This window comes from Alligator mississippiensis, chromosome 3 (genome assembly GCF_030867095.1).
Source record: "Alligator mississippiensis isolate rAllMis1 chromosome 3, rAllMis1, whole genome shotgun sequence".
Lineage (NCBI taxonomy): Eukaryota > Metazoa > Chordata > Crocodylia > Alligatoridae > Alligator > Alligator mississippiensis.
This window is the reverse complement of record NC_081826.1, coordinates 40,624,486-40,739,740: the sequence shown is the minus strand read 5'-3', so window position 1 is coordinate 40,739,740 and position 115,255 is coordinate 40,624,486. Positions and strand designations below refer to the sequence as shown.

Sequence of the window (115,255 nt, the reverse complement as noted above, 5' to 3'; positions counted from 1 at the left end):
TGTGTCTCGCGTGGCGGGGCCGAGCAGAAGCCTTCCGCCGGGTTTGTCTGTCTCACCGGTGACAGCTCGCGTCGCAGCGGCGTGTTGTGAGGGGCTGCAGACGAGAGAGGCTGAGACCCACGGCCCCGAGTCCGCTGCGGCCTCTGTGCAGCCGGGGGCTCCGTGGCCCCTCGGAGTCTGTCCCCGGAGGTTTCTGGAAGACCGGGGTGCCGCGACCACTCACGTGTCGGCATGTATCAGTTATGGATTGTTCTGCGTAGACTTTATGCTAGGAAAGCAAACGCGTGACTCTGACATTTTAAAAACCCACTGGACTACTGTATAAATCGGATTCAACGTTTAATATTTATTTTAATGAAGGCCCTATCATTTATTGCTCGGGTGACTGCCGGCAGACTCCCGAGACGAAATTCCTGAAGGGGGGTGGCAACCCTGGCCCTGCAGCAGCAACTTCACCAGCCTCCTGTCCCTACAATGATCGCCCTCTCCCAACTATGCAGTTGGTCCTATGAGAGACATGGTCTGTGCTGTCAGAGGGTGCCTGTGAGGGCACGCTCACCCAACCCCCTCCACTTCAAGCCTCCAGTAGGTTTTGGGCATGGGCAACTGGTGCTACCTGATTTGGCAGGGCACATATACCCCCAAGCGGCCAGTCAGCGACCGGCCGATCGTGCCAGCCAGTCAGGGTGAGCGGTGCTCCCGGAAGTGGCCGCAGCGCTCCTAGAAGTGCCAGCAGTGCTTCATCCAGCACCCCCATGCCCCGGCCAGCACTCCCGGGGGGGGCACCGGCGCTGCTGTCTGCCCGTCCTGCCTGTCACCTAAGCAGGGAACACTGCTGGTTAGGGGGTGCACCAGTGCTCTCGGGGTGCACACGCACCCCCGTGCATCCCATACGCATTGCCACTGGTTTTGCTCACTTTTGAAAGCCTATTTTTGCTACCAGAGAATACAGGCAAGGTTTATATGACTAAGAAAAGTTGTCCTGCCTGGGGTAGAAGTCCTGGACCTTCATGGCCTATGAAAAGGAGCTGTGCACACTCAGGTGCAAAACTGCCGCAAGAATATAGGCATCTGTTCAAATATTGCAAAGGACGTACCAAAGATGGGTTACAAGCAGCAGTGCAGGGTGATGAGACAGGAATGCAGCCTTCCTATCAAAAGGCTGCCCTCCCCATTTGTGTTATTACATGAGTAGGGATATCACAATGGATGGTGATCTCAGCCTGCAATATCTATGGACACCTCACAACGTGGGGAGGAAGAATCCGCAACCTCTGAAGTGCAGGCCACAGTCAATTTAATGCAGGGAGGAAATCACAGGATACAGTCCCATTAGACTTAAGAGCTCTTTGCAAGCCAACTAAATGTGAACCAGATGAACCAAGTGACAGTCTACTGAGGAAGGAAATGGGAGCACAAATAAGGGTATCATTGCACACATTTTTTAACTTTATCAGGCATGGCCATTTTTCTAACTGGAGTATTTCTAACAGAGCTATGCTTATTTGCTAAAAAATTTCCCCTGGAAGATTTTAACCCCTGGGGGCTGGAACCTGACTGGATGTCTCCCTAGTTCACAAAAGTGGGAGGATAGCCTTCTTTGCTGCTCTGCCTCACTATGCCATGCTCTGCCTTTTGTGCCTATGGAGAAGCCTATCCTTACGGTCTGGGATCCACAAAAGGGAGGAAGCAAAGACTGGGTTGGGCTGTCTTTAGTGTGGGTCAGATCAGCTAAAAGTAGCAGAGGTTAGAGAAGGCCCTGCAGAGCTTCTCTAAATAAGATCAATGCAGCACCATGTTTCTTAGGACTCAGTAGGCATGACTATACATGCGAATTACTGCGCAGTAACTGAAATTACGGCACAGTGTGGGCACGTGTCTACACATCAAGGCCCATACTGTGCAGTAAATATGACGACTTACACCGACTTGTGGAAATTTGATAGCTGTATCATGCAGGTATCAAATTTATACTCGATTAGTTACTGTGCAGTAACACACGTTACTTACTGCACAGTAACACTGTGTGTGAACTGACTTGGGAATGACTTTAGTCCCAAGTCAGTCCACACATAGCATTAATATGCTTTAATGCTTACACATGTAGATGCCAGCCTATTCCCGCTTATTGTGCAGTAATTTACTGTGCAGTAAATTTAAGCCAGCATAAATGCACTTGTAGATGCACCCAGTGATGATCAAAGGCAAACAGGAATTGACAGGTACTAGCATTGCAGCTACCTCAGAACAGTATCCAGTAATTTGGTTCCTGCAGAGGGAGCTGTTTTCAAGAGTACTGAGGGCACTGAGTACTAACAGAAGCAGAGGAAATGTTCCAACAGAAAAAAATGGAATTTGATTTGCATCCAAATTGAGATAGCAGTGATCCGAGAGATCTTCCTACTTCCTCAGTTAAAATGCTGATGCATTCACATTAAATAGATTGTGAGGGGAAAGCACCAGACTAAGGTGTTCCAGTACCAAACCTGCAGTGTCAGAGCATGATGTCAAAAGCCTCTAAGGCTGCATCCAGATGAGTGTGGATCTGCAATTTGTGGCACTGCAGACCCATCTGCACCATTCCCCACGCTGCAGGCATTCCTCACGCTGCTGGCTTGCAGTGCGGGGGGTGAGGAGGGTTTGACCCTGGGAGATCCTGGGGTTAAAAAAACACACACCAAGCAAAAGTGGGGTGGCACACGGCAGCAACAGGCACTAGCCCCAGTCTCCTCTACGCCACCCAGGGTAACCTGCCACACAACAGAGGGCGTGTGGCATGGGTGTTCCCCAGGGACAAGTAGCAGTGGCTCAAGTGTGCCACTTCTACTTGTCCCTGGGGAAACAAACATCTGCGCTCATGTGGACTCAGCATAATGAAGCAATGGCTTGACCTTGAAATCATGCTAGAGAACTTCTTCATCCCTGTGTGTGTGCAGGAGTGTGAAGTGAGCACTGTATACAATCTGTGAAACACAATGGGACACATTCAGATGGACCTTAATGCAGTATCATTAGTATGTACAGACTGCCATTTTCTCATCCATTTGGACATTCAGGTGTCTGACATTTTATCCTCACCAAGTATCATTTCTTAGTCTTACAGAATGGGTAGATTTAGCCTGTGTTTTTACTGTTGGTAGCCACACAAAAACATAGGTCTGACCACTTAATAGTGGGCATTTTACAGTTTTATTGTCCACATCTAAAATAAGCACTTGTAGCATCTATTCTATATGCTTACATGATTCCCACTGAAACTTAGTATCAAGTCAATCCAAGGTTTTCTTTGGAAATGCAGCTATGAATGGGTAAGATAGCTATTTTTAATTTAAACAACCACTAGGGATCTGTGGAATCTGTCTGTGGAGACAATATGGGGTAATATCATCCATCACAGGCTTTTACTGAACGGAATTGTCATTTTATTGAGAAATGGCCTGAGAGCCTTACTACATAGCAATTGGCTAAGCAGCTAGATGCAGTATAGTAATTTCTCTATGCCCAGGTTCTCATTTGCAAAATAAGACGATGCTTCTTTTCTCCCATCTCTGTATGTGTTCTCTATTTAGACCATTCTCTATTATGGCTGTGTTTCTTAATATATGTGTACGGAGGTGGATCCAGAGGTGGCGAAATGGTACAGCTGCATCCCCCACTTTTGGATTTTTAAAGTCCCTAAAGCAGATGATATCCTCCCTCCCTTCCCCAAAGAGACACCCTCTCCCCCACCTTCCCCTCCCTCACTTCTACCTGATTTGTCTCACTGTCCCAGAGGAGGGAAACACCAGAGCTATTCCTGCCCATAACCTTGAACCCTGGACACTCCAAACTACACTGGAGATTAAAGGAATGATGATGATGATGAAGATAATGATGGTGATGTTTCATAGTTTCATAGTTGGTAGGGTCAGAAGGGACCTTGACAGATCAAGTCTGACCCCCTGCCATGGCAGGAAAGAGCACTGGGGTAAAATGACCTCAGCAAGGTGTTCATCTAGCCTCCTCTTAAAGACCCTCAGGGTAGGAGCCAGCACCACTTCCCTTGGAAGTTGGTTCCAGATCCTAGTTGCCCTGACAGTGAAGTAGCGCCTCCTGATGTCTAGTCTGAATCTGCCCTCTGCCAGCTTGTGACTGTTATTTCTAGTGACTCCTGGTAGTGCTCAGGGGAACAGGGACTCCCCTAATGCCTGCTGGTCCCCCCTGACTAGTTTGTAACAGGCCACTAGATCCCCCCTCAGCCTTCTCTTGTGGAGGCTGAACAGGTTCAGGTCCCTTAGCCTCTCCTCGTCGGGCCTGCCCTGCTGCCCCCGATCATGTGAGTGGCCCTCCTCTGAACCCTCTCAATGCTGTCCACATCCCTCTTGAAGTGCAGCGCCCAGAACTGGACACAGTACTCCAACTGCGGCCTGACCAGTGCCGCATAGAGGGGGAGGATCACCTCCTTGGACCTGCTTGAGATGTATCTGTGGATGCATGACAAGGTGCGGTTGGCCTTCCTGACTGCATCCCCACACTGTTGGCCCATGTTCATTTTGGCATCAATGATGACTCCAAGATCCTTTTCTGTCTCTGCACTGACAAGAAGGGAGTTCCCCAGCCTGTAGGTATGCTGCTGGTTCTTCCTCCCCAGGTGCAGCATCTTGCATTTGTCAGTGTTTTCATAGATTCATAGATGCTAGGGTCGGAAGGGACCTCAATAGATCATTGAGTCCGACCCCCTGCATAGGCAGGAAAGAGTGCTGGGTCTAGATGACCCCAGCTAGATGCCTATCTAACCTCCTCTTGAAGACCCCCAGGGTAGGGGAGAGCACCACCTCCCTTGGGAGCCCGTTCCAGAGCTTGGCCACTCTAACTGTGAAGAAGTTCTTCCTAATGTCTAGTCGAAATCTGCTGTCTGCTAGCTTGTGGCCATTATTTCCTGTAACCCCCAGGGGCGCCTTGGTGAATAAAATTTCACCAATTCCCTTCTGTGCCTCTGTGATGAACTTATAAGCAGACACAAGGTCACCTCTCAACCTTCTCTTGCGGAGGCTGAAGAGGTCCAGGTGCCCCAGTCTCTCCTCATAAGGCTTGGCCTGCAAGCCCTTAACCATACGAGTGGCCCTTCTCTGGACCCTCTCCAGGTTATCCGCATCCCTCTTGAAGTGTGGTGCCCAGAATTGCATGCAGTACTCCAATTGCGGTCTGACTGGCACCCGATAGAGGGGAAGTATCACCTCCTTGGATCTGTTCGTCATGCATCTGCTGATGCACGATAAAGTGCCATTAGCTTTTCTGATGGCTTCGTCACACTGCCGACCTAGGCAGTAGGTGTGCTGGACATTTTTCCTCCCTAGGTGCAGCACTTTGCATTTCTCCTTGTTGAATTGCATTCTGTTGTTTTCTGCCCACTTGTCCAACCTGTCCAGGTCTGCTTGTAGTTGTTCCCTGCCCTCCGGCATGTCTACTTCTCCCCACATTTTTGTGTCATCCGCAAACTTGGACAGAGTACACTTCACTCCCTTGTCTAAGTCGCTGATGAAGACATTGAAAAGTATTGGTCCAAGGACCGAGCCCTGCGGGACCCCACTGCCCACACCCTTCCAGGTCGATAGCGACCCATCCACTACGACTCTCTGGGTGCGACCCTCTAGCCAATTCGCCACCCACCAGACTGTGTAGTCATCCAAGTCACAGCCTCTTAATTCGTTCACCAGTATGGTGTGGGATACCATATCGAAGGCCTTCCTGAAGTCTAAGTATATGACGTCAACCCCTCCTGCTGTGTCCAGGCGTTTTGTAACCTGGTCATAAAAAGAGACTAAATTAGTCAGGCACGATCTGCCTGCTACAAACCCATGCTGGTTCCCCCTCAGCATAATTTTTCCTGCCGGGCTCTCGCAAATGTGAGCCTTGATAATTTTTTCAAAGACTTTGCCAAGGATGGAGGTGAGACTGACTGGCCTATAGTTGCCTGGGTCCTCTTTCTTCCTCTTCTTGAAAATGGGGACCACATTGGCCCTTTTTCAGTCCTCCAGGACCTGGCCCGTGCACCACGAGTGTTCAAATATTCCCACCAGTGGCTGTGCAGTGACATCAGCCAGTGCCTTCAGCACCCTCAGATGGAGCTCATCCGGGCCTGCCGACTTAAACGCATCCAGTTCCTCCAAGTGACTCTGCACCATCTCAGGGTCTACGCATGGAAGTCTGGTGCCCTGCTGCTGCCTCTCTACCATCCCAGTGAGAGACTTGTCTTGCCCCTCGATAAGGAACACTGAGGCAAAGAACTCGTTGAGGAGTTCAGCCTTGTCACCCCTGTCCATCACCAATTGCTTCTGCCCATTTAGTAGGGGTCCTATTCCACCCTGGGCCTTCCTTTTACTCCCTATATAGCTGAAAAACAATTTCTTGTTATCCTTAACTTGGGATGCCATCCTCAGACTCCATGGTAGCTTTGGCCCGTCTAACTGCCTCCCTACAAGTGCGAGCAGAGGAGGTATACTCCTCTTTGGTAATCTCTCCCTGTTTCCACTGCTTATATGCTCCCCTTTTAGCCCGTAGGCTGCTCTAGATTTCTCTGGTCAGCCAGGGAATCTTTCTGGCCCCTTTCCCTCTTTTTCCTCTCATCGGGGTCGTCTCCCTCTGTGCCCGAAGGATCATTTCCTTAAGGCACAGCCACCCTTCCTGGGCTCCCATCTCTTCAAAACTCCTACTCTGCAGTGCGTCCTTGACTAATCGCCTGAGTTCACTGAAATCAGCTTTCCTAAAGTCTAGCACTTTCACCATACTAGTTACCTTACCCACTCGAAGTCTTATGATGAATTCTATTATTCATCATAAGAAATGATGAATGTTGAAACCCATCCTGTTCTCATCTGCCCACCCCTGTAACCTGTCTAGGTCCAATTGCAGCCTATTCCTCCCTTCTAGTGTGCCCACATCCCCCCGCATCTTAGTGTCATCATTAAATTTGAATAGGGTGCTTTTTACCCCCTCGTCCAAGTCACTGATGAAGATGTTGAACAGCACGGGTCTGAGGACCGAGCCCTGGGGGACCCCACTGCCCGCATCCCTCCAGGTCGAAAATGAACCGTCCACAACCACTCTCTGGGTGCGGCCCTCCAGCCAATTAGTGACCCATTTGACTGTGTAAGTGTTGACGCCACAGTCCCCTAGTTTTTTAATGAGAATGGGGTGAGAGACAGTGTCGAAGGCCTTCCTAAAGTCCAGAAATACTACGTCCACTGCTACCCCTGTGTCTAAGGATTTTGTGACCTGGTCGTAGAAGGCCACCAGGTTGGTCTGACAGGACCTGTCTCTAATGAACCCGTGTTGGTTGCCCCTAAGCATAACCTCCCCTGCTGGCCCCTCGTGGACATGCGCCAGGATAATTCTCTCAAAAAGCTTATCTAGGATCAAGGTAAGACTAACTGGCCTATAGTTCCCTGGGTCCTCCTTCCTCCCTTTTTTGAAAATGGGAACCACATTGGCCCTTTTCCAGTTCTCTGGCATCACACCAGAGCACCACGAGTGCTCATAAAGCCGTGCCAGGGGGCCTGCAATGACCTCTGCTAATTCCCTCATCACGCTGGGGTGGAGATCGTCAGGACCAGCTGATTTAAATATGTCTAGTCCCTACAGAAGTTCCCTGACTAGATCCTCACTGACCCTAGGCCTGGGTGCGCCTCCCGGGGACCTGAGGGGGTCCCGGCGGACGGGCTGATCTGGTCCCTGTTGAGGAAAATGGAAGCAAAGAAATCGTTAAATAGGTTAGCTTTGTCGTCTGGTGTGACAACCAGATTTTCTAGTGTGTCTTGCAGAGGCCCCACGTTACCGGGTACCTTCTTTTTGCCCCCTATGTAGTTAAAGAAGGACTTCTTGTTGTCCTTAATCCAGGTAGCTAGTCCCAGTTCCATCTCTGCCTTTGCCTTCCTGATCGCCCCCCAACAGCCCCGAGCAACTGAAGTATAGTCTTCCCTGGTGATGGCCCCTCCCTTCCATTTGGTGTAAGCCTCCCTTTTAGCTAGATGTTCCCGTATGCTTTTGGTGAGCCATGGGGGCTTTTGCGCCCTCTTGCCCCCTTTGACCCTTGTTAGGATTACCTCCCTTTGGGTTTGTAGGATCATCTCCTTAAGGAACGACCACTCCTCTTGGACACCTAACTTCCCTCCCCTCTGGGACCTCAGTACTTCCCCAACTATTCTTCTTACCTCATTGAAATCCACCCTCCTGAAGTCCAGGGCTGCTGCCTTGCTGCTGGCTTTTGCCACCTTGCGCTGGATGGTGAATTCCAGCAGGCGATGATCGCTGTCGCCCAGGTGGTCGAGTACCCGCAGCCCCCACACGAGGTCGTCGTGGTAGTATAGGTTACTCACTCTAACAAGGATCCACTTTATATCATTCCGAAACAGTAATCAAGATATATATTCCTACAACACTTAAATGAAACCTACACAAAAAAAGATATAGTGATTGCATGCATACATGTAGTTGAGCAATTTTGAGCTGCAATCAGCTATCACTGCATTTGCAACTATTCTTGCAACCTTCTACCACAAAGGCAGTGCCTGGGGCTGCTGCTCTGGATGCCTTCCCCTACCTTCCCCCTTCAGTTACATTTCTGTTTTATGTGCTGTTACAGTATAGATCGGGGTAGGCAATATTTTTGGCTAGAGTGCCAAAAAACCCACAATGACTATCTTGTAAGGTGCTGGAGTGTCAGCTTGCCAGGAAAACAAAACTGGGGTGGGGGGTACATGGCAGGATGCAGTGCATCTTAATATAGTTAATAATAATAAATGTTGCTTTGTTTTTTAGAGTAAATACTATGTTTTCTAAAAATTCTAAACCTGGTAAGAATAAATAAAAGTTCATATACTACTTTTGTTGTTGTGCTGTGTGGTGGGGTTTTTTTTGTTAAGCATGTTGTGAGCCCACCCTGCTCCGGCCTGGAATGCAGTCCTCCTTAGCCTTCCCCCTCACCACCGGAAAGAGGCTGGCACCACTCCTTTAGCTGGCCCAGGCTCTGGCCAGCTGCTGCCAGCCATGGAGTTTGTGCTGCTTGTAGCTGGGCTTGTAGCCTTCCAGCTGCCTGGTGGGAGCAGCCCAGGTTCCATGGCTGGCAGCAGCTGCCCAGAGCCTGGACAGGTACTAGCATGCTAAGCACAATGGGCTCGAGTGCCATGATCTGGCATGAGTGCCAGGGCTTGCCAGTCCCTGATATAGATAGTCTATGGCCAACTAAAATAGAAAATAAGAAAAATGAAAAAACTCCTTCTAGTGAAAAAAGGAAAACATATCTTTGAACACTCTAAAATTGTTATTGAAAATGTTTCATTTTGTAAAGTTGTGTGTAATTTGGATTCTCATAAAACTTCTATTAATGATATTGACTGTGCATCAGACAGAAATGAATGATCACATAGGCAGACTGTGTGACCTGTGTGGCCTACATATACCTTGGCTTCAGGCACACAGGAGTAAATGGGGTTTTGTGCTTGCTTACTTTCTCCCCAGATCAGCTAGTCCAGTGGTGCTCAACCTTCTGGACTTGTGGACTGGAATGACTGGAATGGAGCCAGTCTGTGGTCTGGTTCCCATGGGCAGGCTCAGTCTGTAGGCCACATACAGCATGCGGTTGGTGCACAGGCTCAATCTATAGGTGCAATTCAGCCTGCAAGCTGGAGGTTGAGCACTACTGAATTAGTCTGACCTCCTCTTTCTGCTCCCTTGGCAGAGTAGCTGAGCCCCTGAGAACAAGAGGATAGCCTGGCAGTCTTTTGTGATGTGGTTCAGAGGTATGTTTTGGTCTCCTAGAGCTACCCTTAAGTCAGGGTGTCAGATCCAGCGCATCAAATCCAGGGCAGATCCAGTCCAGAGAACTGTATCATCTTCAGTGCTGCTCGTGGATTGTAAAGTGACCCACAGGCAGCATGTGGGGCGTACCCAATGACCCCATGCACTGCATGCTGTGCCCACTGTACCTCATGTCCCAGAGTGTCAGACCAGCTAGCAATGGAAGCCCTGCAGTGACAGCAACTCCAGACTGTGCTGCAGGTGGTGGCTGTTCCACCATTCTGGGACATAAGCGCACTTGGCACTCGCTTTGGATCTGGAATGTGGGGCTGGTCTGTAGTTCTGGCCTGGCCTGTGGACTGTACGTCTCCCTTCCGCTCCTCAGCCCACTTCATCCAGCCTCCTGTCTTAAGGAATATGGCTTAGGTACCACCACCTCCAACTCAGTGCAGTCTGGCACCACAATCTAGCCCTTAACTAGATAGATGGTAGGCATGAGGGTTCAGAAATGCAGGCAGTTTGTTTTATTTGTGCTAAAATCTAGCCCCAGATCTTCATTTTATCTACATAACCAGGCTCATTTTTAGATTCCTGTAAACATTGTCAGGATTATTTTCATAAAGAAAAATATGGAAAAACATTATCTTTATTCTTCTTGTATATTTTTCCACCAAAATCATTAGGCAGTTATATAAGAACTCCATATGGGCACCTGCATTCATTATTTTCTCTTTTGCACTTGTTACAGCTATTAAAAGTGACAGGCTGTGCTCTCTGATAATGATCACATTTAGCACAAATGCAAACATGTTCATCCAATTTTCATCGGGTTGTGCACCAAAATATCCCTTCATTGTCAGGCAAACAAATATATCTCATTGTTTCAGACCACTGGGAATTTGGAATCCTAATAATAAGTATTTGTTGAATCAGCATTGACATTTCCCATCAGCCATCCATCCAGTGATTATACCATTAAATAAAAAGAAAAAGAAGTCGCAAGGGGAGGAATGAGAGCCAGGATACAAAGATGATCTTGAAGCTGAATATCTATTTGTGGATATTTGCACACCTAGTAGCTCTTGTACTACTTTATGCTTATAAGTTTGTTGTTTCTCTGCCCATTATTTTCAGCTTGGCAAAGGAGGCCTTTTTTAGTGAGAGCTATATACATACTAAGTTCAAATGATTAAAGAAATGTTTCCAGGTCCAAAGAAAGTCTTCACTTCCTAAGGACACATTCTGTCAAGAAATATATAGGTGTAGGTTCCTAAAAATTGTCAGCAGTCTGGCAGAAAGTTCCTTCAGGTTCTTTCCTTCCCTGGAAATAGTGCACTGTGTTCTAGTTACGCACTGCTGGTTCAAGGGTTTTGCTAGGCTAACTAAAACATGTTGCATCTGCCAATCTTTAGCTAGCGTGGGTCAGCATCATTCAATTGTTTCTGGGGGAGCTACAGTGATTCACACCAGGTGAGGCTATGGCCTGAATTTCCTCTCAAAATAAACATAGTTAAAACATTTTGCAGTCTTATTGCCCTATGCAGTCCTGTTCATTCTTGTATAAAAAAGCCTAAAGATCTGGTAAAAGGGTTTGTAGCGGGATTAAAAGATCTTTTTATTTTTGTAAACTTATTTAAAAGACTTATTTGATGAGTCCTGGGAGTTCACGGCAACACTTGAGTAGGGGATCAAAATGTAGTAAATTTAAACTTGCAGCAGGTTCATTGCCTAGAAAAGTTCAAAATTACAATCAGCTGCTAGCCTCCCGAAAGAGTGAATCAAGTTGGGTTCTGCAGCACTGGCCTAATTAGCTTAGAAGTTGTTGATGCTTTATGAAAACTGTAAAATTGCTTGTGGAGTAGCAGTTCTGCTTATATATTTTGATTGTTTAGTGACCAGCTTTCTGGGAATGAAACAAGGGACACAGTCCTAGAATCTCCACAGACAACTATTTACAGCTGATAGTGGTTAAACAGTTTGAGGGACTGAGGCAACTGCACAATTTGTGAATGCCCAGGAGCAATCTAGGACTATTTTTTTTTTCAAATTCACAATGAAAATCCCATTCCAGGTAGTCCTCAGGAATGCAGGGACACAGCCCCAAAATTCTGGACAGTGAGAATCTGGGATGGGTCGTTGCCTTAAAACTGTTTATGCACAATTGCAAACGGACACAGACTCTTCACTTCTTACAAGTTTATTGGTGCTTAATGGTTATTGCCCACTCAAAGTTATAATCCTCTATTTGGTCACTACTGTAGTCACACACACAGGATTAGAACTTAAAGTAAGGAAGCATCAGCAGGACTCAGTAAGCCCTTTGTCCTCTATTCTGCCAGCTGATCCACAAGGAGCTGCTGCCTCATGGGCTACCATGGTTCAAGAGTTAGGAAATAAAGCTCCGTTTCCATGTAAGTGTCTCTTGAAATAATTAAAATAATAAACCCAGGATGGCAGATGCATAACTGTTAAGATTTGGGCTCTGGGTGCAAATCCCAATAGCCCCACGGGAGATGCTGCTGCAGAGGGAAGTGTCGGCACTGCCAGCATCCAGGGGGGTTAACACCCTTTGCCATCCAACGCTGCCAAATTCTGTTGCCACTGGAAGTTGACAACACAGGGTTCAGCACCTACCTGCCCCTCCTTGAGTGCTGCCCCAACACCTACATCCTGCTCCCTCCGAGTGCTATTTCAACTTCCACCCCCTTCCTGTATACTGCTGTGACCCCCCGGACTCTCCCCGCGTGCCACTATAAGCACCAATCTGCCCCTTATCCCTCCATGAGTGATGCTCTGACTCTCATTCCCCCCCCAAGTGCTATTTCAATCCCCATCCACTCCCAAAGTGATGCTCCGACCTCCCACCCCGTTCCCAAGTACCACTGACTCCTGCACCTTCCTGAGCATTACCGGTGCTCCCTTTAACTCAGAGCCTGCGGCTTGTGCACTGGTCACACACTGCTAAGTTACACTACTGTAGGATGGCACGTTGCTAACTGCCTGGATTTCTGAGGTGGTTTCCACAAAGCAGTAAATACTGTTTATCAGTTACTCCTGCAAAAATACATGTTCACACAAAACCTGAAAACAGACACATACCAACCCTCCCCCTCCACCTTCACCTCTGTCCTAGCATTTTACCCACTATTCTTTTCTGTCCTGTCCTCCACGTTCCTTGTTTTTTTTAATTGTCAGGTGCATTTATTTATTTCTCTTTTTGAGTTGGATGGGATGAATCAGGCCACCTAAGTTGGAATACACAGCCTAAGGCTGTGGAAATGGCACTCTCTCTTTATTTGTGACAATATGTCTGTCTGTTCTCAACCTCCTTACTTCTCTGGTTTCATTTCTTTACTTAGCTTTAAATAAAAAATTTAGATGTGTCCCCCCTGTCACCCCTGGAAAATAATAATTTAAATGCTCCTCTGTTTTCAGTACCCTGGATAAATCGGGCTAGACTTTGGCATCTAAAACAGGACTTACGTAGAAGCTAGGCATATATATCTTGAATTATGATCCTGGAAACTCCTCTTCACCTGCTGGCACTCTCTAGGACTGCCTAAATTCCATAGGTCCTCCTTGTTTGATTTTAGTATTCACTAAAAAGTGTCTATTTCTGCTTCTGAACAGAACTGCCCTGGTCTGAGCAGTTTGGCACCCTGCTCATGTGTAAGCCCAGTCGGAATCCCAAAAATAGGTGTTCCTCTTTGTTCCCTGAATGGCCCACTTCAGTTGGCACTCAGAGCAGAGCTATCACATACCAACAGGATCAGGCTGCTCACAAAACACGATGGTGGCCATCAGTTTCTTTTAAAACACAACCACCAAAGAAGAAGGTAATGCCCATACTTCATAATACTAGCCTTGGGGTTAAAGTACATACCCAGAAAGTGAAAACTTGGGTTCTGTTCCCTCCTCAGCCTGAAGAAGGGTCTACCTCACATTTTCCACTTCCAGGATCTGGCCCACCCATCCTGTTGAAGTTCTTGTGGCACTTAATGGGAGGAGAGTGTTTTGGTTTCTGGCCTGTGTTGCCAAGACCATTTCTATGTTTTATCCAATGACTCATTGAACATAAAACAGAAATGCTCCCAGGATCCTCCTTCCAAGTGAGTATCCTTAGCACTACAAGACACCTATTTGTGCTTGTTCCCTTTCTCTGAAGTGTCAGTAGGACTCTTGGACTTGACCCCACCTAGACTAACCTATAGCCTGATGGTTACGGCGTTTTCCTGAATCATATGGGGACTGCAGAGGAAACTGAATCAGCCTCTCCCATTCCCTAGTTTGCATGTTATTTTGCCTCCTGTGTACATAAAAATGATCCCATTCTCATTTGGCTAGCACATTACACCTGATTATTGATACACCTGATATTGTATGGCAAAATGTTTCATGTTTGAAGGCAAATGATTCCAATAGATGCAAATGTTGGATGGACTTAATTTGACTTCAGTGACTTCATATGAAAAAAGGAGTAGACTTTGATTATCTTAATTAACAAATATGGGGCCAAAATTGGTTAGAGATTAAAAGGTTCCAGCAACTTTCTCTGCTTTGCATGAGGAGTAGTCACAATATTGATTTTTGTGAACGTGGAGCAGAAGGGCCACTATTCTCCTCTAAGGGTACAAGTGAACAAGGAAATGCGGTAGCATGCCTTCCACGTTCATTTATAAAAGATGTTTCAGGAGGGCACTTAGGAACCCCAGTAAACGGCACTGTAGAAAAATCTAGATTAGACAAAATTAGGCAGGTGCAAAGGGAGTTCTTAGGGCATTCTTTAAAAAATCATAGCAGTAGTTACTCTGGCTAATGCTCTGCAAGTACTCCAGGAAGAGTTAGGTCTGTCTTGCCATAAAAGATACTTATTTTCTTTACTTTTTGCAAAGCAGCTGTGAAGAAGACAGAATGACCTTAGTTACTCTCTTGGTGCAAGCAATTTCTTTGTCTCTCTAGATTCTTTTATGGCACACATTATGGCAGGAACCTCTAAAGCTCTGACCAACTGGAACAGTGTCTTTTTCTTTGGATAGTCTACACTCATATTTCTGTAAAAGACTATACAAAATGAGGGTCCAAACCTCCAAATGGGATTTAAATAGGAGTATGTGTGACTGAGAACAGCTGCCAGTGACTTTTTCGCAGGATAAACTTTCCAAGGTCATATTGCAAACATGAAAAAGGTTTAACACAAAGTGTACAATGCAAGTGAAGAGACTTGAAAAAAATTATCAGAACATGGGCATGTGGAGCATTTTGAATTTTCATCACACTTTGGATACGTTCATGGCAAGAAAGACTGTCATGACAACTTTACAAGAATTATAGCTCAAGTTAGACAGTTTTTCTCCATAATTAGATATATATCATTTTTAAAATGCAAGATCATTAAACTGGAAAGCAAATTAACTTCTCTTGTTCTTTCTTTTTACTATTCTTTTCTACATTTAATTCTACTGAGACAGTGAAACTAGACCAGGGGTTGACAACCCACGGCCTGAAGGCCAGATCCATCCTGTGGAACCTTTGGATATGACCCACAGATGTGGGCCTTTGGAAGCATTTTGCAGTGGGTGACTTGGGAGCTCTCTCATGCCTCCACAAGAATAAGCACTGGCTGTAGCTGGGTCTTAGCGCTTGCATTTCTGCTACTGATGCCAGGGTGGTTTGTTCTAGCCCACAGCTAGAAAATGTGTTGCCTACCCCTGAATTAGACCATTATTTTTCCTATAGTGGCACAATGTTACTTTGTCCGGGCTCCCACCCTGCAGAGAATAGTTATATCTGCAGTATCTGTTGCTGGCTGCTGATGTACTCCAGTGGCACCGCTATCTCAACCAAGCAGCATTCCATTATGAGGTAAACCGTCTTGCCCTGGAAGCAGAGAAGAGGGAACGGAGGAAGGAAAAAGAGAGACATCCTGTCCTATTCTCCCCTGTAGAAAGACCTACAACTTCTGCAGACAGGTCTGTGGCTCAAGGGTTTGTGAGCTAAGGTCAAGTGTAGTTGCTGCGCTGGTCTGTTGCCCAGACCAAGATGGATTTGAATGGTATTGTGTAATGAAGAGTGCACCTCTGTCCAATGCACTGCAGACAGGACACCCTATGAGGCTATGGACAGACATTACACATTGTGAGACTATCCCTACACGACATGAATCTCTACTCATGTGATGGGTGGGTAGGAGCTCTCTGGGGCTTGTGTCGTTATGGTGTTACAGCCAAGGTTTATGGGAGGGTTCTTTTTTTTCTAGCTTATCCACCCGATCTCACCTGCCAGGACTTGATGTAAAAAGGAAAACAGGAGGGAGGCTAGCCACACTACTCAGCTGTTATCCTTATTATGCTCAGAAAGCTGTTACTGGCTGGGTGCAGACAAGCCACTCTTTGCTGGGTACAGATGTGTGTCTCAGAGGGCTGCAGGGCTCAGAGCATCTGTTTGCACAAGCGCTTTTGCCTGCACTACCCTCACTCACGGTTTTGATATCTTCCTCTGCTGCAGGCTCAGCATTGTGATGGTTGCTTGCTGCTGAGTCCCATCGGTCATCTCTCTCAATTCCTTACTTCAGGTAAGTGTGGAGATTTTCCTCCATGGAGTTCCCTCCGCATCTGCTGGTCTGTCTCCACCTTACTTTCACTTTCGTCTCCTCTTCTTCTGGTTGCTCTGGGGCACGGTTTTTGATTGTTCACTGTCTCGTGCCCAGTCAACTGGAACCTGCAGGAACTGATAAACTGGGGCATCCCTGCTCTCCGTGTGTCCTGCTCCCCCGCTCCTGTCAGGTTCTTTGGTGAGAAGAACCTGCCCCAGCACTTCTTATTCTCTTCTGCTCTGGCAGTGCAATCTTCACTGCCACACACACAAACCGGTTTAAGTGATCAGAAACTGGTTTAAACCTATAACGGACAGATGTTCAGTGCACATAAACCAGTTTGAAAATGGCTGAAACTGATTTGAGATAAACCTGGTTGAATGTAGTATCAGACTTAACTGATTTGGCTCAGACGGGTTTATGCAATACCCCTTGCTGGTTTAAGATAAATCAGGACCCCCCCCCCCCACCCCACCCCAGTGTGCTCTCAGGGCTGAGTGGGGCTCTCTGCTCCACAGTAGGGCTGGCCCCTCCTCTCTGCTCCCTGGCTGCAGCTCCAGCAAGACTGCAGGCTGTTCCCCCTTCCCCCTCACCACTCCCTGCTAAGCAGGAATTCCCCCCTCCCTTCTGCCTTTCTGAGGAGGTGTCTGTGTATTAGCTAGCAGACCACATGCTGGCTATGGTCCCTGCTGAATCAACAGGCAGAATCAACAGGAAGCTGGTAATGTCCCTCTGTTGTTTTCTTAATGGGGTGATAAACACTGTTATCAATTCCTTACTGGGCTAATCAGAGCAACCTGCCAGGGCCTCACCAGGCCCCCCTCAGCTCAGCATTGTAAAAAGGAAGGGAAGGCTGCTCTAGTGCCCTGTAGCTTCTAGCCTGAGCCACTGCAGGTATGTGCCTGCATTTCTGGGATGTTTGTCCCATTACAAAACTGATTTAGCCTAACCAGGTTACACTAACCTGCAAAGCTTGAATCAATTCAGGCTCAGGCTTTTTGAATGTCTGTCCCTAGCCTGAGAGTCTTGCAGTTAGCTTCCCAGCGGCCAGCTTCCAGTGGGAGGATCTTGACTACAAGCCTACTTTATGGAAATGGCAGACTCCTCCCTATCTTGCTCCTGTGGCGGCTGGCCAAGGGCAAGTGAGACTTGGGGGCATCTGAACCCCAAGCCGGAGGGCTTGGGCCTTCACATGAGGCCTGCCAGTAGATTAGGGAGTATGTGAAGCCCCAAGCTGAGAAGTCTGGGGTGGAGCACACTTGCCAGTTGTAGCACTACAGTGTTTCAAGGACTGAGTTTTGCTCAAATCGCGAGGTTTCCAAAGGGATGTGGCTAATTTGACCTGGAATAGGAAAACAACTCAAAAAAAAAAATGAAGAAGAGGTTTTGACTTTTAAACCACCTCAAGACCCATCCGGGAGCGGTGCTGGAGATCATCCTGGGCTGGAGGGGAGGGGGTTGTATTGCCATGAAACCTGGAAGCCAGCCGCTTCCCCGGGGGCTGAGCGGGGCTCTCCCCAGCCGCGGGCTCTGTTGTCCGGCTCTTCCTCCCCTCGTGCCTCCGCGCCGGGTCCCGCTCCCCCCGCGGCCCCGCGCCCTGGGACGGGCTCTGCCCTTGCCCAGCCCCGGCGGGCGGGGAGGCGCCTTCCCCGGGCAGCTTGGCAGGGGCCGGGCCGGGCCGGGCCGGGCACTCCCCCCGGTCATAAGGCCGCGGCCGGAGCCGTAGACCCCGCGGAGCGGGCTGGCGGGGGCCGGGGCTGCAGCCTCTCGCGGGCACCATGGGCTGCTCCAGCAGCGCCCAGACGCCGAGCCAGGACAGCAGCCTCCCCGCGCCCACGTCGCCCGGCGCCAACGGGCTGCAGCCGTGTGGTGAGTGGCCCGGGGGGCTCTTGCCCCGGGCGGGCTGGGGGCGGGAACGGAGGCTGCCCCGCGGCCGGGGCCGGGGCCGGGGCCGGCCCTGCGGGAAGAGCCCAGCGCTGCTGTCAGCCGAGCCTAGAGCGGCTCCCGGGGCAAGTCCCGCACGGGGCAGGCGGATGTCTCCCCGCTTCGCCCGGTGCGGGGCTGAGCAGGCAGGGCTGCTGGGAGAAGGAACCCAGAGAGGAGCAGCCGCCCCCCGGTTACACAGACCCGGCAACAGCTGCAGGGCTCCTTCGCCTTCTCTCTCGCACACGCAAAAGAAGAAGGGGGGAAAACCCCCTATTTGTACCTAGAAAGCTGTGAAGAGCAACGATAGGATATTTTGGAGCAACACTAGTAATGACGTCCCAAGATCTTTAGCCTAGAAAGGAATTGCTGGAGGAACTGGCTCTAAGTTCTTCAAAGCCAGGGGCAATTCTTTGTTGTTGGGTGTTTGTGGCACCGAGAAGCATCTGCAAATTAAACTTCAGCTACGTACATCTTCCACATAGCTAAAACCAGCATGAGTTGATACAGCTAAACGAGTTAGTTCAATTTTCTTACGTAGTTCAATTTTAGTCTTTTTTTGCAATGATGACAAATAGTTACTGTTTTCAGATAAAACACAGTGAATTATCCTTTTAGAGGGTGAAATGATTAATGTCCCATTTGCAAGGACTGCTTTTATAATAGTGTATTATCACTTTTCATTGTGCTTGTCAATATATTTGTCATAGAAATATTTAATATTACTGGTATCTTATGTTTCATTGTTTCATAAATGCTACCTGATCACTGTAAACTAAATCTCTTCCCCCTGAAGTCATTGATGGAGCTGTTACTGATCAGGAGCATGGTCAAGTGACCTCAAAGGGAGCAGATTTTAAGTCCAATCCTGCAATCTGTTCGTATTGCTAGAATTTAAAGTTTGAGTGAGGGTCTCCAGATCAAGAAGAAGTATTCATGGCAAGTGAGATTTTTCAAAAGTGCCTGAGTTGCTTAGGCAGTCAGTGTGGTGTAGAGCTTATATCTTTTTTGTTAGACCAACTAGACAGTTGCAAACAAAACTTTTCTTTTTGCTTTGAGTTGCTTAGGAGCACAGATTCCATTGACTTTGTTATAAAAGGGAGCCTTGGCATCAACCTTCTCCCACTGGAGAATCAGAGAGGGGATTTAATAGCAGCCTTTAACTACCTGAAGGGAATTCGAAAGAGGATGGAGCTGGACTATTCTCAGCGGTGACATGTCAGAACAAGGAGCAATGGTCTCAAGTTGCAGCAAGGGCAGTTTAGGTTAAATATTAGGAAGACTTTTCTCACTAGGAGGGTAGTAAAACTCTGGGACAGGTTACCCAGAGAGGTGGTGGAATCTCCATCCTTGGAGGTTTTTAAGACCTGGATAGACAAAGTTTGTCTGGGATGATCTAGTTGGGGATGGTCCTGCTTTGAGCAGGGGGTTGGATTTGGTGACCTCCTGAGATCCCTTCCAACTCTAATTTTCTGTATTTCTATGAAATGCTAGGCTAATCATCACTGAGCTGGTTTCCAGCAGCAGACCAGTGCAAAGTGGTTTTGCTGGTCTGCATTATTTGGTCCCAGACACCACCATGGTAAGCATACAGGTATGTTGGACCAAATAATCCAACAATCCAGTGAAAAAGTACAAGTAAGGAACAGCAGGACGAATTGGGTACCATAAAGTCTTATTCACATACATAGTTTACATTTATACAGTTACTTCTCTGGACCTGATCCTGATTGGATGAATCGGTGAATGTTTTACCATTGACTTAAATGAGACAGAAATAGGTCTATTGATTTAATAGGAAGTATTTTTGTGACTTTCACTGACACTTTTGTTCTGAAATTTCCCTGGTACATTTGAAGATCCCACCTTAATATGAAAAATGTTTTTCTTTTGTTGTTGACTAGATAGTACATGTATATGTTTGCATACAAATGTTCATACATTTAATTTTTTCTTAGCTTAAAACAGAGTCCTAGTGGACTCCAAGATGAACATGAGTCGGCAGTGTGACGAAGCCATCAAAAAAGCCAATGGCACTTTATCGTGCATCAGCAGATGCATGACGAATAGGTCCAAGGAGGTGATACTTCCCCTCTATCGGGCACTGGTCAGACCGCAGTTGGAGTACTGCGTGCAATTCTGGGTGCCACACCTCAAGAAGGATGCAGATAACCTGGAGAGGGTCCAGAGAAGGGCCACTCGTATGGTTAAGGGCCTACAGACCAAGCCCTACGAGGAGAGACTAGAGAAACTGGACCTTTTCAGCCTTTGCAAGAGAAGGTTGAGAGGCGACCTTGTGGCTGCCTATAAGTTCATCACGGGGGCACAGAAGGGAATTGGTGAATATTTATTCACCAAGGCGCCCCCGGGGGTTACAAGAAATAATGGCCACAAGCTAGCAGAGAGCAGATTTAGACTGGACATTAGGAAGAACTTCTTCACAGTTCGAGTGGCCAAGGTCTGGAACGGGCTCCCAAGGGAGGTGGTGCTCTCCCCTACCCTGGGGGTCTTCAAGAGGAGGTTAGATGAGTTATCTAGCTGGGGTCATCTAGACCCAGCACTCTTTCCTGCTTATGCAGGGGGTCGGACTCGATGATCTATTGAGGTCCCTTCCGACCCTAACATCTATGAATCTATAAGAGGATCTATAAAATCATGAATGACAACATAGCAGTATTTGGAGTTTTTAGTTAATGCAAAGACTGAATATTTTACAGATTGAAATATTCTACTTTGTATTTCTGAACTATATATTTACTCTTGTTAGTAACATTTTATAAGTGTTTGAGCCAAATTCTACATTTTAGGTATATGTGAGTGGCTGCCACCTCTTTCAATTGATGTGTTTTTAAATGCAGTTGGTCTGTGTTAATAAGCAATTGGTTTTCATTCTTAAATAATTTGTTTCTAATTTAGAGTTGATTCCTGCTGTTGTCCTTTTGTGCAATGTCCTGTAAAAAAAATAGTTGTTTTGCATAAAAATAAATTGTAGGATGTAACTGACCCTGCTATCCATGTGGGATCTGTTTCAATTCAGTATGTACATTCCTGCCCCATTTAAGACAATGGACCTTAAAACCCTGCTGGCATAATTTGACCAGGATCAGGCTATTTTGGGTCTAATCAGTAGCTTACCAGAGACGGGGGGGAATGGCCCTGGGTGCTTAATGGAGGATGGGGGTGGGGGGGACAAAAAAATAGCAGCAGCTGAGCCAGTGTCCCAGCCACTGCCATTGTAACAGAGCCCCTGAAGTTATCCTGTCCACTCTGCCACCCAGGGTGCTCACGCATCCCGTTACACCCCTAGGTCTAATTACATGAGCATGAGGTATCTACATGACTGATGTTTTGTAGGATCCTTAACTTGTTTAGCCATATCCTCCCTACTTTTGTGTGACTGAATCATCAAAACCTTACCCTCACTTTTCATGGTATTGAATTATTTGTTCCATGCACTGTCAGTTTTAAAGGGTCTTTATATGAAGCCTGGGACTTTAGAGAACAGGTTTCTCAAAGTGCTCTATCTGCTTGTCATTGTTCTGTTGGTAGCATCTGGCTTGGTGAGGATTAGCCCAGGGCATAAAAGATCCTTCGGTGGTGCAGAGCTGAGACGGGCCTCTTGTGTCACAGTCTTGGCTTGTTTTCCAACTTAAGTGGAAACAACCTTCAGGTTTTAATCACCTTGGTGCATACAGCCCTGGTCTCCATTTTGTGTAGTTCAGCTGCACCCTGGCACATGATTCTTCATTTTCCATCTCTGCCAAAGATTGCATATTTATAAGCCTTGTGATTTGATTGATTGATTTATTTATTTTAAGTTTTGCGATTATTCTGATTTTATATTTGAAATCATTAGCTTTCTGCATCTGGTCCTGCATATTTAATCTCATTAGCTGAGCCCCTCTGCTCATGTCACTGGGATGAAGTACAATTTTCTTGTGCAGGAGTTGGCAACATATGGCCCGCAGGCCAGATCCACCCTGAGGAGCTGGGGGTGTTCAGTGGCAGTGTGGGGATTCATTCGTGTTGGGGTTGGGCCATGAGGAATCATGCTTGCATCAGGGGGTGTAGAAAAGCAGTGGCAGGGAAAAGCTATGATGGCAGTGGCTGCTGGGCCAAAACACTGGCCTACCTTGGTCCTGAGCTGGGTTGTTCCAGCTTATGACTACAAAACATTGCCAACCACTGCCCTGGTAAAACTTTTGGGTGAAAGTTACCAGAACTGCACCCTTTCTTTGTATCTGATGCTGGATGTTCTATGCGTTGATACTTTGGCTCTTTGTACACTTTGGTCATAGTTTTTCATTTTTCTAAAATTAAAAGATATTAAAGATATTTTAAAACTATAAAGTGTTAGCAAATAAAAACCTAGGATTTTAGACTAGCCCAGGGATTGACACGACACCTCATTCGATAAGTGACAGAGACTTTATTTACTACAAGTATTCAAAATCAAGTCAAGTGAGCCCAAACCAAATCAAAGTCCAGTAATTAGCTATAAGGTGATGTCTCACTAAAGAAGCGGTCTGTTTCTTTTCAACTTCTCGAGTAAGTCAGGCACATCAGCAACTGGTGTCGGAGAGATTTCTCACTCTTGAAGCATGTACGCTGTTTGCTGTTTTACTGCCTTTTTATTCCCTTAGCTTAGCATCTTCAAAGTATTCTTTTACTTGTATAAATCAAGAGAGAGTCCCAAGCAGTTATTGATGGGAAAATCATGTTAATTAACCTGCTCATTACTAGTTATCAGAAATTTCTAATTTGAATTTCTTCAGTAACAAAGGTTATCCAGTTTGGAACATATCAAGAAACTGATTAACAGCCAGGAAAAACATGCGTCCTTGGACTAAATCAGGAGGAGACATCCATCACATATGGAGAATGTCTCTTCCTGCACATAAACACGAGTTATTCGCAAAAGAAATATTTACTATACTAATTAATCGAGGATAGACAATTCATATGGTTACACACCAGAAAACTAGGAGCCTGCCTGAAATCATCCTGAATACAGCAAGATAAGCTGGAAGAGATACTTCATTATTTCTTCTCAGATGGCCTAGTCATAAACTCACATCCTCTTGCATTGTGCAGTTAGCATCAGTATTCTGTATTTTAACTTTTGTGAGTAGGCCTGAGCTTAGCATGAGTTTCAGAGTCATCAAAAGCCAAATCCTGGTTTTAGCTCATGTTCAATATAAAATCTAAATGCAGCCCAGTTGCTTCCACAGAGCTGCTGCACATATCTTAAAGATGAATGTTGTGTTAGCCAAACATGCCCTAATCTAAAAGATGGCAGAAAGTGAGTTTGACAGTCAGGGGAGACAATGAGGTCAAGGTAGAAGAGTTCTTTCCTCACCACTCCCAAATAATTGATGGAAATGGATAATGGACCGTCCATCATGCACAGAGAAGCTTTGGAAGATATTTTGCCTGCCTGAAGTATAATTTTCGCACCGTTCTTTGTGGGGCTCCCCGACTCTAGGCTGAACCTACAGAGCTGTCTGACATAAGCATTATAATGCACATCAGCAGCTTGGGATAAATTATAAACAAATTTAATATAAAAGCCTGTTTGTCGTCCTTTTGTTTTATTGATTTTTTTTACCTATTTCCTTTAATTACGTACATAATACTTTAGTCATTATACGCTTATAAAGATTTTCAGTATAGTTATTTTCCAGACTGTAGAAAAAAGAATTCCTGCATGTACTAATCTTTTAGCTTCTGTGTCTTAAAATATTTAATTCCTTACAGCTGAGGAGTTAACAGCAGGTTCGTTAGGGGCTATTATAATTCAGAGTGCTAGATGGAACAGTCTAAACCAGTACACCTCTGTATAGAAGAGCACACTTAATATTTCATCGGAAGTTTTGTTCCTGATAGCGTACCTGTTGTTTTGGTTCATTTTGTCAATATGCCAAGGCCAAATTCCTCTTCAGTTTCGCTGCAGATATTAGTGCTTTTGTACATGAGCAAGAAAGGGCGGGTAAAGGAGACTGAGATTATTGAATATGAGGTATTTTAATCATTTCATTTCAAGGAGTTTTGTTGGCAGAGGTTGTGAGGCATAATGAATACTTAATGGTATGGTGATAATACATTGCAACATGTAAAAACAAGGAAATAGTTGCACAAACTGGGGATCTTACATTTTATTTGCCATATGATTTCATTTAGTAGGAAAAAAGGTATTTTGAAAGACTCCTCTAAATTTATGGGAAAAAAAATATTTAATTTGGCTAAAATAGAGTGTGCAGAATTTTGGGGCTCTTTCAATAGATCTATAATAAAGATCTTGAACAGAAAACATGCAACTGCCGGCTAATGAGCATATTGTTGTGGGGACTACCTACCTAAATTTTCTGCCATCATTGAAGATTAGCATTTATAATGCCTGTAATTTTAATTATTTTAAAAGTGCTGACAGGCATATGATGTTCATTCTTTGGGGAATGGAGATATTAAACTGACAAATTGGAGGTCTCCTTCTATAGTAGAGAATCCACCCTATTTTGGAAGAAAGCAATGGAACACATATTTTTTAGCAGTATTGGTGCACGTGGCATGACATCACTCTAAAATCTATACTTATTTTGTACATGTATAAAACCTATTGAGGATTGGTTGTAATGTATGTTCAGTTGGTCTCTGGACACTAGAGAGGACTTCTAGTAAGAATCCTTGAAATGTATTTCTTTTGTTGAAAATGCTCATTGTTTCCAATAAAATGCTGATTGCAGATCCATATAATAAGCTCACTCTTTATCCATTTCTTAGGCCCCTGCCAGACATGTAGGTAAAGGCATGATAGGATCTGATGCACAATCCACACAGTTGTGCTTTTTGACATGCTACATGCGGCAGGAGGCATAATTGTGGGATTACGTGTCAGAACACATTACACCTTATTGCCAGTGTAGGGGGAACCTGGGATTGTGGTGATAATCCTGGGCTCCCCCTGCACTCGCATGTAGCAAGCTTCCTGAGGCTGGGAACCCATCAGCTGACCTGCAGGCTCCCAGGATTGAAGGTGCACTGTGTGCCCCTGTAGCTGGGAGCTCCGATCAGTTGCAGGGCTCCCAGCCACATCAGGCCACGCATTCATTTAATGGCATCATAGGAACCAGCCACAAATTTGTTATACATATTTTGTGGAAAAAGTTTGTGGCTTATTTTTCATGTTATCATTCCATTAACTGATGGAATGTGTAGCCAGGTCACAACTCAAGATGTGATTAACTGGTTAATCATGTCTTGAGTGTAATATGTCATGGGGGCCCTTAGGGCCAAATGATTTCTGAGGAGGATAAAATTGCAAAAGATGTATAGAAAAAGCTAAAACAATAAAAAATAAAGGAGAAAGGAATTGCCCTCCAATGAGCACATGAAGGGCTTGAGGATGGTGGCAAAGGCAGAATGTTCTGTTTCCAGAAGACTGAATATGTGGGAACAGAGCCTTTGGAAGTGGAAGGCATCCCCCCTTCCACTGCAAAGGAAAGAGGGGAGTTTTGCATCATTGTTATTCAAATCTTGGCTGGGGGAGATTTGTGATTTTTCTCATCAGCTGTTGGGAGGGAGCAGTCTTATTTAAAAAAAAAAACTCTGCTCGTTTTGGGTGCCTCCACTTTTGGTGGCCAAACTGAGATACTGTAAACAGGCCTGATTTTAACAAGCAGTGAATATCTGTCTTGTAAATCCAATAACTATTTAATGCAGAATACATAAGCAGTCCCAAGGGCTGGAACTGACATCTCACTCTCTCCCATGGGAACACCTTTGCCCACTGGAGCTACAGAATTAGACTCTGTTGCTTGTTTTCTGGCCCCAGGAGTCTTGTATTCTTGGCTTCAGTAGAAGGCTGGAGGATGTCTAGCCCAGCCCATAGACTAGTGATTATGATGCTTTTCCAGTAGTAGAAAATGTGGGTCCTAACTTTCTTCAAGCTGTGAAGGACCTTGAGCCCAGGTCTTCCACTTCCTAGGCAAGTCCTCTAGCTATTAGACAGTTGAGCAAAAACTGGGCACATCTGCTGTCTCTTCCTGCCCCTGCCTTGCATGCTGCCTGTGGAAATCCCATCCAAAAGGATACATGTCCTACTTTGAATGGAGACACTTAACTCGCTACTTCTTAATTTAATTTATGGGCACATACACCGTTACCATGATTAGGTGCCTTTTTGACTGTGAACTAAGGTGACTCTGGACCAAGCCCCAGTGGCTGAGTGTATTCCACCCTCATCCCATGAGCCACTGCGGACCTCAGCTGGTGGCTCCTCCATGGAGCCATCACCATGGCCGTGTATGTGGTGAGCTTTACGGATACCCCGGTCTCCTGCCCCTTTTGTGGGCAGAGGGAGACCCTGGCACACATGACCCTCAAGTGCACCAGGCTGCAGCCCCTCCACCTCCAGAACCTCCTCCTGAGGTTCTGGTTGAACTTTACCCCCCACCTTTATTTTTGGACACCCCATCCATGGCCCTACCAAGTCCTGGGGCCTCCTGGTCAACCTCCTCCTGGTCCTGTCCAAGTGGGCCCTGTTCTTGACCAGGAAGGAGGCTCTGGCTGGGAAGGTGCCCATGGACTGAGGGCCCGCTTTCCTCTCACTGATCCGCACATGCCTCCAAATGGAGCACCACTGGGCAGCGTCCACCAGTTCCTTGGATGCCTTTGAGGACCGGTGGGCACGGCCCAGGGGGCTCTGCTCAGTGTCCCCCTCAGGAGCACTCATTCTCATGTTTTGACCCTCGTGTCACTCCTGTCCTGCTTTTTTGCCTTTGTTGTCCCAAGAATTCTGTTGTATCTTTTACCCATTGGCCCCACACAGTAGGGACTGTTAGCCGGGTGCTCCTTAGGGCCCATGGTACTTGAAGAATACAAATAAATAGGTGCTGTCAGGTCAACCATGGCCTAAGTCTCTTTGCACATTTTAACTCCTAGCCTTCGGTGTCCTTGGCCCACTTCCAATTTTTCTGGCAAATTCTTATAGACTGAGCGCAGCACTCTTTGTATGTATTCTGCTTGGAAAGTTATTTTCAGTATATGTAGCTGCTTTTGGTTCTCTACTGTTGCCACTCCTTTGGGTCAGCTGTCTTAACCCAATATGCATTTCAGCCAATGACTTGGTGACCCATCTTAAAGGTCTGCTTTATCTGAGCACCTCTAGAAATATAGTCACTCCTTCTGGACCTCACAGAAGTTTGTTTTCCCTTAAATTCACTTTGGTAAATCCTTGATCTCAAAGGCAAGCAGACCTAGACTTGTTAAAAACAAGACGTATTACATTCTTCAGCCATTTACTTCCATGTATAAAAACTATTGCATAATTCTTCTGACAGCTTTCATCACTGCAATAATCATTTCAGCAGAAAATACAATTTGTCAGCATCTTGTAATTATTATATTAACAAATTTCCCTCATAAGCCCTAAGGCTTTTTTTCATCATCATGTTTTTTGTGAGACGCTTAAATCCAATTTCTTGTCAAATTTAATTTGCCAAGCTATTAAATCAGCCTGATCGAGTGGTCTTAATTTGGTATCTTATTGTGTGACTTTTTCAAGTTCTATGGTAGGGTGTCCATCATATCAGATGTTTAGAAGTAATTTTGCTCTGTTTCCATGTGACTTTCAGACCCATTGCTTTATTTATTTAGTAATCTGTTCGCAGTGGAAAGTTATTCGCAGAATTTTTAAGTTCTTAAAAAAATGGCAGTCCATTTGTAAACCTAAGGATCTACCCATGCACATTCAAGATAGAAAAGTCTCAGAGCACTGGCTCCATATTTTTGTACTAGAAATTATCAGGTAGGTCTGATTTGGTCATAGCTCCCCCTTTAGTTTAGGGCCTTGCCATCAATAACAATAGTAGAATGACTTGTAAAAAGTGTGTATCTCTTACTAAAATATATTTTCCATGTAAACCCCCCCCCCCAGAAATTATTGTTGATATAATAGCAGAACCACCTTTATGATAGTTCCGTTATTCTTTTGAGCTAGCCAAAGAGTAATCCTTCTACCAAAATAACAACTGGTTCATGGATTGTGATATGATCTGCACAGGTGCTATCATGTTCTAGAACTGATCTATTTAAACACCTTATTTAATAATTCATGTCTTCTTTTTCTCATTTTTATTGTACAATAAATAGAACTGACACCAGATGAAAATACTCCAGTTGCTGATGAAAATGAAACTATACCTGACCAGACAAAGCTAGACCAAATCCAGGATGTGGATGTCATCTCTGAGGAATCAAAAACAAATGAGAGTTTCCCAGCAGAGGCAACAGAAGCTTTGGTTCCAACACCACCAGAAAATGATTTAGGCAGTAAAATAGTAGATCCCGGATCTGGGGAGAGCACTGGGCCAACACCTGAAGGACTGGTGGAGGATGCTGGTCGACTGTCTACAGGTCTGGAAAAAGGCATGGACCTGCTTCCTGCAGGAGCAATGGAGGTCATAGACCTGTCACCAGCAGGATCACCAGCACCACCAGCAGAGGGCACTGGGTACCCTGCACTTCTCAGGGTACCAGCAGAGGACATAGGGCTGCTACATGTGGGACTGGTGGAGGGAAATCTCAGCCCTGTAATAGAAATCACCAAGGAAGTACAAATTAATGAAGAGGACCAATTAATTGAGGGTAATATTGGTGTTTTGGCAAATTTAGGAGTGAAAAGTTTATCATCAGAAATATGTGTGCAGTTCCCATTGACTTCGATCCAGGGTTGTATGAGGGCAGAATTTAATCCACAAATTTCATATAAAGGAGTATATGGAATGGTGTGGTTGGCAAAGCCTCAGACCCAGAAGTCAAAACTGTAAGAAACCTCAGCATAACCAATGGTTGATCATACTCCCTGCTTTTACACCCCTTGTTTTCCAGGGAGGCTAAACATTCCTTTACATGCACCATTTAAATAAGGGTGTGTTTTTCAGACTAAATGTATTTGCATATCACATGCATTTATATCACAAAAATTGGCCCTCTGAAATTGGTGTGTGTATCTTAAACCAGAAAGCTAATTTTCTATCAAGGATAAAAATATGGAGATGCTATAATGGCTGTTATGTCTCTTTCTTCTCTCCCCACTGGCCAGCTGCAAGAAGGAAGGAAAAGAGTCCAGTCTTCAACAGCCTTTAAGTTTTAATCCTTTCACAGACATTGCTCATTGGTAGTCAGTTTTGGCTGAGCAGTCTTGTATTGTCTAAGGCAGCAGTCAGCAAGGTTTTGCAGCAATAGGCTGGATCCAGAGGCACAGCAAGTTCATTCAACTCCCAGGGCAGGGCAGGGGGGTGATATGCTGCAACTGTAGAACAGAGTGGGGATGGGTGGGAAAGTGGAGAGTCTTACCTGCCCCATGGGATGAGTGGCTCATGGGATGAGGGTGGACTTCTCTGCCTGGGGAACATGGCTGTTTCTGCTACTGCTGCCTGCTTCTGTAGCTGATGCTGTCTTCCCTGTGCAGACAGCTGGGGCAACAGCAGAGAAAGGGAGTCTGGCACAACATCCCATGGAGCCCCATTCATTCTCCTCCCCAGATATGCTGCTGGGTGCAGGGCTGGCCTTGCTGTGAGAAACTCCCTGCAGGGGTGGGGAAGCACAATTCCACTTGCCCCCTGCCACTTAGATGCACCGCTGGGGGCAGGGGTGCTCCCATGGCTGGGCAGGGCAGTACAGGGCTGCCCCTCCTGGCATAGTCAAGACTCTGGTATGGTGGGATTCTGGTGATCCTTCATATACGGCACTGGGGCTGATGTCCTGCTCACCCTGACCTAGTTACTGGCTGGATCAACCCAGATTGGGTCTGAGGTGGGCTGGTGCTTCCAGTCCGGCCACAAGGAAAACCCCGCACTGGCTGGCTGCAGCTCAAGATGGAGCTCACCACTTCCATGGGCCACATGCTGCTGACTCCTGATCTAAGGAGTTCCATTTGCATTAGGAATCAGATTTCATAGAATAGGTGTCAGTTGCTGGGTGAAGGACATGAGTGAGAGGAACTGCCACCAGCAGTTTTGTGCACTGTACATGCCTACTGATAAAGGGAGAGGTTAAAAGATCTCTGTTTCAAGTACAGCTTAGTGGCTAGGTTGACCATAATAATTTGAGGGAAATCCAGGATGAGGAAAGGAAATATGGAACGGGGTCCCTCCCACACCACCCCATGGCTTCTGGGAGCAGGGCGGGCAGAACAGCATGGCATGCATGTGCGCACACACACAGGAGTGGGGCTGGGCAGGAGCACACAGTGCACACACAAACACACCCAAACCCACGGCTCCCCAAGCACACATCTCCCCTCTACTGCACAACAGCGTTGCCAGGTGTACAATAATTATCATATTATACAATAGTGTCAGCCCTTGTACAACATATAAGAGATAATATTAAAAGTGTTCAAAATGAATGATAACTTTTGAGGCAGTTAATTGATGCAGCATATGCAAAACCCCAAGTCACTCTTCTGGGTTTACTGTTAGCATTTACTTATGACTTGTTGCCCCAAAATAAAGAAGTGCTTCAACTTTGACCCATTTCTCTCTCGCTGGTGAGTCACAGTGAGCAGTATAAAGTAAGCAAGAAGAAGACTTATTTACATACTTATTTGCATATTTTTTCATTGTATGATAGTTCTTCAGAAAATACAATCATTTGAGCTTCCAATACAATAATTTCATATTTAAGAACTGGTAACGCTAGTGCACAAGCAACTCCATGCACAGCCCAGTGGGGTGTGTACCAGGGAGCAGCCCATTGGGTGGGTTCCCTGGCGAAAATTGAAGAAAAAGTCCCGGATTGGTGTGGACCTGCTTGTACGTGCTGGGCTCCTGACTCAGGAGCTGTACATGAGGGTGGGTTCCTGCCAATCTAGGACTTTTGCTTCAATTTTTCTCCAATGGCCAGGATGCTGAGACCCTCTAAAATCCGGGACTGTCCTGGCCAATCCAGGACGTATGGCCAACCTATTAATGGCACAGGTAGTCCCTAGAATATGTTAACTCTTGAATGATGGGAATCTCTCTCACAGACAGTCCAAGCTTACGGGTACTCTCTCTTTTATGTACAATTTTTCTTACATGAAATGGTGATTTCTCTTTTAGAATATAGGTTTGTTTACATAAAATGCTATGTGACTGGAAGTTCTTTCACCTTCAAAATGTGTACAGTCTTGCCCATCTGGCTTGGTTTGCTCAATTTAATTAGAATTTATAAGCATAATGACATGTTACTGGAAATGGAGCTTTGTTTCCTAGAACATGACCATATAGAAGAACATGGTTGCAATTGAAAAACTGGTTAGTTGCCTGAAGGACATACATGGGAGTTATTTTGACTATTTATAGCTTGCTTCCATCTCCATTCCGGATTTTTCTTTTTTCTGTTCAAACTCTTTAACATTTTGGTCCTGACAATAATACTCAGTATCCTATTAATTTTTATGCATTTCTTTCTGGGCATTATATGATGGATCGACTCTTCCATTTATTTACAGAGTTTTTACATTTATTTTATTCAAGCTTACAGATAGAAGAGATGACTTCTTGCAAATTTAGACTTCAGTGTTTTTCTTTGTATGTGTTCTGTCACCTTATGTTCAGATATATGTGACCTTGATAGCAATGTATTTACAGGTGTTTGTAATAAAATGTTTAAACATAAAATACACATCTATAATTATTAAATATAAAATCAGGCTTCAGTTCAGAGTGTGGACAAGTACAACATTTTATGGGTATAGACCATGCATGTACCTATAGAACTGGAAGCTGCATTGGAATCTCTTACCTATTGATTGATTCAGTTTTCAGTGTTTTTCCATGTTTATAAGCGATACAGAAGACCTGACAAAACCAGATCAATCATGCAGAAAAGAGCTAGGGCACTTAATACTGTTTAAATGAATCCTAATTTGATTTCCATGGTTACTGTTCCCAGGTGAGACGGGAGAAAAAGTGGAAACTGAGATGCACAGTAAGATAGTAAGTGAGGGGAATGAAACAAAAGAAGAAGAAACAGGAGAAGCTTTGGATGTTACAGCAGCAACAGAGATAGGTATGTTGACAGAGGAGTGAAGGACCATGTGTTCTATCCTTTCGGAGATGAAAAGCTGTACCATTGTTGATGAACACACTTTTCATTATCAGTTTCCAGCCACTACCTTCTTAACATTCATTATAATTGGAAGCATATTTACCCTAAGTGGTGTGTTTCATGGGGAGTTTTTGTTAGTGATAAAGGGTAAGTTGTGCTTTCTATCTGGATGTTATTTCTGTCACATTCCTATAAAAGCTAGATCTTTCCCTATTTGTAAGAAATGCTAAGCTCTAAATGCACAGTCCTGGTAGATTAGCTGCTTTGTTAAGATCTTGATCCCCTAATTACTATTTGTCAGACGAGTTCTCATGAATTAATACTCAGTCTCACTGCTCTGGGATTTCCTTTCTGGGCTGATTTATTCATCACACTTTTTTCATTAGCAACTGAACTCAGCAACTATGCTGAGACTATTGCTGATCCCACAGCCAATGCAATCATGTTGTAGGCAGAAGAAAGCATGGGCTGAATAGTGTTTAAAAACAAATAGGTATGGGATGGAGGGTAGCACCCACGCTCCAGAATTTAAAATTACATTACAGATTTTTATTTTCCTTCATTGTACACTGTATGGAGGTATAACTCTAAAAGCCAATCACTTAGTGCCACATTGTTAAGGATACTGGGAAGCCTAAAGGTGCAGATAGATGGCCAGTGGAACCCTGAAATCCACTTAGACACCTAACTCCCATTGATTTCAAAACATGTAGGGGAGGGCAGGGGGCTGGGGGGGAGAAATGGGAAAGTGGAAGGGAGAGAGACCCTGTTACCATCACTTCTCCTTTGCCCAGTGAATACTGGAGCAAGCACTGAAACCCAGGATTCCCCTTTCTAGATGAGTGCTCCAAAGACTGGCCTATGGAGTTTGGCTCATTTGCCCTCCAGTCCATGCAAAATGAAACAACTTTGCTGGAACGGAAGCTCTGCCCCATGATGTCCTAAAGTCTGCTGGTAGAGCACTCATTTGGGAGATAGGCAATGTAGGTTCTTTTCTCCTGTATCCGACTGCATGTGTTGCTGACCTTTGAACTCCGCAACTTCCTCTGGCATTACTTTGTGCAGGGGGGAAATGTGGTACATGTGCTGTGAGAACATAAAATCATAGAAAATTAGGACCTCAGGAGGTCATCTACTACAACCCCTGGGTCAAAGTAGGACCGTCCTCAACTATATCATCCCAACATCCAGCAGATCAGGGTGTGTGGGCAATGTAAGTGCAAAATACCTAGTTTGATCCTTACTGCCACACACTTGCATTTTCACAGACCTCCATTTTGCATATTGGCTTCTTTTCTGCCCAGGAGAGCACATAAGACACCAGCAGGCTCTCCCTATGCCTGAAGAAGGGCGTTTGTGCCTGAAAACTTGCAAAGAACATTTTTTTCCAACTATTTGTTGGTCTAATAAAAAATATCTCATCTACCCAAAGAACCTTGTCTGCCTATGTCCTTAGACCAACACGGCTACAGCCAACAACCCTAAATACCTAGTATGTGAATCTTGATCAAGTCAGGTCCCTACCTGCTCAGCAGTGTCAAGCCTTTAATAGGGTTGGCCAAGCCCACCAGCTAACTCTTAATTGATTACAGAATTTTAGTAGTAGAAACATAGGCTCTTAAAGACCCTAGGTTATCCAGCATTAGACAAGAGTTGAGCAGAGCTTTGAGGATTTCAATTTTGGACATACGCCCCAGTCACAGCGCTTTCTTTGACACCTAAAGTTTTGTCAACACAGTGCAATGTAATGTCCTGTAGAAAACCTGAGGTAAATATGTTGTCATAGTAGGCTGCTCAGGCTAATCATTAGTGTGGCTATATTACTTTGTCCAGTAGAAACAAAGTCTTGTCTCGGTTTCTGAGCTAGCTTCATTTTTAGTCTATTAATTAGAATAAAAATGGGGCTGCCATGATTTTACAGACTAGTATCTTTCATTCTGTTTGTTGCTGTTTGAACTATTGTGGCAGGGTTTCTCCCTCCATTCTTGAGGCAGAGAGACCTACACTGAACCAAGTGAATAAAACAAGAACTGAGATTGTGTAATGATTTTATTGTAAGTGGAAATTCTAGCACCCAAAACAACATTCTAGGTAATGTTAATCGTCTTTGAAATCTACATCTGATCATGCAGAAAAGGACAAGTCTATTTCTCCTGTTTTCAGCGTGCTGCCATTATTGAGTACTTACTGGATAGTGTCCAGGATTTTTTTCCCCCCAATCTCCTTTCAGTTTAATAGAGAATAGCCTCAGGAGCCCAGGTAAGTGCTGTGAGCTAGTCACTCATATATGCTTCAAGCTCTGGAGTAGGGGTTTGCAACATAGGGCACATCCAAACGAGTGCAGACATTTGTTTCCCTGGGGACAAGTGGCAGCAGCACACCTTATGTCACTGCTACTTGTCCCTGGGAAAAGCCTGTGCCACTCGTGCTCTAGCACGCATCAGGTTACCCCAGGTGGGATAGGGGACACTAGGGCCAGTAACTGCTTGCCTTATCAGCCTTACATGGGGGCCTCTCAGGGCTGCAGCTAAAGAGGGAAGCCTGGCTGGGAGCCAGAGTGTGGCTCTGGCTGGCCAGGCTCCAGCTTTGGGTGGTGCACACTGCCACCATGTGCACCACCCTGCTTTTTTCTGGCGTGGGTATTTAAAAAAAATCAAACCAACCCTGCACTGCAAGGTACCAGCGTGGAGAATGCCTGTATGTGCGGTGTGTGGCAGATGTCTGCACTTGTCTGGATGCGGCCATAGGTGTGCAAACTTGTTCTAAAATTTGCTCCTTTGCCAGAATCAGGAAATCGGAGGCAGAGAGGCTGGAGGGATTTCTGCTCTCCAGCTTTGGTGACAGCTGAGCACCCAGACAGCATTCATCAACTGTCCACCCAACTCTTTTCTTCCTCCCTCCTTTGGGCAGAGGAAGTAGGGAAAGGAGTGGAGAGCAGGGCACTGTGGGATGCTGGGGGATAGAAAGACATCCCCATCCCCCCAGTCACATTATGGTGCACCATACAGACATTGCATGTGACACTATAATAGGTAGCTCTAAGAGAAGTTCCCATTTCATCAGGAATGTTTTTGTGGTGCTTTCACCATTTTTTTTAAGTTGTCACAGTAAGCACTGTCTGCTCAACTTTTTTAGTTCTACAAATATAGCATCTGTCCATGGTCTTTGAGGGACCTGGATATTAGCATGGGAATAGAAAACCTCTTCAGGACATACCGTATTAAAGGGTCTGTTTCATTGAGTGCACTTTTAAAATAACTCTTAACATGGCATAGATCATGAATTAACCTTTTTTTATACATGTATATTTCAGAGGCAACTAATAATGAGGAATAGGAGTCATGTCTTTATGGACTTCTTCTTGGGCCTATTCAACTGATGAAATCAACATTCTTTAATGTTATGGCTTTTGGAGAATATCAGGATTGTAAAAACGCTTTTATGGACTTTGACACAAATATTAACAAGAGGCACTGGAAAACATAAGGATTCTTTCTCCAAAGTCAAATTGCCAAGGCTTCCACAAGGATGTAAACTTTCATCTATCTGCCATAGAGTGCCTTCTGCACACTAACAATTGATTTTTTTTTTCTTTTTAGAAAACAAAATAATTTACTGCATAGTTTTCATTTAAGTTATTTTTTTAACCTGGAAAAAAAAATCAAACTTAAAATGTGAGGGGTTCAGCCATCGTGACTGAATTAGTAGTATATAGGATGCAAATAATATAGCACAGGATTTTTTTTTTTTAATGTTGGTGCTAGATTGAGATATGAAGCTTAAGCACATTTCTGATTCTTCACACTATTCTTGTGTATTAAGTTGCCCAAACCTGCAAGCATACGTGGGATTCAGACCTCCGAGTTCCTGTGTGCAAGGATTTGGGTATATGTGGCAGACACTTTACAGAATACATAGAGTGTTCACTTCCAAGATAAAATGTCCACAACTGCCTCTCATTTGTTAGTGTTGTTAAGGAAAAATCAGCATGTATACATGATATAAGGAGTATATATACATGATTATTGAAATGGAGTGAGGAGAAAAAGTATTTTTAAATCTCTTTGATATTTTATGCGCTTACGCTTTGGCCCACCTAAAAGAGTACAAAAGTGATTACTGATTACTAAAGCAAATATTACAGCAGATTAACTAACAGTTATAGTCACTGTGCAGTTTTTATAATAAAATTATAACTAGTGATGTATATAAACTAGTAAATTCCTTGTTCCAACAGTGTGTAATTTCTCAGCTCCATTTTTCTGATAGTGTTACGCTTCTAGAAGTGATTATATATTTATCTTAACTTTCTTTACTACACATTAAAGAATTCTCCCTGGGTTGAAGTTAATGGTGAAGATTTCAAACAATTTCCTTGGAAACAGGCTTGAGTGTGCCTTGCCTAATGAATTTGATAGGTTATTTGTACTAGTAATGGCCATGGAGAAGGTTCTCATTATATCTGGGGGGGGGTTTCTTATGATTAGAGAGGTAGTTAGCTATCTGAGTCTGAAATCAGGCAGAAGGTAGGGAAGGGCATACTTTACAAAAGCATATGCCCTTCTGAATGAGTCAGTCTTTAGACTCTCAGTGGGCACACTCACTTTGTGAAGGTCCAAGGTGCCCTGAGCCTGACACTGAGGGGATTTCTCCCCACCCAGTCTGTCTCCAGGGCTCAGGCAGAGGTGGCTGGGTCCTGGATCCTGGGACGGCTCCATGCCAGACCCTGAACCTCAGCTGAGCATCAGAAGTCAGCATGGAACAGCCCCAGCATGCCACACATTCAATTTAAGGAGTTATACACCAGCCAAAAAAATGTGGCACACAATATGTTGAACATGTGTGTGGAGCATTGACTATATTACCACACCATAAATTGGCTTTAAGATGTGGCACTGTTACTATTTATGATGTGATTAACAGGTTAACATCTGTCAGGGCCCTAAGGTGCCACCCTGCCTTGCTTTCTACTTGGGTTTTTGTTTACAAGATTCCAGCATAAGAAATCAGAAGGCTGCAGTCCGGAAGGAAACGTAAAGTTTTTTCCACAATGGCTGAGCACTGGTTTTAGGGTTATTGGCTCCCTTTTTTTGAAGGAATTCACACAACTTAGAAAAATATACCCATGACTTACACAAACAGCAAGAGCCAAACTCTGTATTACTGCACAAGCACACGACTTTGATCTGTGTTGAACATTTAAACTTATATCCTTTGCCTTTTTAGCCTTTTACTCTAGTTATCTCTGGCCATATGAGTTTGTTGTTTTCTTACAGTCTTCTGAGTAAATCGTTAAGAAATAGATGATGGAATTTCTTAAATGTTGATTAAGGTCACCCGTCAGTTTCTGATTTGTATACCTCATTCTATTTGCAATCTATATTCTTTTTCAAATCACAGCTATTTGAGAGGTTCTGTGTTTAACTGCAGTCTGGTAGATGAAACAGCTGTCATGGTTGATATTTTAGGATAACATTTTGCAACTTTTATAACATATTTTAAACCAAGCAATGCACATGGTGAATTTCCCCCTTTGACTTAACTTGTGTAGTTGGAGGTTCTTGGGCCTATTAATACTTTAGATTGCTGATCAGAAATGAAATACAAAAACTGCCCTTACTAACTTTTCTGATGTACAGATCCAGTAGTGGCACAAAATTAATAATTATATATTGAAGGATTCCAAAGCCTGTGCTAATAGTATATCAAAGCAGCAGGTTAGTCAAGAAGACAGCAGCAGCTAAGTTACGAGCCCCTTGTGCACGAGAGTAAGCACACAGTGAACATGTCTACGCAAGATGCTCCTGCGCAGTCGTTACTACGTATTTATTTAGTACTTGTATTAACAAGTACTAAATAAATGTGCAGTAACCCAAATTACCACACAATAGTGCTGGTGAATGTTTTTAAGTGATGCTACTGTACAATAGCCTAATAATACCGTGTAGTAGTGTATTACTACTGTGTGCTGTGATGCACTACTGTGCAGTATTATTAAGCTACTGCACAGTCAGCATCTTGTGTAGATGCACCCAGTAAAAGTGTTACATGCTTAGAGAAGTAATGAGCAAGCAGTTTAACTAGATGCAGAGATTTCATATTTTAAGAAGGGTGAGGTGCTCTCAGTCTCAATGCTTATGGCTGAAGCAGCAGGGAAAGTAAATAGTGTGTTTTTCCAGGGGGACTGTAATTTTTCTGAAGCTAAATTGTATGTGTTGCATTTAATGTCTAAATAGTAAAATTCCCTAAATATTAAAACAAATTAGGGGAGAAACATTACTAAATAAGAATGAATTGTAGGAGAGAGATGTGAAAGTAAAGCATCTTTAAAATAATAAATAATAAAAGTTAATGTTTGTTTTGTTCTTTTTTATTTTAAGTAGCTAAAATGTGATTGAACCAAAGTTGAAATGGTGACTTACTGTTATAGCTGCCTGTGAAACTGAATTGCAAGTTAATATTGTGCGCAAAAAGGGTCCTAATCCCGTATGGTACTTACACATGTACTTATCGTTAAGTACAGGAACAATTCAAATCAAACAAGACTGAGGCCTAAGAAGCATCTATCAGTACTTGTTTTCATGTTGAAGAGCTGTAGATTAAAACATAAGTAAAGTGTTCTTACTTTTATGGTTTTTGTTTGAGAAAGAAGTCCATGTGAAAGTATGTTGCAATCAAATTTTACACAATAAAGAGGTTTAAACATGCATTTAAGGCTATCAGTTTTGGGGGGATTGGATTTTTTTTTTTAAGAATTCCTGTTAGTTGTAATTTGATGTATTTGTTTCATTACCTAACTGAATTTCAAGGATACAAATTGCAGTTAGGAACCTGCAAGAAGCTTTACACAGAGACCCCATTTTGAGAGGTAGAAATGTTACCTCTAATATTTGGATTATTTCTTCAACACCCACAGGTAATTGGATATTTTTCATATTAATCCATCAAAGACAAAATGTTCTTTGTCTTTGGATGGGTACCCACTTCTTGCAAGACAATCACTCCCTCTCTGATCTCTCGGTTCTAATCCTTAAAGGGAACTTACAAAACATCTTTTGTAGACAAGCCTACGAACTTCACTTTGTAAATCTACTGGATACAAAAAATCATGGACTCAATTAGACATTGGATTTATGATACATTACAACCTGCATGACATCTGATTCACCAGGTACCTGCCTGATCTTAGCATATACACCCCCTATCCATTCCTCCCCTCCTTCTCTACCCTTTGTCTTCCTAATTTTCATGTATTTACTTTTTCACAGACTGCCTCACAGGCCTTGGAAAACAGCTACAGCAGTCTCCCTTGCTTACCTTTGGCATTATTTCCCCCTCTTTCCCCCCCTTCCCCACCTTCTCTACCCATTGTTTTCCTAATTTCCACCTATTTACATTCTCATTGAACTCCTGTCACACTTCTAACTTCTTTTATTCCTTGGAGATCTCAGAACAGCAGAGGCTCCCTATGCCTGAAGAAGGGTGCTTGTGCCCGAAAGCTTGCAAATAACTTATTTCCAACTTCTCAGTTGGTCTAATTTAAAAGATATCACATCTACGCAAAGAAGCCTGCCTACCTATGTCCTTAGACCAACACAGCTACAAACAAAAATCCTGCTACATTTACCAAGTACATAAAAATACCCAATACATTTTTTATACCCCTGAAGATGCAAGTTCTTAGCAGTTACATCTCTAGTGATTTTCTTTCCCTCTTTAAAGCCACACGACCTCAACCTTGTGAACAGTGTGCATACAGGTACACTCTGGGCCTGATGCGCGAGTTAGCACAGGAGGGCACGAGGCTGTAGACAGTGAGCCTAAAGCAGTGAGTCATTGTAACAGGGAACCCTAGCCCTGTTACCAGAAGACAGGTCAGCCCCTTTAAAGCTAGAACTTTCTGGGCACAACATGCTGGTAAGGTGGGGTTAAAAGCTAAGCCTGGCCAGCTAGTCAGGTGACCAAAAGGGGGCAGGCCAGGACTATAAAAACCCTGGGCTGGGCAACAGTAGGGGCCCACAGCCAAAGGGGAAGGAGTGTGTCCCAGAGCTCCATGGGGAAGCTTGGTGAGCAGTCCAAAAGCTTGAGGAAGGGAACTACGGAGGACCCTGAGAGACTAGCAACCCCAGAAGGACTGTAGCTGATGGTGGGGAGCTGAAGCACGAAACCCTGTGTAAATGTACGCCGGCTGCCTTCTGTAATCACATTTTCTCTTGGTGGTGGTTATTGCCCATGGACAGGACTGTTCATATTTTTTTTTTTTGTTATTGAATAAGACCAGTGGTTTGGGCGAGGCTATTGGGGAAGGAGGAGGCCTCATTGGGACCCCACTGTTGCACAAATCGCTAGTTTCGTGCCCCTGGAGGCTTTCTCCAAATACCTCAAGGAGGGAGTCACACGCTCAGGCTGGGTCCATTATAAGTTTATTGATTGCGCAGTCGATTGACAGAGGGGTTAAGTAACCCAAAGCAAAGTCGACCCCCAGACACTGTTTGGGGGTCCTTTTATAGCTTACCTAAACAAAGAACCGTGTTGTGTTATGCAGCTATTGGTTGTCTTACAACTTCTACAAGCTTCTATTATTTCGTCTAAGTTTCTGCAAGACGTCACAGTTTCCATGGTTATATCTAAGTTTCCATAGGATGTCGAAGTTCAAAGGTGGCTATGCTCAACTTATTATGGGATATGTGGTCGCACCTGTGTGTGTTGCACAGGGGGTACTGCGGTAAACTTGGCCTTTAGTAACCCCCTGTCTTCGTGTAACTCTAGGTCACTTGAGATAGATTAAGGCCTGCTTAACACATAGAACTATGTGCAAAAGTTAGTGCAGAAGCTATTTGCAAGCCATATTGGATACAGAAGCATGTTGCAAAAATAAAGCATTGTGTCTAAATTTAGGCCTTATGTCTAAAATCTAATGTATTTGTACTACAACTCCCCCCTCAAGATGCTTTCTATCTCTACAGATTTTGATAATTCTCAGTGAGGGCCAGTGCCTGATAACGCACAAGCATTTCACACTTGACAACTGACTTAGCAATTCGTCTCATAAGGGTTACGGTGCAGGGTATAATACAGGGAAGCATACAAAGCACTGATAGTATTAGAGCAAGACCTACTATGCCCCCCTTTAGCCATCCAAGCCGTCCCTGAATCCAGTCTGTAGGAAACCAATCAAATTTCCACCCATTCCAAGTTTGGACCGGAACGTGTGCTACCTTTTCTATGTCATCTGCCAAGGCTTTTATTAATTCCCCATTATCATCAATTTCGTCAAAAAACAGCAGTCAGACAAATTTAACTTTTTGCACACTCCTCCTTCACTGGCCAGTAGATAGTCAAGAGCTAACCTGTTTTGCAGTACCATAGTACGTAGCTGGGTGAGCTGATCGCCGATCAGGCGCAGGGCTGCAGCTGTCCTGTTGGTAACTACTATGGCTTGGAGTCTTACGATGCGGTTTGTTAAGTACATGGGCTCTCTACCAACTACGTTCGGTTCCCAAGTTGCGGGACCATAATACTTAGTGATCCTTTCTGCTGGCCATTCATCGTCACCCCAATTTTGGCTCCCGCCTTTGGCTACACTCTCAAAGGAGTTATCAGTGCTGCGTTTAGCGCGGTGAGTGTTGGGAGGTATTGTCTTAATACCAGCGACTGTAGGCTGTGTCATCCAAACACCGGGAACCAAAGCTCCTAAATAACAAGTCCCAGTCCAATTGGAGGGAAGTTGTCTATATGCCCACTGTCCGCATATCCACCATAGCCCACAGGCTTTATTGGTGATACTAGAGCAGGAGGACATTAAATCTAAAGTTAATGAGCCTTTTTGGGAATCTTTTCGTAGGGGCACGGAGCAGTTCTGCCAAACAAATGTATGCTTACCCCGAATGGAACCTCAGGAATTGTAGTTGAAGAGTGCCCATAGGCAGGCACAATTTTTATATGTATTGAATGAGGTACTAATACATCTCCAGGGGCCCTCTCGAGGGGCCGCTTTTGTAGAGGTCCAAGTATCTTGGCATTTTGATTCCCCGACTTCGAATCCCCCTCCCTTTTGAGAAATACATACAGAACCCCTACTTTTTACCACTCTAAGTCTTTCTGAACCGTCGTACAGACCGGAGAAATTGAACTGACGGTTAAAGCCCCAATCCGATAGTATACCTGTCTTGTTGAGGGGGATGGGTACAAAGGGGACTCCTTCCTCACTAGGAGTAAGCGCACACAAAATGCAACTGTGATTGGTTAAAGCCCGGGCCGAGTCCCTGAGGAGGGTTACCCAGGAATTTCCCGCCCATGGGTTTATAGGTGGTCCCCCACATTTTGAAATGGCAATAACTGAGGGGCCACTTATGTTGGTGGGAATAGGCTGGAGACTTGAAGGTCGATATTTGAGGATATCCTTCCAGAGTGGATATCCTTCCAGAGTGCCTGGTTCATCTTGACACACCTAACCTTGTGGCCTATGGTGACTACGAATTCTATCATAATCTCTTGCTGAGGGCAGCAGTAAGAAATGGGAAATAAGTAGGCTTTAGAAATTAAGGACTTAGCCTGTTCGTAGGCGGTCGTAGAGAAGGGAATAGTGTCGCGTTTCTCACATTTGCAGCAGTTAGACACAACCGTTGGGTTTGATGTACCTAAAAGAGACAAGAGTGTTAACCAATAGGTTAAGGTCCACATCTTTGCAAGCGTAATTTTAAGTCCCCTACTGATTCGCTTTTCCATTGGCTGGCTTCTTGTTCCCGGGTGTTCTCAGCTTCCGGAGTGATTACACCCTGGGAGTTGGTGTCCTCTTGACGAAAAGCCTTTATCCTTGAGCAATGAGTCCACTTGTCGTTGTTTGCTAGACGAACAGCTGTGTTTGTAGTCAACAACACCTGGAATGGTCCTTCCCACCGTACCGCGAGGGGATCCTTTTTCCACCTTTGTACCAGGACTTGGTCACCTGGTTTAAAGTTGTGGATGGGTGTATCCAGCGGGAGGCTCTGGCAGGGTGCCGCAAACCTGTGCAGGGAAGACAAAACAGACTGCAAGGCAATAACATGTTCCCAAATCTCGGACTTGCCTAATTCTATTGTAACTGGTTCTCTCCATCCTGCTGGCAAGACCCTGGGAGGCATACCAAACATCAGTTCAAAAGGTGATAATTTAATCCCCCTACGTGGTGTGCTACGAATACGAGTTAAAGCCAGTGGGAGTGCCTGCGGCCATTTCAAATGAGTTTCAATACAGATTTTTGTTAGCATAACTTTCAGTGTTCTATTCATGCGCTCCACTTGGCCTGAACTCTGGGGTCTCCATGGGGTATGGAGCTTCCACTTGATATCTAAAGCTTTGGACACTTCCTGTACTATCTTCCCCACAAAATGACTACCTTGATCTGACTCAATAGATTCAGGCAACAGAAATCTGGGTATTATTTCGTGAAGTAGCACTCGTGTCACTGTGGATGCAGTAGCCGTTCTTGTGGGGTAAGCTTCCACCCACCCAGTCAATTGATCCACAAGTACCAGTAGGTATTGGTACCGACCGGATCTAGGCAGTTCAGCGAAGTCAATCTGCCCAGCCTGTCCAGGATACTGGGCCCAAGGTCTCCCTCCCTTGGGGGCCGGCGGTTTTGTGGACTTTGGATTCATCTTTTGGCAGGTCTGGCATTGAGAGGCCACTCTCTGGGCTTCCAGGTAAAGACCTGGGGCTACCATCTGACGAGTCAACAAGTCTCCCATCACGGTTCCTCCCATGTGATTGGAAGAATGCAGCTGGTGGAGTATTTCTCCCAATAGGCCTTGAGGTATTAACACTTTCCCTCCAGGTACGACCCACCATCCCTGCAAATTCTTACTGGCTTTAAGCTCGGCGGCTAGCTTATCTGACCCTGGACCGTACTCCACTTTACGATCTTCTAAGAGAAAGGGCATGTCATGGACCGACCCCTGAAACGCTGCCTCTCCTCCCATCTGTGCCGCTTCTTTGGCCGCTATGTCAGCCTTTGCATTTCCTTTCCTCTGACACTCGTCTGCAGCCTTGCCATGGGCCTTCACATGTACTATGGCCACCTCTTTTGGTAATTGAAGGGTGTCCAACAGCTTCACAATTTGTGGCCCATTGGCAATTCTTTGTCCAGAGGCCGTGATGAACCCACGTTCTTTCCACAGCAATCCATGGGCATGAACGGTGGCAAATGCATACCGTGAGTCTGTAAAAATGTTCACCCTTTTGTCCTTTCCTAATTCCAATGCACGGGTTAGGGCAGTAAGTTCCGCTGCTTGCGCTGACCAGTTTGCAGGGAGTTTCTCCTTCCACACAGTCTCAGTCAACGTTACCACAGCACATCCCGTGTGTTGCTTACCATGTATCACACTACTTGAGCCATCTACAAAAAACTCCTCCTCTGGGTTCTCGAGAGGGTCATCTGTCAAATCAGGACAAATCAATGCTGTTTGTGTCAATGTCTCTAAGCAGTCATGGCACGGAGGTCCCGGTTCTGGTATCAGGGTGGCTGGGTTTAGAGCAGTGGTGTGCTTGAAGGTAAGGCCTGGGTTAGATAGGAAAAAGATTTCATATCTGGATTGTCTGGAGGGGTTTAAAAATTTTCCTCCCTCTCCCCCGAGAATCTGGGGAACCCAATGTGGGGTATGTATTTTCATATCAGCTCCCATAACAATCTTTTGGGCCTCTTCCACAAGGGTAGCTGTGGCGGCGACAGCCCTCAAATATGCAGGCCACCCCTTTGCCACTGGGTCTACGACCTTGGAATAGTATCCCACAGGCTTCCAAGTTGGGCCTACTGGTTGAGTTAAGACCCCCGAGGCCACCCCCTTATTCTCATGCACATACAGTCTATAGGGCTTACGCCCATTTGGGATCATCAGAGCGGGTGTTTGTAAAAAGGCAGCCTTCAGTAACTCAAACGCATGCTGATTTTCCTTAGACCATTTCCAATTGGCAATGCCTTCCTTAGTGAGAGACTCATATAGGGGTCTGGCTTTCCCCCCATAGTCAGGAATCCATAGTCTACAGAACCCGGTTAGGCCCAAAAAGGCTCGCAGTTCTTTGGGATTTTGGGGGGCAGGCATATCCTGTATTGCTTGGATTCGATCTTTACTCAAAGCCCGAACCCCCTTCTCAACCTCGTATCCCAAAAACGTAACCTTCGGTTGGCAAATTTGAGTTTTTTCCCTTGACACCTTATATCCTTTCTTTCCCAGGGTATTCAGCAAGGATTCTGTCGCCCTTTTTCCGGTTTGTACATCGGGACTTGCTATCAATAAATCGTCAACATATTGTAGCAGCGCCACCTCGGGGTGCTTTTCTTTCCATCGTCCTAAATCTTTTTGCAACGCTGTTCCAAAGATATGAGGAGACGAGACAAATCCTTGGGGCAACACTGTCCATAGCAACTGAGTCTTATGATATGTGTCCGGGTCTTCCCATTCAAAGGCAAATAATTTCTGACTTTCCTCATGTAGCGGAATAGAGAAGAAAGCATCTTTTAAATCTAGTACCGAAAATATGCTGGTTTCAGCTGGGACTTGGGTTAGAATGGTGTGAGGATTTGGCACCATTGGATGATCCACTAAGACCTTTTTGTTTATTGCTTTCAGGTCTTGTACTAATCTGAAGGAGATGCCATCGGCTTTTGGCACACCCAGATTCGGGGTGTTAAAGGGGGATGATCCCTCTATCAACCACCCATACCGCTTGAATTTTTCAATCAGTGGTTTCAAGCCTGTCCGGGTAGATTTCTTCAGAGGGTATTGTTTTACACATACAGGACCCTCTCCTTCTTTCAGAATAATCTTGACTGGATCTACACATTTTGCCCGGGCAGGGGTCCCATCTGCCCACACACATGAATCAACATTCTCTAAAATCTCAATTTTTTTTGTTTCGGGTTCTATCTTGACTGTTCGAAGGGCCATTTGGTAATTTGAGCCCTGCTTTACTGGCAACTGTACCACAATTTGATCCTCACGGAAGAAAATTTCAGCTTGCAATTTTGTTAACAAATCTCGCCCCAGGCAGGCAGGTGATACTACAAAAGCGTGCTCCAACATATTATTCCCAATCTTAGTGAGGAGGGGCTTACATACTGGTAATCTGGTTTGTCTTCCCTCTATCCCTTCCACAGTCACCTGCTTTCCGCTTTCTTCAGCTAGAGGGGGTTTCACAGGGATCATGGAAAAGGTTGCTCCAGTATCCACTAGAGCCTGGTATTTTCTGCCACCAACCCTTATTTCTACCATGGGATCCTTTCGGGCATTTGCCCGCAGGGTGGTGGTCTTGGACCCCGGTTCCCTTCAACTAGAGTCTTCCCCTGAGGATTCTGCCCGCATCTGGCGAACCCCTGATTGGGTTTCCTTCTTTTTGTCCTTCTTAGGACAATCATTTTTCCAATGTCCCTTCTCTCGACAATATGCACATTCATCAGGCTAAAGTCGGCCTTTTCCTCTCTTTTGTCCCCCCTCAGGTGCCTCCTTCCGTCCCCCGCCTGAACTTGGGTTCTTGCTCAAGGCGGCTGCTAGCATTGCCATCTGCTTCTGCCTGCGTTTTTCCTCCTTCCTCTCCGCTACCTGATCTCGATTTCCATAAACTTTGTACGCAATTTCTACAAGTTCTGAAAGAGGTTTCCCTGGTCCTCCTTCAGCCTTTTGCAGCTTTTTCCTTATATCTGGGGCTGCTTGCCCAATAAACAGCATGTTTACCATGTGCTGATTCTCTTGGGCCTCAGGGTCCAAACTACTGAATTTCTTAAAGGCATCATACAACCGTTCCAAAAAACTCGAGGGAGATTCATCCTTTCCTTGACGGACCTCATATAATTTAGAGAGGTTTGTTACTCGCGGTACCGCTTTGCTTAAGGCTTCCACTATAATTCCTAAATACCTGCTGTTTCGCTCTCTTCCCTCGGGCGAATTGTTGTCCCAATCGGGACTCTCAATAGGACAGATATTTCGCACATCTTCTCCATGCCTTATTTGTCCCTCAGCTATCCGATTTGCCACTCCCAGTACCAATCGCCTCTCCTCGGAGGTCAGAAGGGTATGTAACATCATCTGAACATCAGCCCAGGTGGGACAATGAGTCTGCCCTACTGACCTGAACAAGTTCTGCATTTTCTCGGGGTCCTCTCTAAAAGACGGATTTTGATTCTTCCAATTGAATAAGTCTGATGTATGGAAGGGCACATAGACAAAGGTGGGTTCTTCTCCCTGAACTACCACTTGTCTCATCGGACACTGGTATCGGGGTGCCTGATTATGGGTTGAACGAATGGGTCTGCGTCGGGGTGGTACTGGTGGTGGTGGTGCCAGTGTCCATCCATCCCAGTAGTCGCGACACCAATCCGGGGGCCAGCAACCCGATGGCCAAGGATAATCCGGATCGGGATCCGGGTTAGGATCCTGGGGTTTGTCTCTCTCTTTTTGCTCATAAGGAGGGGGGGCTGATGCTAAGAAATTTCTTGGGCTTCCTCCCTCCTCCCCTCTCAAAGTATCAAGGTCTGCTTGAGACGTCCCGGGGGAATTCCCTGAGCTTCCTGGTCCTGGACTACTGGAGGTTGTTTGGGGCGACGCCTGGGAACTCTCCGAGCTTCCTCCTCTCGAAGAGTCAGTGCTGGCTGGAGACGGTGCTCTATTCCTACGCCTTAGTCCCTGAGTCTGATCTACCTCACTACCAGCATCAACAAGGACTCGGGGCTTTTTCCCAGTGTCTTTTGCCAGCAACATTTTACACATTTCTCCCTTACATTTTTGGACCCACGGGGCGAGGGGAGCCATTATAGTTGTAATCCAGGAATCTATATATGGGTATTGTTCCCAATGACCATCCCCCGTCACCACCTTTAACACTGCATTAGCCACTTTTACATCAAAAGAACCGGTCTCCGGCCATCCTACTCCGAACGTCAGCCACTCTAACTGACAAAACTTAATCAAGTCATCCTTCGTCATCTTTATCCCATATTCCCCTTTATATTTACTAAAGTTCCTTAGCATGCATCCTAATGGGGTTGCAGTTTTCTTCTCGGGAGCTACCCAAACCCATTGTGTCAACCAATATACACACTCACTCAGAGTCCTGTCCGCTGAGTCACGAGGTTCCAGCTGAGCCCCCTTGCGTTTGACAATACCTTGTCAGGCAGAGTCGGGGCGGCTAGGCTCAGCCTTAGTCTTAGACCTGGTCAGCGGCTCATGTTTCCCATTAACAGAGTCCCCGGGGCTGATGTTCAGACTGACATGCTGAACGCTAATTCCGATGTCCGGACTTCCAAAGTTCAGACCCACATGCTGAACGTTAAAGCCGATGTCCGGACTCCCGAGCTCCCCGGCAGACTACCCAAGTGACACAAGAAAGCGAATACTTACTCTGCCAACACCCCGGCGCCTTCTCTTCGGACCCACTCAGCCTGGTTGACTCCTCTAAAGGAGAGCCTTTAACCTTCCGGGTGTCCCGACTCACGTACCCGGGGACTGTGGCAGACTCCAAAGCGGTCCGGTGGCCACGTCCATGACCCCCTTCGCCGGTCTCGTCGTCCGACCCTCGGAGTGGACCAAAGGCGTCTCCTGGCTGGCTCGCCAAATTGTTGCACAAACTGCTAGTTTCGTGCCCCTGGAGGCTTTCTCCAAATACCTCAAGGAGGGAGTCACACGCTCAGGCTGGGTCTATTATAAGTTTATTGATTGCGCAGTCGATTGACAGAGGGGTTAAGTAACCCAAAGCAAAGTCGACCCCCAGACACTGTTTGGGGGTCCTTTTATAGCTTACCTAAACAAAGAACCGTGTTGTGTTATGCAGCTATTGGTTGTCTTACAACTTCTACAAGCTTCTATTATTTCGTCTAAGTTTCTGCAAGACGTCACAGTTTCCATGGTTATATCTAAGTTTCCATAGGATGTCGAAGTTCAAAGGTGGCTATGCTCAACTTATTATGGGATATGTGGTCACACCTGTGTGTGTTGCACAGGGGGTACTGCGGTAAACTTGGCCTTTAGTAACCCCCTGTCTTCGTGTAACTCTAGGTCACTTGAGATAGTTCTATGTGTTAAGCAGGCCTTAATCTATGTGCAAAAGTTAGTGCAGAAGCTATTTGCAAGCCATATTGGATACAGAAGCATGTTGCAAAAATAAAGCATTGTGTCTAAATTTAGGCCTTATGTCTAAAATCTAACGTATTTGTACTACACCACTACAGCGTGGGGACTCGGCACCAGTGTGGGCACAGGATTTGGGGTGCACTGGCCCTGGTGCCAGTGTGGGCACAGGATTTTAGGGTGTACAGACCCCAGCGCTAGAGGGTGCGATCCTAAAAGGCCAAGGTGGTCTGGTACACCTGAGGTCTGATTTTGGGGGTTTTTTTGGACTGGGACAGTGTGAGATCAGGGCCGTTCCCCGGCCTTGAACTTGTGGGGCCAGTGGCCGGGCCTCTAGGCCAGGCTTCAGACTGGAGCAGAAAGGAGGGCCACAAGCCTCAAGACAAGGGTAGTGCCTCAGAGTTGAACCCTGTTTAGTGGGTTTAGACAGGGAAGCCTAGCTAGAGAAAGGTGGGGGTGAAGGTCAGTGGAGGCGGAAGACCCCAGCATATGAAATACAATAGGCAGTCTCCCACTTACAAGAACATCAGTATAATAATTTCCATCAAGACGTGGCAGAAGAGTAGAGAGTGGGACACAAGAACCTTAATGGGGACTTCAAGGGCACCCCACGTAAGGCATGGATAACAGGGAAGATGGCGCTGGGGAGGGCGACCTGTTACAGTCATAAATACCTAGAGCTGCATTTGGCTTTAATTTTTTTTTTGTTCCATGACTTGGTCTCCCACAATGTCCTCATGCCTAAGCTGGAGAACTTCCAGCCTTGACCATCTCACAGTCTGAGAACTGGGTAACTAGCTCTGGGGTCAGACCCAAAGAGTATTAGTTGATGGGAGCAAATTTCATAGACATTTCATAGACATTAGGGCTGGAAGGGACCTCGGAAGATCATCGAGTCCAGCCCCCCGCCCAAAGGGCAGGACGTCAGCTGGGGTCATAGGATCCCAGCAAGATAAGCATCCAGTTTCATCTTGAAGGTGTTCAATGAAGGCGCTTGAACAACCTCCGGTGGCAGGCTGTTCCAGACCTTGGGGGCTCGGACAGTAAAGAAATTCTTCCTTATGTCCAGCCTGAAATGATCTTGTAGTAGTTTGTGACCATAAAATCAACTTGACGCAGGGTGACCAGTGGTATCCCTCAGGGCTCAGTACTCAGGCCAGTACTCTTCAGCATCTTCATAAATGATCTGGATTTGGGCATCGTATGTGGACTGGAAAAGTTTGTGGATGACACTAAACTACGGGGGAAGGCTGGGGATACAGGCTGACCTGGACAGGCTCACAAGGTGGGTGGACCAAAACCTGATGGCATTTAACGTAGAGAAGTGTAGAGTGTTCCACCTTGGGAGGAAAAAACAACATCATACTTATAGGCTCGGCAGTGTTCCACTCGCTAGCACCACGATCGAAAGAGACTTGGGGGAGAATTTGAAAGAGATCATGAACATGAGCCACCAATGCGACCCATAGCCAGAAAAAGCAAATCAAACTCTGGTATGCATCCACCTATGCATCTGAAGCAAAAACAGGGTCCAGTTTTGGGTCCCCCACTTCAGGAGGGACATGGATAAGATTGAGAGATCCAAAGGAGAGCTACCTGCATGATCAAAGGCCAAGAGAGCAAGCTGTATGAGGAGAGGCTGAGGGACATGGGACTCTTCAGCCTGGAGAAGAAAAGGCTCAGGGGGCACTTGGTGGCAGCCTGTAAGTATATAAGGGGGGTGCACCAGGATCTGGGAGAACAGTTGTTCACCAGGGCTCCCCAAGGGATAACTAGGACTAACACCACAAACTTCTGGAAGGCTGATTTAGACTGGACATAAAAAAAAACTTCTTTACAGTCCGAATGTCCAGGATCTGAAACAGACTCCCCACAGAGGTGGTGCAAGCACCTACTTTGGACTCATTGAAAAGACATTTGGATGCATATCTCACTGGGATCATTTGACCCCAGCAGACTTCCTGCCTATGGTGGGGGCGCTGGATTTGATAATCTTGTGAGGTCCCTTCCAGCCCCTAATCAATGTCTATGAAATCTATGAAAGCTGAAGATGAATTTGTACCTCACTTCCTTAAACACCAACAGTCTAATTGTTGGATTACAATTTCTACAGTAGCTACATATAGGCAAAAACAATAGGGACTGGAAGTAAACTAATCCTGACATTACCGTCTATGTGTGCGTTTAACTGCCAGATACTATTTGTATCTGATCAGACTATCTAGCAGTGCAGTAAATTAGTCTACTGCACTCTGATTGCCACATATTTGTAGACAATGACACTTTACTGCGCAGCAAATTGGTTTGCTGTGCAGTAAAGTGTCTCATGTAAATGAGCCCTCTATCGGGTAAACAAGTTTGTTTGTTTTTTTTAAATTCTCAGCTGCGATTCCCACTGGTCCCAGGGAGATACCATTGACTTTTAGGTGGTGGCGTTTGGTAACAATAGAAGCACAAAACAGAGACTTGAAGATAGACATGCTTGTATCGAAAATGTACTGCTTGGCTTTCTAGACTATTTGGGCTGTAATAGTTAATGCTCTGCCTTTAATCAGGGCCAGCACCTAATGTTTTAATGAAAAGGAGAGGGGAAACCTGAGATTGTAGAGACATTCATCATTTCATACATATCTGATGTGTGATGTTTGTTATTAGCAAACTTTATTCTGTAAGGACCTATACTCCCTGAAAATAGCAGAAAGGCTAGTGCCAACTTGAATGGACCAGGCCTTGTTTGAAAGAATGAGCAACTCTCTATTCAAATACCATCTTATTGGCTTTACCCCCAAGCAACACTGATGCACATTGTAACGGATGGACTGGGGAGTTCTTTATGCTACATGTATCTCTTGCTGACAAGTAAAAGAAAAGCATGAAGTACATCTCCTGTACTCTATAATATAGAGCAGGAGTGGGCAATTATGTGGGCCCGTGGGCCACACAGGGAGTTTTGCTGAGCTGTCGTGGGCTGGGTCAGCACCCCCTACCCACAACAGCTCACCAAAACTCCCAATGTGGGATGGAGCCATGGGCGGGTGGGGAGCAGTGTTCAAGAGCAGGACAAGCGGGCAAGGCTGGGATCATGGAGCAATGACCGAGCAGGGGCAGGGCCCGGTGCAGAGCTGCGATTCACTGCTTGTATGACTCTGCAGCAGGTGTGGGTTTGACAGACAGGGGTGTGCAGGGAGTGGATCGCAGCCCAGCTCCAAGCCCTGCCCCCAAGCTGTCACTGCCCCAAGATCCTGGACCCTACCATCCACCTAGCTGCATGCCCCACCTGTGCAGATCATGGCTGGTTTCCATGGAGACCCCAGTATTATGGGGCAGTGACAGCGTGGGGCCAGGGTCCGGGGAACAGCTGCAATCTGCTCCCTCCACGTCACAGGCATGTTCAGGCAGCAGATCACAGCTCTGCCCCAACCCCAGCTGACACTGCTTTGCAATCCCAGGGTCTCCATGGAGCAGGGCAGGGAATTATTTTGGGCAGAGGGCCACTTACCAAGTTTTGGCAAGCTGTCAAGGGCCACATGGATAGCCCCACCCCTTGAAAGGTGTCCTGCCCCTAGTCACCATCTTGTGACTGGAAGTCCCACCCCCAACCTCTGACCTTTGCCACCAGAAGTCCCTCCCCTTGCCCCCCGCAAGTACTCCTTTCAGCAAAGGGTTTTGCCATTATGGAACCAGAAAAATACCAAACAATATTCTAAAAAGCAAACATCTACAACAGTCATTAATTTGATTTCAAAAATCATTTTTGTCCTGCTCTATATGCATTTGTGTAGTGTACACAGAGGTGATTTCACAATAGCTTAAAATGAAGTTTTACGCTTGTATATTGTGGGGGTATAGGTTTGTGGGGAGCTGTGGGTGTGCGGGGAGGGATGTGTGTGGGAGGACTTCTGGAGGGGATACGTGCAGCAAGTGTGGGTGTGAGAGCATATGGGTGTGGATATGTGGGGTGTGGGAGGGTATGGGGTTTGTGGGGGAGCTGTGTATGGGAGGGGAGGATGGCTGGTGTATGTGAGGGGGTGTGGGGGTCTGTGTATATGGCAGTGTGAGGGGGGGTGTGGGTGCATGTGTATGGTGGGGTGTGCATGTGGGACTCGCCCTATGAACACACACACACCCCTCCCACTTCTGGCCCCAGGATACCAGCGTGGGCCCCATGCTCCCGAGGACATGCAGCTAGGAGCCACGTGGTGTTGGAGCAGCCGGCAGCAAGCAAGAAAGTAAGCTAATGGCAGCTATAGGCAGGCAGGCAGGAGTGGATGCAGGGGAGTGCAGCAATAGCTGGACAGGAGCACAAGGCCAGTGCCGGCAGGGCCCAGAGCAGGGTGGCAGGAGCACGGGACCCCTGCCTCCCCTCCAGCACAGCTGGTGCTGGACCCTGTGCTCCTGCTGCCTTGCTCTGGGCCCTGCCCAGCCACTACTGCATTCCTGCACACCGGCTCACTCCTACTCCCCATGCCTGTAGCTGCCATTTCCCTGCTTTGCTGCCAGCTGCTCCAGCACCATGAGAATCCTGACTGCATGGCTGGATTATAGGATTCAGCAGGAGCTGGCTCAGCCCAACCTGGCCCTGAGGACTAGGGAGATCACCCATGGCCCTCCGCTGTCTCCCCTCCCCCCCCCCCCCCCCCCCATTCATATCTGGATTTCCCTCTCCGGCACAGGGAGGCAAGGACAGCCCCAGGGACCTAGGCAGGCCTTGCTTCTGGATTGCTGAGTCCTGCCAGCTTCCCCTGCCTCATCTTTGATAGGAAGCCAGGAGCAGATAAATATTAATTTTCTGAATTCTTTAGGGGCCCCGCAGGCATGTAGAATGGGCTGATGGGCCAAATCTGGCCTGCAGGCCTTATTTTGCCCACCCCGCCATAGAGATTGGTTGGGAGCCACACAGGCAGGATACACAGCCAGATGGATGGGATGAGGCTGTAGGCAGGCAGGGAGCTGCATCCAGGATCTTGGGGCGGTAACAGTGCAGGGCCAGGGCTGAGCTGCGATCCACTCCCTGTACAACCCTGCTTGCAGAACCTGAGCTCGTGACAGGGCTGTGTGGTAGAGATCATGCTTCTGCCCTGGGCCCCAGCACGAGCTGTCACTGCCCAAAGATTGCGGGGTCTTTCTGGCCCCATCTGTTTGTCTCGCTTCCTGACACCACTCCACACCCACCCAGCCAAGCACACTGCCTACGTAGGTCCCACCCCAGCAGTGGGTACAGGCCCAGGTCCAGTGGCTGCAGCAGCTGGAAGAAACTACCACCAAGGCTGCTGGGAAACGAACCCAGCCACCATGCTGCCCCAGCCCTGCTGTGCACCCAGGGATGGCTGCACCATCCACATGCTACAGCCCAGGTTGCCCCCCTGCATCCAGGCCAGGTGGGACTGAGGGGCCTGCTGCAGGCCAGACAAAAATCCCTCAGCAGGCTGTATTTTGCCCACCCAATTCTATATATATATTCTGCCACATGCATCTTTTGCTGAAGGCAGTATAAACATTTAAAATAAGATCAAAAATAGGCAAAGCTGCTTTTTTAGCTCGCTGCTCATCTATACCAAAGCTGGGTTTTGACATATGTGACAGGCTGGGGAAAAGTTAGGGCATCTTACAAGAGTTCTGCCCTCTAAAACAGTATTCATTATTCTCTTTAGTAAGGTGGTGAGTGCAGACATACGGCCTAACTGCAGTAGTAAATATATAAAATCTATTCAGATTATTTGAATAGGTTATGTAAAGGTGGCCAATGAGCTGGCTAACCAAAAGGACTCACTTGGAGCGACCTAGAAGACAGTCACCTCGCGCTCCAGGAAATGCAGGGCCAGGGCTGCTCCTCCCCTGGCACTGAACAACAGGTACACCCCCCTCTCCATGTATGAGGACGCTCCGAGGGTGACACCAGAGGAGGAGAAGGACAGTAAGCAGTGTGCTGCCACCCCGAAGAGGAGGTGCAAAGTGCTGGTGGTGGGGGACTCCCCCCTGTGGGGCACTGAGGGACTCATCTGCCATCCAGACCCCCTAGCCCATGAGGGCTGCTGCCCTGCAAATAATACTCTGCCATAGATCAATCGATACCTCTCCAGCAAAACCAAGGAAGTGATTCTTCCTATCTACTTGGCATTGGTGAGACCGCAGATGGAGTACTGCATCTAGTCCTGTGTCACGCTTCAACAAGGAGGTGGAAAAGCTCAAGAGATTCCAAGGAAGGGCCACCTGTATGAGCAGAGACATGCACGGCAAGCCATATGAGGTAAGGCTGAGGGACCTGGGACTCATCAGCCTGAAGAGAAGGCTGACAAGGGACTTGGTAGCAGCTTACTGCTACATCAGGGGTGTACTTCAAGGGCTTGGTGAGCAACTGTGCACCAGGGCACCCTTGGGGAAAATCAGGAGCAATGGTCACAAATTCCTAGAGGACCATTTCAAGCTCAACATTAGGAAAAAATTCTTCATGGCTGGGGTGTCCAGACTGTGGAATAAGTTCTCTCCAGAGGTGGTGCAATCGCCTACCCTGGAAATCTTCAAGAGGCTAGATGGTCACCTTGCTTTCCTGCTTGGTGCAGGGGGGCTGGACCCAATGATCTTCCGAGGTCCCTACCAGCCTACATTCTATGAATCTATTTAAACTCTCCTTCCCCATTCAGTGCCCCTACCCACCAAAACAACTGAGCAATTTGAGTTCTTCAAACTAAACTATAGCAAAAGCACAGCAGGAGACATGGAACCTAAGAAAATTCTGTGTCACATTGAATTATTTTCATCCACTCCCAAAAAGACAATGAAAATTCTGACTGTACACGAGAAACATTTAGTTATACGAGATCTCTGCCATTGTCTTAGGGTTACCCTATTTTATTTCTCCTCTAAAAGTAACTGCTGTATTGTCACTTTAACGAGACTGATCTAAGCACCTGTTTACAATACATAAAAAACCCTCAAACACAAGTTTGTTCCCCAAAATACTAGCATATTTTATTTAGTTCCATTTATTTTACTAAAGTTAGAATGTCCAGATATTTTAAATTAAAAAGATTCAATAATTCAAAATTGTGTTTCTAGGCTTTAGATACTTGACACTAGGGAAAAAAAGCTTGAAAAGAGAACATTAATTCTCAATTGCTTTACAAGAGTTACATATTCACAGAAAATTGGTTAACAAGATATTCTTCCCACCAAAATTAGTAGTTTAAATAATCACTTTCAGGTTAAATCAGATGCAATACAATATATCAGAATCTAAATCAATATATTTAAAGTAGTCTAAAAATGTTTAAAAGCCAATACAGTGAATCCTCAAATACAAACATTTTCACTCTAAGGCTATACCATATTTTTCCCCTCTAGAAAGGGATTTTTTTTTTTTAATTTGTTCCCTCCATAAGAATGACTTAAAGTCAGTCAAGTCTATTACAAATCATGCTAACACGCTAAGCTTTAGTATCCTGGAGAACGAATAGTATGGTGGTAACCTGAAAATTGTCAGCTGGCATATCAAGTTTGGTAAATATAAGATTCTCACCCAAATCAACATTTGGGAACTGTAATGATACCCAGTCACCACTACAAACTAAGAGCCCAGTCCTGCAATTAATTCAGGCATACCCTGAAGCCACCATAGCCTGCTAATTTCAGCAGCCCCATGGGCTGGCAGCCTACATGCCAAGACATTATAAATTTGAGGTTTCAGAGAATACAAGATTTCAATCCTGCAGCTGGCTATGTGGTTACATCCCCACACTGCCATGTAGCTCAGTGGGATGTACATGCCTGCAGCCAATTGCAGGATCAGGGCCTAAAAGAAAGTGTTAAACCATACACCATTACTGGAGTGTTAGAATATTGTATTTATAGTCATGCTGATGCATCTTGGAGGGGCCCCTGGACAGCAACAGCTTCGATCTCCACTCGTGCATCCTGTGGGAAGTGTTGAGAGAAATTGTAATGAAGTTAAGATCCAGAAGCCCAAATGTTTGTGTTTCACTTATGCTAGCCCAAAAAACACCCCCATGACACTATGGAAAAAGCACCTAGGAAAAATACAATATCCATTCTATTAATAGTTTTTTTTTCCAGTGATGTTGAGTATTAAGTTTACTTTTATACTCTTACATATAATGATCCCTTATTCCCCGAGGAACATGTTCCTGCTAGTCCTGCTTCATCAACTTTCAGTGTGCTCAGAAATAAGAATTGAAGAAATACAAAAAAAACTAATGCCACTAAAGAGGAAGCCCCCCTGAAGACTGGCCTGGCACAAGGACTATGGTAATTACAGGGGCAGAGGTTTGTTAGACCTCTACTGTGCCAGGGGTCTATGATTCGCTTGCACCTGAAAGGGTTAATCCCTCAGAGTATTGGCCTGTGGCCCAGCCCCACTACTATTAATGAATACAAACATCAAAGTAAGGGTTAATGAGCAATCTGTATTACAAGCCAAAAATGACAATAATCATAGCAACTTTAACTAGTTAACAACCACTTAACAGAATGCTATATACAAATATGTACAGAGCGCCATGCCGGCCTGTCACCAGCAGTGGCAGCCAAGAACACTGACACCCAGGCTGCGGGGCCGCCTACTGTCAGATCCCTGCCAGGCAGAGGATTTCTACCCATTCGTCCACAAGTGGAGTACTTGGAGACCTCTAAAGGGCAGGGTGATACTTTACGCGTCTGATGGGGAAATGAAGGTGAGCATCTCAGGTGAGAATTGTGGTGTCCACGCGGCACCCGCCCGCGCTCCCAGCCTTCCCAGCCTCTCCAACAGGTTCAACACCACGCAAAACTCTCAGGCTCTCAGAATCAGCTCATACAGCCAGTCATATCATGGGGTCCAATCACTGCTTGCACATCTCAATCAATGTCACTCAACAGTATCATTTTCTTGGACCACTCATATTCATTATATCTTCATAACTTATTAACATAAAGTTCCCTCTCTTTGGTTATATAACAAAGCTTCAACTGCACATGCCTGAGTTCCCATCAAGGTCAGAAGTTTAGATGTTCCAGAGACTTCTAACCTCCAGCCATCCTACGCATGCGTAATCACTATTATGACTAGGCCAGGACTCGCACTGTTCACACCACATGGACAGAAATTAGCCAGAAACAAAAATCCTTTATCTCCAAAAAACAAAGAATATTTATAAAAGAAAACTGACACTTACTTTTGGCAAAGCAACAACCTGATAGGCTGCTCTGGCTGGGAGGTTGCACCTGAAAACTACAATTTAAAGAGAAACATGCGTGAAGGTTTTAAACTTTGCCTGGAAAGAACTGTTCAAGACAGTCTATTAAACATGCCCTGTAGAAGGTTTTCAGGTTCAAGGCTATGAGACCAAAGATTCCCAGGTTCCCCCTCCCTTCTCTTCTTTTTCAGGTACTAGCTATTTTCCAATCTTAGCAAATTACCTTTTCACAATCAAGGCAAAGTATACAGAATATATCCTTTAGCACAGTGCAAGTCTTTTTTTTTTTTTGGTGAATTCACACTACAAGCAGAAGATGACTCAGACATCAGGTGGGTCCCCTAAACAAATAGTTACAGTAGACAATGATCTTTTGTTGGAGAGGAGTTGATATTTTATACCCAGAATAATAAGAGAAAGAGGCCATGGTAAGAATGCCTAACTATACAGAGAAAGCCATACCCAACATGGGGACCAGCCCGGGGCAGGGGGAGCTTTAAGTCATGTCTGCACAGCAGCATATCCTGACCTGCAGCCTATTCCATTTAGCTGCAATCTGAAGCTAGACCTGTAGGAGGAGAATCTTTAGCCAAAAGGTATAAATAATGCAAATTCAGCTGTGGAGCTTTTACTGATAAGTTTTTAAAGTTCAACATCTGGTTACATCAGGATCTTTTGTCATTGTCAAAGAAAAAGAATCAGATTATTACAGCAGAATGAAAGAATAGTACCTACAGTGTTACTGAATTGCTGGTACCTAAACATTTAGTAATGAGCAACTAGGCACTTAGCCCTTCTGTTCAGATACTGTACCTATGAACATGTAATTGCATTCTAATATACAGAAAAGTAGGCTTGCTTCTGATTCACAGATAGCCCTTGCTAGGTAACAGAAAACAGCACCAAGCCAGATGCTAATGTGAAATTAAAAACTCATTTATATTTTTGAATTCTATAAACAGTTTACGTACTCAAGCTTTCACATTCCGTTTAAAAAACATGCAGGATTCAATCCCTAAGAATGACTTATTTTAGTAAATTTTGGATTTTGTCAAAGATGGGGAGAACATTTTCTGTAATGCTTGTTCTTAATAATCAACATACCAAATAAAATAAAAACAAATTCCAAGCTAGCAAGATCAAAGAAAGAATATACAACCCAACAAATATAACCTACAATTAATTAGCTGAAGGCTCCCTACTGAAGCATATTAGGGGCAGACATTATTGTATATCTAGACTAAAAGTTTTGCATGCAAAGTTGCCTCTCCCCATTCCTGCAGTCTAATTAGGATTCTAGATGCTAAATTAGTTAGAGCCTGAACACACACAACACTGGTGCAATTTACATAGTTTCTGCACACTGACACAAACTATACCAGGTGCTTAACTGGGCACCAGCTGATTCAGGATTACTGCTTGTGCTAGGTTATACATCACCTAGCCACTAGGTGGGGGGGAGGTGGGGGAAGAGAACCAGGTAATAGCCTGTTTGCCTGCAATAAACTGCTACTTTGGGATGGAAGCAAGCAAACAGTGTTTACATCAGCTTATAAGCCTGTTCTTTTCTAGTCATTGCTATCTACGAGGCACACAATTCAGAGAGTTTGGGAAGCCACTTAGGCTGTGCTTAGACGCTGCTAATTCTCATATGGTATGGGACAGGGGTCGACAACCCCTTGCACACATGCCGAGCATGGCATGCAAGGCCATTTTGCTTGGCACGCCACAGCCAGCCCCGGCTCCCGGTAACTGCTGTCAGCAAAAGGAGGCCGGGCTGCTCCCAGCAGGACTTGCAGCGTTCCAACTGCCTGCTGGGAGCAGCCCGGGATCCCGGCTGGCAGCAGCTCCCTGGAGCCAAGGCTGGCTGCAGCCAGGAGGCTCCAAGCAGCTGTGCCGGGCTCTGGCATCAGCTCTGCACCAGCGTGTGCACGTGCACCTCAGAGCGGGCGGTACAGGAGGGGCCTGAGGCAGCACAGTCCCGGTTTCTCCCCCACTCCCGGCACAGAGGTGATGAGCAAGGTGCAGCTGTTTGTAGCCAGCCCAGGCTCTGGGCAGCTGCAGCAGGCAGGGTGCAAACAGCTGCATTGGGCTGCACAGCTCTGGCATCAGCTCCATGCTGATGGTGACTGCACAGGCACCTTGGGGTGAGCTGCACTGCCCCGCTGTCCGCCCCGAGGTGCACACGCAGTTGCCGCCAGCACGGAGCTGATGCCGGAGCTGTGCAGCTGTTTGCACCCTGCCTGCTGCAGCTGCCCAGAGCCTAGGCTGTCTACAAACAGCTGCGCCCGGCTCATCACCTCCGTGCTGGGAGCGGGGGAGAAACGGGGGCTGTGCTGCCTCAGGCCCTTCCCCCACCACTGCTCTGAGGTGTGCCTGCACACGCCAGTGTGGAGCTGATGCCAGAGCCCGGCACAGCTGTTTGGAGCCTCCTGGCTGCAGCCCATCCCGGCTCTGGGGAGCTGCTGCCAGCTGGGATCCCGGGCTGCTCCCAGCAGGCAGATGGGATGCTGCAAGGGTTGCTGAGAGCAGCCCAGGCTCCAGCAGCTACCCAGAGCTGGGATAGCTGCTGGCAGCCACAGAGCCCAGGCTGTGAGCCAGGGGCTTTGGGTGTGGGGCAAGGGGCACAAGCAGGGCATTCTGCCATGTAACTTTTGCCCTCATTTTGTTTTTCTGCCACGTCGGCACTCCGGCACCTTCCAAGGTAGGCATTGTGGTGTTTTTCAGCACTCCGGCCAAAAAACGTTGCCTAGCCCTGGTATAGGATATGCAGCCATCACCTCCAGCTTAAATAACCATTCTATTGTGCTTCCTCTCACATGGATTCCAAGTTGCTAAGACAGAAGTAGCCAGGAACACAAAAATTAATTTGGCTTATGTATTATTCAGCAACACTAAAAGGAGAGCTTGCATTCTGAATGTCTTCCTTTACAAGAGATCACTATTATGGCCACTATAGCATTTGTCTCTCTCAAATAGCTTACTTGAGGCATTCACAGTACAATTCAAGTCCTCTGTTTTATAATCTTATGGATTTAATCTGTAAAGAGCAAACAACAATGAATGGATTGTAAAGTCCTCTAGGAAATGCTAGTATTCTGGGCCAGTGATGCTCAGCCTCTTTGAGTGGAGCACTGGGTGCTTAGGCCCCAGCTACACTGCAGGCCTGCACTCCCATCTGGTAGGGAAGGGAGGAAGTGCAGAGGAAGGTGGCTGCTGATGTCAAGTGGGGAGGAACAGAGGAAGAGAGCTTATTTCCAGTAAGCAGTACCTGCCTAGGAAAGAAGGGAAGGGAGGAAGCCAGGGAGAGTAAGCAGCACCTGTTGTATGTAGTGAAAGGGAGGGCAGAGGGCTGCAGGGCAGCAAGCAGCTTGGCCCAACATGCTCCTTTCCCTCCTGTATGCCATGCCACTGATTGGACACAGACAGATGGGAGGCATGGATCTGGACTGCAAGGCCACAGATTGAGCACTATTGCCCTATGCTGTCACTGCTCAGTTTTGTTTCTGGATCACCAGATTATCCGAGAGCTGACAGTAATATCTGGACTGACGGTAACATCTAGCCCCACGGTTTGTATAATGTAGGTACTGAATCAAAATCTGATCTTAGAAAAATATCCTCCAGCCCTGCTTCAATGTGGTCTCATCTATTCCTCCGCACTGGTCTAAGATAAGCATGTCCAGGCCTTTCCTGACAGGCATTTCTCTAATTTGGTTTTAATAAAACTGCTAAAGACAGAAATAACCAACCTCTGCAGGTAGCCAGTTCCAGTGCTGAATAGGGGTGCCGATAGCAATAGCCAATTTTTAAGGAGGCATATCAGACAATACCAATCGGATTTCGGATACAGCTGCATGCAGCTGGTAAGGCTGTTCTGGTGAAAGGGGAGGGGGAAGGGAAGAGGCATGGGGCAGATAAAATGCCCTCCACACTGAGGGAGGAAGTGGGGCTGGGGTAGGCACTGCCCAGTTGGGGCACGGCAGGTGTGGGATGGAGCCGTGGCTCGTATGGGGGGTGTGGGGAGCGAGGGCAGCGCCTGTCACTGCTTAGGGAGGGCACAGTGGGGGGTACCCCTGGATCAGCCCTGGGCAGGCTGCACTTGGGGCAGGTGGTGGCAGCGCTGGGAGGGGGGCTGCAGTGACCCCAAATTTCACTGTAGCCCCCCATAGTAGTCTCCCAGTGCCACTGCCACCCACACCAGCCTGCAGCTGCAGCCTGCCCCGTGCAGATCCAGGGGCACACGCCCCCAACCCCCAGAAAAGTAGTGGGAGCTGCTGGATGAGCCGCCGAATGAGCGGCACGCACCAGTGGGAGCTGTCCCCTCTCCGTGCCCCCTGGATGAGCCACAGCTCTGTCCCAATCCCACCCTGGCCAGGCACTGCCTACCCCAGCTCCACTCCCTCCCTCACCAATGGGACACTGATCTTCCACCCCACGCCCCCTCCCTCCCCCTCACCTTTCACCACAAGTCTTACCACCTGCACACACCTGTCCATGCTGCTGGGTTGTGCTCCTCACTGCCTGCGTGCTGCGCTGCAGCTGCACACACAGGAATTTATCGACCAAATTATCGTCCACATCAGGCCAATTTCTGATATAATCAATTATCTTTATATCTGTGCCGATCCTCTAGTGCACCTCTAGTGCTAAACCATCCTTATAGCTAGAAAGGTTTTCCCCAATATTTTACCTGTAGTAAGCTTTTAATTAAAAGTCAAGCTGTCCTATTCTCAGGGGATACGGAGAATTACTGACTGGATCCTCTTTATTGGAAGGTTTATATTCCCTTTCAAGTTTCTACTCCTCTTTTCAAACCAAAATCATCCAGTTTTTCTTCTTAAGTCAGGTTTAACTTCTTGACTTGCTCCAATGTCTACATCTTTCTAACTCAGAACCAGACATTACTCCAGATGGGTTTTCCCCAACATCATGTAGAATGGATTTACCTTACATACACTACAATAATTCACATATCCCTAAATAACATCTCCAGCAACAGCATCGCTATTGACTCATTCAGTTCATAAGCCACTATACTTCCTCCCCTCCCCCGATCCTTTCCTACAGAACTGGTTGCTTAGTGACTATTCACCTATTTCCCACTTTATATTTGTGCATTAGAGTTTTCCTTACCAAGTGCAATACTCTGCACTTGCCTTTACTACGTTTCATCTTGTTCAGACTACTGGTTCAACCTGACCAAAATCATTCTAAATTTTCATACTGTCATGTCACCTTAGTGTCATCTACAAGTGTTAAGTGCACAGTTAGTTCCATCATCCAAACCAATAGTAAAAGTCTTGACTAAAAACAAGGGCCATGCCAGAGCCCTGCAGGATTCCTCAGTACTTCCTTCCAGTTTGGTAGTGCATCACTGATAACTACTGATACTTTATCAAACAGCTGTGTATTTGCACTTCATAATTTCATCCAAACTATGCTTCCTTAGCTTGCTTATATAATTATACAGTAGACAAGACTACAAGCTGAATATAAGCTGTGAAGACCAAAGGAGAAAATTGCTAACAGTCTTCAAATACCTGATGAGCAAATAGAGAGGATGGAGCTTGACTTTTCTTTGTGGCTGTAGGGAACAGGACTTGAAGCAACAGCCTCAAACTTCAGCAGGGGAAACTCAGTTGGAGATTAGGAGGAACTTTCTGGCTATGAGGGTGGTCAAGCATTGGAACAGGCTACCTAAATAAATTGTGGGATTTCCATCCTTGGAAATGTTCAAGAGCAAGATGAACAGACAATTGGCTAAGATGGTCTAGTTAGGGATGATCCTCCCTTGAGCAGAAGTTTGGGATTAGATGACCCAGTGAGGTCCCTTTCAACCCTGTTTTCCTATAGTCCTATGACTACCTTGACTCTTGATACAGTCCCACATGGTTATACAAAACATCTGTTGCTTCCTCTTTATCAATCACGCCAGGTACCTGTCAAAGACTACTATTAAGCCTGACAAATCCATATGGACTATTTTCTCTTACTTCATTACTCTCCAAGTACTTTGAAATTGTTTAATACTTAGCCTAACCCTGCTATCAAGGCAGATACTAGAGCAGACTGGCCAATAATTCCCCAGCATAATTTTTCTTCCCACCTTCTAGGATAGGTACTATTTTTGTTCTTCTCCAGGCCTCTGGAATGTCCTTCAAAAGACCTTAAAGATATTCACTAAAAGTTCAAAAATGGCTTTGGCTAGTTCCACAAATATTCAAGGGTTAATTTCATCAGGCTCTACCAATCTGAAAACATCTATTTTATTTTAACTTGTTCTTTCCTTCTCTGGCCAGGGTTCTTATTTAGCTCTGGTTAAAAATTAATTGTGTTAAACATCTGGTTAAGCATTTTTTGTGAGGACTGCAGGTGGGAGTTAAAAAAAAAAAAAAAAAAAAAAAAGCAGCCATTGAGCCCTCCTTGTATCATTTTATTTGCTCTTTTCCTGTTAAGTAGCAGGCCTATAATCTTTGAAAATTCTTATTACATATTAACACACCAAAAACAACAATAAATACAAAGATTTAGCAGGAATATTCTAAACATCTGCATCAGTACAAAATCCCAAAATATTTTTTGGGGGGGATCATTAACATTCCCACTAAGCTTCACCTAAACTGTGCTTACTCTTAAGTCTCTTTCCTTTTTGTTCGGGTTTCCCATTTGTGACCTATGCCTTAAAGAATCTGCAATTATTCCATGCAAGTAAATCATTAATAAGTATTGGTTTTAGTAAGATAATATGCAACTAGGCAACTGCTGAAATTCAAAGAAAAAATAATGGACTTACATTGCTTGTAGATTTCATTAATATCACTGAAGTCCTTCATGTCAGCCATCAGGATAGTAGTCTTTACAACTAAAATTGACATAGGAGTTATTATGCAGCTCTGAAGTATGCAGTGCTGCCTAAAGAATTGTTTTATATTTTGAAGTTGAATTTTTTTTCCAAGAACACCCAAAGGATTTGGATACTAGTACACAACAAAAGAATGGGAAAGTGTGTACGCATGCAGCTTTGACAAATCAAATCCTTAAGTTCCTTTCTGGAGTAAGTTTCTTCTGTATAGTCCAGAATTTTTTTAATTGACCTGGTTTATCAGGTACTGTAACCCAGCCATTCTTCTTAAAAGATACAAAAGCTTTAAAACTTTATTTACACTAGAAGACTTCTTTTAAAACCCCAGACTTCCTCATCTCCATTTATTAATACTATTCTAACTTCACTGTTTTAGTGGTCATTTAGTAAAGGCATTAGTATCACAGGTATTTTGAGCATCTGATCTACAGACCTGCACTAAACTGGATTAGAGAATAGGATGCTTCAAATGCCAACAGCCAGGTCTATACTAGAGCTATCACACAATGGGGATTTAAACACTAGCAGAACTGATAGGAAATTCTGGGGCAAGACAGCCCTTATCCCTAGATAAGGTTCTCTATGCTCCACAGGTATTCTGGGGTGTCTGTTTCCAATTAATTTGACAGAAATTTATTTTACCTGACACAGCTATGGGCACCAGTTGTGACTGCAACAAGAGACTCCCTTTTCATAATGTGGCATGTTTTCTTTTAATTAAAATACTCAGACTGACTCTAGAGCAGCACTTACCATTGCCATAGTCACAGCCTGCAGCTTTCAGAATTTCCCCAATGTTTTTTAGAGCCTATTAAGGGACACAAAACTGAGTCATGGAAATGTTAAAAGTAATGGGCTTTTTGACGAGCTGCAGTTTGAGCTTCTGCTACACAGAGTTCACTCAAGACAGCCTTCAATGACAACCAACCTTTTATTAGGCAAGTGAACCAATAGATAGGTTCATCATTATCTGTACTATTGCACTTTCAGCAAGTCTTGTACTCTCATCAAATGATGTACTCAGAGGAAAATGCACAGGGAAGTTCTCCACCCTCCCCACAGGACAGCAAGGTTCAGAGATAAATGCCCTGCCCGGCTGACCAGCCTGCCCGGCTGGGCCCAGCCAACCTCCTCAGGTTGAATCTTGGTTGGGAGTGCTCAGGCAATACGCACCCAATATAAAGTTCTGTTTCTCCCCCTGCTGGAAATACAGAGCTCTGGTTTCTTTCCCATGCTTGCAGTTTGGGTGAGAGAGGAATAGGATGGATAGGAGGTAATTTCTGATACTCCTACCTTCTAGGATTGCTATGAGAATGATCTCAGATACTCTGCCCATCCACCAGCCTCCACATTTGGGGTCTCCTTGCCCCTGGACAGCTCCACTGACTGAACATGTGGCAAGTGTGAAGATAATTCAAATATCATTTAATCCTATGAGGTTTCTTACCTGCTTAGCTTCCGCTTTCGCCCCTCCAGGTACAAGCTGCCCATTACTAGGATCCATGCCTAGCTGACCTGCGACATACATGGTCCGGTCTACCAGCACTGCTTGACTGCAATTGTAAACAGCATATATTATGTTTAGAGGCCAGCCACGGTTGATCTATACACTTACAGAAGCTGGTTCCTGCTAAGAACGTGCCCAATCCTGGAAGTCAGGCAAAATAGTTGCTTCAAACTGGGCCTCAGCAGATGCCTCAGTATTATTCTTGGGCAGTGCCTGGGATAGTCTAATGTGGCTATATTGCCTCATTTCCAGAATTTGGTACAAGGAAGTGTAAACAATTTGGCAGAGCCAGCTTCCTAGCCACATTCCCAGAGGCAGCACAGAACATGAGTAGACAAGCTCTAAAGACACTTTTCCCCTTCCATGTTCTTGTAACAATACCCCACTCCCAGTAACTTATAGCATCCTTGGAAAACTCAGACTGGGAAGGGGGCCAAAACCTATAGCACCTTTTCTCTGGAAGTAGGAAGTGAGATTCATAAGGTCCCATTACCTTCCATACCATTAGGAGAGAAAGGTCAGCTTGGTAGTAAGGAGAATGTGCATTTCAGGCCTCAAAAAGAAATCTGATCTATTTTTACTGTCATAGTTCCCTTATGCTTTTAAAAATCTTGTGAAGAGGAATTAGCAGGAGACTTTGTGGGGGCAAGGAACAGCGCTTGTACAACCCTTGATGACTGTTACACAGAATACTTCAAGAGATATCACATTTTAAGCAGCATGGGCCAGCAGATGGACTATTAAACTGTAAGTAAGAGGAATCTAGATTCCTTCTCTCTCTCTGATGCTGCCCAGCATTCAAACGTAGGGTAGTTACTTTATTACCTTCAGGTCTCCATTTTACTAAACTGTGCTGAGAACTGTTTAACAATGCACAGCCAGACTAGGACAGAGTTCAGGGCAGGAAGAGAGTACTCCTTCCATTTGCAACTACAAAGGGAATTTAGGTGTGCAGCTAGTTATTACTTGAATACAAGTTTGCTTTTCTAAATACTATTCCAAATGAGGTAAGAAATTGAATGTACAAATTTTATTTTGATCATTTATGTAGAGATAGTGAAATAAAGTGCTCAGGTACCCACATTTCCAAACAGTCCAGTTGATATTAATTTAAATTTTTACTGGACACCCTGCTATGAAGCATTTTATTTAGAAGTGCACAACTTCAAAAATTGAATTGTTATGAGTATGCAAGTTTAGAAAGAGAACACAGGAATAAAAACAATAATAATACAGGAAGACTTAAAGGAAGCTTCTTGTTTGTTTTTTTATACAAGAGTGGCTGGGCTAATGTTAGTGATTTAGCAGCATTCACAAAATTGCATTCAACTCAGCAGTTTAAGTAATGGGAAAATATCATATTTTAGTCAGTAGCTGGACTACAATCTGTCTGATAAATAAGTTATGATTACCAGGTTAAAAAAAATGCAAATCTGACATCTAGCAGAATTTCTGATGCAAGTTAATCAGCTAAATGAGGAATGAAATCCTCTGCACTTGGTTGCCAGCATAGTTAGCACAGGTTGGTTTTTCCCCAGCAATAAGTTGTGGTTTTCTATTAACATACAATTAAACATTTCAAAGCCACTTCTAAGACATTTCACATAACTATCAAAACATTTTTAAGGAAGTAAACTATTAATAACACTTTTAAATTACCACCCAAAGAGATGAAAGATTAAAAACAGTATTTAACAGCAGAAGCGAACAAACTTATTGCATATTATGCAAGACATGATTCATTTCATCTCGGTTTGTAATTAAGAATTATGATGATAATCAATCTTTCCAGTAGAAAGAGAGGACTCTCATTTCAAGGTATTTCCTCATCTTTGCATCTTTTCCAGCCACAGACTATGGGAGGAATTCTAATCCTCACTTATTAATCCATCACTATCATTTAATTCAGGTCCTTCCTGAAGTCTCGCTGCTTTTACAATATCTATGAAAACCCCTACAGGTTCACTGTGTATTTATTTTGTTATTCCTTTTAGCGTATAGCCAAAAATTGGGCACTCACAGGTTGCTCCAGTTAGGAGAAATTAGCTACTGAGTCCCATATGCGTCTTTTTTTGTCACCTTGTTTGCCTACCAAAAAATTAAGAGTCTTGTACACCTACAAGTCCCTTCAAGCATCTTCTCTTTTGGCCTGGCATATCGTGCCTTGTCAGTTGTATCCCACAGCATGTCTTCACAGATGGACTTCTGTATTTGTTCGAAACTTTTTCATCATGTGGTTCTCTTGCAAGATCAGGACGTTAGTTCTTTGAAGGGGAAAGACTGTGTTTTGCTATATATTGTACAGTACCTAATAAAAAGAGAGTCTGATTGCGACTTTTGGCTTAAAAAGGCCAACAGTCCTTCTGAGCCTTGCAATCCATCAGGCTAATTTAGTTAAGCGAAGCTGGTTTCTCTAGCCAATGGTACACAGAGGAGTGATATGGTACGCGACAGCATCGCTCGACTCCCCAGCCCGAATAACCAGATATCTATTTATAGCCAAAGTCAGCTGGCCATTAGCAGGAGTCCAGAGCAAGACTCAAATCTTGGCCTCTGAAGCTGTAGCAAAACACCTTAACTACTCTGCCACCATATCCCTCAGGGCCTTTGAATCCTGTCATATTAACTAATAATCAGGAAAAAGCCTACCAACACAAATATTATTCTAACGACCTCATGGTGCCACCTTCTCTCCCACCCTATGACTGCTTCCCCATATCAGTTCATAATCTAAAGATATATCTATGCTGCAGTAAAAAGTGCAACAGCAGCTTATCTATACCTGCAAGCTAGATTCAAACAAGCAGGCCCATGTACTGATCTCAGTGCTCCTGTGCCTACACTGCTCTCTCATCACAACCCAATTGCCCAGGCATTTACTCTGTTACTTGGGCAGGTTCTGCAGCTAGCATAGAGGTCTCTGCTGCTGCAACTAATACTGTTACTGGTGCCCAAACTAGCCATTTCAGAACTGGCTCAGCTATACCCATGCAAGTGGAAATCTCACTTTGACTGCAGCGTACATGTACCGTCTCTTCAAAGCCCATTGTGCGTTTCAACCTCTGATTCAGCCAGGATTTAAGCATGTGCCTCAAGATTCAGTTGACGTGGGCATCTGTGTAACTTGGCAGAATAAATGCTATAGCTGTAGGAAAGATTAGCCTTAGAAGACACGTTGTTTCCTTGCTCAGATTTAGTGAATTAAGGCATGCATTCACTCAAAATGATGACCTTACGTATAATTAAGTTCTCCTTACGCAACAGGCTGTTGATTAACACAAACACAAATTATTCTTCAGTCTTAAAACATTGCCGGGAAACAGATACGGAAGTTACTCTTAATTTAAAGACGAGGAAAATGAAACACAGAGAAGTGAAACAAATAGGTCACCCGAAATAGGGCTGGAGAGCTGCAGCAAGGCCAGAAATAAAAACCTTCATCTTCAGCTCCCAATCTTGTGCTTAAGTTATTTTTCCTCTATTAGTGCACTCGTATTCTATGATAAAAGTACATAGGCAGGTGAACTTTGTTGGTAGATGTGATAGTTTTTATTAGACCAACTGAGTAATTTGAACAAAGTTCTTTGCAAGCTTTTGGGCACAAGCACCCTTCTCCAGGCATAGCTTGTGCCAGAAAGCTTGCAAAGAACTTTATTCCAACTACTTAGTTGGTCTGATAAAAGAGATCACATCTATGCAAAGAACCTTGCCTGCCTATGTTCTTAGACCAACACAGCTGCAACCAAAAACCCTGCATGATAGAAACGCAGTACAATAGTTATTCTTTATGCGAGTACTTGCCCATGGGACTTTGAAAAGTTTTTTTGGCCCCACGCACTAAGCACCTTAGTATTCATATCATGCCTGTGACAAGCACCAGCACTAAAAAAAAAAGGTTTTTCACAGCAATCAGCAGTTCTTGTTTTGCCTTTTTAATATTAACATCAAGTATCTCATCTAATCCACAGCTGAAAATGGATGGCTGTGTTTACAGAGAAGGCAGTTAGTTGCATGCATGCAACCAAGAAACTGTTTGTTTTCCAACAGAAGTCTCGCTACATATAATCAGATGACATGTTTCACTCCACTAGCTTATTTGTGCTGGAATTGGCTTCATATACAGTAGAGCAGTCACTCTTTCTGCGTCTAGAATTTTAAACGCTTCATATCTGGAGGTTCCAACGCAGGACTGCTGCAGAGGAAAAGGCTTTAAAAATTGACTGGGATGAGTGACACTGTAAAGGGAGAGAGGGGAGTCAGAGAAAGAGCAGGGCCAGGTGCTAGTTACATCAATAAATGTACATCTGGAGGAGAGGAAAACTGTACAAGACCCAAGAGAGACTGGATTCCAGAAGCTAGAAACAAGCGGTCAGTAGATCTTTCTTTACTCAACCTAAACGTGCACAGAGCCAGACCAACAAGCAGACTGTCTACGACCCCTACTGTTACGGCACTATGCACATTCAAATGGCGGGGAGACACCTTTGAGCTATGAACCTGCAGATCCCCGACTCTCCTCAGAGACCCCACAAGTTCTTTGAAGCCGATATAAAAAACACTATTGCCTTTACGGATCATGGATCCTGTAGGAAGGAAGGCAGAAATCCCTGAGACCAGAGGGCTACGGCAGGTAACCAGAGGCAAACACAAGGTGAGCGGCTCGAGCCGTGTATCTTCCATGCATCAGGTATCCAAGGTGTAGCCGTATTGCTCTAGAGGAAAAAGCAATCAGGATTCGCAGTGGAGGTGATCTCTTTCAGTACAGCAACAAGATTTTTGCAAACTTTTTTTTTTTTTTTTGGCAAAAGCCTTGTTGGTCTACTAAAAGAGATCATCTCTACTACGAGTCTTGATTGCTCAAGCCGCACAAGCACCCGGGTGCCCGCAACGAGAACGGGCTTCAAATGCACCCGAGACAGCAGGGAGCCGCGCTCGGGCTCGGATCCGAATCGAGGGCTCCGCCAGCCCCGTTACCTGTAGGGACCCATGGCAGCGGGTGCCGTAGTGGTGCTGATGATTTTCCTTACGAGCGTCGCCATGGTCCTAACTACTCCGCTCTGCTCCGCGCCCGCACTGAGCTGCCCTTGACCCGCCCCCCACGTGGGAGCCCTGGGTGTCTTGCGCATGCCCCCGCGGGGGCTTCTGGGAGTTGTAGTTTCCCTGGCAGAGAGCGGGCGGCGCGTGGGCTCTGCGCATGCGCATGCTCTGCGGCGTGGCTGTGGGAGAAGGTCTGTCTCGGCGGGAGCTGCTCGCGGTCCGGGCCGGCGAGCACGCGCCGCCGCCAGCGTCCTACAGGTGAGACCGACACACGTGCGGCCCGTGGGTCTCCCCCGGGGGAGCTTGGGGGGGATGCCCACGGGGTGTGGGCAAGGCTGGACAGGCATGGGTAGACACGGATAGAAAGGGGGCTTGAAAATGTTGAACATAATGGTTGTTATCGTTCTCTCTGGCGAAGTCGGGGGGAGAGGGGGGCGATACTAAAAGTTCGCCTTGGGCTGCCCGGAGTCTAGTTAGGGCACTGAGGGCAGGGCAGGGCAGGGCAGGGGCTGCCTAGCAGGAAGGCTTGACGGCTGCTTCTCCCCCTGCCTGCCAGCCAGCCCGCAGCATGTCCAACGCCAGGGAGAAGAAGCGCGCCAAGAAGATGAGGAACCAGCCGGCCAACGTGACCTTAGGCCCTCCCGCTGGCGAGCCTCGCCCCAGCCCGGCGCAGCACTGCAATGGGGGGAGCAGACCTCTGCAGCCTCAGCAGCAAGGTAAGGCTGGCAGCTCGCCCTCGTGGCAGGGCCGCTGCTGCCCACGGCTCATTGCCACGCTTCGTGTTGGATCTCACTGTGCCATGGTACTGGCGCTACACGCAGGCCACATCACCAAACTGATCGTAGCTTGCCAAGCCACGCCCCCCCATTCACCTTGCTCTCTTGCAGGTCTTGGCCTGTGTAGGATACAAGCACATGTCCTTGTGCAGCATCCTCCCAGCTGAGTTACAAAGCTGCGTCTCTCACTCAGCTCCTAGTGCTTGGAGGTCGAGATTGCAGGGGGCATTCTGTTTGAAATCTTTTCTGTTCTTAAAGCATTCAAAGTATTATGTTTGTATTACCTAACACTCATTTAAAATGCAGCCAGGCTTTTAACACATGGGATGTGTCTGATTGTTAGGGAATACGTAAGCATTCTGTCAGTGTTAGTGGTTGCTCGAAAAATTCCAGTCATTTATTTAGGCACACATATAAGCATCCTAGGAACATAACTTCAAGCACATGCAATTGATAATATTAGCTTGGATCCTCTTGGTGAAAAGCCTGTGACTGACTTAGTGCACTCAATTCATGCCCTGTTTAAGAATATCTAACAGAGACACTAGTACAACTCATGCTCAAGTTGAAAAAGTACACTCAGGCGTGTCCACAGCATATTAGAAGAAACCCTATTAATTTATATAAAACACCACTATGAGTTTAGGGAGAAAAATATTAACTTCACTGCTGTTTTACTAGGAAAATCAGTTAATCTGTCCAAATGCCTGAATATTGCATAGGGATCCTCTACCACGGCCCTTGCATAGGCCTGCATTAAGCAGTATGACTAAGCACAAAAGTCCAGGGTGGCACTTTGAGGCATTGGGATTAAAGCCTGGGCTGGGTCTTTGGTTTAAAATGTAAAGCAGCTCATTAATCAGCTTTCGGGGGGAAAAAAAAAAGCTTAGCACCCTATCCTTCCCTGTCACAGTTATGAATAATGCAGCTCTTTAGATATGATCTGTGCGCGCCTTTTTCAAATATACATATTAACTATGTATGCCGAGTATAGGAGAGAGGATTGCATTACATAAAATGCTAGGAAAATTACAATCTTCACTACAGATTTCCCTCGCTTTATGCAGGTTAGTTCCCTCTTATGCGATTACCCTTTTTATATCAAAAATTTGTTATATGCGAGGTAAATTCAGTCTTATGTAGTCAATGTGGTGGAAGCCTGCAGTCAGCTGCTTTGTGCGGTGCATTGTGGGAGTAACACCAAAATGTAGTCTTCTGTGCTGCTCGCTTGTCTGCGACGTGTTTCTATAGTTGCATTCCCATTATGGTAACATTCTCCACCACCCTGTGCTTGTGAGCACTGTCTGCTGTTGGTGAGTACCAAAATTGTCTTGTAAAATTGGTAGAAATGGGTCTGGGGGTCAGTACAGTTTGAGGTCTTGGAACACATCCCTATATGTTACATTATAAAGTGGGTTTCCTTTATGCAAATTCAACTTATGTGCCATTTTCCAGAAACACATGTACAGCATAAAGCAAGGGGAACCTGTACTTAAACTAATCTAACTTCATTTTTACCACTTCTTGAAATATGGTAGCTGATCTCTGTCCTGAGACTTCTGAGCAATATCAGCAGCAGAAGCTTCCACATCCATCTCCTGGGCCTTCTAACAAGAAAGAACAGTATTTTACAAAAGGGCAAAGTAAGGGGGAAAGAGGTAGAGGAAGAGGAGGATGGCAAGGAGGACGCCGAGGCATTTCTCAAGAAATGCCTAAATTCATAACAGGTGAGTAAAATCATTTTCTAGAAGTTTCCATGGACTGATAGCGAAAGTCTGCTTCGTATTCACCAGAATCCAAGGTGACTTTGAATTCAAGATGACCCCCCTGTAAGTAGATTCTATATATGGAAAATTATAAATTTGTTACAGTTTTCCTTGTATCAAATTTAATTATTGTAGAGTCACCTTAAATTTGTCCTGCCCCCTCCCCCCCTCCCTTCCCTGCTTACCCTAAATGGGTTGGGCTCAGAAATGGAGCTGAAACAGGAGCTGCAGCTCTTCTGCCATTGTACCTTCCCCATGCTGAGGGTAGGGTTGGGTAACTGGTAAGAAGTTCAGTCAATTGACCGGTCAAAAATTGGTCAAAATTGTAAAGCATTGGCAAAACAGAGAAATTAATACACAGAAAAGCACAAATTTTCCATTAAGAAATGTGTCAAAAACATTAAAAAATCATATTACTATCAAGAAAGCAGCAGAAAAGATATTCACTCCCAATGACATTGCTATACTGTTTGACCGGTCAAAAAATTTGCAGTCAGTTGACCAGGTTGCCTACTGAAGCTCAGGGTTACCAGCTGTCAGTAAAGTCTGTAAAAAAAACAAACAAAAAACCCCAAAAAAACCCTTTAGCTGTCAGTGAGAAGACTAAGCAGCTGAAACTTGATTGAAGCTCTGAGAGAGCGAGCAAAACAGTGCCACTGATGTCTGAGTGGAAGTCCAGCACCCTGCAGGGTGTGCTCTCTCGGCTGTGTGCTGCTGCTGTGTCCCAGACTGCCTTTAATGCATCCTGGGTCACAGATAGGCTTCTTTGGGGATCTGTGCTGGCATAGGGGGTGGAAGGCCAGCAAGAGTAAGGCTAGGGGTTGGTTTGGGGAGTAGCAGGGTGCAGTGAGGGGTATTAGAGTGTGGAGGTAAATAGGGGGGCCCTGGCAGGCTATGCGGGGCTAGCCTAATGTAAAACCAGCACTGCAGTCAAGCGGGGTTGCTAACCAAGACTTTTTTTCACTTTTTTTTACTGTGGTTGATGTTAAACCTCTAAATCAGAACCTGGGCCTCATAGCAGGGTAGGGCCTAGCAGAAGAGTTATAATTACGTTATGTAAAATGTGTCAGTAAACAAAGTTTGACTGTCAGTAGAAAGGTTGCAGACTGTTAGGAAGAAAAATTTTCTTAGGTTGGCAACCCTGCCCACACTTCCCAGGGGCTGTGCCACCCTATCTTCCTTGCGCCCCTGCCATCTTGCACCATGCTTCTTCCCTAGGTCAAGACTGGCACTGAAGCCCCAACAGTCACCTGCTCCAGACTGCTCAAATCTAAGACAAGGTTTCTTTTTCCCCCGTGTTCAATGGAGGAATAAAAACCTCATCTTGGGTTTCAGTAGATATGGAAATAGTAAAAGGAATATTAGGACTATATTTGATATATATCTTTGTCAGATTGTTTGTCTTCATTCAAAAACACTTCTGTATTGAAATTATCATTCTTTCAGTTTTCCAGATTTAAGCATCGTGCTTATTCGCAAATATATGCACAAGCTCTAGATCATATAGATCAGTGAAATAAATGCTGAGTGAGCTTATGCTTTTAATGCTGTCAGTGAAACTCATTACTGTGCTTGTTATGTGAATTAGATTCCATTTTTCCTTCAACAAAAGCCTTTTTATAGCGAAGCTAAAACCAAAATGAGACCAACTAGCTTACAAAATACTGCAATGCCATATATCATTTAGTAGACTTAAATGGGTGTAAAATGAGCACTAAAATTATCCAGGGATGTCTGTGGTCCATAATTTCTAAAAATATGTCATAGTACTATATTTACTGCCTGTTTGGAAATTTTTCCACCAGCAGTTATTTTTCTGACTGAACACACTCAGGAAATAAATTGCTTTTTAATTTGTTAAAAAGGTATTGAATTCAAATCTGACATGTGGAAAATATGTACCAGGGCTTTAAGAATTATGTGCTGTGAGTGTTTTGACATTTCCAGAAGGAACCGAGCAATATAGAGAACTCAGATTTCTTCAGTAATAGAGTTAAAGTAGCTAACTTTTTTTTTCTTCAGAGAGATTGCAAGTCTTTAGCTAGGAACAGACATTACACACAAACTAGTTTAAATGATCAGAAACTGGTTTAAACATGTAGCAGAACAGATGTTCAGCGCACATAAACAAGTTTCAAAATGGCTGAAACTGGTTTGAGATAAACCTGGTTGAAAGTAGTATCAGACTTAACTGATTTGGCTCAAACCAGTTTATGCAATGTCTGTCCCAGACCCCTTGCTGGTTTAAGATAAACCATCTTTCCCCAGCATCCCGGCATGCTCTCTGGGCTGGGAGGGGCTCTCTGCTCCTGCCCAGCCGGGCTGGCCCCGCTCCTCTGCTCCCCAGCCCAAGCTGGGACAGGCAGGGGTGGGGGTCTGGCCAGAGAGGGGTTTAATTCCCCGTCACCGTGTCACCGGCAGGGACCAAAGCCAGGTCTGCTGGTTGCTTCCCCCTCTTTCTGCAGCACCGAGCACCATGGCCCCTGAGGCAGAGGGGGCAGGGAGGAGAGTTAGTGTCCCTTGTACTCCCACTGGCAGCCGGGTCTGCCAGCTGTCACCGCAGCACTTACTCCCTGCCTGGAATAAGCTCCTAGCTGTCTGCTCGCTGGAGGGAAGAGGAATAACCCCCATCCCTGCCCCCCACCTCCCACCAGGGCTCCCTGTCTGGCCATGCCCCCGCAGTGCCGCCATGCTCCACAGCAGCTCTGCTGGCCCCACAGCACAGCCCCCCTGCTGGGAAGGGGCTCATGCTCGGGGAAGCTGTGACAGGCTGCTGCTCATCATCTCACTCGCTGCTCACCTCTTCAGCTGCTGGGCGGGGGCAGGACCTGGCCCCTGCCCCTCCTGAGCTAAGGCAAGCCCTGGAGGGGTTAACTTGCATCCCCTGGGCTCCCAGCCGGTGGCTGCTCCCTACCATTATTCCCCCCCGAGCTTCACCTGCGGCCGGGCCAGGCAGACCCCGCTGCGGTGTTAGTGGCTGAATAAGCCGGGGTGCTTGCCCCAAGCACAGAGAGGCCGCTTGCACCACAGCGAGGCCTTCCTGCCCAGCTGCAACTGCCGCTAGGCCTGTGCTCGGGGCCAGTGGCTGAAAAAGCCCCTTCCTGCTGGGAGGGAGCTGGCCTTGAGCAGACAGCAATGGCGGCCGGGTGAGGGCCAGGTCCCTTCCAGCAGGAAGGGGCTTATTCAGCCACTGGCCCCTGGCACCGCAGTGGGGTCTGCTCAGCCGCTGCCGCTCTGTACTGGGGCAAACCCCCTCCTGGCAGGAAGAGACTTATTCAGCCGAGCACAGGCCAAGTAGCGACTGCAGCTGGGTGGGCAGACCCCTCTGCACTGCAAGTAGCCTCTGTGCTTTGGGCAAACCCCCTGGCTTATTCAGCCACTGATACCGCAGCAGGGTCTGCCCAGCCTGGCCACAGACTGAAGTGGTGAGCAGCGAGTGAGTTGACAGGCATCATCCTATCACAGCTTCCCGGCACGTGAGCCCCTTCCTGGTGGGGGGGGAGGGGGAGGGCGCGCTTTGGGGCTGACAGAGCTGCTGTGGAGCATGGTGGCACTGCAGGGGCATGGCCAGGCAGGGCTCCTGGGGGTGGGGGGCGGGGGCAAGGGTGGGGGTTATTCCTCTGGCCTCCAGCAATGGAGCAGCCGGGAGCCTATCCCAGGCATGGAGCAAATGTTGCGGCAACAGCTGGCAGACCTGGCTGCTAGTGGTGGGTACAGGGGAAACTAACTCTCCTCCCTGCCCCGCTCTGCCTCAGGGGCTGTGGTGCCCAGTGCTGCAGCAGCAAGGGGGTGGGGGAGCATCAAGCAGATGCAGTTCTGGTCCCTGCCAGTGGCACAGGAAGAGGCGATCTCTGGCCAGTTCAGCCCAGGTTGGTCACGACCCCCCCAGCATAGCTTCCCCACAGCTGAGGGTGCACTTGGCCTGAGCAACTGGAAGCATGTGACTGCATTGCCTCAGTCCAGAGTGAATGTTTGTTCAGGTATAAACCGATTCAGCTTAGGCATTTTAAACTAATCTGCAACGGCTGAATCGATTCAGGCTCTGGCTTTTTGAATGTCTGTCCCTAGGCTTTAGGCTGACTAGTTGAGAGAGCAGTATTTTTGCATCATTCACTACACTTTTGTGCTTCTAAATTATTAATTCAGTAATTAAAACCGCACTGCAACAAAGTCAGTTTCCTTACTTAATTCTGCTTGCATGTATTTTTAACAATTCTTCACGCACAAAAAATGGTTCTCTTCATTCCAGCATCTACTTTTGCTCAAGCCCGTGCTGCTGAAATCAGTGCTATGTTGAAGGCAGTGGCACAGAAATCTTCCAATTCACTGGTGTTCCAGACTCTACCTAGACACATGCGAAGACGAGCTATGAGCCATAATATCAAACGCCTCCCCAGACGGCTCCGTGAGACTGCCAGAAAAGAGGTGCAAGTTCATGCTACCCAAATATGATACATTCAGATAATGTATTATGTACTTTCTTGCTCTTGTGTATGATTCTTCACTTTTTATTTCTATCACTATTGAGTTTAATTTCACTGAATATGTGTTGTGAATAAGTTAAGCCTGACTAGTTTAAAGCTGAGATGAACTGTTTTTCTCTATGGCCTTCATCACTTGGTTAAATGACTAACAATTTCTCTCTCAAAAGAGCTGAACTTGGTAAGATGACCAGTTCTGAAGAGATAATCCATTCATAACAGTGATCTTTTATGTACACTCTTCCATGGTATATTAGGTTCCAGGCTTCTTCTTTGACCTTTCTTTCTCTGTCATGTTTTTGAATCTTTTGCCTTTGTTTACTGCCTGTGGACTTTGAATCTTGAAATGTAAATCTAAAGCTATGCAGGACTATAGCTGGATGAAATCGAATTACTTCCCTGGTCTGTCATGTGACACTCCTGTTAATAACTTCCAAACTGAGATTTGCCTTTTTTTGCAGCATCATATTGTTTATTCATTGAGTCTAACTCCTTTTTAATCTTGGTCCTTTTCTAAAGCACTGCTGCCTACCAATTAGCAATTTATTTCACATCTTTTATTTGTGAATGAGACCTTCCTATCCTAAGAGTTATATTTTGCACTTCATCTTGTTAAATTCAGTAAAACTGCAGCTGTAGTCTGCAGTCGTCAGGATGAACTTGAATTGTCATCTGATCCTCCGAAGTGCTTGTAGTTCTTTTCTGGATGTCATCTGCACTTTTTATAAGTGTACTTTCTATTCCAGAGGTTACAAAGATACAGTCCAAGTCATCCAGCCCATGGTGTGGGGAGCAGTGGCAGCATTAATTGCCATGGCTCCTGGAGCCCTAGCAGTTAATGCTGCTCTTACTCATTCTGCCATCAAATTTCCAGACCTGTAAGGAGCACCACAGGCCATATTCGGTGCATGGAGCTGCCTCATCTGCCACACAGGGCTGCCTGTGGAGCTTGGAAATTTGGTGATGGGGAGGAGTGTTGACTAGGTAACGGAAAGGGGTTGGAGTGGCATTGGGGAGCGTGTGGAGCTAATTTGTGATACACCTGTTAAAGGTTAGCTCTGCTGGTTTAAAAGTTGTTCAATCCTTACAAATCCATTTAATTATCTACAGTTTTTTTAACATTGACTAATAAGTTTTCAAATCTATATTTAAAGTTACAGTAGCTGTTCCTCTTCCTTTCTGTCTTTAAAGATAGGTGCTGTGTTTGCCCTTTCCATGGGATTTTAGACATGTTTCTTGTTCTTGAAGATAATCACGAGATTCTAAAATCTAGTCCATTAGCCAGTCTCTGGTGTTTTTCATCATCTGTGCTCTTTTAGCCCCAGTCTACTTCAAAGTTAGCTTAAAGCCCTCCTCACTAGCTTAATGGATGTATAGTCTTGGACACTTCTTCCCTTTTTTTGCCACATGGAATTTGCCAGCAGTCCTTCACGGAACACCATCTTGTGGTCCAGAAAGCAAAAATATTCCTGTCGGTATTATTATGTCGCATTGCATTGACCTCCAGTGTAGATCTGTGCCCTTATATCAGTGGAGAAGAACCAGAACATCCAGAGACTCAAAAACAAAAGGAGGGTGACTTCTTTCACTTTCACTCCCAGAGCCTTGTAGTTGCTTTTAATCAGGGTCACACCTGCCAGTATTAGTGCCCACATGAATATAGTAGTGGTCAGAGGGCCTCGGCCAGCTTTTCGTGATTGAGTCCGAGTTTTGGCTTCAAGCAGACAGCCCACATCCCATCATAGCAGGTTCTGTTGTGAGATGCCTCCATCTCTCAGAGGAGTCTGATCACTGACACAATTTCTTTTTTAGGGGAGCAAGGTGATATGAGACTCCCACCCTTTGGAGTACCTGGCTTCTTTCTCCTGACTCTTGAAAGTCCTTTTCTTTTTTTGGTTCTGAGGCTACATAGGGGTTCTTGATGCATTGCAGACGTGAATGGGTGTAAGGCACTGTTTTCTACACAGAAAGGAGCACCTGGTTCTTCTTCCAAGTTTTGTTGCAGTCCTCTTGAGTTGAGTAACTTCTTTCAATTTGGGCATTTGTAGAGGCATCCTACTGAAGTAATCTTCCTTCTGTGGCTTCATTTACCTGTTTCCTGAAGGCCTCCAGCAGCAGGCACCTGTCATACTACTGCCTGCTGTCTTCCTTCAGCAGGAACTTGCAAGTTCCCAACAAGTGAAGACCAGAACCTGGCTGGAGAAATGGCCTTGGCTTGTCTCAGTGTATTTTAATCCTTATGAAAATTTAGAAGCACTTACCTTGTACATATTTTTTCCAATAAATTTGCTGCTTGTGAAAGGGACATTTGCCTAGTGCTTCCTGCAGCCAGAATTGTAGAGAATTCCTTGATCTGGTCTGTTGATATACTGATGCAATATCTCAGTTCCTTCTGGACTTGGATGTCTTCAGTCAGTGTGTGGAGTAATTTGCCTGTTGCTGAAGATTATGCTTAGTCTCGAAAAACACATCCTCCCCACCCTGTTAAAATTGTAAATTTGGATATTTAACCAAAACTTCCCTTAGTGATGGACAAATTCTAGTATTATGTTTGTGTGAGAAATAGGGAAATATTCGTCTCCCCAAAATTAAAACATTGCGTGATTTTTTTATAAATAATTATGTACTGCATGTTTAGCATTTAAATATGTTAGCATGCTATAATATATCCTCTGATCTAGAACAAGCCTTTTTTTTCTACATTAACTTGCCCTTTCAAGCTTGTCACTAAAAATATTGACTGTTCTGGAAATGCAGGCCGAGAAAGCTGTACATCAGAAAAAAGAGCATTCAAAGAGTAAATGCCGCAAAGCTCGAAGACGCCACATAAATCTGGTGCTGGAATTTAATCGCAGGCAAAAGAAGAATATCTGGTTGGAAACGCATATTTGGCATGCCAAAAGATTTCACATGGTGAAGAAATGGGGATACTGTTTAGGAGATAAGCCCACTGTTAAGAGCTATCGGGCTTGCTATCGAGCCATGGCAAAACACTGCCTTCTGCAGGTACCACATTTGTATCTATTTTGTTTGTTACCTTGCCCAGGTGATGATTTAACTCACCATTAAATTATAATAGAAGCCTTGTTGTCTCTTTGGAGCACTGTTGTAGGAAAACTTGGATTGTGTACTAGTTGTTAATGCTGGATGTTATGAAATGTTCTTAGGGTAGAAAATGCTTGGAAAGAAAGAATTGAATCGATAAACCTTTGCAGGAAAAACCTACACTTGAGAGATTTTGTTTTGAAATAGTGGTTCCTCTATTACATCATAAACATTAGGAGACTAAAGAAAGCCTAGGCCAGCATTTTGAACAGGATGTTGTCATTGGTAGACACTTGTCACCTAACCTTTTTGCTCTGTTGGTTTGATACCAGACAGTTTGGGAATTACCAGAGGCAGGCTAACATTTAAAAGAAAAACAATAGCAATGAAAACAATGACCAGTGTTTCTTTGAATACAGTTGATAAGCTACTGCTCTTTATGAAAGCCTTAACAATTATGTAGCATATTCCTACCAGGATTCACTTTTAAAAGTTCTCACTTCGGTGTTTTGTCATTATTTCAGGACTTATCATACTACTGTTGCCTAGAGTTAAAGGGAAAAGAGGAAGAGCTTTTAAAGGTGCTTGCTCGTATGTGTAGCAAAGATGCAGGTAAAAACTGACTTAAAAAAATTATTTTTTTTAAAATACAGTAGAGGCAAAGAGTCTGAACTGAATTGCTGTTACTAAACTAATAAGTAGTCTTTGATTTCAAGCAAGAACTTGGAAAAACTCTTCTCTACATTTGGCTGAAGGAAAGCGGATGAGTGTCAGGGCTAGCACCCTCTGAATAAGTCTATATTTGGGATCTTTGCATTGGATAGGGGAGTTTTAATGTGCTTCATTCCAGTACCAGGCCTTCCCAGTTTCAGCTGTTTGTTAATAGCCTTGTTCATTGCATGGCCCATTTTGGCTACTGGTCCTGGTGGCCCATCTGTAGTAGGGGTGCACTGGTAGAGATCTTTGGGGCCGATACCAATAGCCAATTTTTTACTGATCTGATTTCTGATACGCAGCTCTTCAACTTAGGGGTTGGGGTGGGGGGGGCAGATCAAGGCCCATGCAGTGAGGGAGGAAATGGGGCTGGGGCAGGCGCTGACCAGCCAGGGTGGGGAGAGGCATGGGACAGAGCCGCAAGTGGCTTATCCAGGGGGCGTGTGCCCCTGGATCTGTGCAGCACGGTGCAGGCTGCAGCTGTGGGAGGCACAGCTCATCGGGATGTTTGAAATAAGACGATATTGCCAGCTTTTTAATGCTTTTTTGTACTTTAGGACCAACTTTTGCAGCTGTGCCTTGCCTGTCTGGAAGGCATCAGGGTTCCCTGGTTCTCTACCGGGCAGATCGGTATCCTGAGGACCTGCTTGGCCCCATTACGTTCATTTGGAAACCTAAAGTTGGGTGTGGTCTTGGTTCTGAAAATAGGCAGTTGTGGATCTGGATGCATCCAACTCTTAAACAGGTATCTTTCCTGATACTCTTTCTCAGGTTGAACTTCAGGCTGTTTTTTCTCTCTGAAATATTCTCTGGAAGATATCTGAAATACAATAGTCTTCTGACAGACCTGGGAAAACTGAAAGCAGGACATTGGCATAGGAAGAAAAATGAAACCATTACCATTTTCACCTTGTTGTTCACTTAACAAAAATATAATGCTGTTTTTTACACACAAGCTGCACATTTGTTTTTGGTGAAAACCTTTAGAACACTTTCTGTATTTCTTCAGTTTTGTTGTAATATCTTGTAAATGCAGTTTTTGCTTTGTTGTATGGTGACACCTGATGTTTTTTCTTTTCTCTTATATGGAAATCAGGAACTTCTTGATCAGTTTTTGTGGCCTTATGCTCGATTTAAAGGACTATTTGTTTGTTAACAACCTTTACAATATTTACAATTTATTTTTGTCAGTCCAATCCTGTTCTGAAAATTTTCTACGAAAATTGCATACAGAGTCCCCTTCATATGCAGTGGCTGTGGATTTAGAACCTGATCCAAAGTCCGTCATACTATGTAGGCAACATTAATTTCAAGTTTGTATACATTCAGGAATTAATGGTGAGTGACTAACTTTGTGGAATTGGGGCCAGGCCCTCAAAACAGATGGGAAGATAACACAGGACCAAAATTTTAAAATGATACTTAGGCTTTTGTCTAACAAATAGATTACTAATTTCTTTAATCCTGATTCAGTATTACATTTTTCTTCAGGACATATTGACTGAGCTAAAAGCAGTTTTTAAGTGTTCAGAGCCTGTAGCAACATGTATCCCTGAAACAGTCACAGCATTGCCTCATGAGGAAGAACCAACAGATGAAACTAAAAGCATTGGCAAGAAAAGAAAGAGGGAAGACAAAGAAGGAGAAAAGGCTGTGCCAGTGAAAAAGATCATTGGTGATGGAACCAGAGATCCACTTAAGTCATACTGCTGGACATCACAAAATACTGGTATTGTAATAAGGTATGTTTGTACTGTACCAGCAACTTAGATTCATGTTTAGTATTTTGCTCAGAAGTACACAAGTTGCATGAATAAACACTTTAATGTTCCAATTTATCTAACTCTTTCTTTATTTCTTTTTTTTTCTCAGTGATTTGACCATGGAGATTCTCAGATATCGCCTGGTTGGCCCATTCTCTCACTGTGTTCTTACAGAGGCACTGAGTGCTGCCTTGGTCCAAACTGTAAGGCATTTTACATGTTTTATGGAAATTAAGCTGTACCACTAAAATAGTCATATCCTAATTTTTAAGGCCAGCTTTTAGATCATCTAGCATGTGTATAAAAAGTGCCATAGAACTTTACCCAGGCAGTCTTGTAGTGAACCAGATAACTTGTTTGCCTAAATCATAGCATTTTGAAAAGCATTCAATCTTGATTTGGGGGATATTGGAGTTAAAAAAAATTCTTAATCATGGTAAAGCAAGCTCTCAAGTTTTTCAGTGCAATGGTCTTCTGAAACCCTTGTAAGAAGCACCAACTGATTCCACTTAAGTATATTGTTAAAGTGAATGTGGACAAAAAATTTTGAAAAAAGTTATTACCATCTGAACCAAATATCCAACTCTGCAGACTCTTGCCTTCCTGCGTTATTTTGGCATATGCTACACAGTATAGACCTATCATTGTTTGCACATCTTTTGACATTTATAGTAAATAAGAACAGGTGTTATTTAAAATGGGATTTCTGGTAAGGACCTACCTGCTCAAAGATGAGAACAGCTGTTTGTTCCTTTGTTTAGTTTTGGAATAAAGTTTAGGAGTACTGGAAAATGCAGTACTATGGGACTGAATTCCATTATCTCTTGGACATTAGTAATGATGGTGTTTCTATTTTTTTAGCTTACCACAAAGAAAGTTTGCTTTGAAGCAATCATTTTGTATTAATACATATAAATATAGATGCAGATGAGTCACTTTAATTTCTTTTTGGTTTAATTACATGAAATCATTTTTTAGGAGATGGCAGATGCAGAAACAGAACTTAATAGCTGGTGGGTAGAAAACTGCAGGAAATCTGAGGGTCTTTCTCTTCATCTACATCAAAAGGACATCTTTGAGTTATTACAAGGTATGTAGTAGAAAAGTGAGGGGGGAGACATTAACACAGAACTCTTCAAACTTGTAGCTTAAAAAGTGTCTTGGGGTACCAATAACAGAGTTCCATAGGGAAATCTCTTCTGCCTTTGAGTCAGTCACTGAGGAATGAGTAGCAGTTCTTTCTACAGACAAAAAAAAGTTGCAAAAGGATGGATATATTAGTTACTTCGGTCTATACTCTTAAAGGAATGAAATGTTAAAAATCTATCATCACTTCAGTTTGTAAAAGGTTTGTGGTAGCTTATTTAGTTTGCTAACAAAATAAAAGTTAGCTACTGCAGGAATGTAGCTAGGTCTGCACAGAGTTACACTGATACTGAAATATATTTTAACTTCCAAATTACAAAAATAATACAAACTGAGGTGTTGAGGGAGTAGATGGAAGAAGTATTTAAATTGGATGGCATTTTCAAATTGTACCATAATTTATAATGAAAACAATGCCTTTTGCTCTGTAAGTAGATGCTTGGAATAAATTAAACAAAAACTTTTTAATGAAGTCACTTAGATTTAAGATTGTTCCACTGCCTTTCCCATCAACATGGGCATCCAAAATTAACGCAATAAGAGTGAAAATAGACACTCGGGGTGCTGACAGACATGCAGCCCCCTGCTCTAACTCATGGCGCTTCACAGAGAGAGAGTCACTGAGGGGAATCGAGCTTCACTTTGGAGTTGCTGCTGTGGAGAGAGACTGCTTGCCTGCAGCCTCTCTTCCCTAGCTCTGCCCCCCACCCCCTGCTCTGCTGTTGTCTATAGGATGGGAGAAGGGAGGAGAGGGAGCTCCAGGTTGGGGTTTGCCAGCCTGACCTGGAGCGGGGAGGGAGCTGGCAGGGGGACCACAAAGCAGGAGGGGCTGTGATCCACCTGCCCCCACTCCAACTCAGGCTGGGCAAACCCCAGCCCAGAGCTTCTTCTCTTCCCTTCTCCCCCCTTCCATTCTGCAGACAGCACTGGGGGTGGGGCTGGGCTGCATCAGTCCAGCTCTGACCATGTATAGAGACTAACAAGTTAATGAAGGTCCTCTGCCTTGAAGCACCTTCGTCTGAAACCTCATTAGATGGGGGTTAATTTGTTGCGTGATCAGCCACTTCAAAGTGCTGTGCAGCCATGCACTTCTGTCAGGGCATGGCTGTAGAGCCCTTTCAGGGGGCCAATCACACAACAAATATCACTTCTGTCAGTGTGCTCAGAGACGGATAGAGTTGGACACTCAGTTTCAGCCTCTATTACTTCTTCCCTCCCCTCCCCTCCCCATTCCTGTTTTTAGCTACATTTTTATTCTGAATAAGTCAGATTTGCTTTATATAATTTCTATACAAAACAAAGCCATCAGTAGTGCAACACTGATGCATATGAAGATCTGGCCCTAAAAAAGTTATCTCTGAGATGTGATGGGTGGGTGAAATTTGGCATTTGCTTAGTAAGAGGAAGTAAACTAGAGATTGGGCAGAATTTCAAAAAGGAGTGTTTGTATATATTTTTCACTGTGCAAATTAAGTGTTTTTTACTTAAAGAAAAAGAATTGAACATTCTGTAAAGAGTTGCTAAGCCAGAGTTGGAGGACAAATGCAGTTGTGAATGTTCAGAAGTGAAGTTGTTCTTTCAGTAAATGCAAGTGTCATTGTAATTGTAATCATAACATACGCTGTTGTCTCTCCAGTATTGGGCATTTCTCTCATTGGTAATGACTCTTCAGAATATAATTAAGTTGTATGATGCTTTGCAGACCTACAGAAGTGTCTAGGTCCCTTGTTTGTCTCAATCCAGGTTTATAATGATGTCCTTGTGTGTATTTTAAAGGGATAAGCTCACCAGCTGAACTTCCAGCAGGTACAATATTGGGCCTGACTGTGGGGGACCCTCGAGTGAATTTGCCAAAAAAGAGGTTAAAAGCCATGCCGAATCCAGAAAAATATCAAGGTAAAGTGCTTCCTTCATGCTGTGGCTCTACCAGAACAGGACAGGGCAAGAGACTTAAATTATCCTCTGTTCCTTGATTTTCACACTGTAGCTTTTTATACATAATGTACTACCATTCCTTTTGGACAGTCACATTTGAAACCTTTCCTTTATTCTTTCAGCCACAGAGAAGAACAGAACTACGTAGCTCTAAGGATAGCATAGGTGAGGAAGGGACTTGCACCAAAGCTGGTCTTGTGCTCAATGGAAGCCTCTGTCTAATCATACAGATGATCCAGGTTCGAATCCTGGCAAGGCCAACCAGGTGTTAAAAGCTGTAGCGCTGGCATTTGCTGTTCTGCTTTGATCATAGTGACCCTGTTGAATCTCTACTAGTACAAATAAAATAATTCCATTTTAAAATAGCGGTATGCTGGAAGTTCTAACTCAACTGCAGAGAGTTCCTCTATGGCTAGTAATAAGTAACAGGGGCAGAGAAAGGCTACACATGTTTGAAAGACTTCTATACAGCTTCAAAAACTTTCAGTTTCTGAGTGTAAAATAGCTTTTACTTACAACTGACATGCTGTAGCACAGTTCAGACTGTTGAAAAGTGTGTGAAGGCGAACACAAGATTAAGGACATTGTAGTAGAGTTGGATAAAAAATAATGAAACACTGCCATGCCCTTTGTTTCCCTGTTGGACAGATAGCAATAAGCTATTTAATAGCACAGGAGAAAGGAGAAGGAAGAGCCCAGAGACTTGGAAATCTTTTCTTTGTTTGACAGGTTTTTCTGTAAAATAAGGTTCTCTTTCTGCTACTTAGACCAGGTTAATGTTCCAGTTGCCTGCATCCAGATTTTCTCCTTTAGGATCCCTATACAACTTCTTCCCTTCATAAGCCTACTCTCTTAAGTTCCCAGTGGCCATGGCCACACAAGACACTGACTGTGCAGTCATTTAGTACTTGTATAAGAGTTACTGTGCAGTAGTGTTGCCAAGTGGCTTCTTTATGACATTGCCTGTGCAGTGACCTAAGAGTACTGCTCAATAGTGTCACATTGCGCTTGCTGCCATATGACTCTACTGCACAGTAGTCACGGGCTACTGCGCAGTTAGCATATCATGTAGACCTGACTAGTCAGCTCGTTCATATCCCTTTTTGTTTGTTTTTTTAAACTTTATATCTGGGATAGTTTCCCTCTTGCACAGTAGTCCTTCCACTCCTCATCCTTCAAATCCCTCTTTGAAATAATGCTGTATCCCTGATCCTTACTTTGTAAATAAGTGAAACAATATAAACTAATCCAGCATGGATTATTTAGCAAATGCTTGTTTGGGGATGGAAAGGGGTTTGGTTGTTCTGAGCAACAACCTGCTACCACCAGTCCTATTCTAGGAGTGAGCTCTTCGACCATTTAGCGAAGCCTACTGGAGGATACTTTTAAGATACCAGGAGTAAGTAGTCCAGCTGCTGACGAGAAGTTCAGCAGCTACAAGATGGGGGAAAACTAGCACTAGTGTGCTTTCCTGCTCAGGAGGAAAGGTCATGGTCCAGCAGTGGGCTTTTAGAAGTAATTCCTGCCTTCACAGATTGCCAGATAGGCAAAAGAAAAGTACTCGCACTGTTTTCTTCTCGGGTCAGGAACTAGAAACAGCTCTCCTTAATACTGACTGTTGTAAAGATAAAGTTGGTCACTGTCCCTCAGCAAGTTAAGGATGCTAAACTCACTACTCTTGAACTTTCTCCTACCATTTTTGTGTACCTCTGTTCTGTCTTAGGTCAGACTGTATTTGGTAAGCTCTTGTACTTCAGGATGAGAGGGTTTGACTTGGATAGAGGATAAGGGAATCCATATGGTGCAGTAGCCTTGGGGCATAGAGGAAGTGGGCAGATACCTTCTCTCTTCTGGTAGAGATTTAAAAGGTTATTCTGGACAGGTGCAGAGAGGGTGACAATGGACCTGTCAGTACCAGTTACGAAGGAATGGAAAGGGTTAAAGGCCAAGCGGGGAAAAGCTTTTGCTTTTCCTAGGTCCCATCCTGAATGACTCGTAATGTCCATAGATGGGCAGGCTCTTTGTTGCCTGTCACACATCTGTTTGTGTGGGGATAATGTGAGATTCCCATTCCTCTCTCCTACATTGGTAACTAGGACTGGAGTACTTGTCACAGACTTCTCCTTCCCACCTCAATTTTTTTAGATGTTGACTTGGAGAAAGGGCTGTTGATCCTATCCTATTCCCCTAAAATAACAGTAGGGGGCATTATTGCTTTTTCCAGCCTGAAACCTCTATAGCAGCTCATGGTGCTGCTTGCTCCCTGGCCTTTCCCTGCTTTGATGGGCCTCCTTGGAACGTGGAAGACTGGAACATAGAATTCTCATACTAACTTGCTCACAGAAAGCAACCCCACAGGGGATTACATTTGATCCGCACCTCGCATAATCTTACAACTGTATGGTAGAGGTTAAGTTTTAAAGTTTTATAGTTGGTAGGATCGGAAGGGACCTAAGCATATCATCTAGTCTGACCCCCTGCCATGGGCAGGAAAGGATTCTGGGGTCAAATGACCCCAGCTAAGTGGCTGTCTAGCCTCCTTTTGAAGACCCCCAGGGTAGAGGCAAGCACCACTTCCCTTGGAAGTTGGTTCCAGCTCCTAGCCGCCCAGACTGTGAAATAGTGCCTCCTTTTATCTAGCCTGAATCTACTCTCGGTCAACTTATGACCATTGTTCCTTGTTACTCCTGGTAGTGCTCGGGGGAACAGGGACTCTCTCATTGCCAGCTGGTCCCTCTTGGCAAGTTTATAGGCGGCCACCAGATCCCCTCTCAGCTTTCTTTTGTGGAGGCTGAACAGGTTCATGTCCCATAGCCTCTCTTCGTAGGGCCTACCCTGCTGTCCCCTAATCATGCAAGTGGCCCTCTGGACCCTCTCGATGCTATCCACATCCCTCCTGAAGTGCGGTGCCCAGAACTAGACACAGTATTCCAACTGCGGCCTGACCAATGTTGCATAGAGGGGGAGGATCACCTTGGACCTGCTTGTGATGCATCTATGGATGCATGACAAAGTATGGTTAGCCTTCCTGACCGCGTCTCCACATTGGTGGCCCATGTTCATCTTGGAATCAATCGTGATGCCAAGATCCTTTTCTGCCTCTGTGTTGATGAGAAGGGAGTTCCCCAGCCTGTAGGTATGCTGTTGGTTCTTCCTCCCTAGGTGCAGTACCTTGCACTTGTCCATATTGAAACCCATCCTATTCTCATCTGCCCACATCTGTAACCTGTTGAGATCTAGTTGTAGCCTGTCCCTCTCCTCTAGCCTGCCCACTTCTCCCCACATCTTAGTGTCATCTGTGAACTTGAACAAGGTGCTTTTCACCCCCTTGTCCAAATTGCCAATGAAGATATTGAACAGTGCGCGCCCGAGGACTGAGCCTTGGGGACCCCCACTGCCCACATCTCTCCAGGTCAAAAATGACCTGTCCACCACCACTCTCTGGGTGCAGCCCTCCAGCCAATTTGTGACCCATCTGACTGGGTAGGCGTCAACACCACAGACACCTAATTTTTTAATGATGGGGTGAGAGACAGTGTCTAAGATCTTCCTAAAGTCCAGGAAGACTATGTCCACCGCGACACCTGCATCCAAGGCTTTTGTGACCTGGTCATAGAAGGCCACCAGGTTGGTCTGACAGGACCTGCCTCTAATGAACCCCTGTTGATTTCCCCTAAGCATAAACTCCCCTGCTGGCCCCTTGCAGCTGTGCTCCTGCATAATTTTCTCAAAGAGCTTTCCCAGGACCAAGGTAAGACTAATGGGCCTATAGTTTCCTGGGTCCTCTTTCCTCCCTTTTTTGAAAATGGGAACCACATTGGCCCTTTTCCAGTCGTCAGGCACCTCACCAGAGCACCACGAGTGCTTGTAAAGCTGTGCCAGGGGTCCTGCAATGGCCTCTGCCAGTTCCCTAAGCACTCTGGGGTGGAGATCATCAGGACCTGCTGATTTGAACACATCTAGTCCCTACAGAAGTTGCCTGACTAGGTTCTCACTGACCCTGGGCCTGGCTACGCCTCCCCTGGGTCTGTCCGGTATCCCAGTGGGGCGGATGTCCCTGTCCCCTGCTCAGAAAAATGGAAGCAAAGAAACTGTTAAAGAGATTAGCTTTGTCACCTGGTGCTACCACCAGATTACTAAGCATGTCCTTCAGAGGCCCCACATTATTTGGCACCTTCTTTTTACCCCCTATGTATTTAAAAAAGGACTTCTTGTTATCTTTTATCCAGGTCGCTAGTCCCAGTTCCATCTCTGCCTTAGCCTTCCTAACAGCCCTGCTACAATCTTGAGCCAAGGAGATATAATCCTCCTTGGTGATGGCCCCTCCTTTCCATTAGGTGTACACTTCCTTTTTGGCTTCGAGGCTTTCGTGGATGCTTTTGGTGAGCCATGGGGGCTTTTGAGCACTCTTGCCCCCTTTGATCCGCGTGGGGATCGTCACACTTTGGGCTTGGAGGATTGTCTCCTTAAGGAAAGACCACTCTTCTTGGACTCCCAACTCCCTTCCCCTCCCCTCCGGGATCTCAGTATCTCCCTGACTAGACTCCTTACCTCATTGAAATCCTCCCTTCTGAAGTCCAGGGCTGCTACCTTGCTTGCAGACCTTTGACACCCTGCACTGGATGATGAATTCCGGTAGGCGATGATCGCTATCCCCCAGGTGGTCGAGCACCCGCAGTCCCCTCACCAGGTTTTGCCTGTGGCCAGGATCTGGTCCAACAAGGCATTTCCCCTGGTGGGACTGTGCACCTCCTGGGTTAGATGGAGGTCCTGTATCTTGGCTAGGAACCTACGTGAGTGGTCAGACCTGGCTGACTGCTCTTCCCAGCAGATGTCCAGGTAGTTTAGGTCACCCATGATGACCACATCCCTTGACTTAACTGCCATCGCGAGCTAACCTGAGAATTCCCAGTCCAGCTCTTCTCTCTGGTTAGGTGGCCTATAGTAGACCCCCACCGTTAGGTCCCTTTCCCGCTGACCCCCTTGTATTCTGACCCAGAGCACCTCCGTCTGCCCTACCTCAGACTCAGTGGTGTTCGCAGAGGATGTGTATTGCTCTTTGACATAGAGCGCCACACCCCCACCTTTCCTCCCTGTTCTATCCTGTCTATACAGCCTATAGCCCTTGATGTTTACCTCCCAGTCGTGCGTTGGATCCCACCAAGGTTCAGTGAGCCCCACTATGTCTGGGTTTGTGTTAGCTAGCAGGAGAGCAAGTTCCTCCTGCTTGTTCCCCATACTGCGAGCATTAGTGTAGAGGCATTTAAGGCCTCCTGAGGGAATATGCACCTCCCCCACAATCCCCAGACTGTCCAGGCCCCTGTCTCTTACCTGGGTATTTCTTGTGCTCGTCGCCTGTCTTGGCTGGGCTGTTCTTGTGGGTGTCTCTTGGTTTGGTGTTCTGTGGATCCCTTGGTCCTCTTCCTCCCCCTCCCCCAACGTACCTAATTTAAAGCCCGCTGGAGGAGATCAGCCAACTTGGAAGAGAACAAACATTTACCTTTGGGGGAGAGGAGAAGCCCATCCCACCCGAGCATGTCTCTCATTCTGACATGAGGGTTGTGGTCCAGAAAGCTGAAGCCCGACATGAGACACCATTCCCGAAGCCTCAAGCTGACGTCCCAGATGGAGGTCTCATGGCGTCTTCCACTTCTGCTCACTGGAAGGATTGATGAGAAGACCACCTGTGCCCCTATCTCCTTCAGCTTGTCCCCCAGCGCTTGATAGTCCTTCATCAGGTGGTCTGAACTGCTCCTGGTCACATCATTAGTGCCCACATGGATTAGGACCATGGGGTGGTAATCAGTGGGCTGGATGAGGGCCGGGATCATCTCCATCATGTTCTGAATCCACGTTCCAGGGAGAGACAGATCAAAGTGCCACAGATCAAACTTCTTTTTGAAATCTTCAAATATAACTTTCATTTCTATGATAATCATGGGGGAGGGGGAGGAAATGGAGTGGAGGGAGAAAGTGTAAATTTAGAATCATAGAAAATTAGGGTTAGAAGGTACCTCAGGAAATCATCTAGTCCAGCCCTCTGCTCAAAGCAGGACCATCCCCTACTCAGTCATCCCAGCAGAGCCATCCCTGGGGAGGGGGGCGAATCAGGACGACCGCCCCGGACTCCACGCCTTGGGGGGCCCTGCAGAGCCAGGTGGAGCAGCAGCAGCGTGGAGCTGAGCAGAGTGGGGGCTTCGCGCCCAGCTGCTCGCTACCCGCTTCCTTCCCCGCTGCCACTGTCAATGTCGGCGGCAGCTTCTTTGGGTCTAGGGCCCGTGGGATTAGAGCGGGAGCAGGGCCCCACACGGGCTGATTTGCCCTGGTCCCCGCACCCCACTTGAGTCAGCTCTGCATCCTAGCCAAAAGTATATAAATATAATTGATCTTAATTGAATAATATCAAAATACAACAGTTATTATGCTCTTTTCTCAAGGGAAATGCTGTACTTCCTTCATTGTATACTATTCTTGTGCCGATTATAATATCACATTGGGCAATATGTAAATTAACTTATGATGTCCTTAGGACGCCGACCCTGTCTTTCTTGTTATTTACAAAAGGCTGCACATTTAATTGTTAGACCAATTTTACTGCGCACGCATTCACCCAGGGTTCTTGGAGGGTTGCTGGTCTGGCAACCTGTCTAGAAATGAACGTTTGTACCTGGCTTTAGATAATCAGCAGGTACTAAAAATACATGCGCTGACAGGTCTCTTAAATGCTCTTATGCATTTAAATTTTCTTAGTGGCTTTCTCAAACTTAGCACCCAAAAATAGTTTTGTAATTTTTTTGAAGGATAGTTAAGAGCTTCTTCTTAGGGATAAAATAAACTCCACATTTTATGCTATTGCAAGAAAGTTTTAAGTGGATCTCTCAAGTATTGCCTTTCTCAGGAGCTGAGAAGAAATAAAATATCTCTGAATGCCTTCAATTCAACAAGTCATTTCTGTACTAGGGGTGTTCAAAGCGGGCAGTATTCGATTTGGATTTGGCCTGATTCGGGGAACAGTGATTTGATTCACTGATTCAGATCACTGTCCCAATTCGATTCAGCCGAATCTGAAGATTCGATTCTGATTTGGAGAATCAGCGATTCGGCCATAGACACATTGTTATATGTTTTTTCTATGTACCTTGAGGTACCAGGCATGGGTTGTGAACACTGAGATGGTGGGGTAGATGGAGCATCCCACAGGAGCGTGGGGGGGATCCCCCGCGCTCTCGGCAGTGGACCCGGAAGTGGACTGGAAGTACTTCTGGTCCACTTTCAGGTCCGCTGCCAAGTATGCTGGGGACACCCACCCCCTCGCGCTCCCGTGGGACACTCCACCTGCCCCACCATCTCAGTGTTCACAAGCCATGCCTTGTATCTCAAGGTATGTAGAAAAAACATATAAAGCTGTGTCTATGGCCGAATCGTCGAATCTCTCTGAACTGAATTGGAGGCTTCTGATTTGATTCAGAGAGATTAACGGGTCTCCTGATTTGCTGCCAAATCGGGCAAAATCTCCGAATCAAATCAGTGACTGAAGCTTCTCAAGGCCCTATTCTGTACCACATCCTCAACCTTGAACATGGAACCTTTTTTCATAACAGCAACTTAAATGTTCTAACTGGAATATCACTTGCTCTAATTGGCTGGTCACAAAGCATATTTGTTAAATATAAACATCCATTTAGCTCCTTGGAAACAGAAACATCTGCCAAAGATGTGCTGTATTTACCTGAATGTAAGATGGCCCTGAATTGAAGATGACCCCCCAATAACTAGATTCTATTCATGGAAAATGTATATACTTAAAAAAAAAATTAATGTATAGAATCTAATTATTGGAGGACTGGGGCAGGGCATGAGAAGGGTGAAGTAATGGGGTCAGGTGGTGGAGGGATAGGCAGTAGAAGTGGTGGTGGGGGGAGGCAGTAAGGGGCAAGTGCCACATACCACCCTTGTGCCTGCCTCTCGCAGCCTCAGGTCCTTGCCCCCTGTAGCCTTTGGTCCCTGATCCTCCTTCTCCCTGCACTTCCCCATTACTTCTGTTCTGGCCCCAGCAGACTCCATCCCCTCTGCAGCCAAGGGCATAGAGCATGGTCCAAGCCTGGCCTTGTAGCCAGCACTACTGCCATAGAGCCAGGCTGGGGCTGTGTTCCAGGCTGGTGCAGAGCTGGAGGCTGCCAGCACCTGAACAAAGGTAAGGGCATGGGAGGGTTGCAGCCTGCGAGGATGGAGGGGAAGAGAAGCACTGTGAGGGGTGCAGAGACGGTTGGAGACAGGCAGCAGCTGCCTGCCCCATGCTACCTCATACTCAATTCTAAGACAAAGGTCTTTTTCCTCATGTTAAATGGGAAAAATAAACCTCATCTTTTAATTGGGTTAATATGATAATTCAGTTACTGCCACCCTCATCATATTAATTGTACAGAGGGATTTTGAGGAAGCATACACCAGTGCTATATTTGAATTTGCCTTCATTGAGGCATTGTTTATACATCTATGCTTCCCGGTAGTTGAGAAGCAGGGCATCTTATTTCCTATATATGTCTCTGCATCTCCACAGCAGCCAGCGATGAAAGAAGCCCCGAGTCTATTTTCATTTTATATAGGGGTTCAGTAAGCTCTTCTCAGCCACCTTGCCCATGTGGTACATCTTGCATTAAGGAAAATACGGCTTCTTTTAGTCTTTCCACAGCAGTACATTCTATTCACAGTGAGGTGAGTTTCTCCGACATTTGTCCTTGTGGAGCTGTGCAATGCTGAGTAGAGCTGTGATTCTTTTGATTCTCTTGATTTAGGTCAAACCTGTAATTGTTTCTCAATTGTATGCATTTTTAATTCTTGTTAAATGGTTTCTTTGAACATGGTAACTCTCTGATCTGACATGTCCCAGAACTACATAAATTTTTTCTCTCACCTTTGGAGACTCTTGACAGTCCTGACCAAATATTTTAGTTTTTTGCATGTTGACAATACCTTTGACATCTCATTTTATATAAGCAGAAAGGAAACTATCTTTCTCCTTCCCCCTTTTTGCCATCTGGAGATTTCAGTCCAAGGTGGTACATGTCCATAAGCATGTGAAATGGTCATTATGTGTTTTAACAGAGGTTATGTTTGCTTTAATCAGTCTTTAATCTTTGAACTTTGTATGAAGTACTTTTCATATTTTAGCATGTCTTTGAATTCAGACTCTAAGATAAACTGATCACCTTAGAGAAACTAAAGCACTGATTGCTGCATAGTAAAGTGAGAATAGTGTCTATCTATTTGTTATTCAAGTACTATTCAAAACAAACTGTTGACTAGTTCTCTCCTGTAGGTGCTACATGTTAACAAATTGAAGATAAAACTTGAACACTTTTAAGATCATCTGATTTAAACCTCTATTTTTCCTTGAGTGCTTATATGATTACATAGTCTATCATTGGTGCATATGTGCCAAAGGCATTTGACCAGAGACTCATGGTTAGCTGTGTCCTTTAGGCCATCACTTGTCTGGGGTGTTTTCATGCTACCAACTCAGGTTTTAAAAGTATACCAACACCCTCTCAGTTTCTTCTCATCAGCTGGGTCTGTTATCAGTCAGAACTTCTGGTAAGTATGATCAGCCAGTGCTTGTGTTCAGTTTTTGTATGTAGCTATTGGCAGCTAGTTTAGTGTTAGTTCTTTGTTTTCCATTATTGAAGAAGAGCCTTTTTCAGTCTCCCACAGTAATACTCTGGTACTGCCTTAACCGTTTTAGATGCAGCTTCAAAAACTCCTTAGTCTGTGAGACCAGTAACATGTCTAAATGATGGGTACAGAGATGTATCATTAGCTTAAGTGAAAGGCATATCATGAAGACCCTCATAAAATGAAGATCTTTCTCAAAGTGAACATTGGGCAAAAATCTTCACTCTTAGAGATGTCTACGTATTTGACCGTAAGCCCATTAAGAGGTACTTAGCTGTGCAGAGTAAAAGCAGAGTTTGGAATCCATATAGAGCTCCTCAGCCATCTGTCTGTGCCTTAAGGAGCAGGCATTTATATTAGATAAGAAATGAGCAAAAAAATGCTCCAGGACTCAACCATTTCATCAAGACAGTTGTTATTTTTACTTCCAGTGCCTCCTTTAGCCCCTTAATCTGCGTTAGTGCTGACGACTCTGGTGCTGATCTCAGAAATCTGGTGCTGATGACTCCATTGGCTCCCCCAGTGCCAGCACTCTCAGTGCTGACACTATTACCAATTATTTGAGAAATAAGTAACCACTTTTCCCTGCAGCAGTGACTCCTGCCACCATTCCAGTAAAATAGGCCCAACATAGGCTACCTTGTTCCCAAGCTTGGACTCCAGGAATATCTAAGCTGGTCAAAGAAGTGCTGTCATTTACCCTGTTTATATGGATTCTACCTTTTCTTGTACAATTTTGTCAATTTTAACAGAAATTAGTGATATTGAAAAAATCCCAAGGTAATATCCTTTGGCAACCCTAAATTTACTGACTTCTCATCCTTGTTTGCTCCAGAAACTAACCAGATGTTTCTTCAAGGTTTACTGCAAAGTACTGGCAACTGAGCTTAAAATGAGTTCTTGGCACCCAATAAGATGCCCAGTTTTTTTTTTTTTTCATTTGTTTCCTGTGATTGACTTCCACTATCATCACTTTTTGTCTAACGAAAAGTAAATTTATACATTAACCCATGTCCATTAAAAAGACAAAATAAAAACCCTATCAAACACCCAAGAACTGAAGAAAATGAAATCTATTCTAGAACAGAACCCTCCTGTGAATTTCACATGCATTTTATCTGTTGACCGTCTCGATAAGAACAATGTCTTCTGACTTCACATGGTAGTTTTATATATATATCCAGTTAGGATTGAGTTGGGTGTGCACAGGGCTTCACAGAAAATAGATGTATGCCTTGTTTACACTAGGCTGCGTCTGTCACCAGAACTTCTACCAGCAGGCAGCAGCCACCACACAAGAGCTGCCAGAATACATCCACATCTGGGTGGCTTCTACCAGCTTCATGTTGCTCCACTATAGCACGTATATCAGCAAGGATGACATGCACCTTGGAAGGCCTTGTTTCTGAAAGGAGTAGCAGAAGCCTTGTGGTTGGTGAGGCATGCCCCAAGGGGGCTCTGTATATGGACCCGCCTGTGTTCTGCTGGCAAAACTACTGGCATGTAGGATAGATCAACTGAGGGACAGTTCTTGTCTCCACTAACTTAGAACACAGACAAAATACAACAAGGAGAGGGTGGATGTAAAGAGATAATAGTGAGTTGGTGAGAGAACTGGGTTTTATGCTAGAGTGACAGGATACTTGGTAGACAGAGGGGGTGTTGCCAAACTTAGGAAGCAACGAGAAAAGACAAAGTTAAGATGGTTAGAAAATACTGATTTTATTTTATGTATGTATTTATTTAACAGATTTATAGGCAGCCCTTCCCAAAGAGGCTCAGGGCACCTTTCAATAAAAGACAAAATAGAAACAGAATAAAAGAGTAAAAATAAGAAAGTAAAACAAAACAACCTCTTCTCCCCATCTTCCCCAAATCTCTGAACTTCAAACAATGCCCACCCCACCCTCTTCTGCTCCTATGATCCAGAAAGATACCTCCCTCACCTCCGCCCAGTCAAAACTTGCATCCCAACCCACGTTCAATACCTCTGTAAACTAAACATTTCCCTACTATTCCAACCTAGTCCCCATCCCTTACCTCACGTGCAATGGAGTCTTCCCACCCCCTTACTTCCCCTCCTAGGCTGTCCCCACAAGCCAGCTCTACCCCAAGGAAACATATTGTTCAATTCAACCAAAAACAAGAACTTGGGAAATAATTTTGGCTCTTTTAGGGTCAGTAAGAGTTTTGCTATTGCCTTAGGAGAGCCAGGATCACCCATACTAGTTTGGGACTCCCCTAAGGTATAAATTGCTTGAGAAGTGCAGTAATAGCCTAATCTTATCCAGGTTTTGTCATAACTACCAAATCAGCGGAAAAGCCAGCCCCATGTTTCATGGGGTATTCTTGACAATGCGCGATCCTTGCCAGTCAATCAGAAAGGCCCGCTTATGTTCAAATTGTGAAGGAGTTTCAGAATTACTGTAATTTGAAGAGCTCAGAATCACTTTCTCTAGTTTAGTGTCTGTTTAGGGTACAGCAAAAGGGAACTTAGAAGGAGTTAGGGGAGGAAGAAGGAATGGAGAGTTGAAAGAGCGCTTCTTGAAAATAAGATGATTGATTGTAGTTAGAATTTAGAAAGTAGTCAGGTGTTTCAGGTTTGACATGGATGTAGCTGCATAAACTGTAATGGCTTAAATGGAGGTATATGTGGAAAAAAAGATGGAAAAAAGTTACAGTAATCAAGTAAAGCAACAACAAGGGAATGAACTAGATTGCACTTGGACAGTATGTAAAGAGAAATGGATTTTCAGGAGACTGGCTATGGGAGGGAAAGTAGGAGATTTATCTTGCTTACCTTTGTTTTTGTGTGATCATGGCTACTTTTGTTATCAGCCCAGGCAGAAGGAAGAAATTGAGCAAATAGAGTCTGTTCCTAAAATTCTTTGGAATTCCTGAAGATATTTGTGTTTCTTTGACATCCAACCCTTTATTTTGTTGGGGCAGATATGAAAAAGATCCCATGTCAGAACAGAGCCATCTGCATTTATGTTCTCAAACTTAAAGAATGCAGTTCCAACTTCTGGCAAATCCAACCTGATCATTATTTTTGTGCGTCTCCTTTGAAATTATAACTTACGTGCAGAAATGCTTAGCAGGTTTCAACTTGTAAGCTCTATAATTCTTCAAGGGATACTGCCAGTTTAAAAGTCACATGTCTCATAGTTCAAATAGCACATTAAAATGATAATAGATACATTTTTAAAAGTTTTTTTATCTTTGTGTATGTGACCGTGCTGTGTACAGTCAGTGCCACACTTTTCTTCTAACTACTTTCTTCTAAGCATTAACAGAAAAATTATATGCATTTTAAGAAATTATTTAAAAATTCAAGCTCTTCTTAAAGAATTTTTTTTAAGCTAATCGATTTCTGAAGATTCATTGGGAGTTTCCCTTACACTTGCCTTCATCTTGTCAAATATGGTTCCATAGACAGTAAAATTAAGTCTCTTATGTTTCAGTCATGGAACAATTGTGATGGCTTCGTTGTGCAAGAATATCTTGTTTTGGTAGGGAGGTACTTGCTGGTTGCCATATTATGTGCATTAATGTAATGATACCATATTCCAGTACTTTTCATTCATACCTCTCAAAACGTGTTAGAAAGTGGGGGATATGATGGAATCTTCATTTTGCAGATGAGCCATGGAGAAGTGACTGAGGGATAGAATGGCTGAGCCAACCAAGATGTCACAATAAGTCAGTGGCAGAGCTAAGAATACCATTTATTTGTTTCTAGTTGTTCCTTCAACTTTCTAGACAGTATGCAAACATAGAAGAGACCTGGTCCCAGCCGCAAAGAAGTTACAGTTTGAAAGGTTATAGACTAAGGAATGCATAAAAACAACAGATTAAGCAGCCAGTTAGTGACTGAGTATTTACTGATAATATTTTAATAACATGTTTTAGAGGCTTAAAATCATTCTCAGTTACATTACTACTTTGCTGATCTGAGATGTAGGCTTCATGGTAGGGTGTTTTTCCTTGTCTCCCATACCCAGTAAACCTGAGCCTTTTTTACTAAATGGGTGGTTCTACAAATTCCAGAACAGATTATGAAGATCTGCCAGTTGATTATTACGGATATGATTCATTTTGCCGAACTTGGCAACAGATTTGTGTTACAAAATGCCCTTTGATGAAGAAATTAGTTGCTCAATCCTCTAAAATTGTTTCTCAGATCTAAGCTACCCACAAGTATTTTAGCTTCAATTTCTATTTAAAAAAATCTAAGATACTTTTGGAAGTTTTGATCTTTCAGATTAAGGATTTTCATCCTCTGCATTCCCATAACTATAGACTCTCAACTTGTTTCCCTTTCACTTGTATTTCCCTTTTATGCGGCATATCTAAGATGATAACGTGGTTTTTGTATGAAGGTTCCTTTTCTCTTATAGACGATGAGAAAGTGGCACAGCTGACTCTAGAGGGTGTACCTGTAGAATGTGCTCACAGCTTTATTTGGGACCAGACTATCTGTAAGAACGTCACTGAAAGTAAACTCCTAGAGCAGGTAATTTTAACTATATGGATTACTAAATTAAAAACAAAATAAAGCTGGTTAACATCTACCATCTCCAGTGCACATAATGGCATTTAAAATTCACCCTTTGTACAGTTCACAAAGCAGTGGTTTCCCAGTTGAATCCTATTCCATTGCTAAGATAAAGGCTGTTCTCTCGAGTCATAGGATCATAGGCAATTAGGGATGGAAGGGACCTCAGGAGGTCATCTAGTCCAACCGCCTGCTCAAAGCAGGACCATCCCCAACTATATTATCCCAGCCAAAGCTTTGTCTAGCCAGGTCTTAAAAACCTCTGAGGATGGAAATTCTCCCATCTCTCTGGGTAACCTGTTCCAGTGTTTTACTATCCTCCTGGTGAGAGAAATTTTCTTAATATCTAACCTAAACTTCTTTTGCTGCAACTTGAAACCATTGTTCCTTGTTCTGCAACTGAGAACAGTCTAGCTCTATCCTCTTTGGAACCAGGTAGTTGAAGGATGCTATTAAAGCCCCACTCGATCTCTTCTCCAGACTAAATAAGCCCAGTTCCATTAGTCTCTCTTTATAAGTCACGTCCCCCAGCCCCCTCACCATTTTTGGTGCCCTCCACTGGACTCTCTCCAACTTGTCCACATCCTTTCTATAGTGGAGAGCCCAGAATTGGACACAGGACTCCAGATGTGTCCTCACCAGTGCTGAATAGTGGGGAATAATCAGTCTTTTCAGTATAGTTTGGAACTCTTACAATAGTTCAATTAAGTCATATTCATTGCTTAATTTATGCTTAACAAGATTACATTCTCAGGAGCAAACTATAATTTTAAGTCTTCTTTTGTTTAAAAAAACTTAAATGAAGACTTTTTACCTCTTCTAGCCTGTGTATACCAGGTGAAAATGCTGGAGCAGTATAAAGGGGCTCTAAAATCCTCGATTCTGGCCAGAAGAGAAACTGAAGAAGAGTCCTGTAGATACAGCATATAAACATATTGGAGGGAGAGAAGCATACGTGTAGGGTCTGGACTGCAGCCCACTATGCTGTGGAACTTGTGGACAGTTCTATGACTTGTTGCCAGAGTCATGCTGGCCAAAGTATTGAGGACATGCTGCCAGAGTATTGAGGATCTGCCTGTACAGTGCAATTTTATGCTATGCAGATATGTTGGAACTGGCTCTGAATTAGCTAACCGGGTACTGGAAACAGCCTGGCTGCTCTAACTTGGCGCCCTACTCAGGCTAACAGAGCTACTGACCATTTCCCAGATCCAAACTAGCTAATTCAGAACTAGGTCCAGGTATCTTTATATGGCACTTTGTTGTGTCAAGTAACTATACACAAATAAGCTCCCAAATTTTGTCTGAAAAATATTGGGAATCATAGAGCAGCCCAGGAACAGGATTGCAAAATGACAGCCTAAAGCCACCATAAGCTCCATTCACTCAGGGCTGCAAGTTCTTCACTGCTTTTTTTTAAGATGAGAGTCTATTTGTGTGACAGTAGTGTCTGTCTGAATACTCCCTTGATGTTGAACTGGCTTCACATTCTGTGGAATTGACCACCTTGCATAAATAATGAAAGCACTTCCAAAGTATTTTTATGTAATACAATAAAAATTACTGCGTGCATAATAACATTTGTGCATACGACCACCAACGTTAATGCTTTAATAGCTGTGCAGAGCTAACATCAAGGAAATATAAGGATGCAGTATATTTAAAGAATTGAAGTACTGTATATTTTTAGTTGCTTTGATACTAGTGGTTTTTAATAATAGATGATCGAGGACCCCTCAGTACTGATTTTTTTTTTTTTTTTTTTACATTTGTAGCTATGACTTTGGCTCCCAGTATTAGTTTGTAACCTAGAGTTCCTTTTTTCCTTTTCTTCCTAACCAAAACTGGCAATGGTTTGATTTCATGTTTGAATTATAATGAGTTTTTCTAGAAGTTTGCATTTCTACATTATCATCTTAAGCTTCATTACCTGCTCCGTAGTATAGTAACCTGGTCCCCTGATGTGCAAATACTGCAGTCTCTTGAGTAGAATAAAACCCTGCTGCAATTAATATTTCTTTTATGGGCATCCTAAGTTGGATGTAAACCATTTTTGTTTATAGTAAAGATAGATTTAAATGTACATAGAATAACCTGTGTAGAATCTGCCTATTGATTGTAATAAGAACATCCCTTTGAGTAAGTATATGGAATAGTTCAATGAAAGAAGAAAATTGTTAACCAAATTATGAAGAATTTTCCTAACTGCTTTGAATCTCATCTCAGGATTTAAACCGCATGAGAAGTGAACTGTTAGTACCTGGATCACGGCTTGACTTGGGTCCTCGGGAATCCAAGATTCCTATACTTTTGGTTCAGCAACCAGGGAAAGTGGCTGGAGAAGATCGACCAGGATGGGGAAGTGGCTGGGATATCTATCTTCCGAAAGGCTGGGGCATGGCTTTCTGGATTCCTTTTGTAAGCAACTTTCATTACAAATTGCAGGCAAATATGACTGATTAAAATGGAATTTGGTCTGATCAGTGGCCATTTGGGGAAACTTGTCCTGCTGCACTCCCTTTATGGCTACTGAATCAAAGTTTCATTTTAAGGAATGCATGTGAACCTTGCCCCAAAGGTGGGTTAATATATCTTTCAAACTTAATAATCAGCCATAGTTGTTGCACGCACTGTGAAATTGTGATGAAACATGAAATGAAGCTTTGATTGGGGGGCAGGATGAGAGAACATGTGCTGAAGTGTAACTTCAATCTTTCTGCTTTTAAGGGTGTTTATTTAAAAAAACATTAAAAAACCATGTGTATTCTAGGAGCTTGCAAAAGGTCATATATGACACCCCCTGCCAAGCTTGTAGTCCAGCTCTGATTGGACCATCACCAGCAGCTGCCTAATGGAGGTGATCTATCTGAGCCAAGATTAGCAATCTCTGATTGCTCTCCTGTTTCAGAGAGCTCGAAAAATTTTAATTAGACAGAATACTCTTGCCTTGTTGCTTAGAAAATTCAGCTTTGATCATTTAAAGATAGATAGGTTTTGCGTCTTCTGCAGTTCACTTTATAGCTGTATGTGGATGGAAGACTTGTGCTGATGTTTGTTGCATAATAAAGGAGAGATTGGTCAGTGGCTTTGCTCATGACAGGACAATCCTGGCAAGCTTTACAATTATAGTCCATGAAATCATTCTCTAGATTTTCTGATAGTTTTTGAAGATTAAACTAAGGAAGCATAAACGGAACCAGCATATCATCTAAATGAATCTTGAGAGCTGTAAGATCCATGCTTTAAGTTCATCTTCACAACTAAAGAAACAGAAGTTCAGTGTTCCTAGGCAATAAAGTCCTGATGTTTCAAGATGCTTCAGCTGACATTCTTTAATTAGGAGTCTTAGAAAAATACTGATGTTATTACCTTGCAGATATATCAAGGTGTACGAGTTGGTGGCTTGCAAGAGGCTTTGAAACATTCTGAATATAAAAGAATACCTCATATTCCAGATGATTACCCAGACTGTCCTGCTGGAATTCAGTTTGCCAAAGAACTAGAAAGCAATCTTTTTGAAAAATTCAAGAGGTAAAATTTAATTTATCCAAGATTGATTTTTTTTTTTATTTAGAAAATTGGCCTGTTTTTTTTAAATGATATTCCCTAAAAAATGTCATGATCTGTTGTTGCCTTGTTTAATTTCTAGAATTACGTTTTGTTGAGAACCTCTGTTCATGTTTGAAATGTGATTACAAGAAAAAATGGTGTTCTGTAGAAAGTAAGTGCTATGTTAATAGCACCCATAAATTAATTAAAACCTTTTTAGATCCACACGTTCATTCATAAAGTTTTAATGTGATGGTGGATAACACAGTGGAGTAAACAAAGCCATAAATTTCAAGCTCTGTTAGCATCAAATAGGGGAAAAATCAATTTCTGCCAAATGCAGAAAGATAAAGTTAGTGAGAAGGCATTTTGAGATCAGGTTTCTAAAAGCATTGTACAAATAATGGGGCATGCAGTAGTTAATACTTGATAGTATAATTAACGTCAGGCAAAATAATTCTTGTATTCTAATTATTTGTCTCTCTTGTCACAGAAAATAACCTCAAACTTTTTTCAATTTTATTTAAGCTAGGTTTGCCTCTCATCAGCCATGTCAAATACACTTGTGGGAGCTCATTGATTAGAAGAAACAGAAGGAAACAGATTTGGCTGTATATGGCAAACAACATGACAACAGCTGCCAATATGAAGCAACGAGCAATCTTATAATGCAGTGGTGCTCACAGCTTTGGGCCCTGTGCTGTCCTCACATGCCAGGATTGGGCCCCGTGCCTCCACCACCCAGATGGAGCCCGATCCCAGCTGAGCAGGGATGACGTGGGTCCCCAGGGCCCAATCTCAGCCAGGCAGAAGTGGCACAGAACCTGGTGCCACACCCACCTGGCTGGAATCAGGCTCCAGGGGCCACACACATTGGGAACAGGTCCCATGTACCTGATGTAGCATGCAGGGCCACAGCCCACAGGGACCACTCCACTAGGATCCATGGGGAGAGCACTGTAGGACAGATGACATAATGCTGGAGGCTGGATCTGGGCCACAGGCCATGGGGTTGAGCACCCCTGCTATAATCTCTTAGATAAGGTGCTTCTATAAGAGATAGGGAAGGAAAAATACTACAGTAAAAGACATTCCTACAATAGGAGAAGCTAATTTAGAATATTATGTACATTTCTGGTCATTGGGTTCAAAAGACATTGAGCTGGAAGTTACAGAGAAGGGCTACTGAAGTGAATAAGGGAATGGAGAATGTACCTTACTGGGGCAAGATTAAAAGAACTTGGTTGTTTATTCTAACTTTGTGAAGACTGAGAGGGGAAATGATTACTCTATTTATAAATACACGAGATACGGAAAAATATTTAAATTATAGGATAATTCTGGTACAAGATTAAATAGGTACAGCTTGATCATGAATAGGGACCTACTGAATTTGGGGCAGCTGCCCCCTGATTTTTCAGGCAAAACATGGGGTCCAGCAGCCATTTTGCAGGTAGAGTGCAGCTTTCTCCCCACCTCTGATTGGCTAAGGGGTCCAGGTGGCCCCACCCCTTGCCACTGGTTGGTTGTGAGGGCTGCCAGTCATGCAGTCTTGCTGTCAATTGGTGGAAAGTCGTTGGGGCCACGTGATAGTAGCCCTTGCAGCCAATCTGTGGTGAGGAGCGGGGGCAGCAGCCATCTTCCCGGCAGCCCTTCAAGTGGGCAGGCCTCACTCCCCCTACCCCACTTCTGTGGGCTGCTGCAGTGCCCTAAGGACTGCTGGCTTCCTCTGAGGAACCTGCATTTTCTTTTCAGTAAGGTTTTTTTTTCTCGCAGATTTCACAGGCATTACCCAATTTTGTGGGCGGTGCCAGATTTCACAAAATCACGATTTCAGTAGGTCCCTAATTGTGAATGAAATGAGACTGAAAACTAGAGAGAGATTTGTAGCCATCAAAGGAGTGAAGTTCTAGACTGGCCCTCCAAACAAGGTCATGAACCTTGTTTCAAGAGAGAACTTGGTAAGTTAACAAAAGGGACAGTTAATGGCAGGGACAAGGGAGGGGTGATCCTAGAGATGGAGTCAAAGCATGTAGTATGAGACTTCAAAAGCTCAGTTTGTGAATACTCCTGCAAGGGAGTTCGAAGGAAACTTAATCATTGTGCCGGCTGGTTGAATCTAAGGAAGATATCTGGTGGCATGGTGCTTAGCCTCATTGATGATGCAGGCAGGAGTCTGGTAGCAGAGGTAAAAAACTAGAGAAAACAGTCTAATGAGTTGCAGTTTTCTGGCAGCAGGGAAAGGTTGGGCACTGGAATGAATGTTTGCCTTGGGGGCATAGTAAACTTGTAGTGTCTCAGGATTCTTGAGTTTGCTATTGTCTTTAGGATGTGCTTTAATTTAGATGATGGGGAAAATCTACAGTTTATGTGTGCAAGTAAGGAAGGTCAGGCCAGGTGGTTGTGACAGCCCTTTTTGGATTAGATTTTTCTTCCTTGGTTAGTTCTTCCACTCAAGTTTGCAATATGCTTACGCTACTTGCTGCATCCTATTTATATTATATTTAGTAATATTTAATCCATTAATCCCATGCTTCAGGGTTTATACTAATGCATTGTAATGAATGCTGTTTCTCTGTTCCAAATTAAATATGGGAAGTTCTTCCATTTTCTTTTTATTATTTAGGCGCCCACCTGCAAAAAGGGCAAACTATGTCAAACTTGGCACCCTGACCCCTTTCCTCTGCCCATGGGAACAACTAACCCAGAACTGGGAAGAAAGAAACAAAACACAAGCAAAATCTACACGTATGTCAGAAATTAAGAGATGTGTGACTGAAAAGCAGGCTCCTAATGATCCACAGCCCAGAGTAGGCACAGAGTCTTCTCATGAGACTAGCCAGATGGAAGAAAACAAGGAAACGACATGCTCTCAAGGGAATGTAATCACGGAAATATTGAATGAGGTCCAAGACTTGGGCAAGAAAGACGGAGTTGTAGCAAGTAATCGCTTCATTGTTCTCAGGTATGACAGAGTGGCTTCAGAAGCATGCAAGATGTTACTTGCCGCTATAAAGATGCTTTATATAATTGGGAAGCAACAAAAAGCCATAATTGTTTTGAGTTTCCTCATTCCTTGGAGTATGGATATGGGGAAATGAGTTTGGCCTGGTAGATTTCTCATACCCTGGTGGGGATGCGACTGATCAAAAGTTGTACTAAGGATATAAATCTGCTACAATAACAATTCTTCCTCCTCTCTCTTCGTAGAACTGGTGACTGGGCACAGGAGTGAGCCCTCTTTAAACTACTTTTTAAGTTGGCACTTGTTTGGGAATGCTGATATTCCTCCCGCCAGAGGCATGAAGCATATTTTAGAGGCTCCTGATTCACTTTACCTGAAGAAATTAGCATCTTATAATCTACAAGAAAAAAAATCATGCACCTAAAAGCATTTATCAGCTACTTAAAAACTGCCTCTTTAGCACCTTTTCTTGCATTCTTGTCTATAATATATGAATATGGACTATGATTGTCACAATCTATAGAGGAAATAGGCAAGGATTTTTGTGGGCAGTATATTTTATTGGACCAACTGCACGTTTAGGATAGACTTAGAAAAACTTTCAAATGCAATGCATTCTTCTTAAGTAATGCATTATGTTCAGAAGCTTGTTTGAGGATGCATACAGGTGTTCTGTTTCTACCAGGAGAATTGCCACTCTCCCAGTAGAAACTCTGAGCATACAAGCATTTGTTCAATTTCTTCTGAAAGAAACATGCACCCTCTGAGAGAGAGATCTTCTAGGTTTCTCTTGTGAGAGAAACTCTCTTGCAAGAATGAACTTCTGGTCAGGTCTGGTCCAAGAGGAGAGTGGACTAGACCAGCGAGGCAGTGCTTCCTACCTCTTTCCCAAACCAGAGTGGAAGAAGCTGTCCCCCAGTCTGGAGAAGTCATGGCATGTCTTTTCCCACTACTGCAGTCTCCCTGGGGACTGGAACAAGCAGAGCCACAGCTCCCCATTCCTTCCCCAGATTGGGATCACCCCAGTCTGGTGAAGGTATGGAGAGCAGAGGAGCGGGGATGGTTGCAGGCTGAAACCTGTATGCTCCCCCTCCTGGAAAGTTTTCTACCATTTGAAATTCCTCACGTTTCACCACTACTAGAAATGAAAGCCTGTTTGGCATAAATCTGTCCCAACTGTGCAGTTGGTATAATTAAAAATATCACCCAAAAACTGCTTACCCCTTGCATGTTTCCTGCACCATCACAGGTATAACATCTCTCCAGCACTACCAAAAAGTAGAGCGAATTAGCAGTTTCATCTGATTTTTAGAACAGTGCTTAAGCAAGAGGATGTGTTTGTGCATGTAAAGAGAAGTGCCTGGATGTGAGTCTTTCATTCTGTGTAATTAGTACATGCACTGAAGAAAGGTAAATCTGGCTTAAACAGTCCACTTTGAAGGCTCTAAGGAAGCAGTAGTATAACCACATGGCTTTTAATTGGCCAGCACCCCTTTCTCTTTTTAATTTTAAGACATTTACACACATACTCAAAAAGCTGTTGAGGGCCTTATTTTGAAAATAGAAACATTAATTTTCAGTACCCCTTCTGGTGTTTTTGTAATATATTTTTCCAAGTATCCCTAACACATCTTTATACCTCAAACAGGAGCACAGAATTATTAAAGCAATTATCAGCCTGGTGCCGGCCTACTTCTGGAAGAGGTTGGAGGGGACGCACTGCTTCCAGACAGGGGCAGAAGGAAATGACTGAAGATGTCCTCTTACCAATCTTTAAGTGCTACCCAAGGGCACTTGTGTGGGTCACCTTCTCTTTACTGCGAAAGGGTACCCCTGAGTTGCATACCATGGTTTGCATTCCAACCAAGGAAGACTTTCTGCACCTAAGTGAAGACAAGCTCTTCTGTGGTCCTGAAGAACCCAAACACAGTGACATATTCAAGCACAAGATAGTAAAACTAAAAGAGAGAAAAAAGAAAAAAGACCGTGGGAAAACTCTAGAAAGTTCTGCTTCTAGTAGCCTGGAGGCAAATGCAGTTGAGGAGCAGAAAAACCTAGTTCTTGGATTATGGTCTGACCCTTTATCAGATGTAACTTCACATTGCTCTAGAATTCTCTTAGGGTTTGTCACTCGAGGAGATTTTTCATTGGCTGATGGCTGTGGAGAAGCACTGGGATTTGTTAGCTTGACAGGATTACTACATATGTTATCCAGTCAACCAGAAGATAAAAAAGGCTTTGTTTTGTTAAGAACTCCAGGGTCTCGGCAATACAGATTTGCTAGACTCACTATTGAGGTATAAATGGTCATTATAATAAAATAGTACACAGACAGTTCCAGTATTATTCCTTGTATAATGTCTGTGGACTTTCAAATTAGAGACAGGAATTAGAAGAAATGATTATATGACTCAGTTATGTAATGAGCAGTATGAAAATACTTAGAAAACTAGTATCCTATATCAGTTAACCAGTTAACCAGCTAATCTACTGATAACATATATTGCTCAAAGATTCTGAGTACAAAAATGATTATCTTGTTTGGCGAACAGGCATATTTTTTAATTTTAGTACAATTGAAACAAATGTTATCAGTGATTCATACCCTTGCAATGCTTCCACAAAAAAATCTGGTTATGGACTGATGCAATTCATTATTCTGCTAACTGCTTGCTGTCTTGGCTGGTGTACATAACAAATGGCTTTCCTGGATTCTTAAATCTTGCAGCTAAGGAAGTCTGGCTGCAGCAAGGTGAACCTGATACAGTACAAACTTTTTTTTCCCTTGAGAAACTCGGTGCTTAAATAAAAGCATCCTACGTTAGAAATACCGACTGCAGATTTGGTTATTATAATGTGTATCTACCAAAATGTTTCTTTCTGCGTTGGTGTGAACATTTTTTTAAAAGGACCTTTTCTTTTTTGTATAAACATCTTCATTGTAATTTAACTGACAAAATGGGTTTTGGTCTACTGTGTAAACAAAAATGGCTAAAAAGTGGAGCCTGAACTACTTGAAAGTTTAAGTTTGCTGAAGTGCTTTAAATGGGATCCTTGATACCCTACATTCATTAATAGAGCGAATGGGTTATATTTAAATGTAAGTAAAGTCAAACAAGTTAGAAATCACTGTCAATAAATGAGTTCCATGTTATTTTGATTGACATTGCTCACACCTTAACAGCTGAAAAGCGTCTCTAAATGTAGAGGATTTCAGCATTTTTTGACAAGAAACAGGAGAATTCAGTCCTTGCAAAAATGTCTTTTGGTAGTTTTAAGATGTAAATTTTCATCATTGGATTAACTCAAATTTTATGTTAATGATTTGGGCTGTCACATTGTAGTTTGGCTTTTAATTTTTGTAAAATCAGCTAGAGCCTGACATTTTTCTTTATTCCCTATATTTGGACAACACAAGCCAACTGGGAGTATAAACATTGTCTCATCACTTACTGAATTCTTTAAGCATTACAGTTCACCTTTTAAAAAAATGACAGCCTTCAATTTCCAGTCATTCTAGTACAGAGTTCTGAGAACAAAGATGAATGTTAAATTAGATAATTGAATAATTGTAGCTTGCAGACAGCCTGATGCAAATACTTACCGGAAGGTGGCATTCCCCTAACTAACATTCAAGTAAATATACAACTTTCTTTTTACGAGTTTTATGTTTGATTCTTTAAATTTGAAATGAAAATCTAAATATGAAACAATTTATTGATCATACAGTATTTGGAAATGAATTCACACATTTAAGTTGAATTTAAAAGAATCACAAAAATCAGCATTGTTTTTCTTCTACAGAAATGATATATTTTACAAACATGAAAAGGTTTCTGTTGAACTGTGTAACATAATTATTTGGCCATTACTGAATTAAACAACTGTAGTAATATGTTGTCTGCATTTACTGGGAATCTTTCTGGGGGAGGGAGGGGCGGGAATGGAAGCAAGACATTGGTTGCACAGAAGAGTCACCCAGAATCCAGTGAAGCCAAAATAATATAGAACAATTGATGGATTTGTGTTTAGAATATCTATACATCTAAAATGCCTGGACAAGAATCTTAAATTCTCCAGGTAGGCTCCATGATACAGGTGGGTGAATCTTCAGAATGGTTCCCAAGTTTGTACACCAGTCATACAACTCATTAAACATCACCTTTGGCATTACTGCGTCACACTAACTACAAAGGTAGGTCATGTTGGCCCTTTAGGCTGTGTCCACATGAACATGAATGTTTGTTTTCCTGGCACAGGAAGCAGTGGCACACCTTGTGCTGCTGCTACTTGTCCCCAGGGAATGCCTGTGGCAGGTTACCCCGGGTAGGGTAGAGGAGGCTGGGGCCAGCACTGGCCCCAGCAGCCTTACCTGGGTGCCTCAGAGAGCTGCAGCCAGTGATCCTGCTGCTCAGAGCCTGGCTGGCAGCCAGAGTGTGGCTCTGGTTGGCCAGGCTCCGGTTTTAGGTGGTGCATGCTGCTGCTGTGTGTGCTGCCCCACGTTTTTCATGCAGGGAACGCCTGAATGTGCGGTGTGTGGCACTGCAGGGAGGCATAATCTTTTGTAGTCAATAGCCCTATGCCGTCAAGTGCAACGAATTCTTCATTTTATCTGATGACATAGACTGTCACCTACAGAAGGTTTGTGCCTTTCTGAACCATTTAGACTCTTAGGAAGTTGTTTTCAAGTGATTCAGAATCGGGGCACCCTCTGCAACTTTTATGAAGGTTCTCAGTTGGCTGTTGCTGCTACTACCTGGTAAAACTGCCCTGTTTGCCTGCTGCACACCCAAACCAGCAAGGGCCAGTGTTGTGGCATGTACATGATAACCCTAAAGCATGCAGGAGATCCTGCTTGTGCTGTAGCCCTTGATCTGACCCTTCCCAGCATTGCCTGGAAACAGATACATGGGACAGGTAGAACTGTCCCATGTGCCTCTGCTCCCAGGAAGAACAGAGTGGAAGGGGAGAGCTGAACTGGGAAGAACTGCAGCCAGAGCCAGCTCTCCTGCTTGCTTTAGAGACTCTAAGGCAAGAGACGTGTGCTTGTGCTACAGCCCTGCATTGCATGCAATGTGATTTTACCCCGTCACTGCAGCAGTGACACTCCTGAAAGGGTTTAGCAGCACCCCAAGGTGTTGTGCGTCCCCAGTTGAGAGCTGCTCTAATGAGCCACCATGCCCTGCCTTCTGCCTGACTTCAACTAACACAGCTAACTATATCTCTAGCAAAGAGCTATGACGATGTGCTCAGTGGTGGGTTTGCAGAAGAGCAACATTCCCCAATGTAACTTAGAATGGAATCCTGCTATAAATTGTTCACAGTTGCCTCTGGGTCGTGTGTTATGTCCACATCTGATAAAGCAATCACCGTTATGGGAATAAACTGAAACCTGTTTTTGCAGTTTCAGGCAGTATGTTGTAAAGCTTTGTTGTTATACTAACACTGTGCACTAGATGTCCCCATAGGAAAAAACTTCAGTCTTTCAGGTCTAGGCTTCACATGTTCTCCATGTGTTGTTGAACACTACCTCATGTAGGTATGTACAAATAAAAACCCTTAAATCTTACAGCTTGTGTGGCTTGTATGTGTGTTGGAAATACTTTCATATTTAATGAAAAGTTTGAACTGTAAATGCAAGTAGAATATTTCTAGAAGCAGTTTCCAGGGTTTTCATAGAAAAGTAGGGCTGGATGAGATCTGAGGCAGAATCAGCCTTGTCCAAGTCAACCCAAGTAATTCCTTATCTAACCTATTACTAAAGCTACACATGCAATACTGCCACATACTCACAAGCCATAGCACCCTAACATGCCACAAGTAAAAGAGGGGAACAATAGTGACCAATATCCAGCTGCTGCCAGGGTTGTTCAAATACTTTCAAGAAATCAAAGGAAGAGGGCCAAGTCCACCACTGCAGATGAAGGCAAACTCCTTCCTGCCCCCCACGCTCCCAGTCTATACCAATCTGATCACGGGATAATTTCTTTTTGACCCCAAATGTGTGTGGGTGTACACATGCAGGCATCCGCGTGCTCAGGTGTATGTATACACATATGTATGGGTGAGAGACTCCTGTTCTATATTTTTTTCCTGATCATCTTTCTACTAGTGGATCTTTTGTTCATCTGCCCCCCCCCCCCCCCAAACTATTTTTAAAGCATCTGGAATCTTTCTTTCCCTCATACTGATAATTTCTGCCAGGTTTTCATTTTGCCACTTCCTGTTACTTTTCCTTGATTTTTCCCTTCTCTATATCTGATATATGATCCCTCTCCCCACTAGTGACTAGAAAACTAGTATCCAAGTACATCCTGTTCTGCATATCTCATAATATTGTTACACGGTTGTATTGCCTTAAGCATGATTTATGCTTTAAGACTTCACCCTACTCGTAAAAATGTAGTACAAGCCTGATCAGTTGAAAGTACTTGAAGCTCTGAGTCACAGTTATTCAGGAAAATGCTGTGCTTTTACATGGTTTCAAAGAAAAATCTTTACTATATGGTTGAGGTTGCTGGATCCTCAGTGCCAGGAGGGTTATTTCATTTTAAAAGGTGTGCCAACACTGGCTAATCAAAGAAATGGTAGTTAAAACGGTGATAGCTATGTATAAATGTATAAATTCACTGTTTTGGTGCAGGTGTATCTTTGCCACATATCCATTCTTCAGCTTTACTATATGCCTGTAGTTACTAGCCTCTGGATAGGCTATCCTATGAGTAGCCTATCTAGCTAAGGTTCCCTGAAGCAGTTGTTTGTGGAAGTATTTGAAAGGCCTTTTTGGAAGCCCATGGGAACTGGGAGAA

General features: G+C 44.6%; 3 protein-coding genes across 5 annotated transcripts; 2 read left to right on the top strand and 1 right to left on the bottom strand.

Moving 5' to 3' along the window:
* The first annotated feature begins 17,747 nt into the window (after positions 1-17,747).
* ERICH5 (glutamate rich 5) lies at positions 17,748-39,092 on the top strand. Of its 2 annotated transcripts, XM_006273243.4 has the most exons (4): positions 17,772-18,235; positions 28,439-28,933; positions 32,228-32,344; positions 35,697-39,092. In XM_006273243.4, exons 1-4 carry the CDS (start codon positions 18,145-18,147, stop codon positions 35,717-35,719), a joined length of 726 nt encoding a protein of 241 aa, XP_006273305.1. In that variant the 5' UTR covers positions 17,772-18,144; the 3' UTR covers positions 35,720-39,092. The 2 variants fall into 2 exon arrangements, with proteins under 2 accessions (XP_019351333.1, XP_006273305.1); XM_019495788.2 differs by lacking the exons at positions 32,228-32,344; positions 35,697-39,092 and having other exon boundaries at positions 17,748-18,235; positions 28,439-31,991.
* A 17,330-nt stretch (positions 39,093-56,422) lies between these two features.
* RIDA (reactive intermediate imine deaminase A homolog) lies at positions 56,423-72,126 on the bottom strand. Its single transcript, XM_006273237.4, has 6 exons — positions 72,014-72,126; positions 66,980-67,085; positions 66,286-66,340; positions 65,464-65,532; positions 58,647-58,702; positions 56,423-57,390 (listed from the first exon to the last, which is right to left on the bottom strand). Exons 1-6 carry the CDS (start codon positions 72,076-72,078, stop codon positions 57,328-57,330), a joined length of 414 nt encoding a protein of 137 aa, XP_006273299.1. The 5' UTR covers positions 72,079-72,126; the 3' UTR covers positions 56,423-57,327.
* A 105-nt stretch (positions 72,127-72,231) lies between these two features.
* Positions 72,232-112,341, top strand: POP1 (POP1 homolog, ribonuclease P/MRP subunit). 2 transcript variants are annotated; one of them, XM_014611606.3, is made up of 16 exons: positions 72,232-72,334; positions 72,633-72,792; positions 74,391-74,579; positions 78,868-79,043; positions 81,857-82,105; positions 82,669-82,756; positions 83,416-83,603; positions 84,350-84,600; positions 84,731-84,824; positions 85,600-85,711; positions 87,544-87,663; positions 101,775-101,890; positions 104,159-104,350; positions 105,309-105,463; positions 108,108-108,446; positions 110,095-112,341. In XM_014611606.3, exons 2-16 carry the CDS (start codon positions 72,645-72,647, stop codon positions 110,747-110,749), a joined length of 3,072 nt encoding a protein of 1,023 aa, XP_014467092.2. In that variant the 5' UTR covers positions 72,232-72,334; positions 72,633-72,644; the 3' UTR covers positions 110,750-112,341. The 2 variants fall into 2 exon arrangements, with proteins under 2 accessions (XP_014467092.2, XP_019351343.1); XM_019495798.2 differs by having other exon boundaries at positions 72,248-72,334; positions 72,637-72,792.
* Positions 112,342-115,255: the final 2,914 nt, after the last annotated feature.

Bases quoted from the DNA above. Each gene is read 5' to 3' on its own strand.
- RIDA (XM_006273237.4), bottom strand. From the start codon at position 72,078: ATGGCGACGCTCGTAAGGAAAATCATCAGCACCACTACGGCACCCGCT. The intron at 66,341-66,979 runs GTAAGAAACCTC...GTCCCTTAATAG, and splicing joins CGAAAGCGGAAGCTAAGCAG to GCTCTAAAAAACATTGGGGA. The intron at 65,533-66,285 runs GTAAGTGCTGCT...TGTCAATTTTAG, and splicing joins AGGCTGTGACTATGGCAATG to TTGTAAAGACTACTATCCTG.
- POP1 (XM_014611606.3), top strand. From the start codon at position 72,645: ATGTCCAACGCCAGGGAGAAGAAGCGCGCCAAGAAGATGAGGAACCAG. The intron at 74,580-78,867 runs GTGAGTAAAATC...TCTTCATTCCAG, and splicing joins AATGCCTAAATTCATAACAG to CATCTACTTTTGCTCAAGCC. The intron at 85,712-87,543 runs GTATGTAGTAGA...TGTATTTTAAAG, and splicing joins CATCTTTGAGTTATTACAAG to GGATAAGCTCACCAGCTGAA.
- ERICH5 (XM_019495788.2), top strand. From the start codon at position 18,145: ATGGGCTGCTCCAGCAGCGCCCAGACGCCGAGCCAGGACAGCAGCCTC. The intron at 18,236-28,438 runs GTGAGTGGCCCG...TACAATAAATAG, and splicing joins CAACGGGCTGCAGCCGTGTG to AACTGACACCAGATGAAAAT.